This window comes from Delphinapterus leucas, chromosome X (genome assembly GCF_059928025.1).
Source record: "Delphinapterus leucas isolate spDelLeu-1000000601 "Yukka" chromosome X, BTC_Dleu_Yukka2, whole genome shotgun sequence".
Taxonomy (NCBI): Eukaryota; Metazoa; Chordata; class Mammalia; order Artiodactyla; family Monodontidae; genus Delphinapterus; species Delphinapterus leucas.
Window position 1 is genome coordinate 16019649 of NC_143150.1, and position 136723 is coordinate 16156371.

At 42.0% G+C, this 136723-nt stretch overlaps 1 protein-coding gene across 1 annotated transcript; it reads right to left on the reverse strand.

The window, feature by feature from the left end:
* Nucleotides 1-30626: 30626 nt before the first annotated feature.
* On the reverse strand, nt 30627-87796 carry ADGRG4 (adhesion G protein-coupled receptor G4). The gene is given in 26 exon segments (XM_089904878.1): nt 30627-30992; nt 33013-33166; nt 35969-36184; nt 36187-36252; nt 36308-36318; nt 36415-36449; nt 39515-39593; nt 42765-43033; nt 45541-45662; nt 47715-47818; nt 57589-57707; nt 59462-59594; nt 60787-60950; nt 62467-62524; nt 63708-63742; nt 65201-65265; nt 65971-65983; nt 66976-67072; nt 67417-67714; nt 67759-68285; nt 68288-68572; nt 68575-71751; nt 71754-71947; nt 72167-72326; nt 72329-72787; nt 87113-87796. Coding segments are annotated over 26 exon segments (7686 nt in total). The 5' UTR covers nt 87738-87796; the 3' UTR covers nt 30627-30771.
* Nucleotides 87797-136723: the final 48927 nt, after the last annotated feature.

The window sequence follows — 136723 nt, forward strand, 5'->3', positions numbered from 1 at the left end:
ATAAGTTAAGGGAAAAAAACCTTCTTGACCGTATTTCTGCATGCGATTCTCTACTTAAACGTAATGAAAACGTTCCGTTTTTAAAACAAATTTTGACGGGCGATGAAAAGTGGATACTGTACAATAATGTGGAACAGAAGAGATCGTGGGGCAAGCGAAATGAACCACCACCAACCGCACCAAAGGCCGGTCTCCATCCAAAGAAGGTGATGGTATGTATGTGGTGGGATTGGAAGGGAGTCCTCTATTATGAGCTCCTTCCGGAAAACCAAACGATTAATTCCAACAAGTACTGCTCCCAACTAGACCAACTGAAAGCAGCACTCAACGAAAAGCGTCCAGAATGAGTCAAAAGAAAACACATAATCTTCCATCAGGATAACGCAAGACCGCATGTTTCTTTGATGACCAGGCAAAAACTGTTACAGCTTGGCTGGGAAGTTCTGATTCATCCACCATATTCACCAGACATTGCCCCTTTGGATTTCCATTTATTTCGATCGTTACAAAATTCTCTTAATGGAAAAAATTTCAATTCCCTGGAAGACTGTAAAAGGCACCTGGAACAGTTCTTTGCTCAAAAAGATAAAAAGTTTTGGGAAGATGGAATTATGAAGTTGCCTGAAAAATGGCAGAAGGTAGTGGAACAAAAGGGTGAATACGTTGTTCAATAAAGTCCTTGGTAAAAATGAAAAATGTGCCTTTTATTTTTACTTAAAAACCAAAGGCACTTTTTGGCCAACCCAATAGAATGGATAAACAACAGAGTCCTACCGTATAGCACAGGGAACTATATTCAATATTCTGTGATAAACCATAATGGAAAAAAATATGAAAAAGAATGTATAACTGAATCACTTCGCTGTACAGCAGAAATGAACACAACATTGTAAATCAACTATAATTTAATAAAATACATTTTTAAGAAAAGAACATTGGTGATCCAATATGGAGACCAATAAAAGCTAGCTAGTTCAACACTCAACCTACATTGAGCCCTACCCCTCATCCCTACACACCATTTTCCTCTTCCTTCCCCCCCACCCCCCATATTTCTAACCAAATCTATCTCCCACACTATATTGCAAGCTCTTCGTAGGGAAGGATCCATTTTTTTTCTTCTTGTATCCTACAAGGTGCCTGGCACAGTGTTTTACTCATAATAGACAAGTGATGAGTGTGTTTTAAACAACAGAGCTGGATCAAATTTCCATAGCAACTGGGTTTCTGAAGCGTCACCATGCAGAATTCTTTATACCCAGTCAATTCCATTCAGTGCCTGAGGTCAGATGTAGAGATGTTACAGGTAAAATAGTATTTACACTCGATTGCAGGAAGATTCAGGAATCACAGTTCTGTTTCAATGTCTGTTGCTTTTACTCTTGGAGTGAAGACCTTCTCAATATGTCAGAAAACCCCCAAACCATAAAAAGATTGATACATTAGACTACATAGTAATAAAGAATTTATGAATGGAAAAACCACCTAAACAAAGTAAAGAGACAAATGAGCTGGGGAGAAGAGGGATTAATATCAGATAAAGAGCAAATTTCCCTAAATGAACAGCTTTTACAAGTCAATAGGAAAAAGACCAACAAGCCTTAGAAAAATAGGTGAAGAAGATGAACAAACAGTTCACAGAGGAGCAAATACAAATGGCTATTGACATAAGAAACGATGCTCAGGGAGGTCCTAAGTGCAACCCTCGGTCCCAGCTAGTTCTTGCCCGTGGGAGGCAGTGGATCCCGGGAGAAGTCCAGCACGAATCCCTCCTCCCTCATCTTCATCGCTTAGGGAGCGGTCATTTCATTCAGCAGTCACTTACCACGCACCTGCTACAAACCAGATGCCGTGCGAGGTACTTATGTGCTTATCTTTTTTCTAAATTGAGGTAGCGTTCATACCCACCACCTATCAAAATACAGAACATTTTCGTCTCCCCAGAAAAATTTCTTATGCTTCCTCCCAGTCTATCTCTGCCCCAGACCTTTATTTTGATTTCTATTATCAGGGATTAGTTTTGCCTCTTGGAGAACTTCATATAAAGGGAATCATACAGAAAAAAAGAAGATGCTCAGCTTCGGTAATAAGAGAAATGCAAATCTAAATTCCACCACGATACCATTTTTCACCTATAACATCGACAAAGGTTAATGACATATTTCACTCATGAAAGTGTGGGGAAACAAGCACTCTCATGCACTGCCGGTAGAAGCATACACTTTCTCTGTATAAAAATACTCACGCCTTAAAAAAAAAAACAGAAAAGAAAACAAAATATGCATGCCTTTTGACCAAACAGTTCCACTTCTAGGAATTTATTCTGCAGATATACTCATATATGTGTTAAATAATTCACACACAAGGTTAATCATTGCAGCATTTTAAAAAATAACAGCAAAATATTAGAAACAAGCAAAATATAAATCAGTAGGTGACTGATTAAATAAATGATGTTAAATCTATAAATAGAATACTCTGCGGCCATAAAAAGAATAAGGTATAACTGATTCACTTTGTTATAAAGCAGAAACTAACACACCATTGTAAAGCAATTATACTTCAATAGAGATGTAAAAAATAAATAAATAAAATAAAGTATACCGGAGGATGCGCATTAAAAAAAAAAGAATAAGGAAGGGTTTTACATGAAAGAAAATGATAGAATTTTCAACGTATGTATACCCTCTTGTAAATTTTGAATTTATAGCATGTAATGCATTACTTATACAAAAGTAAATTTAATTTTTAAAATGTGTTTATTTCTTGTTTCTTGATGGCCGACATTCAGGGTTTGTTTCATAGCCATTCCTTAGACGTATGCTAGACAATTCTATCTGTTCAGTAGTTAATAAAACCTATTAAATAAATGTTTGTTTGGAAGGGTAAGGATTTGCCGATTTAGGGAATACTTTAGGCTATTGGTCATGAATGTTAGCACATAAAATTTGAGTCTGGGGCTTGGCAATGAAAATGAAGGTTTATGGAAATATAAACACATTTTAACTTAGTCACAGGCACTGATGGTGATGAATATAGGCAAAACCTCTCACTTATAGTGAATCATTAATTTTGACAATTGAAGTGTAAATAGGACCATAAATAGAATTTCCAATTATTCTCCTATGCCAAATACGTCAGATAGGGTTTAGTCGTGACATATTTATAATGAGTGATATTTCTTCCTTATTTTCTGCACCCTGTTCTGTGCAGTCTATTATTGATCATGAGAGAATGAAGGACTCTGCCTCTTCCCAGGTCTGTTTTGCTTTGTTATCCTTCCGGACAAATTGGGATCTTTAAAGGCTCCTTCATAAGCTAACCAAAGGAGAAAAATTCTTTCTTCTCTGAGTGTATTGTTTCTAGGGATGAGATTTGACTGAAAGCACACCCATACACATATAAAGTTAACTGTTATAATAGCAATTAATTTTGCTTATACTAACGACTGGGTGTGAACATCCTCAAAGTGCAATGTAAGTCTTCGGTATCCAAATAATATACTATATGATTTTAAAACTCTAGGAGTAGTCAGTGCTTTCCAGCGACGCTAACAATATCACACTCCAGTGCAAGGGTTATTGCTTGTTTGCTGATCTGTCTCCTCCACTGGCTTGGGAGCTCTGTAAAGGCAGGGATCATGCATATTTTCATCCTTTTAGCTTCCTTCTCTAGGTTCTCATAATCTTTGTCATAGAATAGATGCTCAGTTGGTTGTCAAACGAATAAGTCCCCTCTCCCTGTTGTTATCTGCCACATTTAAAAAAGCAAGAGTAGAGACTTTATTGTGTACGTTCTGGGGTCAAAGTAATAGGTAGAGGGCAAGCAGGACTCCCCAGTCATGCTTTACTGTCCCTATGAGCCCCTGACCAACCATGCCCTAAGTCATATGGTCTACAACTACTGGCACTCATAAAGAATCAAGTGTAAGAACCCCAAAGAGTAAAAAAGCACTAACTTGGAAGCACTGTACTCTTGGTCCCCATACTAATTTGTACCTTGTTAATTTTAATTTAATAGCCTCTGCCGCTTGATTCATTTACCAACATGGATAACACAGGTCCAGACAACATCCAACAGAAAAGCTTAGAATTCAAATGAATTTGTTTACGGTTTAAACCTCTGTTCGTTCGTTTAATGAAAATTAAATGCTTAAAATTCATTCGAGTACGTGTTCCTAACTAGATTTATCGCTTTTATCCATTTCTGTCTCTCAACCTCTGGCTACTCTGTAAACCAGGAGTTGGCAAACTCTGACCCATGCATAGATCAGTCACTTATTTTTGCAAATAAAATTTTATGAGAACACAGACACACCCATTTGTTCATGCCTGGGGCTGCTTTCACAACAGAATTGAGTAGCTATGGCAGAGACTGAGTGGCTCCCAAGCCTAAAGTATTTACTATTTGGCCCTTTACAGAAAAAACTTCACTGACTCCTGCTGTTACTGCACGATCATATGACAAAAGATCTAAAGGAGGGTACATTGCCTCAACAAGTAACTAATATTTAACTGAACTCGAATGTGTGCCAGACCCTAGGAATTAAAAGACGATGAAGACCCTGAATAGCGTTTGTACAAGATACACTACCAGCACCAAGAAAAGTACATATTCCCATTCCAGGTGACAGGGCAAACAATGGTGCATTTGTGACCTAAATGTTACAGTGAAAAGCCACCGCACACAAGATGAGGATCTGAGGCAGGCTAATCTGCTCTGCATCTCACAGAAGCAATTATATACTTTCCAGAAAGCTGGAGAAATTCATTCCAGTGGAGAAATACCTACCTCAACCAAGCAATGTGCTAGGAAACAACTTGGACTGAAAGTAGGAAGACTCTCAGCTCTATAACTAATAAATAATAATAGTTAATACATAAAGCACTCATTATATGCCAGGCATATGTATTAACTTGTCTAATGCTCATAAAAACTCCATGAGTAAGGAGTTTTATTCATTATCCTCACTTCACACATGAGGAAATTGAGGTACAGAGAGGTAAAGTAACTTGCCCAAATCACACAGCTAGTAAGTGGGAGTAGGGATTTGAATTTATGTGGTTTGGCTTTGGAGTCTGAGCTCTTAACCATCCGTACTGTCTTTAACTGATTTGTGACTTTGGACACCTCACTCAATTTCCCTGAACCTCAGTCTCCTCATCTGTAAAATAAAAATGTTGGTCATAATCTCTCAAGTTTTTAAATTTTTATTTATTTTTTTTCTGTACGCGGGCCTCTCACTGTTGTGGCCTCTCCCGTTGCGGAACACAGGCTCCGGACGCGCAGGCCCAGCAGCCATGGCTCAAGGGCCCAGCCGCTCCGCGGCATGTGGGATCTTCCTGGACCGGGGCACGAACCCGTGCCCCCTGCATCGGCAGGCGGACTCTCAGCCACTGCGCCACCAGGGAAGCCCATCTCTCAAGTTTTTATAGCTATACTATTTCAAGATTCGTGGGATTAATAGACATTTACAAGTACCTAACACTGTGGGAATTACAAAAGACTATATAAGACATGTATTATTCATTCATTCAACAAATAGTCAATGAGTGTCTACTGTGTACCAAACTGTGCTCCAGGCACTAGAGATATAGCAGTGAATGAAACAGAAAAAAATCTCTGCTCTCGTAGTACTTGCATTCTACGCCATAATAATACGGAAGAATATTTGTAGAGCAATTGCAATGCACCTGACATTGTGCTGTGTAATTTACGTGGCTCGTTGTCTCCTTTAGTCTTCGCAGTGGTCATGAGCCCTATGGTACAGATGAGAAAACTGAGACTTGGAGAGGTGAGGTACTTACCAAAGGTCACAGCAGAGCCCAGTTCTGTCTAGTTGCAGAGTTCATTTGTATCTCATGTTGCACTATTTTCCTTATAAGGACTTTATAACCAATGAACTGGCTAACATACAGTTATAGTGAACTCGCTTAAACAGAACCTCTTGGTATTTTGATAGTTTTTTAAAGTGAAGCAAGAGTAATGGTAGGAATCTAATTTGAAAAGTCACATGAGAAACTCTGAGCTGACAAGCCAGAACATAAGGATTCCTTATCTGTATGGTGACCGCTGGGCCTCTTGAGAAGAATCACAAAAGGGATTTAGAGATTGAGTCTCCCATACTAGGATTAAAATTCTGGGACAAAGTAGGAAAACAAAGAGTGCCCTAACCTCTGGCTGGGGAATGGGGGAAGGCCCCAGGATGACAGAAAATTCACTCTAAGGAAGAAGATAGAAAAAGAAGGGAAGGGGGACTTCCCTGGTGGCACAGTGGTTAAGAATCCGCCTGCCAATGCAGGGGACACGGGTTCGAGCTGTGGTCCGGGAAGATCCCACATGCTGCGGAGCAACTAAGCCCATGAGCCACAACTACTGAGCCTGCGCTCTAGAGCCTGTGATCCACAACTACTGAAGCCCGTGAGCCACAACTACTGAAGACCGTGAGCCACAACTACTGAAGCCCGCGTGTCTAGAGTCCATGCTCTGCAACACGAGAAGCCACCGCAAAGAGAAGCACGTGCACTGCAATGAAAAGCGGCCCCCGCTCACCACAACCAGAGAAAAGCCCACGTGCAGCAACAAAGACCCAATGCAGCCAATAAATAAACAAGTAAATAAATAAATTTTTAAAAAAGGAAGGAAGAAGGGAAGGAAGGATGGAAGGGAGGGAGAGGGAGAGAGAGAGAATATACTTGTGTCTTTGGTCTTGACTTTGAAGTCATCAAAGAATGCATTTGGGACCCAGAGTGGTCTCAATCAAATGCTCTCTAGCCCAGATCCTAGAAGAACTTGTGCCCCCATAAAGTGTACTGCCAAGCAGGGAATTGACTCTCACAGTTTCAGTAGCAAAACTGTGCAAGGACTCAGAGCCAATTTTTGTGAATGTCCTAAAGTTTGGTGTGACCTTAGGGAACAACATTTGCAAAACCTGAATGGATTCAACCATTCTAAAGTCCACCCTAAGGAGGTTTTATAAGGTCTTTGGGTTTTTAGTACTTGTTTTTATATAGCTAAAGTCAAGTCAAAGGCTGTATAACTATCCAATGAATTTAGAATATTCCACTGCCTCAACCGTTGTACAAATGTCTTAACAATCGATTGCTACACGGTGGATCCAATTGGCTGGGTAGGTGTTAGGACTTGGCTCTGTCAATGGTGTGGGGAGTGGGGAGACTCATTCAGGTTTGAAGCTAAGCTAGGATTCAGACACGTCTAAATTCTCCAACTTCATTGAGTCCTCCAATCCATCACCCCATCACTTTCTCTCAAGTTCTTCACCTTCTCCCATCCTTCCTTCCTTGTCCAGCTTAGGTTCCATGAGCCATTTTTATAATCACTTCTTTGCAACTCCCTGGTTTCTCTTTCTCCCTCGCTCCTCTCTCTCTCCTCCCCCATAGTATTCACCTGGCAAAAGTCCAACTCTGATTGAACTCAGCATCGGAGCCACTAAATATTTCTGGAGATAATCACAGAACTGGGATGCCTGCCTTCACTTTCAATTCATGATCACAAGGATCAAATGGCACTTCATACCACCGGGAAATCCTGGTACATTTCCCTGGTAAATTCATTTTATCACTCTCCAAAATAGTCGTGTCACGTCTCTCCTCTCTCCTCAAACCTGCTATACTCCTCATTCTCAGAAGATGACCTCACTTTATATTTCATTGAGATAATAGAAGCCCCCTTACAGGAATCCCCTCCTTACTTCAGTTATCAATCATACCCTTCCCCCAGCTATTCCTAGTCTTTCACTGAAGACTTCAGTACCTGAATTACCATCTTCTCAGCCCAAACTCTTGATATTCTTGGTGACTTCAACATCTAAGTATAGGATCCGTCCAACACTCTAGCTGCTCAGATCCATGACTCCCTTTCTCTCTTTGTGATCTTTTCCTCCAACTCACTTCAGCCACTCATTCCCATAGTCATTGTCCAAAAATGCACCATCTGCAAAATTTTGACTTCAAGCATCTCTCTGATTGCCACCTCCAACCCTTCCAGCTCACTTCTTCTAGTTCCCCTATGCCAACCATCCTTTGACTCTTATCTAGACCTCCAATCCAGTAACCCTACCACTTTTCCACCAACCAATTGAAACTCTCATGTCTTCATTTTCTTCCTTACCAAGCTTAGACTCCAATACTATTACCACCCTCTTGCATATATTCTCAAAGGACTGATCCCTTTCTTCCACCATCATTCTTGCCTGACAAAACCTCAGTGGTGGTTAAACCCAACTTTCCACCTACTCTGTGCTAGCTCCTGAGCAGATAAGCCTGTCTGAAGGAAAGCACGCAACCATACTGACTCATCTTACTTAGTATTTTTGCCAAGACCTCAGGTGGGCTCTCAGTATTGGCTGGCTGGCCTACTGTATACATTTCTCTAGTCAAGCTACTCTCCTACTCTTCCAGACCATTATTTCACAGCTTCTCCTCTTAAATCTCCAAGACTCTCTTTACTTTTTCTCTCAAAAGATGACTTTTCTTCTTACTTTATTGAGAAAATAGATACGATAAAAAGAAAATTTCATACGTCTCTATCACAAAATCTACCAACTTACCTACCTCTCTAGCCATGTAATTCAATTGCACACAAACCAGAGGCCAACCCCTCTACCTGTACACTGGATCCCATCCTCTCTTGCCTACTGGAGAATACAGCTCCAACATATATGGCCCCATCCCCTGCATCATCAAGATTCCTCTTGTACTGGATTATTACCCTCGGCATACAAACACGTGTTCTATCATTCATCAGAGAAAAGCCAAATATCCTTCAAGGTACCACTTCTTTTCTCTTCTCCTCTTTACAGCAGAACTCCTCAAGAGTTATAGAATTTCACTGTCTTCAGTTACTTTCCTCGCATTCTCTCTTGAATTCACTCGAATCAGGATTTCATCTCCACTAGTCCACCAAAATTTCTCTTAATAATCTCTCCAGTGATCTCCATGTGTCAAATCAACAGCTCACTTCTCAGCCCTCATCTTACTCAACTTCACAGAAGCATTTGACACAGTGGTTCCCTCCTTCCCTCCCTCTTGATACAATTGACTTTCTGGAAACCACACTCTTCTGGTTTTTGTCCTACCTTGGTAACCACTTCATCTCAGCCTTTCTTTTTTTTAAATTGTTTATTTATTTATTTTGGCTGTGCCGGGTCTTAGCTGCGGCATGCGGACCTCTTAGTTGCGGCATGTGGACTCTTAGTTGCGGCATGCATGCGGGATCTAGTTCCCCAACCAGGGATCGAACCTGGGCCCCCTGTATTGGGAGTGCAGAGTTTTACCCGCTGGACCACCAGGGAAGTCCCCACCTCAGCATTTCTTGCTAGTTCCTCCACATCCTTTCAACTTCTAAATGTTGGAGTGCTCCAGAGCTCATTCCTCAGACTACTTTTCTTCTCTATCTAATGTCGTTGTATCAATGTCCATAGCTTCAAGTGCCAGCAATCAGTTGATGACTTCCAAACTGATGTCTCCAGTTGTGACTTCTCCCTTGGGCTCCAGCCTCATCTCTCCAACTGCTGACTCTCCATCTCCACTTGTTGTCTAACATAGAGCTTGCATTTAACATCTTCAAAAAAAATCCTCTAGATTTTTCCACTAAACTCTATTCTTCTCCTAGTCATTCCCATCTCAGTTAATAGTACCACCATTTACCTATTTGCTCAGCCCCAAAGCTTAGGAGTCATCCTGGGTTACTCTCTTGCTTTCACACCAATCCATCAGCAAGTCCGTTCAACTCTACTATCAAAATCATGACCGATCAACCTACTTCTCATCTTCCATAGCACCATCCCAGTCCAAGGTATAGTCATGTCTCACCTGGCTTACTGTAATAGCCTCCTACCTAGTTTCCCTGCTTCTTCTCTTGCTCTTCTGCAGTCCATTACCTACAAAGTAGCCAGAGTGATCCTCTATAAAAGTAAAGGCTTCTCATTGCTGTTAGAATGTAATCCAAAGTCTTTACCAAGGCCTATAAGGATGATCATAAACTTCCCATGCCCACATTTCCAGCTCTGACTCTATTCTTCTTTGCTAGGTTCTAGTAATACTTGCCTTCTTTCATCAGTGCTTCTAGCATGTTTCTCCCCCAGGGATTTTTTGCTCATTGTTCCATTTCTCTGACACATTCTCCCCTCACATTCTTTTAGGGCTCTGCTCCTCAGAGAGGACATTTTTTGATTCCCTTTGAAACAATAGCCACTTCAACTCCCCCATACACACAACCACCCAGTGACCCCTTATCCTATTTTATGTTTCCTCCTAACACTTGTATTTCTCTGAAATTCTATTATATATTCTATGTTTTAAATTCTTCATTATATGTCTTCTCCCTTAGAATGACAACTCCATGACGTGAGAGGGGAGACTTTGTCTATTTCACATTATCCTCAGATAGAGCCCAGAACTGTGCCTGGTATGTGTTCATTGAATGAATGAATCTTGTCATCACCAAATCCACAATTCTACCTTCATCTGTGCATGTCCGCTCCTTCCTCTTGATACAGTGAAGACTACCTCCTTCTTTCAAACTCACTTCTTGCAAGCTGTTGCCCAACTCTTCTCACCCACTCAAGGCTTTGACTCCTTTATTTATTCCCCTCTTTCCTACAGTTTCAATCACTCCATCTCTACTAGAACATTCCATCAGCATTTGAACATAATCTATTATAATCTCCCTTCTTTAAAGATTCCATAACTCCACATCCCTTCTCAGATTTTCCTGCTCCCCTTCACAGCAAAACTGTTTTATAGTTGTCTTCACATGTTGCGCCTTCTCCACTTTCTTACCTACCATTCATTCCTCAGTTCTCTCAGATCTGGCTTCTTTACTTATCGTTCTATTGAGACAGCTATGAATATTTTAAAAAGGGATGTTTTCGAGTATGGGAGGGTTCTATAATTTTATCAAATGACCAATTAATTACCTGGGCCAGACAAATTGCCCTCCCTGGGACAGAGCAGCAATCGTGTATGACACAATCAGTTCCAGTGCTCTTAGATGAAAGTACAATAGTTAGGGGACCAATCCTTTGTGCAGGAATCCAAGCATATAGAGACAACTCCCTTGAGACTATGCAGGCCTTAAAAGATTGTTTAAGTAACTCTGGCCAATGAAACAGGTGTTTCCTGTTTAAGTCTAGAATATACATTTTTCCTGAGCTTTTTATGTATACAGGGGGTGGGGAAAAGTTTGGGGACACATTATTGATATCTTTGGGCATTCATCGCTCCTGGGTTATCTGTTGGGGATAATCTCAAAGAAATTAATGGGAGCTTGATGGTCAATGGCTGTTCTCTAACTGATGTCAGTTACAGTACTGAACTTCTAAGTAGAGATAACCAGTGACCCTTATACTTACTTTAATCTGTAAAATCTCAACCATTCTGCCTCCTTAATATTGATTGCCTTGGAGATAACATTTTAAGAACAGAATTGTGAATGAAGGTATCAGAAGAGGCACAATGAAAGGATAATGATGACAATAACAACAGCAAAAATAAATACTTACTGAATACTTACTACGTGTCAGGCACTGTTGCTGAATGCCTTATATGTATTACCTTATTTAATCTTCACAACATCCCTATAAAGTAAGTACTACTTGCTATCTCCATATTACAGGAGAAGAAGTTACGACTCCAAGAGACTAAATGCCTTGCTTGAGGTCACACCTCTAATATGTGGCATAGCCTGAATTCAAATACAGATCTGCCTTACCCAGACCCACACTACAGGTTCTTCACTCTGCTAACCTGGAAAAAAAGGAAAAGAAAATGAAGAAAAATGACAATGGATAAATATAAACTATTTCATTGAAATGCCTGAAGATATCAATAATGTGTCTCCAAACTTTCTCCCACCCCCAATATTACTGAAAAGCTCAGGAAAAATAACTATATTTAAGGTGAAAATTAGGCCACCTTTACTTCCCCTTCAATCATCCACATTTGCTTTTTTTCTTTTCCAAGAAGCCACTCACTGGTGCCACAATGTTGTGGTATTTGTCCTTATGTTTAGAACCTTGAGTTTTCAAAACTCAATTTCCTAAAATATCAAATTAATTGTAGTCTTATTCTGCCTCTTGGGGGTATTCTTTGGTGCAAGAACGCCCCCTCCCCAGCCTCTAGCTAGTTAAGCTGCGCAGGAAACTAGTAATCAGCCCACAGCCCTATGCTGCTAGCTGAGTTCCTGTCTGATCATATTGCTCTCTGACCCTCCTTGCAAGTGTAGGGAAGTTGGGCCTGGGGGCAGAGAATTAACCAGGATATAGGCCAAAGGCAGTTGGATTTGGATCCCAAGGACTGGAGGCTAAGATGGAGAATTACCCAAAGCAACCAGGAGTAGAAAGAGGCAGAAGTACCAGTGCAAGTCCTTAATGGGTATTGAGAATCATGCTAGGGAAACCAGTACAGTCACTACACCCCCACCAGCAGAAGTGGGGTGGAAAATGGGAGACCATGGGAGACAGTGACGGGATCAGGATGAAAGCAAGGTTGGAAGCATGTTGAGAAGGCCCCCGAGTGCTGAGTGGTCCTTACCTTAGCTTGGTATTCCAAGTGCTCCCACTTCCTTCCCGACCTCCTCTCTTATCATCTTCTCCCCACCTAACGACATGAACACAGAAAGTTCTTCCATACCTCTGAGGTTTCCCATAGACTGTTCCCTCAGCCTGGAATACCTTTCTCCTACGCCTTGGCCCAGAGAAACCAATTCATCTTTCAAGGTTCTACTTAAAAGCCACCTCCTCTGTGAAGCCTTCCTCATCCTCCCCAACTTAAAATTAGTCACTGCATCCTCTGCATTATCATTAGCTTTACTTGTATCCTTCATAGCACATAAATTCTCTGTAATATTGTAGTTATTTGTGAACATGTCTGCATCTCTCACTAATGTGTAAGCTCTATGAGGGCAGTTTTGTTTCTTCCTTATACCTAGTTCCTTGAGGACAGGGATTTTTAATTTTTGTGTATCTTTGTGTCCCCAGGGCCTAGCAAAGGAGCTGGCACAAAGTGAGGCTCTTCCTAAGTGATTATTGAATGAATGAATGAATGAATGATGAATGAGGAGTGAATGAATGAATGCTGGAGACACACCATAGCCTGTAAAACACTAAAACAGCAGGCAAGGCAAAACAAAACAAAACAAAACAAAGAAAACATTTTATCTGCACACCATCGTTTTCCCAAAAGGACTTGACATAGCTTGAAAGTCACGTATATTTAGATGAGGACAAATATAAAATTAGGACATTGCTGAAGAGGACAGCCAGCGAGTGATTTTTGTTGTAGCAACTAGTCTCTAGGTTTAAAGCAGTAAGAAATAAAAACCCATCTTCAAAAATCCCATTTTCTGCTCTTTCACTCTTGACAGACGCACACAACTTTCAGCAAAACAGTAATGTTCTTGGAAGAGCTTGAATACATGGGATACTAACACACATGTCCTTTCTCATTAATTCTTTGTTATTCTTTTCTCAGCACTAACTGGTCAAGTACATAGGTGAGAAAACAAATGTCAAGGAGAGATGAAGAAGAGGAGTGTCAAAAAAATTAAAAAAATAAAGATTCTAGGTGGAAGATGAAGGTAAGCTTTGCCCACTGGGATATACTGTTGAGTCAGCTGTCCTTAAATCTAACAGCCAACGACTTCTAAAGAAGATCTGAAGAGGCTTACTGTAAGAAAGAGAGAGACAAAGACAGAGAGAGACAGAGGCAGAGATAGAGAGACTGGGAGAGAACATATTCCCAGGTAAGCTAAAGGAACGATAAGGAGGAAAAATCAGCAACTCCATCAGGAAAGGAGGGACGGGAATGGACTAGGAACTGAAGATAGACAGTTACTGCACCTGAAGGCTGAAATTGTCCTGGCCTCTCTGGCAATCAAGGAAATAATCCATGAAGTCCCAAGAGTAAGTCATCAACTCTGAGCTGTCTCTCCAGGAGCGAGGATGGCTCTGTTTGAAACCCTCCCCACTCTCTTGGCCAGTGCCTTTGGTGAGTTGTGACCCACACTGGCAGGCTTGGCTGTAACCTTGAGAAGGGGGGAAGCTGAGGGTCCCACAAGGTTATGAACACGTGGAATTGTTAGCTCTGGGCTCCTACCCGCTGAACTGCCCAGCCATGGACTTTGACAAGTGATAGGTAAGAAACCTTTCTCCAAAGAACCATATTTTTAAAGTAAAGATTAACACTTAAAATATGAACATTTAGATTTATTTACCTTGACTTCCTTTCTAAAAGAAAACTGTTGAAGATTACAGCGATGGTTTATTTAACTCCTCAATTTGGAAAAGCTTTTCAGAACATAGGAAAATAATAACTAAAATTTTCTATTTGTTAATTAGCTTTTCCCATTGCCAACAGCTTAAACCTAGTCCCCTCCTCCCCAGAAGACAAGTTACAGCTAAGGCTTAAACATTCATCTCTCCCTCCTAATTGCTGTGTAGGAGTAATTCTGTGATTCTGGAAGGAAACTTCAGTGAATAAATGAACGACTCTCTCATTGCTATTTGGAAGTTATAAAAATTACAAGACATCATTCCATTATATTCTCTCATTTCCTTGTCATTGGAAAAGGTTCCAACCTTCCATCATATTAAAAAGCAATTATCAAAATGTTTTATTCTATAATAAGTTTGACTACTAGGAGGGAAAGTATTCAGAAATCAAAATAAGGGGGTTCTTTTTAGCATATAAACAGGTGAGTCAACCTTCCAAATCTGAAAAAAATGAAAGATTACCTTTAAAAGCAACTTTTTGGAATTTGGTGTCTTTACTTTGGTGTTTCCGTACAGACTAATTCCTGTGAAACCACTGTGATTGCATGAAAGATGTTATCTTCCTGCTGACTCTGCAAGCTGATGGACTTGAGTTACAGTTCCTTCTAAATTTGGCACACAATGCATTCGCCAAAGTCGCTGGGCTTTTTAGAGAGAATCTGCAGAGCACACTCCTGTGGAGTCAGCTGGTCGACCAGTAGTACGCTCTGAAGCCGCCGCACGCAGGTCACTGTGCTTCCGGGCTGGGGAGAATTACAAAGGGATTTAAATATATGCCACCTAACCCCTTCGTAATAATCCTTAACATTTGTACAGAACCTTACAATTTACAAAGGGCTTTCCCCCAGGTTATCACTTTTGATCCTCACAATAACCAAGAGAAGCCGGTACAGCAGGTCTTAACGATCCTCATTTGATACATGATGAAGCCAAGGCTCACAGGCTTTATGTGCCTCACCTGACGTCATGAGGTGAGTAAAAAAGGAGCTGGGTCCGGAGCCCAAGTCCTGTGATGAAGAGTACAGTACAGTACAACATCCTGTTGTTTCTCACATATCAACAAATGCAGGGGCACCCATGAAAGTGACAGAACAAAACCAAATTGTATACAGAACCAGCAACCTGAGTGATCAGTCAGAAAGGAGCAAAAGATACAGGAGCGGGGTAGGCTGGGTGTCACTCATGGCCGAGGCTGCTAGACCATAGGGCAGCTTTGTGTGAATTAGAAAAAAGGTGCTCCCTTCCGATGGATGCAGTCCCGGAGGTGCACGGGGCTTACAGAGCCTTTGTGGGAAGTAGAAAAAAGGTGGGGGGAAGGTGCCCCTTCCTGCCAGCAGATGTGGCCAGTGCCAGGGTGCAGAGACTGGTAAGCACGGTTTAGCTTTCAACCCTCATTATCCTCCTCCGCTGGGTGCCTTGATGCTGGGCATTTCTACAAAGCCGTATGGGGTGGTCCTAACTTAACTAACTAGCAGGCCTAAGAATAGGGAAAGCTGGCTAGAGTCTTCGCTACTCCAAGTCCGGTCCTTGGGCCAGCAGCACGGGTTTCACCTGGGAGCTTATTAGACATGTAGAATCTCAGGCACCTCTTCCAGATCTCCTGACTGAGCATCTGCATTGTAATAAGATGTCTAACTGATTTGGGTGCACATTTAAGTTGAGAAGCACCGGGCTACAAACAGGTGGGCCAGGAATGGGATGTCTGGGTGTTGGAGACAGGCGAATCATTGTTTATTCATGGACTGGCAAGCAGGTTGTCTGGCTGCAGAAGAGGTCTCGCAGAATAAAGAAGAGCCCCCGCCCTTCAACAGGTGGCGTTCTGCTTGGAACTCAGTGCGGCAGGAAGTTGAACTCTTCTTGCGTTACTTCATTCGGCGATGTTTGAGCCATCTCTGATGCATTAAACTCTACACGTCTAAAGCTCACAATCCCTCTTCTCAAGGAGGTCACTGTCTTGAGATAAGAGAGAATATTCAATCCACTGCAACAGGCACCCCAGTGAAGGTGTAAACAAAGAGCTGGGGGAGCACCAAGGAGCAGCAAACCCCTCTGCCTGTGATATTTGAGTGCTGAGTTGAAGCACGAAGAATTGCTCGCACAGAGAGGAGAATGGAGTCTCTCCAGGCAGAGATGTCTATCTCCCGCGCTGAATTGTGGACCTTTTGTGGGGGTCTGATTTACTTTTTTTTAAAATAAATTTATTTATTGTTTTTGGCTGTGTTAGGTCTTCTTTGCCGCACGTGGGCTTTCTCTAGTTGCGGCGAGTGGGGGCTACTCTTCGTTGCGGTGCATGGGCTTCTCATTGCGGTGGCTTCTCCTGCTGCGGAGCACGGGCTCTAGGTGCGCGGGCTTCAGTAGTTGTGGCTCATGGGCTCTACAGCTCAGGCTCAGCAGTTATGGTGCACGGGCTTAGTTGCTCCATGGCATGTGGGATCTTCCCGGACCTGGGCTCAAACCCATGTCCCCTGCACTGGCAGGTGGATTCTTAATCACTGTGCCACCAGGGAAGTCCCCTGATTTACTTTATATCTTCCTCCCCTTCCCTTATTTCAGGGCCTAGCACAGTGGCCAGTGCACAACTGTTAGTGAATGCTTGTTAACTGATGAACCAATAGGCAGACTGGATAAATAAGTGAATGGCTTTGGAAAGAGGAATCACGTAGACTAACATGGGAGGTGGAGAGACCTTATAATTGCTCAGGAATGACGTGGTTAAGATCTGCATTTGGGCTATGGCTGGAGAAATGAAGGAAAGATATAAGAAATACTGTATTATGCTAGGGTTTCTTGTCTGAAACAAAAATGTAACAATGTGACAGAGATATTCTTAAAATACACCTTTGTTGAATGTGAATACTCCTTTACAATGAGCTGAGAGAACTGCAATCAGATCCATTCTCTCCAAATGGGTTGAGTGGAGGGCACCGGGGAAAGGCCGCTACCGGGAATTAGGCCTACAGTTTCCAGCTTACCGTGGGGTTCCATTTTGCTTTGGATGAGTGAATGGGCATTTTCCTTTTATAGATCTTCACTGCACAGAATAAGGTAGGAGTCCCCTGAATGATATCTGGTCATTAGTTGATCTTTTCTAATCTGCATAATACTTCCAGAGCGGGGCAGAGGGAGGGGGTCACAGACCAGCCAGGGACCCAAAGGGCCCTGTTAATACAACAAAGCACATTGCAGCCCATCAGTCCCAGAGCTTCCTTACACTGAATACTCAGTAACGCAGCATAATTGGCTTGGAGCCTGCATATACTGTAGGTTGAACACAGATGGCATTTTCTACAATATAAGAAATACATTTGAGAAATATAAGTAAGTTAGGCTCTGCTCCTTAGTGGTAGACATTATTGCACTTTCAGGGAAGGCTATGCATTTCCATGTGGTTGAAGCCAGTAGAGTTGGTGGGGGAGGAGAGACTTCATATAAAAGATGCAGAGACACTGAATCAAGTTCTTGGTACCTGGAGAAGAAGAGGGAAGTAAGGACTCCAGAGGCATTTCAGAACTAGGGAACAAATTGAATGTGGGTGGCCAGACATTGGAGAGACTTGAGAATGACGCCCAGATTTCTCATTTGGGAAGATGGGATTAAGTTAATGAGTTGGGGTGTGAGCATGTTGACTTTGAGGTGTCTAGGAGTCATTTAGATGTCCATTAAGAGTTGGAAATATAGGGCTGGAGTTCAGTAGAGAGGGTTAGGCTAGAGATACAGACATGAAATTTACAAGCATATTATTGCTAACAAAAGCCACAGGAGTGAATTCTCTCTCCCAGGGAGAATACACAAAGCAAGAAGAGGAGAGGACTGAGGAGATAACTCGGGGAAAAGCCAATAAGAGCCAGGACAGAATGGTGTCAAGGAAGCTGAGGCAGGACAAAGTTTTAGCATGGAGGGGTGTCAATAGTTTGGAATGCTACAAGAGGTTGAAAAGGGTAAGGGCTGAGAGGAAATCATCAGATAAGTTAATTAGTAGGTCCTTGGTGATCTTTGCGCAAGCAGTTTCAGTAGTGCAGGGGAGGAAGAAGGACTGAAAAATGAGAAACTGGGGATTGTGAGGGGTTTGGTGCTGGAAGAAAGTAGAATAGGGTGCTGGCTTGTGGGGGAGACAGATTCTGGGGAAGGAATTTTAGTATGCCAGAGGTTTGGGCATTGTGAGCAGAGGACAGATTTGGGTCATGGAGGAGAAGGAATTGATGGAGGTAGATCCCTGAGGAGGTGATGGAAGTGTGTTTCTTAGAAAGGAAGAACACCTTTTCTTAGAAACAGAAAGGAATTAACAAGTAAACAAACATGATAGAATGTGATGTTTTGGAGAACATCAACATCTTCACCATTAATAGAAATATTAGTGCCTGGAAAATTAACAAAGAGGAAAGATGCAATCAGGCTTGGCTGTATAACAGAATAACTAATTCAAATCACTCATGCTAATAGCTCACCACTTACGCCTAATTAACATACGGCACGCTAACTATTGTGTATACCACTATATATTCAATACTTGTCAGCTTAACTTCGTTTTAAGTTTTATTTTATTTCACAGATAAATTCTCTTGAGGTCTGCTCAGGCTTCACAACTTGTAGCTTATGTAATATCGTTTGTTCACCATCTTAAAAAGATTTTAGAAGGTGTATTGGCTTGGACAGGAGAAAATTCTCAGATGTCAGTTTACTTCTGTGACATTTAACTTGGCAATTAGGGGCTGAGAGAGGAAAAAAATTATGTATATACAGGAAAAAAGGAGGCCAACTTTACGGCCTTGTCACACTTAAGAGATATGCTCACTAATGGAGACACTTGTCCCATTTTGAGAGAAGATTGTGGTTTTGAAAGAAGCTTTTTTCCTAGGCCTCTGGTAGTTACATATAATTACTACATTCTAGGGAACACAGATGTGATGAAAACTCAGCTGATGTGTTCTTTGGAGGTCATCTTGTGAGATGTGGTTTGATGTCCTTGACCCGTCAGCAGCACTGAAGACAGTGGATAACTCCCTCCTCCATGCACTTCCTTCCTTAGCTTTCAGGACACCTCGCCGTCTTACTTTTCCTCCAACTTCACAGATCACTCCTTAGTCTCCCTTGCTGGTTGTGTCCCATCTCTGACTTCTTGATGCTGTGGGGCCTCAGGAATCAGTCCTTGGAGCTCTTCTCTAGTTGCACGCCTTCCTCAGGTGGTCTCACCTAGTCTCATGGCCATCTCTATACCCACAACTCCCAAATTTGTACCTCCAGCCCAGACTTATCCCTTGAACTTCAGGCTTGTGTTCCTACTCAACATCATCTCCACTAGGATTTCTTTCTATTTATTTATTTATTTATTTTTGGCTGCATTGGGTCTTCATTGCTGCGCGCGGGCTTTACTCTAGTTGCGGCGAGTGGGGGCTACTCTTTGTTGCGGTGCGCGGGCTTCTCATTGCGGTGGCTTCTCTTTGTTGCCGAGCATGGGCTCTAGGCGCGTGAGCTTCAGTAGTTGTGGCACACGGGCTCAGTAGTTGTGGCTCGCGGGCTCTAGAGCGCAGGCTCAGTAGTTGTGGCACACGGGCTTAGTTGCTCCGCGGCATGTGGGATCTTCCCGGACCAGGGCTCGAACCCGTGTCCCCTGCATTGGCAGGATTCTTAACCACTGTGCCACCAGGGAAATCCTCCACTACCATTTCTAATAGACATCTCAACGTGTCCAAAACACTGTTTCTGATCTTTCCCCATAATAAACAAGTAAGAAAGAAGGAAAACGTGTTCCAAACTCTGCCTTTCATCAGATGTGGGCAGTAACTATACCTTTCATCAGTTGCAGGCAGGATTTCCATCCTTCTGGCTGTTCAGGCCAAAAACCTTGGAGTCATTCTTGATATCTTATTTTTCTCAATCACCATACCCAATCTGTCATGAAATCATGATGGATCCACCTTCAAAATATATCCAGAATTCAAGCGTTCCTCACCCCTCCACTGCCACCTCCCTGTTCCTTGATCTTGCCAGAAATACCTCTGTCCACCACTGGTAGCCATATGGCTAATTTCCTTTCCTCTTTGCCCACATGTCACCTCTCCATAAGACCTACCCTGACCACCCTATTTAATACTGCAACCTGCACCCTCTCCCCAGCAACCCAATACCCAAGTACACTTCTCAACTTTTTATTTAGTCCATGACATTTTCTACCTTCTAACTTATTTATTATGTTAATTGTTTGTTGTCTATCTCCCCCTTATTAAAATGTCAGCTCATGAGGGCAGGGATTTTCATCTGTTTTATTTGCTACCGTACCCCCGAGCCCCTAGAACAGAACCTTGCCTATAATAGGTCCATGAATTTTTGTTGGATTGTATTAAACAGCTTAAGTATCTTGCCAAGGGTTGGTGACACAGTGACAGGTCTAGCATTTAAACCCTGGCCTCTCTGACACTAATAATGACTCCATTCTGCTGCCTTCCATTATAGCCTGTGGCAGTGGGGCTCAGCAGGTGTGCCCTGAACCCCTCTGGTGAGTCAAGAAAGTGATGTACTTTTACTATGACCAAACATGCAAAATGTCACGATGATGACTGTCGTAAAGAATATTGTGTTGAGTAGACCACGCAATATAGAATAGACTGGAGTTCAACCTGCAAAGGGGGAAGAGGCATAGGGCAACATCAAACAACATCAAATGGATGTCACAGAACAATATCACTCCAGATGTCCAGAAAGATTGCATGTTCACATGCCTCAAGGGTATATAAGTGAGGGTGGTCAGTGCAGGGAACTCTTCTACTCCAACCATGACACAGGGTTGACGTGTGCTGATAAACACGTGGATTAATGTCGCCATGCTATCCCAGGCCCTGTGAGACGTAGCAGTGAAGTAGGGACTACATTATTATTATTACTGCCTTGTTTAGTAAACTTTAAAAAGCCCGTCAATCTAGCTATCATATCCCAATAAAAGTTTTTAAAAAGTGTGTCATAGACTTTTAAAAAAATTGTTGAGAACCCTTGCAATTGGGATAAGTTTCACTGGTTTTAACCACTCTTCCCCTGTGTAAGCAAAGCAGGGCGGTACACCTTTTTCCTGCTTTTATTTTTAGATTAAAAAAAATAAACAGAAACCATAGGATGAAGTTGAATTCATTTAAGAGGCCAACGACAACAAAACAAGTGAGAATTCTCTCGAGTGGATATGCAGGGTTCAGGGGAAGGAGTACAGGGCTTGGGAGATCTGAATCTATTCTAAGTTTTGCAACTGAGAGTGTGACTTTGGCCAAGTCATTTCCCTTCTCAGAGCCTCAGTTTCTTCCTCAATAAAAATAAGTGGTGAGGTGAGGGGCAGCCCTAGATGACCTGCACGCTCTCCCCCAGCTCTGATCCCGTATGAGTCCATTATTCTGGGTTGGAGATAAAGGTGTTGCTTGAAACAAAGTCTTCAAGAGATTAGGAAGTGTTTGGATTTATTTACCTCTGTATCTAGTTAGTGCCTCAGGTGCAGAAGGTTGAGTTAATCAAACACAGAATTTATTTATTCCCGGCCATCCCAGCATGTCATTCACACTCTCCTCCCTCATTGGCCACCATTCTCTTCTGGTTAATTACTATATTTTTGTTTGTATGTATTCTTATAAAATGCGTATTATCATTTTCAATGAATGTCTTTAATTTCTGTAAATGGTATTACAGTAAATATTATTCTGTTTCTTGCTATTTTTTTTTACCCAGTATTGTTTTCAAAATCTATACATGTTGTTCTACCTACATCTAATCCCTTGCTTCTAATTGCTGAAGACGACTCCCAAACGTGTGTCCACCACATTTTGCCGCTCCAACTTCCTGTCACCATAAGTAATGCTGCAATAAGAAACATTCCAATTTAGGGCTTCCCTGGTGGCGCAGTGGTTGAGAGTCCACCTGCCGATGCAGGGGACACGGGTTCGTGCCCCGGTCCGGGAAGATCCCACATGCCGCGGAGTGGCTGGGCCCGTGAGCCATGGCCGTTGAGCCTGCGTGACCGGAGCCTGTGCTCCGCAACGGGAGAGGCCACAACAGTGAGAGGCCCACGTACCGCAAAAAAAAAAAACAAAAAACAAAGAAACATTCCAATTAGAAAAGTATTGTCGGTGAGGGTGCGAATAGTAAAGGCAGCTGCTTCTGAGCTGTGACTAGAGTAATGAGGTGCTACTGTTAAGTCTCCTTTTCTCTCACATGCTATAGAGCCTCTGGTGATGGAATTCAATCCAAACGCTGCCACTGGGGATGTAATCACGATTTGGGCTCTTCTAGTGCCAAGTAATTATGTTAGCAGGTTTCCTGCACTGAATTAACTAGTTGTTTGAATCAAGTAACCCAGTTGATCAGAGATCTTGACATTGTGTAGACCTCCACCTCTACCCTCACTCCCAGGAGATGAACTCACACCATCCCCCCGATTATGACCTCAAGTGGAGCTTGAAGGAGGCCTACAAACTCTTCTGTTTCCTCACTCAGCGCTTCCTCCTGTTCTCCATAGCAGCTATTTTAAACCTTCTCCATCTTATCACTTCTCCCCACTCTCAGCAGGTAGCATCACCTCCTACTTCAGAGAGAAAATAGAAGCTATCAGATGAGAACTACCTTAAATTCCTATTGCCAAATCTATAAATTTGCCTGCATCCACTCCCACCGTTTCCTCCTTCCTTCCTGTTACAATGGACTGTCTCACCTTCTGTCTAGGAGGTGTCTGTCCATCTGGGCTATGGATCCCATCCCCTCCTTCCTTGCTCGGTTGGCTAAATTGTACCCTCTCCCCCTCAGTATTTCAATCTCTATACTTCAACTAGCTATTGATACTTCCCATCACCATGTAAATGTGTTCAAGTCTTTCTGATTTTAATACTATATTAAAAAAAAATCTGTCTCAACCTCAATCCTTTCCAGTGACCCCCATCTCCACCACCACCTCCTGCAACGTAGCAACTAAATTTATTGAAAGAGCTATATTTTTGAGCAATCAATGTAGGTTTAGAATCCGCCCACTGGCCTCATCCTTTCTAACTATGGATGGGTCTTTCACCAAAATGCCTGCCAGCAACTTACCACACTGATCGCACACTCAAGTAACTGGAAAAGCACTTCAGAGCAGCTTCCCATGAGATCATTCTCTAAGAATTAGTGAAATGTTTACAAGAAATAATAATAACAGCTAGTGAGGAGGGGGGCTAGTGGCATTTGTTTCAATAGCTTGACTCCCATGAAAAAATTCTATATTAAAAAAAAAAGTTTCCTTAAGCATGAAAGAGCTACATTTGCCCCCCTACGCACTCAACCTCCTGATCTCACTAGAGTTTCCTTGTCACTAAATCCTGAAGAGATATTTCTCCCCTTTTCATATTTCCACTCTCCACAGCATATTGTCACTACTTTGTCTGTTGTGAATCTCTCCCTTCTTGGCTTGCATGACACCTCATACTTTTGGTTTCCTTCCTACCTCTCTAGCCGTTCCTTCAAGACGGCTTTTGCAGGCTGATCCACTTCTGTCGGCCCCTTCGTGTTCCTCATGTCTGGGCCTCCTTGCTTCCATTATTCCGCTATATACTATCCCTCAATAATCACATTGATTCCTACAGTGGCTTTGATCGCCATCCATACCCCCCAAATCTCTATCTCCATCCCTAACTGCTCCCCTCTGATCCAGACCTACCTATCCAACTCCTTTCTAAACATCTACACCTGAATGTCCTGCAGGCATCTCAAAACCAGATGTCCAAGACTGAATTTGTCATCTTTCTCAACAATCCCCCTTTGATTACTTCTACTGTTACTATCTCAGTGAGTGAATGATATCAGCCAAGACAGGGAAACTCAGAGCACTACACGTATTTGATCATTACTAAAATCTTATTTTTTTATTACTAACATTTTAAGTTACAAAAAGTATATAGGCTTTAAATTTATAAAAATTAAAACAATCCATAAGTATATAAAATAAAAAGTGAAAGTCCCCACCAATCGTTCTCCCCAGAGGTAAACCACTGTTAACAAGAGGGTGTGTATCCTTACAAACTTTCTGTGGGCTACATATATATGGATATGCATACACACTGTTTTATTTTTACACATATTTTATCATACTATATGTACTATTTTGCAATTTGCTTTTTAGCACAAACTATATTGTGGACATCTTTACATTATTAATCATACTGATGTAACTTATTCTTTTTATTAGCTGCATATTATCTCATATTATATATAGCCCACATTTATTTAACCATTATGATATTGCTGGGCTTTAGTTTATTTTCAGTTTTCACTGTTCCAGGGTTGCTGTAAAGAACTTTGCCCATACATCTTTATATTTCTATGCTAGGATAAAATGCTAGAAATTGGATTTCTGGGGATAATTACATGTACATTTAAGTTTGGGTGGATACTGCTAAAGTACCCTCCAAAAAGTTTTTCCCTTCTACTTTTCAGTTGAGAGACAGCATACATAAAGTGGATAAAAGGCTCTATTTTAAGTGTGCAGCTGGATGAACTTTTATATGTGTATATTCCTTTGTAACCAACATCTAGATCAAGATATATACCATTTCCAGCACCCCAGAAATTTCCCTCTTGCACCTTCCCAGTATATACCCTTCTCTCAGAGATAACCTCTATCCTGAGTTCTATAATCATCAATTATTTTTGCCTGTTCATATAAATGAAATCATACTGTATATAATCTTTAATGTCTGGTTTATTTGACTCAGTATATATTTTACATTTACCCATGTTGTTCTGCGTATCCATAGTTCATTCTTCTTTCACTGTCATGTAGTATTACTCTGTATGAGCCTCCCACAATTCGTTTGCTCCCACTTCTGATGAGTATTTGGGTTGTTTCCATGTTTTGGGCTGTTATGAATACCAAGCGGCTATGAACATTTGTGTACAAGTCTTTTTGTGGACATATGTTTGCATTTTTCTAAGGCGTATACCTAGGAGTGGAATTGCTGGGTCATAGAGTTGTTTAATTTTTTATTAGAAACTACGAAACAGTTCTCCAAAGAGGCTGTATCTATTTGTCCTCCCACCAGCTGTATAAATTGAAACCTCCAGTAATAGTGTATGACAGTATCACACACAGTATTGTTATTGGACATTTGGTTTCCTGTCTCCCCAGTCAATTGTAGGAATTGTATCTGTCTTATTTAGCACCTCAAACATAGTGGATTCTCAATAAGTATTTGAGGAATTAGATTTATAATTAAGTGACTTCTGTATATTATGCCTGAGGGTCTCTACCACACAGTTTGAAGGGTGAACATTTGTTACTACAATTTGTTACTGGTGTGGATGTTTTATTACCCCAAGGACAGCCCCAGTTTCTTATGGGTAGCACTGTGGCTTATATATCACTGCATCCTCTGTGGTGTTTGGCATAGGGCTGGGCCCAGAGGAAGCACCTGTAATGACCAGCATGCTGTACTTGGTCAGATAAACAGCTTAAAAGAATGTCAGACCTCCCTGAAACCTTTACTTGCTCACATTTCTGGACTCAGTCAAAAAGAAGCAGTCACTAGCTGTATGGCCACTGGTCCCAGTGTTAGGAAATAGTCCCCCAACCTCAAGTCCACAAACCTATTTCTTTTTGGGGGGACATGTACAAGACTATTTATTGCAGCATTCTTTTGAAATAGCAAACATTTGGAAACCATCATTAAGAAACCTGTTTAAAAAGTTATGGTATAGGGCTTCCCTGGTGGTGCAGTGGTTGAGAGTCCGCCTGCCGATGCAGGGGACTCGGGTTCGTGCCCTGGTCTGGGAGGATCCCACATGCCGCGGAGCGGCTGGGCCCGTGAGCCATGGCCGCTGAGCCTGCGCGTCCGGAGCCTGTGCTCTGTGGTGGGAGAGGCCACAACGGTGAGAGGCCCGCGTACCGCAAAAAAAAAAAAAAAAAAAAAAAAGTTATGGTATAGCCATACAATGGAATACCATGCAGTCTTAAAAGAAAAAACCCTTTATGTTCTGACGTATTGCTAAATGTAAAACAAAAACAACAGTATCAAAAGAGCCAAGGTGCAGAGGAGTAGGTATATTACACAACCATTTTGAGGTTAATAAAGGATGGGAAGAAGGACTGGGAGAATATTTTGGGGGTGGAAAACACCTAGAGGACAATCCAACTCACTGTCAGCCTTCACAACTTGATTTTTTAGGTCCACCAACTGGGGAAGTCTGATCCACTATAAAGTATACCCCTCTGTCTCTACCCCTGAAAGGGCCAGTGTCTAAGATTTGATGGAGGCTGTTACACTAGGTCTTTATTCTTCCCCTATAATTGCTCTAAAGTTTTCCATTCCTCTGGGAATTGGTGGGCTGAAGATTTATTTTTTAATCTTTTTTGCATGAACTAGGCCTTCATCAAAATTCACTGCAACCCAGATTCATTTCCATTTCTAGTCCCCTTGCTGCCCCAAACCAGCTAAGCACGATGGATGAGCTGGCTAACATTTTGAAGGTGAAAACTATCTATCTATCTATCTATCTATCTATCTATCTATCTATCTATCTATCTATCTATCTAAATATCTAACCATCTAACCATCTATCTAGTACATCCCCCGATTTGAGTGCCTTCCCCCTATTAATGTAGCACATCCAAAAAAAAAAAAAAATGTAGCACATCCTTCAGGCTTGCCTCCCCTCCCATCTAAGTGATAGGAGGTGTGAGCAAAAACCTTCCACCTGTTTCTATGATGAATACTAGGTTCACATAAGTAAATCTTGAAAACTTGAGAATTTGCCAGTCCCAACTTTTTGTTTAATTTACATAATCATTTGCATACGACTACATATGTTAAAGAAACATCTGTAGCTTTCTTATGCATTTAGATGAGATGAATTTTTTTTCAATATTTGAAGTTACCACTTACTATTGATTTCTTTGGGGGCTTTTCTTAATACTCACACCAGAGTCCTCCAATGCAGGGCCCTGAATGCCATACGCCTCCCCCTTTTCTATGAATCTCACTTTGTGCGTATCATGCCAAGAGTATGGTAAGATGGGGAATGTAAGCAGATTTCCTTCTCCCACAACTGAGCCCTCCCTATTCAGAGCTGAAGGGTCCTAGGAGATGGGATCAAAATATATTTTCAGGGCTTCCCTGGTGGCGCAGTGGTTGAAAGTCCGCCTGCTGATGCAGGGGACACGGGTTCGTGCCCGGTTCCGGGAAGATCCCACATGCCGCGGAGCGGCTGGGCCCGTGAGCCATGGCCGCTGAGCCTGCTTGTCCGGAGCCTGTGCTCCGCAACGGGAGAGGTCACAGCAGTGAGAGGCCCGCGTACCGCAAAAAAAAAAAAAAAAAAAAGAAGGCCACACATCATGTTTAGCCACACAGTGTAAGGCAGGCAAAGTTCATCCTCAGGGTCACTCCGTTGCCTTTGGATGAGTCTTCTCTCTTCCATCCCTTACTGTTGCTCACCCTGACCTTTGCTCCCTAGGAAAAACCACCAGCTTCAGACAGCTCCTGTTCTGTTCCCTTCCTCAGAACCCTGCCTCCTGTGCCCTCAGGGGCTGTCTTGGTTGAGAAGTTCATCCCCACTAAGGAACTGATGGGTGTCTGTGGGTTGATGAGCCACCGTTTTCACAAAACATGTTGACATTTTAACAAGGGGCTTCAATCAAAAGAGTAACTTTAGTAAAGGGGATTTCAGGTGCTTTGTCATGACAAGCCAACAGGATAGCATCTTTTTTTCCCCAAAAGGTATGACCTTGTGACTTTTCTTATCTACTGCCTGCGTGGGTGTCAGGCCAACTGGGTACCTGGAAACTTCTGCTGCCTGAAATTGTTTGACTCCCAGCACTGTAAGGACCCTGATCACGATCTTTTTTCCTTTCAGGATGTAGACACAAGAGTTTTCGAAACAAAATCTCCAACGCTGTAGACAGCTCTCCCCTAACATATCATAACTATAGGCTCATATCTTCTCTACAAAAAATGTAAGAAACAACTATTACAGTGAATAGGAGAATTATTCTGGCTTTAATATTCACTAAATGCTATCTCATTCTGGCCCTTCCAAAATAATATTTAGAATACAAAGTTGAAGCAGATGCTTTCACAAAATCAACATTTTCCCCAATCTGGGGGTAGGGGAAGGTGGGTATCTCGGCTGGGATTTATTGAAGAAATCTTTGTTTGTGAATGGAATTCATTTTGATTTCCACAGGTAATATTCTTCTCACACAATTAGGCACAGCTTCACAACTCAAAGGAGAGAAACAGTTGAGATCTTCGTCAAAGTTGTCTGCATTAAAGAAAAAAAGAGGGCTTCCCTGGTGGCGCAGTGGTTGAGAGTCACGCCTGCCGATGCAGGGGACGCGGGTTCGTGCCCCGGTCCGGGAAGATCCCACGTGCCGCGGAGCGGCTGGGCCCGTGAGCCGTGGCCGCTGGGCCTGCGCGTCCGGAGCCTGCGCTCCGCAACGGGAGAGGCCGCAACAGTGAGAGGCCTGCGTACCGCAAAAAAAAAAAAAAAAAAAGAGCATTTTCAGCTGCGGCATTAGGGACTTTGCACACAGTAGAATCATAAGACATGTTTATCAAATGAAGGAATAAATAGAAGAATTAGAAAGGAAGTAAAAGTTGTGGTGCTTTCCTCGGATAGTTTAATCTAAATTTGGGGTGAATTAATTCATCCTGCCAGTACTGTTAAGCAATTACAAGTGCATCTGTTCTTCCTGCCTTGTGAATAACAGGCTATGTTATTCACAGTAACCTTAACCTAGAGGAGGCTAGTCATGGACAAACCTTGGAGGCCTTCAGGAAAAGACAACATAAAATGATAACACACCTATCTGTATCCCCTATGAATTTGATATTCCTGCTCTGAAGGTTCAGCTGTTTCTCAAGTTTGAGAGCGCCTAGTGGTACAGAGGGTGCAAGTTTTCACTCATTGCCAATGGAATCGAGTTTCTGGCTGCCATATGTCTGATGGCAGCATCCAGGTTGCAGTCGTAGAACCTGTGGCCCAAGAGGCTGGACTACCTGCCCCACTGGCTGAGTTACTGTCATAACTGACAAGCATCTCAGTGCTGGCTGCAGGCCCCTGGGCTCTCCAGGTCTATAGCTTGGTCCAACGCCATTAAAATCCTGGACATGGTATTTACTACTACTCTTTCAAAGAAAAGTATGTCCATTTGGGCTGTATATTTGCTGATGAAACAATATCCCTCAAGGAGAGCAGGGGAGCCAAGCCTAACTCACCCTCTTGAAAATATTCCCCAATCAGATCCAACTATTATCCACTAAAAACCTTCCGCAGTTCGTGCCTCTATATGCCATGGCTCCCCAGTGGCTCCACATGGGCAACAACATATCTGCAAGTTAGCTGGCCAGAAATGTGATGGACGCTTGTGGCCACGGAAAGATTTTCTTCACATGCACCGACTTGCCCATGTAGAAATGGAGGCAGAGACTCCAACACTAGTCAGTGAGCCTAAACTGGAAAGTGGTGTGGCCTCACACAGTCCTGAAGCTGGTAGGCCCTTTGGAGATGATTCATCCTGCCCCCCACACCCCACCATGTTGAAGGTAGAGGGAATGTAGTTCCGAGTAGGGAAGTGATGTGCCCAAGGTCATGGAGTTAGTGACTTGAGCCAAACTCTTCTGACTCTAAGTTTGGTGCCTTTTTTTTTTTTTAACCCACCATACTGCTTCCAGATTGCCTACAGCCCTCGGAAATAGAACTGCTGATGGAGCCAATAGAATGAAAACTACAGGGGGATGAGGCCATTCTACCACCAGCACTGAGATGGAGAGAATGACTACAGCTAGGCCACCGGAGGTGTTCTGTGTGTGAACCGGAGTCTACTCTGGTCTTTAAGAAAGGCAACCAAAGGCCACTGCACTATGGTCCATCTGGAAGCCCAGAACACGGAGTCATCATAACATCACCTTGAAGTTCTTAAGTTTTTGCTCTAGTTTGCCTTTCTGCTTACTTTAGGCCTTTACAGCAATCCTTTCCCTACACTTTCCCTCCTAACACCCGTCTCCACCTCACGTCTGTCTCTGTACCTAGAAGCTTGGCTTCCTGTGGAAGAAGGTGAGCCTCTAAGAGTAATGTGCAGCTCAGCCGGTATTCTCGGTGGGGTGTGATGAGCACTAGCTTGGGGGCCACTAGCTTCTGGCCCCAATTCTGCTGCTGACGGGACTGTCCATAAGGCATTCTCCTCTTCCTGCTTAAGGTTCCTCATCTGTAAAATGAGGGGATTGCACTAGACAATGTATGAGGTGCCTTCGGATTTTAACAGTTTGTGACGATTGTTTGCAATTACCCATGCAATTTTTTTCTCTTTACCTCCAGTCTCTTCTCTCCTCCATGAATCTAATAACCCACTGATTTGTACATACTAAGGCCACTAGGTGCTTCTATGCACACTTTCTCAGTCCAGAGTGAGCCCAGGTGTGCTCATGCACATGTGCATTTCGTTTTGAGGAGGAATCATTTCCCAAGACCACGTCTGCGGCCTCACACTAATTCAATACCTCTGGAATATAAGTATAGACAGTGTGGCCATTTCTCTCACCATTTGGGGAGCTTGTTTTTGAAGGAGTGCCTTGGGCGGAGCCTAAAGATTTGAAAATGGAACTAGTTGCAGTTGACTTGACGGACGGTGCCAACAAGTTGTGTACAAAGGTTTTCTTCAGTCTTTCCTGTTTCTGCCCAACATTGAGCCCACACCGGCTGCTGCCATCTGAAATGACTCCCCAAACAGTTAAAAACAGAAAGCTCATCAAATTCTACACTTCAAATGGGTAAATTATACCTTAAGAATCCTGTTAAAAAATATAAAGCCCAATGTACAGTCTGTTCATTCTGGGTACCTCAAGGAGGCAGCTTTTCTATGAAGTTGTGAGAAGTAAGTTTGAACTATAATGTGTGGTACAGGCAGGGCCAATTCACTTACCAAGGAAGACCGCTTTCCCTAGAGCCCAGCACAGGGACCAGCAGGTTACTGACATGCCCAGCAAAAAGGAACTGGATCTCTGTGCTACTTATAGCATCTTCTAGCTCAAGCATCGCCTTCCCTAAAGGCAATAAACTGAGCTTTGCATTGAGACTGAGCGAAGCTACCTGAATTGGATGGAAGAGCATTTTGATGCATAGAAAACCAGTTTGCCTGAACTGGAGATATTCTCAGAGGCAACACCAGAGTCCACTATACCTCCCACCGTGCAGGAAGGGCCACTGGTCCATCTGGGCTGCCCACCAGCCAGGCATCTTAGGGATGCTGACAAGGTCTCTCCTCCACTATGAATTCTTGCTTCCCACATCTGCTCAGTCAACTGTTGGCTACAGGCCAGAAAGCCCCTGTGACCCAGTGCCCGGAACACCGTAGGCACTCAATCAGTGTTCTTTTAATTGAATTGAGACTTAAGTGACAGCAAGGACAAGCAGTCCAAGGAATTTGGGCCAAAAGCGAAGCTTCATTATGTTAAAATATGGCCGAAGTCACATCCTTCACCTGACTTCATTCATCTCCGCACAAAAGCACAAATCTTTTTCCTGACGTGGAAACAGCCTCCATTTGATGCTGATGGTGTATGAACTCGTCAGGAGACAAGTAAATCTCATCAGTTTGGAAAACCTGTAAATTCAATACCTTACCCCAAATGGCATCTTACCAGTATCCACTAGGCATGCTCCTTCATCACCCAGTGGAACACAAAAATGAGGAACGCTAGCCAGGAGAAGAAGGTCAGTCTTTTTCAGCTTCTTTCACTCGCTGTCACCAATGCCTAGACTCAAGCCTACTCTTGTCACCATCAATACTCCTTCTAAGGAACCCCAAGGCCATTACTAGCTTTCTGAGGTCACCTTTCTAGCCTCCCTCTCAATGGCAGTGCTAGCAAGAAGGTCTGTATCAAGGTTTCATGTCAACCGCAGTTTTCCTCCTGGGCTGCTGTCTGTCCTAGAGCTTGAGAGATAAGGTCTGCAGTGGGAACCAGCCTCTGAGATGGCTCTCAGTGATACCCATATCCTGTCATTCACATCCTTATGTAGTCTTCTCCCATGTTGTACCAATAGAATATGGCAGAAGTGATGGCATGTCCCTTCCAAGATTAGGTTATAAAAGATGTTGTTCTCTCTCTCTCTCCAACCCCCCCCCCCCCGGGAAAGGATGACCCAGATAAGATTCAGAGCTGATTAGAAGCGACAATGGCAATTGTATTACAATATACAATGTATCAAATCAACACGTTGTACACCTTAAATTTACACAATGCTATATGTCAAATATATTTCAAATTTAAAAAAGAGACATTAAAACTAGTGCTTACCAGTGGAGAGAGGGATGGGTAGGGGACTAAGAGGTACAAAGTACTATGTGTAAAATAAATAAGCTATAAGTATATATTGTGCAACACAGGGAATAGAGCCAATATTTTATAATAACTCTAAATGGAGTGTAACCTTTAAGAATTATGTAACATACATAATTGTATGTTACACCTGTAACATACGATATTGTACAGCAAGTATAGTTCAATTTAAAAAAAGAAAGAAAAGGGATGTTAAACACTCTGCTTTATGGAGTGCGGAGCTCTCTGTCTCTAGGAAGTTTCAAGTGGTGGCTTGTGACTTCCTGTCACTCGATGGGAAGTTGGATCGGGAAGACCTGGCTTTCCTGGCCCCAGCGCTGAGACTCTCTGATTCCAGGTGGGAGGCAGCAATCTGGAGGCTAAACGGTGACAAGTGACAAGCCCCACTACCTCCCCTGAGGGCTTTATCTCCATTTGTAACCAAACAACAGTGGTGAGGAAGCCAGCAGCCTCCACTCTTTTTCTGAGCAGCAGCTACCTGGAAGGTGGTCCGGCAGCCTGATGAGAGCAAATCCCAGTCTCCAAGCAGGTAAAACTCCTCCAGCTTCAGCAGGAACAAGGGGCCACAGCGACAACCAGCCCCTCTTACTGCTCTGATTTCCTGCATGGAGTTCAGCTAGTTCTCAGACTTAAAGGTTATTCTGTGAATTCCAATGAGCTGCCTGCCAGCTCGCCCTTTCTTCCTGACAGCCTTCCTTTTTCTTTCCAATAACAGATTGATCTGCTTACTCACCAGCACATAGGCAGGAGGGAAGATGTCAGGTTTTTGTCACCTGCATTTTTATTTGTGCATCCCTCCTTCAGAAATGGCTCAGCAAGAGCATCATTTTTTCACACGACCACAGGGCAACCCCCTTCAGCCAGAATTACAAACTTGCCATCTGCTTTTTTTTTTTTGCAGTACGCGGGCCTCTCACTGTTGTGGCCTCTCCCGTTGCAGAGCACAGGCTCCGGACACGCAGGCTCAGCGGCCATGGCTCACGGGGCCCAGCCGCTCCGCGGCATGTGGGATCTTCCCGGACCGGGGCACGAACCCGTGTCCCCTGCATCGGCAGGCGGACTGTCAACCACTGCGCCACCAGGGAAGCCCTGCCATCTGTCTTTTAAATGGCTAATTTGTTCACTTGTTTCATTGCATTCTTGTTTTGAATATTTGAGACCTGTGTGTGTGTGTGTGTGTGTGTGTGTGTGTGTGTCCATGGAACTCGAGTTTGAAACTCAGAGCTCTGAAAACACCCCCTTCTGCAAGATGGCACATTCTACCTTGTAGGCGGGACTAGGAACTAGCAAGGCTTGGTGCTTGATTGACATAAAGTGCATCTGACAGACGGAGACAGCTTGGCTCTGTTGGTGTTGGATCTGGGCTTTGGTTTTCGTCCTCAGGAGATCTCCCATTGGATTCTGCATCTACCCATCCAGGCTTCCCGCTTAGACACGACTCTCTCCTTCCACCACAGGAATGGAGCACATGCTGTTTTTGCAAAACACCCCTCCCCCGCTTTAAGCTCTAAACTTCTTTGCTTTCTGGTTCTTTTGTCAGCTATTCCTTTAACCCCTCTTTCCATAAGGTTGAGTGTGTTTCTCCTCAGAACTCGTGAGCCCAAGAGTAGCCTGGAGTTACTGCTTAGGAAGAAATCCACACAGGCACCTAGTTCACGAATCTACCTCTGTCCACATTCTAGAGCAAGGCAGCTTCGTTCTCAAAGCATCATGCTACTGAGACCAGGCTATCTCAGTAGAGGCCAGGTAAAGTCAAGAGGTGAAGTGTAGAACCATCACCGGGCCCTCGGTTGACGATCTAAGATACAACCAAGCGCTGGTAGCCTCAAAGGAAACCACGTGACAGTAGTGTGGAGAGCTCCTAAAAATTCTGTCCCTCGTGTCAGAAGGATAAAGATGGCACACGGACGGAGAACAACATATCTTGTGTCTCTTTATATTCCAATCAGAATTGGCTATGTAAGGTTGGTGGAATCCAGTGGGACAAAAGTTCCAATTGATACACTGCATTGCTCTAAAATGAGATGGTTTCTTGAATCACAGGACTTGCCGTCAAAGAGTATACCTTATTTTGGATTTTTCCCCCACGCCCTGCAGCACCTTGCCAATGCCTGGCCTATATTAACTGCAGAGCAACTCATATTTCCCAAGGTTCCTCAGGGGTTAACAACCACAATAACAAAGGATTCTGAGGTTTTAAAAAATGTTCAATTTAAAACAAATTTTTAAAGTTATTTCCCCCCAGCAGAATTTCTCAGAGCTTGTACCATGCTAGTGAACACTGTGTCATTTCAAGAATGGGGAGGGGTAGTTTTGTGCATTTCCCAAATTTCTTTGACCATGGAACTCTTTCTTGCTGAAGCACCCTATGGGACCACCAGTTCCCTGTACTCTGGTAAAAGGGTTTATTGAATGAATAAGTAGTTAAGAGCAATAAGGGAGACCTTAACTCAATGGACTTCCCAAGTCGACTCACAGCCTGCCCCAGTACCCCAAATGAGCTGGGCCAAACTTGAGGATAAGAGCATGGGGTGGACTTTGAGACGCCCAGGAAATCATGCTGCATGCCTCTTCCTGCCAAGATGTTCAGATAAGCAACATCAGATTATAATGAACAGCAGCAATTATCAGGGGTGTATTAACCAGAGCCCTACCCTTTACTCCTCATGCCATCTTTGGCCTACCATTTAATAACTTCATGAATCCTTTGTTTCTTTCACCAGAAAACAGACAGGAGACTAAAGAGCTATAGAGTCATTCGTTTAGCGTCATCTAATTCAACCAGCTGTGGTGACGTTTTCAAGACTGATTTGTAGCAAAACCAAGACCAGAACCTTGGCTTCTTGCCGTGGCCCACTGCTCTTTGCTCTCCACGTTCAATCCTCTATGGCTCTACAATTTCCTAACCTGGCTCCTTCCCACAATATGAGGATATCTGATGCGGCCAGAGTCTATGGGGTCAACAGTTTAATGTTTCTACTGTCCAGTAATTGCTATGTTCCATGGGATTATGTACTTCAAAATGTCAACACAGGTGTGAATCTGTACACTTACGAGCACAATGTGTTGATGTAATGAATACTGTAGGGTGTATTGCCAATCAGTGTTCGCTAGAGACATGGCCAGCTAGCTGCAGTTGAGTTAGCTATCTGGATTTCTCTCTACATCCCTGAGTAAGAGAGAGTGGGCTCATTTAATGAAGCCCTAACATCTAGCCAATGTTTCTAGTGGCTGCCTGTCAGCAGAGGCAGCAGAGGCCCCTTGGATTATTTTTTCCTCCTTTGAAAAAATACTGAATACTAAAGGTAAGATTTTCCAAAGCAGCAAAAACCTTGATGGAGGTTTAGCTAGCCAGAGAAAGTACAGAGAAGCAACAGTTACCTTGCAAAGTGTTAAAAATGGCAAAAAGATACAAGAAAAGGATCCTCACAGCTCCCCAGGCAAAAAAGGCAAACCCCCAGGTGAGGCCAGGTAAGAATGTCAGGCTGGTTGTGCCTTTGAGGTCATGCAGCATCATTTTCCGTCGAGTCTTCTGGCTTTGGGATTTCATGGAATTCGGCTGAGCAAAAGAACAATGCAGAACGTGGAGAGATTCATGAGAAATATGAGGCAAAATCAGCCACCACTGAACTGTAAAAGATAGGATCATCTTTTTTTTTTTTTTTTCCGTACGTGGGCCTCTCACTGCTGTGGCCTCTCCCATTGCGGAGCACAGGCTCCGGACGCGCAGGCTCAGCGGCCATGGCTCACGGGCCCAGCCGCTCCGCGGCACGTGGGATCCTCCTCCCGGACCGATGTAAAAGATAGGATCATCTTTAATCCAACAACTGGAAGAGACCAAGGAGAGAAGGCCATTGTGAGGTAGAGAAACATGAACTCCTATTTTTAATGCGACTCTGATGACCACTGAGTCAGTTTCATTTCACGTGAGAACACCTAGGCCTAGAGTGTAAACCAACTCGACAGAGTTCTCTCATGCTCACTGCAGGCAGAGCTGGCACCAGAACCCCAGTCTCCTGAGCCCCAGTCCAGGGTTCTTCCCAGCGTCAAGTTAAAAATCCTAGAGGATATTTCTGCCCTACACATGCAGAAACCTCTCAGTCCAATTCCCTGGGAGGCTATTCTCTTCCTCAATAGCAGAAAAACAAATTGTGTAATTCCCCCCGAAGTGGCTTACACCTGAGCTTGTATTTGCAGGATAAATTCTGCTTCGCATGATAAATTTCACAGTGAAAGGACACGGGTAATGACTGGCTTTTTGGACTGCTATATCAAATGGCGATGAGATCATCAGAGTTAATGAAAATTCAACAAAAAGAAGACAGCTCTAACTGTATTGCTTTCAAATATGATGTTTATTTTCAACCGTGCACCACAGCTACAGGTTTGAATTCCAAAAGGCAACACTGGTCACTGGATTGATTAACGGCTTTACGGTTTCTATTAAAGAAGAATTATGCAGTGATTTATAGGAACAGATACTTCATCTCATAACACTTCCAATTACTACATGCATTACCTGTGATTTTTGAACATAGACAAGCTTCACTAATTTAACTGTGTGTCAACTTAGCTGAGACCTCTTTTCCAGAGCTAGGAATATCCCCTGTGGTCATATTGTTCACGTTGGTGTGGATACTTTCATCTGTATGTGAGTTTGTGTGTGTTTGTGTGGGTCTCAAGGGAGTAGGGGTAAAGCATTTAATTTCCCTAATAGAATCTAATACTTAGGGTTCCCCAGATTTGTGGTTGCCAAGGGGGATGGGGGATGGGGCAGGGATGGATTGGGAGTCTGGGATTAGCGAATGCAAACTATTATATATATGTATAACTGAATCACTTTGCCATACACCAGAAATTAACACAACACTGTAGATCAACTTTACTTCAATAAAATAAATTGTCAGGACTTCCCTGGTGGTCCAGTGGGTAAGACTCCACGCTCCCAATGCAGGGGGCCCCGGTTTGAGCCCTGGTCGGGGAACTAGATCCCGCATGCGTGCTGCATCTAAGAAGTCCACATGCTGGAACTAAAGATTCCCGCGTGCTGCAACTAAGACCCAGCACAGCCAAAATAAATAAATAAATATTTAAAAAAAATAAATTTTCAAAAAGATTTTAGATTTAATAAATATTGCTGCTGCATTCCTGCACATGCTTATTAGCCAATCTGAAGTGCAATGAATTGGGCATTCATTGCAAAATGTCTGTGGCTTATAACAATAAAGACATTCAACTTCGTGGTCAAAAAAAAAAAAACCCAGAAAAACTTAATTTCCCTGAATATCATCTTCAGCCTTAAAAGAGGCTATAGAAAACTCTTTTAAAAGGGCAGAGCTATATATTTGGTTAGAGAATCATCTCCAAGACATACTGTTAAGTACGAAGCAGTGTATATCTACTATTTGGGTGACAAAGTGTGCAAGAGAATATCTACACAAATTCGATTGTTGGCAATAAGAGTTGCATCAAGGGGCGGAAACTGGGAAGCTTGGTGTTGGGAGTGGACTTCACTTTTCATCCTCTACCCTTTTGTACATTTGAATTTTCTACCGTGTGCATGTATTACTTCTTCAAAATATAATTATTTTTTAAAAGCTCTTAGAGCAGTCTGCCTCTTACTAACCAATTCACACATGAAAGGGCTTTTTCAGCGGGAGTGGAGTTGGTTTTGTTCTGGTTTTGCTTTTGCTTTTGATCTTTGAAGAAGAATCACCATTAGATACACACTGGGGACCCTTTAAGTCACAAAACAAGCAAGGAGGGAGGGTGGAGGAGGAGATGAAAAGGAAGGGAAGAGAAAAGGGAGAAAGAGAAAGGATAAGGAGCAATTATAATTACAAGGCATCTGCTGGCAGGGGCAATATAATTTTGACCCTCTGGAAACTGTCATCTCAATATGAAAGACGAAGAAGTTTGGAGGGCAAGACCTTGTGCATTTGATTCCAGTCCAGTGGGAGAGGAACTCTATAGTGAAAAAGAACTTGAGAGGCTACGATACAGAGAATGGATACGGGTAAGTAAAAAACAATCCAAAGTGTAAAGTGAGGTTGTGCAGTCTGAAGGACTGCATGGTAACTATCTACAGGCCTGTAAAAGAAGGTTCTGGAGAGGTAGAGCGACTTGAATAGCTACTCTCTGGCACCTGTGGTTGAGAGAACCAAAGAGATGGGCTTTATATATCAAAAAGAGCAAAGAAAAAGCAAGAAAGAAAAGTACAACCACAGGACAACAAAGCTGAGCCAATTTACAGAGGAAAGCGGTGGAGTCTTCTTCAGGGGAGACCTTTGTCGTTGAAATACAGAAACGTTTTCCAACCCGTTTCAGTATTTCGTTATAGTGGCCGCTCCAACTCCTAAGCTCTGCAAGCTTTCTAATCATGATAGCAGCCAGATGTCTATAATGTCGATTTCTTTTATTTATTATGTTTTCTTGCATTGTATTTACATCATTATTATAGTCCCATTTAATAAATTTGAGAGCTCTTTACCAGTCAAAAAATTAAATAAATAAATAGATAAATAAACTATTCATTAATTAATAATCGCTACCAGATATGTATCACCGATGGAACAGGCCACATACTGAGCACTTTATATACATGGTGTCATTTTAATCTGCACCCAACACTGAGAGCAAACATTATTATCCCCGTTTCCCAGAGGAGGAAATGGAAGGAAGAGGTAAAGTAAGTTGATTGACCAAGGTCATACTGAGCGCAGACACCTAACCATTATATCAGTGCACGCATGACTTCGTTAGGGTAAAAAGGCTGAGACCAATTTCCTCCCTGAAGCCAGTGTCAAGACCAAGCCTCAGGCCAGGGAGCACCTCACCATACCCTGATGGCCAAGAGCGTTACCACTGGAGAAGCAGCCATGCTGGTACTTACAATGGAGTCGTTGAGCTCAGAGTCCCATACAGATCTTTTTTCATACCGAGTATAATCACCACCACAATCGCTGGGATTCCTAGAGTGAGAAAGCAAGCCAAAGGCATCCCATTAGGAATTGGGAGAGCTCCCGATCAACGAGTGTTGGCACTGATACATTAAGACACTTTAAATGAGCCACAGATGTGTGGGCATCAAAATACCATTGTTTGCAAAATGTTTGTGAATTCTTCCAGGTTAAACATTTCTAGGAGTTCTCTAATCTGCTAAACTAAACAGCATGCCAATGGCTTCAGTACAACACCCACTGGTTATTAAAAATAGCACAAGTGCCAAAAATCAACTTGGCACATCTAGTTCATGGGAATGCAAGTTCGCGTAAAGCATTTCTTCTCGGAGGATCGGCTGCCAATTTGTCTCTCTTTCAACGCTGCCCCTTAGTTCCCGGTCTCTTTTTGTCTAGGCCACCTTGGAGGAAGGGCACAGGCAATCAGCTACAGCCTTCAGTGCTTTTCTGACGGGGGAGCCGTTTCCACGCTCGTTACTAGTTTGACATTTTGACTAGATCGACCAGTTAACGATCAGTCAGTTCAGCCCAAGTATAATAAAGCAATCAGTTCAGTCAAAGTGGTCAAACGTGACATGAGTATAGACACAGGGTTTAAAAATCCAATTACCTGTACATCTGCAAAACTTAAAAGACTTCTTTCTTTTTCACAATGTTTTTCTCCTAAATTAAGAGCATAACACCTGCACACATTTTAGGGGTTTTGTAAGATACTTTCCAAAGCTGTTTCAAACCCCAGAGTGCCAAGCATCTTGAGAAATCCTCCATCGTCCTATCCTGTGATTAACAGGACAGTCCCTTCTGCTCTGTGTGTGGCACACCTAGCACAGGGCCCAGCACGATGCAGATGAAAAAAATACTAGTTTGGGGCCGGAAGGGAGGGATGGAGGGAGGTCTCGCATTTAGGAAGAAAGTCGTGAGACAGTCCCCAAGCTGTGTTAACACTTTGCTAATTAAACCAAAAAAGATGCCTACTGGTTATTAAAAAATGTGGACAAATATATCTACTGCCTTCGACAGGGATTTAAATAAAGGAATGAAACCTTTTCAACAGGTTGTTTCGGCATTAGGAAGACAGAACTTCAAACACAAACAGAGACTAATATTTATTTTCCTAACAGTTGATTGCATCTGTCTAATATTTAAATGCTCTGAGACTCCCTGTAGCGGGCCAGCTCTGCAGTGGCTCCCTGGCCGACCTTGCAGGGATCCAGAGACCAAGCAGGCAAAGGCTTGTACCACGACTGATCTGAGTTTGGGTGGAATGCCTTGTGATCCTCCACGAATTCGAGAAGACGAGGCAGGCCTGTGAGGAGGGCCTCCGAGGCCATCTCCTACTCTTCTCCCCAGAAGGCTGTCATGATGCAGCTTCTCATCGCCTCCCGGGCTCTGAGGCAGGGTGGGGCTTTGCACCCTGCGCCCTCAGAACAGAACTGCACGATGGAAACCACATAGCTTCACCTGAGAGCTGGCGCGTCAGCAGCAGGGAATCCTGTGACTCGTGTGGCAGCCATCTGCTCTCTTTGGTTTGGGTGTCATTCTTTGTAGTGTGGGGAGAAAGGACCTGGGAGCTGGCAGCTTTAGCTACTGGTCTTTTCACCGTCTACATAAGTCATCAACTGAGTCTGAAAGCGGCTCGTTGTATCTTTACTGGTTGAGCCGGTCAGGCCTTCACCATGGCTTGGCCTTGGCTTGGGTGTGTACTTGACACTCCTCAAGTTTTTCCTGCCTCCAATTACCAAGCCTTAGCCTTGCCTGCCTCCCCCCTGCACCCCAGAAAGTGTGTGTGGAATGTGCAGATCAAGGAGATGAGAAGCCAGCCCTGGGGAATACCAACACGAAGGAGCAGGTGAAGGAAGAAGGGTCGGACGAGGAAGCCGAGAATGAGTGATGCCGGGGGAATGAGTGCTATTCCCAGCCCCTGCACAGTTAGCCAGATGTGGGTTATCCGCCTTCTGGGTTATTCATGAAGCCTCTTCCACAACATTTTTCAATCTTCCAGTTGACTCGAGGTGAGGGTTGCCAGGCACAAAAGGGAGTGTTCTGACTGCTTTTGGCTTTGTATTTCTGATGGGTTCCAAACTATACTCAAACCATTTCTTAGATCATGCATTGTTTAGCATTTGCCCGTCTCTGCTCCCCACATTACCGTGGCTAATAGCACTAACCGTGTATCCAAAGAAAGCATGTACTACGTTAATGAACTCATTAAAAGGATGAGTAGCTAATTGCAAATCTACTGTCTTCACCAAGGCAGTGGAAGATAAAATCTATCTTCCCAGGTATCCTACGCATCTCACTTAATACACATCCCTTATGGATCCAACACATTTTCTGAACCTCAAAGCCGGTTTGAATAGGCAAGGGGTGGGGAAGGGCTGAGTTGTCCATGTCAGTTAGGAATGCAGGAAAGCCAACCAATGAAATGACATTTAAATTAGGAACTGTTCATGCCGAGTTCCTACCTGGCTTCTTCTATAGGGCAGCAGAACGGTGACAGTCATGAGGCGTGGTGTGAATGGGGGCATGTCTGATCCAGCACCCTCTCACATCTTGCAAGTCTTTTCCCTGGCCCTTAAACAATATGACTGGATCCTAGAGGTCAAAGTCCAAACTATGGAGACAGACCCCCTGGTTCAAATCCCAGTTCTGCCACTTACTAGCTGTGTAAACTCTGGCAAATTACCTAATCTCTTTGTGCCTCAGCATTCTCATCTCTTGAATGGGAACAATGATGAAACCTTTCCCAGAGAGGTATTGGGAAGATTAAATGAGTATGAGACACTTAGACTAAACGAGACACTTCAAACCGCGTCAGGCACATGGAGCGCTACCTCAGTGTTGGCTGTTGTATCCGTGTGTATTTGCTGGGATTGTAACTTGAGTAAAGGGAAGGATAAAAGCTGACAGGTTCACTACTGTAGATCCAGCATTTAGCACAGCACACAAGCAGGTGCTCAGTAAATATGTGTGGACCGATTCACCATAGAGGTTAAAAGTTGAATTTATAGAGCAATACAGACAGAAAAAGAAATGCCCACCCAAACACCAGTGAAGCAATCCTTAACTCCTTACCTATGATAATAACAGCATTTGGTCCCAAATAATTTGTCTAATGGAGCTAGAATTAGACAGACACAGGCTTGAAACAAAGACATCAAGGACCATGGCAGGTATACTTACCCCAACCAAACAGACAAAATTTAAGGATATAATTGGGAATGTATATGTTGAAGACTTTGACTAGAGCAAAATACATGTGGACTGCCTCCAGACCCATCCAAGTCAAAGAAACGAGCAGGAAGTAATGAAGTGCCACAGCGGCTGTGATACAAAGGCCCGATTTCTGAAATGATGATGACCAGGAATTGACCAGAAATACCAGGTTTAGCATCAGTAGTGCTGTGCACAGGTTGATCAGGATTTTGGAAGGATGATCTTTTCGAAGTTTGCTAAAGGAAAAGGCACAATGTTAGGTAGGGTCTCTGTTTTTGATTAAGCATCGCCATGTTTTATCTGCATAATAAGTGAAAGAATAAAAGAACTGCCTATTAAAATTAAATTATTCATATTATCTTATATGTACTGAATTTTCGAGTCCCCCTCTTTCCAGGTAGAGTCAAAGTATTCTAAACATGGTGACCTTCACTGACAGGAATTATAATAGCCTCTGTCAGCTAAGCAGTCCCCTTTTTTCTGTTTCTTTTTCTCTTTTGAAGAGAAGGAAGGAAAGAGTTTCCTGGATACTACAGTTCTCCCACCACTCCTTCAGCAGACTCAAGGCTGGATCTACATATGACCAAATAGCGGGATGACTTATGGAAACCATTTCAAGTAGCTACTTGGGTATTTCCAAAGATCCAGATATTTAGCATCATGGAAATACGACCTTAAGTTTCACTAAGTGATCACAATTGTACTTGTGAAAACTGATCCTGTATTTTCCAAATTAAAAAAAAATCTTTCCCTTTGATTCTTTTTCATTTCTATTATATGTCTATTGATTTAAATTTTGCAATTTTCATTTTGTGTGTACGTGGGTTTTTTAAATTGGGGTAAGTACACAAGTCCTAAGAATGCAACTCACTGAATCTTTACAAATGAATACACCCGTGGAACCCCCACACAGATCAAGAGGTAGAGTATTTTCAGCGTCTCAGAAGGCTCCTTCATTCCTTCTCCCATTCAATACCCTCCACTAGAGGTAACCAATAGTTTAACTTCTATCCGCATAGGTTTAGTTTTGCCTGTACTTGAAACTTCAAATAAATGGAACCATACAGCACGTTCTCTTCTTTTTCTTGCTTCCTTTGCTCAACTCTCTGTCTATGAGATTTAGATATTACATTATATCATGTAGAAGTATAGTTGAACCTTGGGAGTTAGGGGCACTGACCCTCCGAGCAGTCGAAAATCCGCTTATAACTTGTAGTTGTCCCTCCTCCTTATCCTCGGTTCTGTATCCTCGGATTCAACCAGCCCAGAATCATGCAGTCCCCATAGTATTCACTATTGAAAAAATCTGCATGTAAGCGAACTCTCACAGTTTGTTTGAACAACAAACCCATGTTGTTCAAAGGCCAATGGTAGTTTATTCATTTTTACTGCTGTGAAGCATTCTATTTTATGAATATACTACAAGTTATTCAACTAGTCAACTGTTAATGTACGTTGGGGTTGTTTCCAATTTTGGGCCACTATAAGTGAAGCTGCTGTGAATATTCTTGTATATATCTTTCCGTGGACATATACAATCATCTCTCCCTAACAGTGAAATTTCTGGGTCAACAGCTGATGGATATTTATCTTTAGTAAGTACCGCCAAAGAATTTTCCAAAGTGTCTGTGCCATTTGCAGTTTTCCATATCCTTGTTGACCCTTGCTATTTTCAGTATTTTTAATTTTAGCCATTCTGGTGGGGGCATAAAAGTATAATTGTGGTTTTGATTAGCATTTTTCTGATGAGTAATGATTTTGAGAACCTTGTCGTACGCTTGTTAGCCATTTGGGTAGAGGTTAGGACTAGACATGGATATCTTCTTTTGTGAGGTGCTTGTTCAAGTCTTTTGCCCACTTTTTTTTTTTTTTTTTTTTGCGGTACACGAGCCTCTCACTGTTGTGGCCTCTCCCGTTGCTCTGGACACGCAGGCTCAGCGGCCATGGCTCACGGGCCCAGCCGCTCCGCGGCATGTGGGATCTTCCCGGACCGGGGCACAAACCCATGTCCCCTGCATCGGCAGGCGGACTCTCAACCACTGCGCCACCAGGAAAGCCCTCTTTTGCCCATTTTTAACTGTATTGTCTTTCTTTTGCCTTTTGCTCTGTAGTTTTTATATATTCTGCATACAAATCCTTCGTCAGATATATGCATTGTGAATATCTTCTCCCAATCTGTGGTTTGCCTTTTCACTATTTTCATGGTATCTTTTGATGAAAAGAAGTTCTTAATTTTAATGAAGTCTGATTTGTCAACTTTTTCTTTTATGGTTAGTGTTTTTGTATCCTGTTAGAGAAACCTTCTCCTATCTCAACCCTCTTGCTTTTTTATTTATTTACTTATTTATTTATTTGAGTAATTCTGATTCATTAGATTTTTTTAAACATCTTTATTGGAGTATAATTGCTTTACAATGGTGTGTTAGTTTCTGCTTTATAACAAAGTAAATCAGCTATACATATACATATATCCCCATATCTCCTCCCTCTTGCATCTCCCTCCCACCCTCCCTATCCCAGCTCTTGCTTTCTTAAAATTTAATTACAATCTTTTTTCTTTTTCAGAGAAGCCTTGGTTGTTTTATTTTGCTTTTAACCTGCCCACTTCATAATCTAATGGATCTGGCCTCTCCCTATTGTGATAAGAAACTTTTTGTGAAACTAACATGAAATTAACAAGGTTACCATGCCAATAGCATCCATCAAACCAAATTAAATTTAGAGTAAGACTCTACCAACTTACTGAAAAGCTATGTATGTCACTATTGCAACTCCCAGGAAAATGGAGGAGACTCCACATCCAATGTATGTTATAAGCACTAATATCCGTTCATTCACTGCATCCACTGCAGACCTGGATAAATCCTAGGGAATGCAATGTGTTGTATTTTATACACTTGCCAGGGCAAGTTTATGGTAAAACACTTCCAGTGCTCACTAACAGGAGGTTCCCAGGATGTACAGCATCTCTGTTAAAGCTCTTATAAAACCAGAGTATGTACATGGATATATGATAACACTGTATATTGTTGGTTGAGTATGCCTAGTGCAACTTACTGTGTATAGGGCATGGAGAGCCATCAACAGTACTGGAAGAACAGTTAGTCCTTGGTTTTATTGTCATTAACATGTTCCACACTTCAAATATAACCAAACTAATAGATGTGAATTTGGGATACAAAGTGAATTATTATCTGTACTGAGCGTCCCAAAACACTGCACAGAACATCAAAAAATGTTCCTTTCCCTTAGACCTTAAATAATTTTCATAAAATTAAGCGACAAAATGGACCTTAGAGATCACATAAACCAGTAATTTCTTAACCTGAGGACCATCAAAGACCTGAAATGGTATGCAAAATTATTTGAATGGTATGCATCGTACTGGGAAGACAGTCCATAGCTTTCATCAGATGGTAATGGAGCTTCGTGACTCATAAAAGGTTAAGAAGTGCTGGTCTACTCTGGTAGTTCTCAACTGGACACAATTTTGCCCCTGCCCAGGGACATGTAGCAACGTCTGGAGACATTTTTGGTTGTCACAGCTAGAGAGGGTGCTACTGGCATCTAGTGGGTAGAGACCAGGAATGCTGCTAAACATTCTAGAATGCACAAAACGGCACCCACAACAAAGAATTATTTGTCCCAGAAGAGCAATAGTGCTGAGGTTAAGAAACCCTGGTCTATTCCAATCTTTCACATTTCAGAAGACAAATGTAAGGTCCAAACAAGTGAAATAACCTGACCAAGATCACATAGATAGTTAGTGACAGAGCTGGACTGTGGGCCCTGGTCTTTTGACTCATGCCATAATGTTCTAACCAATTTGCAGGGGAGTAAACAAAATTCTTAAAGTTCAATAATTATCAGTGGAGCACCTCTTATTTGTTGAATAGATATGGTAAAAAGAAAGAAAAATATAAAACAGACTCTCAGCCCTCAAGGAGTTTACCATTAGTAGAAGAAACAACTCATACACAACACATTCAGATACTAGTATATACTATGTACAATAAAGTAATTTAGGAGAACTAACAAAGTACTCAAGGGTGGATAGAGAAGAAGGAAACACATTTGAGAGCCATTTTGAAGGAAAACACATCAAGTCCTGACGTTAGGGAGGACCATAGGAAACGAAGGAGATAGAAAGGTTAACAATGACTCCGAGGCTCTAAGCCTGGATATGCGAATTGATCAGATAACTCTTGTTTGGTTAAGTACCACGAGCACTAAAAAAATATGCACTTCCCTACAGTGCAAATAGACAATATCTATTACAATTTAATATTTTAATTGGAAGCAATTCTACTTCCATCCATTTATTCTACAGAAATGCTTACACCAATATTAGAAGACAAATAAAAATGCGTATTACAGCATTGTTCATAACGGAGAAAAACAGTAACAACTCAAATGCCTACCTATAGGGGATTGGTTAAATTCATTGTGTTAAATCCACACAGTGGAATACTATAAATGTATTTTTAAAAAATTAAGTAGATGGATATGTATTTGCCTGAAAGCTGTCCAATATATATTGTTAGGTGAAAAGCAAGTGGTAAAAACAGTATGAATAATTCGACCCTATTTTTATAAAACAAAAACATATATTAATATACACACAGGAAAAGAACCTGAAAGAATATACATAAAGGTGTTAAAGGTGGTGACCTCTTGGGAGGGGGATTATAGGGACCTTTTCTGTAATGTTTGAATTTTGACAAGCAGGCATTAATTTTATAAGGAGAAAAATAAATATTTGTTTCAATTTGCTCTACTTTGAATGAACAAGGTAGGGGGCTGTTTTTCCACTTGCGTGGAACTTTTCCACAACTTAGTTCACACATATATTTCTGGTCTGTTATCTAACAAAAAGTTGTCAAAATTCTATCAAGGAGTGATTGAGAGACAACTCACCATTAAGACTCCAAAATGGGTGAGATGGTCACACTGACAGATTGTGTAATTTAGGTTTGCTTCCTTTACTTTACAGCCTGACGAATTCCGTCCACCTTGCCCATCTGCAAGCGACAGAAGGGAATTTCAAAGCAATTTTGCTTTTCTCAGAGATGTTTAACTTTTCATTATATGTACCTTTCCAAAGTGTGCTATAATTAGTATCATTTAAGACAGCAGGATAGCCGTATAATTGAACACTGAAATTAAATTAAGTCTAATAGGCAAAAGTGACTTGTGGGGAACTTCATAAATGGCATAACTTCTTTGGTTCTCACTTTTCCCATTCTTCTACAGATTAGGACAGACTCTAATGATGAACAACAGTTCTACCACCATGCTGGAATGACAGAGTAAGGACTATTTTTTCAAGGAGCACAAAGGGGAAACAGGTAGATCTAGAACGTTTTGAAGGGCATGAGCTATGGAATATAGGCTGACACGTGGGCCTCCTTGGTGGGACTGGAATAGACATCTGAAACAGCCAGCTCAACCCAGAATTCAAATGGTCTCAAGTGCTTTGCATTTAAGCCAGATGATGGTCTGGAACTCCTCAGGGCCAATTAAAGCCTCTGGTCTATTTGCCACCTGTCTAGTTTCTCACTCCTAAGCATATTCAGGGTTCTAGAACTAACCCACATACCTCAAGAACCTGTAGAGCTTGCGTACTAGACCAGGTTTAGAGTAAAACCTCCAGAGTAGTACTAGACCAGAGGGGTTATCCTAGGGCAGGCATCTAAGTGTGGTCAAAATTTGTCCATCCAGGATAATGACAATAGATCCCAGAAGTTCTGGATCCATGGACAGAGGGGTAGGGGCCAAAGATGACCTGGGAGGAGCCCAGCAAGAGGCATTATGAACACACAGATCAACTTACGGAGGCTGTGGGGAACAAAGCCTACCATTTTACGGAAATCTTATCCTGGGTGACTTGGAGGGGACCAGAAAAGGACAGCGCTATCTCTGTTATAGGAAAGCAGTAGTATTCCACACGCCAGGGAGTCGAATGGGAAGAGAATTTCCCCCTTTTCCCCCCAGAACTCCGAGGATACTAAAAAAAGGAAAAGTCCCAGGCAGAGCTTCCACAGGTGGAAGGACTGGTCCCAGGGCCACTCCTGGCATTCCAGGGGCCATTGCTTCCGTGTGGAATTCTCTGAGATTTGGCTATATCCCTGGAGAGTCCAATGGCAATGACAAGCTTAAGAGGAGCCCATTCAGCAATCCCCTTCCACGACCCCTTCTCTTTTTTAAAAAAAATTTTTATTGGAGTATAGTTGATTTACAACATTGTGTTAGTTTCTGCTGTACAGCAAAGTGAATGAGTTATACATATACATATAACCACTTTTTTTCGATTCTTTTCCCATATAGGTTATTACAAAATATTGAGTAGAGTTCCCTTTGCTATACAGTAGGTCCTTGTTGGTTATCTATTTTATATATAGTGGTGTGTATATGTCAATCCCAGTCTCCCAATTTATTCCTCCCCCCTTTCCCTCCGGGTAACCATGTAAAAAATCCAATTTTTCACATCCGTGACTCTATTTCTGTTTTGTAAATAAGTTCATTTGTACCATTTTTTTAAGAGTCCACATATAAGCGATATCATATGGTATTTGTCTTTCTCTGTCTGACTTACTTCACTCAGTGTGACAACCTCTAGGTCCATCCATGTTGCTGCAAATGGCATTATTTCCACGACCCCTTCTCTTATGGTCCCCAAAGACTCATACCCAGCCAAGCAGGAAGGACCCTTCGAGACCAACTAGAAAGTCTTATCCCCTTCGTGAAAAGATAAAAAGATTGAAGCCCCTAGAGAGTAAATGGACCACCCAAGGTCACACAGTCAATGTAGAAGAGAAGAAGAAAAAATGTGGCAAGTCTAATGGGAAAGACAGATAAAGAGAGCCAGATCTTCATCCCTTAACTTTCTTCAAACAGCTCAGGACTGCTCTGTACTGGGTCTTGCAACTTTGTTTCTTCCAGCTTGCTGAGTTATGTGATTTTTTTCCCTGATCTCCAAAATAAGTTTCTTCTCAAAAAGAAAGTTTTACAAAAACTCCCATGCCCTAATTAGATATGAAACCCATATTTGTATCTTGGTCATTCAGAGTCCCCTGTAGGGTCTGATAAGACAGTAACTTCAGTACAACTCGCTCCCATGTAACTGCCAGATAGCAACATGGTCAGGGGCAAAGTCTCATTGAGAACCAAGGCCAAAGCTTGCTAAGAAAAATACTTACTGTTATTCTCAAGGTCCCAAAAGGCACAGTGAACTTGATCATAATTCTAGAAAAAAGAAAAATCAGAGGCAAATACCTTTCCTTGTGATCGTTACCATACAATGACAACTACACACAGAGTGTTTTCTTCTCAATGTTTTCTCAAACACTAGACACACACACACACACACACACACACACACACACGGACCGTTTATGAGTTGGTTTTAAAACGAACCCCAAGAATCTTGGGGTTTACAAGTGAGAAAATAGTATGTTACTGCTGCATGGTGAACTGGTATGTGTCCTTTAAAGCATTTGGTAACATAAGAATTTGCCACGTCCTCCTGGTGCAAAGTCCAGGAGGGGACTGTAGATGGTCCATGCAGGTCTGATGTGAGGTGGGTGTTTCTTGTGGAACTGTGGAATTTGGGGCTCACAGCTGAGGTCAAGCCTTATGGATACAAGATTGAGCTGCCTATCATTAGGCCTAGTGAACATTCCTGAAACACTCTTGCAATCTCCAAGGAAATGGAGGGCAATGAGAAATTGGTTATGGGGGATGCTTGGAGAGCTGTGGCCCCAGCCAGAATGAAGAGATCTTACCCATGAAACATGCTTCATTTCGTACCTATTTCTGTTTAAGTTCCCTCTCCCACTCTTCCTTCTTCCCTTCTAGAATTAAGGTCTATGAAAACTATGCTGTACCATATGGTCTTTAGATTGGCAATGAAGGAAGCTAGTAAGACTCCACACTGGACATACATTAACATCAAAGAATGGAATAGTAATTCATTCTTATACCACGGCTAAATTTGATCGTTTATTAATATATTCTTTATGTTATGCCATATGACTATGGTTTTAATCCTTTGGTGATACTTAATACATATTTTAATGCTCTTCATGGAAAATCAAAGGATAAAAATGTTCCATTATTTTGAATTAAGTGATTTGCCTCCCTCAAAAATAAACGGAATTAAATATCATTTAGAGTGATGGGACAACCAAAAGATCCACCTGCCCCCCAGTGACTCCCCTGCCAATCTGCCATTGTTCTAGAAACCCACTATATTATTTATCCCTTTAGGCTAAGGCATTATTTCTAGAAGGCCCCAATTACAATACACCTCTGCTACCTGGAATGGGACAATTTTCATTAAGTCTTGGAATCACATCTGTTAAGTAGCCAATGTTTTTTTAAAATATTTATTTGTCTGCGCAGGGTCTTATTTGTGGCACACGACAACCCTCCCAACTTAGTCTAAGAGATGTAGTTTTCTGTAGTGAAAAGGCCAAAGTTGGAGAAACACACTGTGACCCAGGATTGAATCAACCTGCTCTCTGGCTTTATTTCCTTGACTTACAAAATGGCGGCTGTTCAGGGAAAGGAAGTAAACCATTGCTCACTCTTCCACCTTTTGGTTCTAGGCTCCAGTTGTACCTATTTCACTTCTGAACCTTTACAGAAGCAGTGTCCTCTGCCGGAAACACTCCTCCCTCCTTTCCTCACCCTTTTTCATCTTCTAGCTGGTACTCAACCTCGGGTCTCAGCTGATGCCCCTCCTACAGCTGGCCTTTCCTGAGCTCCCACACAGGGGTAGGTGCCATCCCCGTGCTTCCAGAGCCCCTGTGCCGTATTGTACTTGCCTCGTGCTTTGTCCCTCTCCCCGAGGACTGCCCGCTAGTGGAGGGGTGGAAGGGGAGGCACGTGTTTTCCAGGAGTGGTGTCTTATCAACGATCCTTAAGGTAGTATGTTGTAATGACAGTTAAGATTTTGATTAAAAGATGTTAGAAGAAGCAGTGTGAAAGCAGGGCTGTGAGACTCAGAACTTGGGGGTGGGGATGGGATGTAGTTAAACGGTGGCATCTCTTGTAAGTGCTTACTCCCCCAAAACAGTGGCCCAGGTCCCAGCCTCAGGTCACCCCCTTCCATGTGAGAACCTCCCCCCACCATCCAGCACCACACAAGACACATAGTAGGAATTTAATAAATATTTCCTAACTGAATAAATAACTGGGTGAATAAATGAATAAACTGTGTCACCTCCAGCAGATAACTGGGTGAATAAATGAATAAATTGTGTCACCTCCAGCAGGTCCCTTCCTCTCTGGGTCTCAATATCCTCATTGGTAAAATGAGGAGATGGGACACGATGAATTATAAGGACCCTTCCGGTTCTGAAATTGATGGTAGGCTACTTCTAATCCTCCTTCATCTAGCACTATGACGTCTGAAGGCTAATTTTGGCAAAGATCTTAAATCTCTTTCAGTGGAAGGTGTTAGTGAATAAAAATGACTTATTAGGTGTGAAATCTATGCAAAACAGGTTTGTCTTTTATTCTACAAAACAAGCACAGCTCTCTGAAGAAAGGAGAGAAACTAAGACTCAAATAATGGCATCTGAGATGATACAGAGAAATTACGAGCTCACCAAAAGGGTCTGAGTGCTATGAACCACATTCTTAATTTTTATTAAAATTATTTGTTCATTAACTGGCCTGTCCTGGGTCCAACCTATTATTTCCATTTTTTAAAAAAAGTCTAATAAATATATAGCTACTGAAAACCTGTTGGGTACCTAGCCTTGTGCTAGGTGCCATGAAAATAAAACATGACTGAGCCATGATGTATGCCACAACCTCCTTGGGAATACCAATCTAGAAGCTATGCAGAGGTGTAAGACAAGAATACAAGCAGGGGGGTGAGGACGAGAGCAGGGACTCATGAACTCCAGGCAAACTTCCTGGGTGGAATTTGAGCTAAGCCCACAGGAACAAATAGAATTTAGATAGAGGGGGAGCAGTTACAGAACTCCAGGAAAACTGAGCATCATACAGACATAGCTAGAGATAATGTGTTATATTTGAGTTGGTATGTGGTATGTTTAAGCTGGCTCAGTACAACCTCCCCAAAAATAACTCTGTGAAAATTTGACCATTAGAAATTCATTTCTTTGGATAGCATCCTTAGAAAATGCAAACACACCCAGGTATTAACGTATGAACCTCTTAAATACTTGAACTTTGGAGTCAGACATCCTGGGTTTGATTCCTAGCTATGCCACTTCCTAGCTGTGTGACCTTGGGCAAAACTACTTAACTTCTTTGTCTTAGTCTGTTAGGGCTGCTATAACAAAGTCCAGATTAAGTGGCTTATAAACAACAGAAATTTATTTCTCAAAGTTCTGGAGGCTGAAAGTCCAAGATCAAGATGCCTACATGGTTGGGTTCTAGTGAAGGCTTGCTTTCTGGTTGATAGATGGCACCTTCTTGCTGTGTCCTCACATGGTGGAAAGGGTGAGGGTGCTCTCTGGGGCCTCTTTTATAAGGGCATGATTCCCATTCATGAGGGCCCCAGCCTCATGACCTAATCACTGCCCAAACGACCCACTTGCTAATACCATCACCTTGGGGGTTAGGATTTCAACACAAGAATTTTGAGGGGACACAAACATTCAGATCACAGCACTCTTTGAGTCTTGGTTTCTTGTGAGAAGTAGATGAGATATTAAGTGTAAATAACAACAATTAATAGTGATCATCAACAACGTCATGCAGGGGCTTCCCTGTTGGCGCAGTGGTTAAGAATCCGCCTGCCGAGTCTGTCATACAGAGTGAAGGAAGTCAGAAAGAGAAAAACAAATACCGATGAATTTGGTAAAGTAGCAGGATACAAAATTAATGCACAGAAATCTCTGGCATTCCTATACACTAATGATGAAAAATCTGAAAGTGAAATCAAGAAAACACTCCCATTTACCATTGCAACAAAAAGAATAAAATATCTAGGAATAAACCTACCTAAGGAGACAAAAGACCTGTATGCAGAAAATTATAAGACACTGACGAAAGAAATTAAAGATGATACAAATAGATGGAGAGGTATACCACGTTCTTGGATTGGAAGAATCAACATTGTGAAAATGACTCTACTACCCAAAGCAATCTACAGATTCAATGCAATCCCTATCAAACTACCACTGGCATTTTTCACAGAACTAGAACAAAAAATTTCACAATTTGTATGGAAACACAAAAGACCCTGAATAGCCAAAGCAATCTTGAGAACGAAAAATGGAGCTGGAGGAATCAGGCTTCCTGACTTCAGACTATACTACAAAGCTACAGTAATCAAGACAGTATGGTACTGGCACAAAAACAGAAAGATAGATCAATGGAACAGGATAGAAAGCCCAGAGATAAACCCACGTACATATGGTCACCTTATCTTTGATAAAGGTGGCAGGAATGTACAGTGGAGAAAGGACAGCCTCTTCAATAAGTGGTGCTGGGAAAACTGGACAGGTACATGTAAAAGTATGAGATTAGATCACTCCCTAACACCATACACAAAAATAAGCTCAAAATGGATTAAAGACCTAAATGTAAGGCCAGAAACTATCAAACTCTTAGAGGAAAACATAGGCAGGACACTCTATGACATAAATCACAGCAAGATCCTTTTTGACCCACCTCCTAGAGAAATGGAAATAAAAACAAAAATAAACAAATAGGACCTAATGAAACTTCAAAGCTTTTGCACAGCAAAGGAAACCATAAACAAGACCGAAAGATAATCCTCAGAATGGGAGAAAATATTTGCAAATGAAGCAACTGACAAAGGATTAATCTCCAAAATTTATAAGCAGCTCATACAGCTCAATAACAAAAAAACAAACAGCCCAATCCAAAAATGGGCAGAAGACCTAAATAGACATTTCTCCAAAGAAGATATACAGCTTGTCAACAGACACATGAAAGAATGCTCAACATCATTAATCATTAGAGAAATGCAAATCAAAACTACAATGAGATATCATCTCACACCAGTCAGAATGGCCATCATCAAAAAATCTACAAACAATACATGCTGGAGAGGGTGTGGAGAAAAGGGAACACTCTTGCACTGCTGGTGGGAATGTGAATTGGTACAGCCACTATGGAGAAGAGTATGGAGGTTCCTTAAAAAACTACAAATAGAAATACCATATGACCCAGCAATCCCACTACTGGGCATATACCCTGAGAAAACCATAATTCAAAAAGAGTCATGTACCAAAATGTTAATTGCAGCTCTATTTACAATAGCCCGGAGATGGAAACAACCTAAGTGTCCATCATCGGATGAATGGATAAAGAAGATGTGGCACATATATACAATGGAATATTACTCAGCCATAAAAAGAAATGAAATTGAGCTATTTGTAATGAGGTGGATGGACCTAGAGTCTGTCATACAGAGTGAAGTAAGTCAGAAAGAGAAAGGCAAATACCGTACGCTAACACATATATATGGAATTTAAGAAAAAAAAATGTCATGAAGAACCTAGGGGTAAGACGGGAATAAAGACACAGACCTACTAAAGAACGGACTTGAGGATATGGGGAGCAGGAAGGGTAAGCTGTGACAAAGCGAGAGAGAGGCATGGACATATATACACTACCAAACGTAAGGTAGGTAGCTAGTGGGAAGCAGCCGCATAGCACAGGGAGATCTGCTCGGTGCTTTGTGACCACCTGGAGGGGTGGGATAGGGAGGGTGGGAGGGAGGGAGACGCAAGAGGGAAGAGATATGGGAACATATGTGTATGTATAACTGATTCACTTTGTTACGAAGCAGAAACTAACACACCATTGTAAAGCAATTATACTCCAATAAAGATGTAAAAAAAAATGTCAAGAAGGTAGATCTCACATAAAGTGTAGTTACTACAATAAAATAAAATTAAAAGAAGGAAGAAAGTAGATTGGAGGTTTCCAGGGGTTGGGGGGAGGAGAGAATGGAGAGTGACTGCTAACATGTATGGGGTTTCTTTTAGGAGTAATTAAAATGTCCTAGAATTAGTGGTGATGGTTGCAAAATCTAGCAAATAGACTAAAAAACACTGAATTGTACACATTACATGGCTGAATTTTATGATGTCAGTACCTCCATAAAAAATTTTAACTACATTGAGATTAACTTATACTTATCAAATCAAGATCCTAAAATCTGATAGCATGCTGTGTTGATTTGAAGATGTTCTGAAACAGGCACTTTCACACTTTGCAAGTGGGAGTTTAAGTTGGTGCAATTATTACAGAGAGCATTTTGACACCATCAAAAGTATGATTTATTTGAAAAGACACATGCACCCCAGTGTTCATAGCAGCACTACTTACAATAACCAAGACATGGAAGCAACCTCAAAGTCCATTGACAGATGAATGGATAAAGAAGATATATATATATATATATATATATATATATAAAACGGAATATTACTCAGCCATAAAAAAGAATGAAATATGCCATTTGCAGAAACATGGATGGACCTAGAGATTGTCATACTAAGTGAAGTAAGTCAGACAGAGAAAGACACATACCATGTGATATCACGAATATGTGGAATCTAAAATATGACACAAAAGAACTTACAAAACAGACTCAGACTTAGAAAACAAACTTATGGTTACCAAAGGGGAAGGGGGAGGAGGGATAAGTTAGGAGTCTGGGATTAACAGATACAAACTACTGTATATAAAATATATAAACAACAAGGTCCCTCTGTATAGCGCAGGGAACTCTACTCAATATCTTTTAATAACGTATAATGGAAAAGAATCTGAAAAAGAATATATATGTTTACACATGTATAACTGAATCACTTTGCTGTACATTGAAAATTAACTATGCTTCAATTTAAAAAATACTAAAAGAAAAAAAAGGAAAACCGTTAAAAAATTAAAAAGTAAAATAAAAATACTAAAAGAAGACAAATAAGAAATAAAAGAAATGATAATGTAAAGTCTAGCTTTATCAATTCAAAAAAGTTTTGGCATAGCAAATAAAAGATAATTTATCTTAAAGAAAAGTATGACTGACCCAGCAATTCTACTTTTAGGAATTTATGCTTCAAGAATACCATACTTGCACAAAATGACACATGCATGATATCCATTACAGCAGTATTTTAAAAGTAAAGTGTAATTATCAAGTTAAATTACCATCCGCAGGCAACAGGTTAAAGAAATCAATTGTAGCATATTCATGCAGTTAATACAACTCAGTGAAAAAAAGAATGTATATTATATTATCATATACTAGTATGATAATGTCTGCAATATAATGTTAAGAGGAAAAAGCAAGGTGCAGAACAGCATGTATAGCACGCTCCACTTCGCATACAAAAAAGGAAGAAGAATACACACACACACACACACACACATGCACTTCCTTATAGATGCATAGATATCTCCTTGGATACTAACTGAATGGCTGGGGTTAGCAGTGGGAGGGAGAGGTTTCACTGCATACACTTCTTTATTTTTTCAGTATTGAACTATATGAAGTATTATCTATTAAAACTTTTAAAAAATTAAAATAAAACAAAAATAATTAGCCAACAATTATAGAATAAAAAACATTATAAAACAAAAAACACTGACAGTTCTGACTTCTCATGCTCCAGTCCCACCTCCACCAATGTAACTACCTCGTTTCTGAAATTGGATTGTTGTCAGGTAGGTTTTCCTATGGGTGGTTTGCCTGTACTCTCTCTGGTCTCAGGTCAAGTAGACAAACTAACTGAGTTCCATTATTTCTCTAACGTGTACAGAACAGTCTTACCGTCACTTATTGTAATATTAGCAAGATCCACAATCTTATTAGGAAGCGCTTGAAGCAATTTGCATTGTTTAAACTTTGGTTTTTCCCAGTGAGATTTGCCAGTGTTGATACTGACTGAGCTGAAAAAGAGAGGAGAGATAACAAAAAGCTTCATGGTTGGAAGATGAGGCCAGAATACTTTGAAAGCGAATGGTGAAGGAACACGGTGTGTCCTTGGCATGCCTCCCCTTTGCCCATTCCCAGCCTCCTGGCTGAGATAGCAAAGGTGGTAGCCCAGTGCTTGTACAGTGAAGAAAACTTTGCTCTTGAGGAGCAAGTGAATCTAGGGTCCCCATGCAGGAGGTATAAACAGGCAAGAGAGGCTGAGATGGAGCAGGGCCACATCCATCGGACCGAGAGTCAAGGCAGAGATTTTTGCCCCTCTGGACACGACTCCTACCCTCACTTTTGCCCCTTACCCTCATTTTAAGAGGGAATTCCTGTTAGAATTGTGTTCTCTATTTCAGCATATTAATTTACTCAAGGCAGTTAGTATAGCACCCTCTGTGACTCATTGGCCTTCATCATCCACCCTCCACTATGCCCCATCCAATTCAAGCCAGTTCATTTCAAATCAGCTAACACATTTATTGGGAACCTTCTGTGTTCTAGGACTGGTAGTAGGTACTACAGACAAACAGGGCAAGGTCTCGTCCCTTGAGGAGCTTGTAACTTGGTGCTTTGAGACTGTAAATGTAACTACATTTATTAGGCAAGATATGAGATGGAAAAAGTGTAGAAACAAAACAGAATCTGTTGAGCCATCAATCAAGGAGAACTTATTTGCAACTTTTGAGCTGAGCTGGACGCTAAAAGGACAGAGATGGAGAAAGTGTCCCCCACTCCTGCAACCAAGCAGAGCAAATAGCACAAGCAGAGAAAGAGATGCAAGTCCAGAGTGGCAATGGCCCTTGTTGCCTGGAGTGCATGTTAGGGAAAGGAGCCTGCAGGTCTTGAGTACTTTAGGGGTTTGGACTTAATCCTTGAGGCAATATGGAACTGGAGTGGGAGATTGGAACGATGACAGCCATACTTTAGGAAAATCACGCTGGTGGAGTGTAGCTGGGGGGGTAGTGGGCAGTTAGAAGGCAAGGAGACTACTTTAATCGTAGGCACCCAGGGAGTGGCAGTGGGGTAGGAGAAGAAAGGGTAGATGTGAGCTCTGATTATGACCACAAAAGCTGCATGACTTGCTAAGTGATTAGACGCAGGCAGGAAGAGGTAGGACCCAGTCCAAGATGTCACCCTCCAAAAGAGAATTTTTAAACTTTTGTCAAAACCTGCTGCCCCCCTGGCCTGCCCACTTAAGTTAATGGCATAAATCAGTAGCAGAGAGTAGGAAAAGAGGGGCTGATGATTTTAAAAAGGAAAATGTTAAAGTCAACAATAGAAGAGTGATTTAGTAAATTATTATGGCCCATCAATGAGGTAGCGTCTGAGGCAGGTTTTTGAAAAAGTCATTAAGAAGATGAATGTAAAGCATGGAAAACGTTTGATAAACCATTGAGTGAAAGGGTGAATGACATTAGTGCTATAAGGACGGTGAATACCACTACAAAAAATTTAAAGGGCATACGGTGAAAGGCCAAATGGAAAAATACGACAACTTAAAAACAGCTGTGTTCAGGTCGTGGGATTATGGGTGCTTTTTTTTTTCTCTTCTGTTTTGAAATTTTTTCTGGAATGTTATTATATGGCATGTGTATGCTTAAGTAGGTCCACAAGGTAAAAGAAAGAAAGGGAGGGAGCATGCTCAAATGACATGGAAACATGCTCCCAATTAAGCAGACCTTTATGTATCTGAACTCTCAATTAGAACTCGGCTGGTACATACCAGATTCTAGTAGCGTTTCCATCCTGATTTTTTATGCATCTAGTTTGGGCTGTCTCGGTAGGGTGGGTTAAGAGCCACTTATATGTCCCTTTGTATTTAGAGGCCGTTTCTTCAGCTTTGCACTTTCTGGGCTCTACAGAGAAAATGTATGCACATTTGAAAGGGCAAAAGGCACTTAAAAGTTTCATGAACATCCATTATCACCCAACATCATTACCCTGCACATAAACATCAGCTACTAAAAGGGGAAAGTTTTCTACCAGGCAATTTAAACCAGGCTGAAAATAACATTAAATGGAATCTTTTTTTTTTTTTTTTTTTAAATAAGGCTCCCAGTACGATCTCACATTTGGTCCTTTGCCTTAAAACTACCACTTGATGGGCCAGTTTTTCTGCTTTGGCTCTATTAAAATGGTACATAGGCCTTGAAAAAAATCAAGCCACGCAAAGGGATGTAGAGTAAAAAATCAAATCAGTCCCCACCTGTCGATTGCCTTCCTTTTGAGTGGCAGTTGTTAATAGTTTGAGGTGCAGTGACAGGAGGCTAAAGGCTGGCTTCTTTTTCTGGTGGCGCCTCCCTTCTTAATGGGCTCTGGGGTGGATTTGGTTTTAGTAAACTCAGTGTATTTGTCATCGGTAGTACAGACCAGGGTGCTCTGTTCTCTTGTTGATGCTGACGGCAAGGTTTTGCTGTCAAGTGTTGTCACATTAAGGGAGACATGTCCTGAGCTAAGTTTATGTGGTAAGGTCCCAGGGTTTTTTTTTTTGCGGGGGGAGGTAGTTGTTTTGGCCACGCCACGCGGTTTGCAGGATCTTAGTTCCCCGACCAGAGGTCGAACCTGGGCCCACGTCAGTGAGAGCATGGAGTCCTAACCACTGGACCACCAGGGAATTCCCAAGGTCCCAGTTTTTACTGACCACCCACGAGGTTTATGACCCTGATTCCAGAAATCAGGGTGACCGGAGAAGCGGGCCAGCCAGCTTTGCCCAACCATCCCAGTTTTCTCTCTGAGTGAGGATGTAAGACGCCTTCCTCTCCCTCTCTGGTGTATTTAAGCAAGAGAAACAGTCCGCCCACTCCATTGATGAACTGGCCGCTGCTAATATCCAGAGCGGATCGATGGTCTCTGGTAACCCCTCTGGCACTCGTTTTTATAAGCTCTTCCAGGTAGAAAGGTTGCCAGGGCAAGATGAGCACTGAGGATGTGGAAAGGAAACTGAAGACAGTTTCTCTCCCCCTCTGAAGGCAGAATCTCTTACTATGTATGCATTTGGAGCTTTATAACGAAGAGTGAATTTATATGGAAATACCCAATGGAAATTACCTAGTTTTTTCACTGCAACGTGTTCAGACTTTACTAATAACATCAACTGATCTGGTGTGAAGTTTCCATGAGTGAGGTTGCCATGTATTTTACTTTTGATGCTGCTAATCAATTTGGTGGGCACTAAAGAAGAGTTGGCCTTTATGATGACCTGACAAGCACAGCTAAAAAGAAGAGCAAAAAAAAAGATGTTGGAGTTATGGCCACAGAGTGCAACTTGGCCTGCGTTGCAGATGACTTAATTAGTAGTCCATAAATATCAAGCATTTTACAGCTATTAAGTGGCAAATCTTAAGAAATGATGGAAGACAGCATATTGAAGTCATCTGATAAATTTTCTCGTATCCAAAACAAACAACTCAAAACCCATTTTCAAAAGAACAGTCAGCAACATTTGCATTATGTTGAAATTGACTAGCCGAGCGATTTCTAGGAGTTTGTGATAATTAATAGGGAAGATGGAGTACTCAGGATTTATTACTTCAGAGGAAACCTTTTACCCTTCTGGTCTCTAATTTACCCATCATTACCGCGATAATAAGGCAAATAGGCACATGCTCAATTAGTCTGTAAAGCTGTGTTCTGCAGAAGGCCTATTTCTATAATAGAATAATAATGATAATAACAGTAGCCAACATTTGTAGAGCTCTTGTTCTACATGTTTTAATTCATGTTATCTTCACAAGAACTTTATGAGGTAGTGCTATTATTATCCCCATTCTACAGATGAAGGAACTGAGCCTTAGCCAAGGTCACAAAGACCTAATATTTCATTTTGGAATGTTCTGTCTACTAAAAGATATGTTATGAAAGAATAGGGCTGTCCTTAACCTCGATCTCTATAGCGAGGTCCTCAAACATTCTAAATTCCTCTACTCCTCCATTACTGAGCACATTTCAGATTCACAAACTTACCTATGCCTTTTCTCCATTTCCATTTGTAGATATATCTTTTGGAAGAACACATTTCCTATATTTCCTATCAGCTCTTGAAAGTCAGATGCGCCTGTGTTTACCTAAAATTTCTCTCTATGTCCAATCGAAGCCATGCCCCCCCCCGCGACTGATCCATATTTGGTAAAGTCCCTGTTCATCCTACCCATTCCCCTGGTAGACTATCTTCTCAGCTTTCATCTTCTCAGTCTGAAGAGGACTCTTCTTTTTTAACCCTCTCCTCTTGCTGCAAGAGTAGAGCAGACCCTCTACCCTTAGCACCCTGGACATTTTAATGACCTTTCCATGAGCCTCCTATGGCTATATGTCCTTCTTGGGCTGCGTCGAGCAGACCAGCAATAGACAGTGTTCCGGGAGGAGCCAGACCACGAGTCTGAACAGGACCGAGGCTGCTTTCCATGTTGCTTTTCAATTTCCCTGCTCAGTGTTTCCTGGACTTTTTTGATAACAATAAATGCTTTATTGCCCTATCCCCAAATTATGACCACTTTGGACCCCATTTTCTCTTCACTACAAAGAGGCAGCAGGCAGGCTGTTAGGCTGTGCCGTGACCAACCAAAACAACTTATTTCGTGAAGGCAAGAGCCCATTTACAGCATCTGTAAAATAACCACCAGGTACTTTGATCTCCTTCTGACAACTCTGACCAACAGGCTACACATACAGAATCAAATGGAAGGAAAATCAGAACTAAATGTACCAGCTATGAATAAACTCAGCTCCTACCTGTATGGTACACGGGAAATTGTAGCCATTCCTTGCCCTTCTCTCTGTTTCAAATAACGCAAAAGAAAAGTACGTAGTCACTGAAATCTTTAAACAAACGTCCCAATTGACTAAGGGGCTTATCGTTAACAACCACGATCGTAATTATACTTTACATTTATGTAACCCATTGCCATCTAAAAATCACCTGCAAAAGCATCAATGCATTTAGTCCTGACACCAACACTGTAGGGTAGGTAATGCAGGGATGGTCACCCCATTTTCTAGCCTCACAGAACTTAAATGATCTGCCCAGTATCCCACACCTGATGGCTCACAGGATTTGGATCCAAACATGGCGGTGATAATTTTAACACTAGCAAGATTTCACTGTACTCTATGTCCTGGGCTAAGCACTGTTATGTAAGTTATCCCGTTACATCTTTCCAACAGCCCTGTGAGGAATGGTAATATTATTATCCTCATTTTACAGATGAGGAAACTGACGCATAGGGAGTTTAATTAAGTTGCCCAAGGTCTCACAGTTAGGAAGTGGAAGAGCAGAGATTCTAACCCAGGCAGCCTGACTCTGGGGACCATATTATCACCAAAAGGTTTTTACATCTATTATTTGACAGGAATTTTACTTATGTGATGTTATCTATACTGTGTTCAATCTTTAAATTCTGACTCGGGTATTTACAGAATGTATTTTAAATGATGGCAGATAATTTGGAATGCACTGTAGGCTTGACTGTATTTTGTATAGTCAAAATATTTGTCTCAGATTTAAACACCTTAAACCCTGGGCGCATACTAATTCTTTCAGAATCTAACATTGTAAAGCTTTGAGGCACTGGAACAGATGATGGAAGATGGTTTTGTCACACTCTGGATTTATTACGTGAATGCCTGTCTTGCAAACAATTGTGTCACTCTTGGAAAAACCAGGCTTTTTTGCCAGATGTCTACAACCAAGAAATTCCATTTATCACTTACAATCCCCAAATCATTCCATACTACTGTAGCCCCAAAAATGTGCCTAAAAAAACTACCACATAGACAGTTCAGAAAAGCAGAGGATGGTTTTCTTAGTGGCTTCTTGTGCAGATCCCAAAGAAAGTAATGTAATTTGACCCTCAGTTATCACAACTGAACTTTGCCTGATAATATACACTTGAATGGAAGAGCTATTTAGCTATATCTAATCAGGTATAGGATGGGTTGCAAGTAGATTTGTTTTGAAAAATTACTTACAAACATTCGGTCCATGGTTATTTCTTCCTCAGTAGTGTCTCTGTACCAAGATCATCAAAAAATTATAGAAAAATGAAATATAGTACCAAATACATGAGGGAACAAGTTCAGGAGAAAGACAACTCAGGCAGAACAGTAACATCACCCAGCTTGGAATTCTCACAATACTAGGGCTCCAAGGAGACACTTTAAAAGAGCTGGGTCATTATTTGCACACCAAAATGGTGGTAAGACTTTGTTTCAGCAATCCCACTTCTAGAAATCTATACCAGCCGGGGTGTATAAAATATATATACTAAAGTGAAGTAACTGAAATGTCCATCACTAAGGTAATTGGATAAATACACCAAGGCACAGCCGTACAAAAGAATTCTACGCAGTCATCAAAACGAATAAGCTAGATCTGTATGTATTGGCCTGAGAGGATGTACATGAGGTATTCTAAAACAAGAAAAGAAAGTTGTAAAACAGTATGTAGAGTGGGAGCCCATTCTCTTAGTAAACACATGGCAACAAATCTAGAGAAATATATAAAGTAAGCTGTTAACCAGAGTAGGTGGGGAAAGGCAGGTTTCTGAAGATTTTTGCTATCCATGCTATATATTTCTGTAAAGCTCTAAGATTTTACAATGACCACATATTACCTTGGTGATAAAGAAAAATCATAGACACAGTTCTTTAAAAGAATGTTGTATACTCCAGACATTTCCAATTTCCTTTTAATAACCTATCGTGGATTTACTTCCATTACATTCTATGAACCTTCTTGAACCCATTTGTGTTTGAACATGCAAAAGAAACCAAAATCCCAGGGTATGGAAGACAGGCAGTCACATTCAATGTTTTAAAAAATCAGCTTACCATGGTATACCAGAACCATGCTTATTTTTCAAAGGGATTCTTCTGGATGTCCCTTTGACAGGGGACTAGTATACGTGCAGGGCAGGAGCAGAGAAAATAGTTCTCAGATGACCAGTTGCCTTTGTCATGGTCTTCTGGATACTACTCAGCGCCTGCCAATTTCACTGCAACCACCTCTCCAAATCTGTGCCCCAGGCAGGTCTTGAACTAACCAGCATTCCTTACTCACTTAAAACATTTCAAGTTCCCTTGGAATTTCTAATTCCTGAAAGTGCATTATCCAAAAGTAAAAGGCCTTATAAATCCTCATGCAATGGCCATCCCTAGCCTTTCATCCCTTTAAGACATGATTTTTTTTTTCCTTAAGTCACACAATCATAGCATATTAAAGCTAAAAGTGGTATTAGGGGTAACTGAGTCCAATTCTACTGTTTCCCCTATTTACTTTCTTCTGTTTTGTTCTCCCATTGGCTTTATACCCTACAGTAATAATATAAACTTCTTTCTCATTCCAAAGAGAACTTACACTCAGAAGGGAAGATGAAACTCAAAATGCAGCAGTCTCTAAATCTCAGACAAAAACAAAGGAAATCCCCTCGGGATAGAAACAGACCCACAGTGGATGACACTCACATACCTGCTTTTAATTTGAACAGCCAGATTAGCAAGAACAGATTCACTGTCCTGAAATATAGAAGTCAACTGTAAAAGATAAAACATATCAGTTTGAGGATTCCTGCTGCTCTTTCTTAACCCAGCAACGTTACCTGAGATGATGTGATCATTAAGCTGCATTCATTATTTCAGTTGGTTCAACATCTCCATCTCTCCACTCAGCTTTTCAATTTACATTTCACCTATTGTTATGGGATGAACTGTGTCCCCCCAGAATTCATGTTGAAGCTCTAACCCCTTCATGTGACTGTATTTGGAAATAGGGCCTTTAAGGAGGTAATTAAGGCTAAATGAGGTCATAAGGGTGGAGCCCTAATCTGATAGGACTGGTGTCCTTATAAGAAGAGGAAGAGACACCAGACATCTCTCTTTCTCTGTGTGCACACACACAGAAAATGCCATGTGGGAGGATACAGTGAGAAGGTGGCCATCTACAAGCCAAGGAGACACGCCTCACCAGAAACCAACCCTGCCAGCACCATGATTTTGGACTTCCAAGCTCCAGAACTGTAAGAAAATAAATGTCTGTAAAATAACATACACATAACTGAACCACTTTGCTATACACCCGAAGCTGACCCAGTGTCGTATGTCAACTCTACCTCAATTAAAAAGAAAACGAAAGAAAAGTCTGTCATTTAAACCACCTAGTGCATCATATTTTGTTATGGCAGCCCTGGTGGATGAATATACCCCCCCATTTTCAAGCATTTATAATCATGTCGTATATACTTGAAAATAAATGCTGATGGGGAGAGAGGGAAAACAGACATCATCGTTTACTGTTGGTGGGAGGTCACTTAGTGATAGCTATTAAAATGTGAAACATTCATGTCCTTTGATCCAGCTATTCCAGTTCTAGGAATTTATCCTACAGAAATACTCAAGTGCCCCCCAAATTTATTGCAAGGGCATCATTGTCAGCATTGTTTCCAAATAGAGAAAAAAATAGAAACAACCTAAATGTCCACAAAAAGATGCCTGGATTAAAAAGAAATACTACAATACAACCATCCAGTGAAATCCTGTTGAAGTATATGAGGTAGATCTATATTTACCAGCATGAATGTGCTCAAAGATACAGGGTTAAGTGAAAAGAAAGCAAGTTGCAGAATAGCGTAATTACTGATTCTAATTACTTTTGTAAAAGAACACACATGTATCACTGTTATTATATATATAGAAAAAATCTGAAAGAATATACTTTAAACTGGTAAGAGGAGTTAATACAAGAAGCGATATTAGGGAGGATATTTACTTTCTGGGTTTCAGATTTTAGTCTCTGAATTTTTTACGTATTACTCTTATTATCAGAAAAATGTAAGGATAACTGAAACGTCTCTTATGTAAAAGAGAGAAGAAATGAAAATGCAGAAAACAAAAATATTTTAAGTATAATGGCATACGCTATGTTATCACGGCTCTCCTAGGTTCCCCAAATAGGGAAATTTGGCAAAGACCCAAAATTCACGTCAGTGGAGGGAAATGTACAGTTCTAAACCAATTAAAATAATAAAATCCCATAAAAGCTTTTAGCATTTGCACTATGAAAGAGAGACCTCATACATCCTCATGGTGTTGATTACAGAGTGGATAAATTTGCAGCAAAAATAATCAAAACCAATTTGCTGTGAAATGTATTATGGGTAGAAAAAAAGTGTAGCCTAGTTTTAATCTACTCAGTCATATTTTTTCACGTATTTTTTAGGTAGCATAAATATTCAAAAGATTATTTACCAATTTTTTGCAAATTCTTTTACAACCCTGGTAATAGGGATCCTTAGCTCTTCATCAAAGACAGAGAAGCTCATTTCAATATTGTAGAAGGAAACTGCAATTAAAAATAAGGAGATTAGGGCTTCCCTGGTGGCGCAGTGGTTGAGAGTCCGCCTGCCGATGCAGGGGACACGGGTTCGTGCCCCGGTCCGGGAAGATCCCACATGCCGCGGAGCGGCTGAGCCCGTGAGCCATGGCCGCTGAGCCTGCGCGTCCGGAGCCTGTGCTCCGCAACGGGAGAGGCCACAACAGTGAGAGGCCCACGTACCGCAAAAAATAAATAAATAAATAAGAAATACCTGTACCCTTCTTTTTACCTTTCTGCCTTCAGAGAACTGGCTCCCTTGGAGAACACACATCCCATTGCGCACGCATTCTGTGATATATTGCGGAACATAACTTTGGACTTAACAGCAATCGGTGAAGTCAAAGTTTCCATAGATAAAAAGGAAGGTGTGGAGTCAGGCCAGGTTGTCTCAAAAGAGGAAGACGGTAGTGAAGACACAGTTGCTGTAGAAGGATGTGTTACTCCAGTGGGTATGAGTGGAGATGGGGCTCCAGTAGCAGTGGATGTAGTGGTGGCTATATTTAAAACGGAGTCCTGTGTGGGCTTAGGAGGAACTAATGTCGGGGATGCTGATGCAGCTGGGATTCTGCTCCATGTAGATGTTGTTGTAGGGCTAGGTAGAAGCATGGCACCAATAGACCGGGTGCGGTCAATTCAACCATTCAACCATTATTAACCATTTGGGATGTAGGAGGAAAAGAAGTCTTTGGAGTAGAGAACTCGGCTTCAGTACTTTGAGGTGAAAACAGAAATGATGTCAAAGAGGGTGGAGCTGTACTGGATGGAATCCACGGAGGGTATGAAACAGGTGCATTCACAGACGTGGCACCTTTTGTCCCGGCTGTTGAAGTATTTTCTGACAAGGAAGTCATCTCTTCTGTACTTGAAGAATGGTAAGTGGTGGATTTTACACTTTTTGTGGGTCCAGGGGTGCTCTTAAAGCCAGTCAAAGAGGGGGAAACCTGAATATTCAAGGAAGTATGGGGATTTTCTGAGGGAGTAGTTGAAAGCACACTTTCAGGGGTGGCAATTCTGGAATAAGTATTTGTGAGAACCGTTACTTTACCACTGCTTACAGTAGACAGAGAGCTATTAGTAATCCCAGAGAATATGCCCAGAGTGGTGGCCTCATATCGTTGTGATGGTTGTCGTGTTGTTGGTAGAAATGGTGAAAATGTGCTCTTTGGAGTGGACGAAATACCTTCATGTTCTTAGAACTGAGTAGAGGAGAGGCAGGCGTGCTTACAAATGTAGTCACTATCCCAGCCATTATAGTGGTCGGAATAGTTTTCACAGAAGGAGAAGTTGGCTCTGTTGGGGAGGATAAGGATGTAGGTGTGATCCTGGAGGACACCTCGGTTATTTCTGAAGTAGTGAAAGCACAGGAAGCCACGGTGCTTTTTGAAATAGACCCAGCATATGTCACAGGTGTGACATCCAATGTCGATGTTTGCACGGTCATAGAAGGCCTGAGGGTAATTGAAGACAATAAGTATAGAATGATCCACCTGTTGTGGAAGCATCAGAAGAAACAGCAGAAGGTGGAAGCGCAGAGTCATTAGCTGACATTGAGGACATCTCAGCCACAGGCCCAGAAGTGGCTACAGAAAGACTTTTCAAACAATCTGTGAGCGCTGTTTTAGAAGATTCAGTCATTAGTACCGTGGGAGTGTCAGAAACGCTTTTGGAGGTGAAGGCAGTGACACTAACTGGCCGTGGGGACCTCTGGTAGATGGGAATGGACGTTGCCATAGCGGTTTTCCCAAGAAGTGCTGTAGGTACATTTGGAGCAGAAAGGGCTGTAACGATCCCGTCAGGAGACATAGTTGTAAAATTGGCATTAGATAGTCGAGCTGTGGAAAGAGACGGAGTCTCAGGGGAGGTCTGTGTGATTTCAGAAATAGGAGAGGCAACTGAAGACACCTCAGGTTGAGTCCTAGATGAAAGCAAGTGTGAAGGAGCTGTGTTATTGTTTACAGGATTTGATATCCTGGTTGTCCCAGAAGTTATGGTATCTGCAGATGAAGTATCCTGGCAGTGTGAGAACGGGTGAGTCACAGAGGTAGTGCTTACTACCTTTTTCTCAGTCCTGGGAGTATATACTGAGAGGGCACTCATGCTCTCTTTTTCAGGAGACAAAAGCGTGGTCATTGTCAGAGCTTGTGAAGGGAGAGCTGTCTTCCCAAGACTGGGAGGCGTTTCTGAAATGTGGACATCTGCTGTTGAGGTAGGTGGAGTGTGCGCGCTCCCAGAAGTGGGAGATGAAGTTGGACTCTCATTAGGTGGAGTCACAAACGGAGTCTCTGAAAGTGAATGTGTTTGGTGACTGGAAATTTTCGTGCCCTCAGCAAATCCTGTGTTTGTCATTTCCGAGGATGAAGTACTGTGGGAGTCTGAAATAAGAGGATTCTTTGATGAGGACATTTCTGTCACCTTCAGAGTTCTAGGGGTCTTTCCCAGGGAGGTGGTCATCTGCTCCTTGTCAGAAGATAAGGTAGAAATGTCAGTCACTAATAAGGTGGGGACCAGTGTGTTTACGAGATGTGTGGAAGATTGAGAAATGTGACCACAGAGCGAAGTAATAAGCTTGTTGGCAGAGATGTGTGAGGGCATAGTGTCATCAACAATGGAAGTGTCTGTGGTGCCGGTAGCCAAGCTAACAACATGTCCACTACCACTGAAAGTGTATGGAAAGCTGAGGGCAGGGGTAGAAGTCTCCTCCACTTGAGCTATGGGTTGGGCTGCTAATGGTGTAGACGTAGTTGAGGTTACATGAGTGGAGGACACAACAGGAGTGTTGTCAGGGAGAGCTTTAGAGCAGCCAAGAGTGGGTGTGGAAGGGGTTACTGTGTCAGCTGACGGGGACAGAATGGTGGCCTCAGCCTTAGTTGCCACAGGAGTGGGAGGCCTCAGCGAGGGGACTAGAGTTTCTGCCAGAGAGGGAACCGCCGTGGGTGTCCTCCTGACAGAGATCCCTGTGGCCTCTGAAGTGGTGTGGATGGAGTCTCTGTGAGAAGGCACGGAACCGCTGGTTGTGGAAGTGCTCTGATCCAATGGCGGCCTCGATGCTGTGGTCGCTGAAGCTGATGACAGAGTTGAGATATCTGAGGGCAGGGATGTGGAGGAAGCCCTGGCCAATGTAGGAGGCCCAGGCGTGGTAACCTTAGTCTCCTCAGACAGCGCCATAGAGGTGGCAGCAGAGACGTTAGCCGGCAGTGAGAGCGCAAGGGTAATAGGCACAGGGGTTGCTGAGGAACGCGTGGCTATAGGCTGTGGAAACAAGGCACCAGCGGTCAAGGACATAGCTGTCCTGTCTGTAGGGATAGTGGCAAAACTCGTCCTCAGTATCCTTGTGGTGGAAGCACCCAGGGGTTCAGAAAATGTCTCTGTGCTCCCAGAAGTGGGAGATGGAGCTGGATTCCCCTCAGGTAGAGTCTCTGAAGTCCGATGTGCTGTGTAGATGTGGGTGGAATTAAAGATTTCTGTAGTTCCATTAGGTGAATTCTTAGGTGTGGTTTTCACCGATTTTGTAGAAAGCCAACTTCCTCTCGCTTCAGTAGTTGCAGTTGTATTATCCAATTGGGTAGTCAGTTTCTCCATATCAGGAAGTGGGGAAACAGATTCATCTGTTGCTTCCAGTATCGTTGCAAATGGAGAAACCTCGGTTGTCGCTGCTACAGTCGATTTTCCCTTAAGAAAAGGGGAAGTGGTTTCTTTCCTTGTCACAGCAGTTCTGAATCTTTGTGCTGTTGCAGACTCTGCAACAGGGGCTATTGTCTCTCCAGATGCAATTGTACCATTTGTCTCTGTTTGCGTGTTCTCAGAACAGTAGAAATTTGGTTCAACATAAGCAAGGGTAGATATTCTATCTACTGGTAGAACAACTGTCTCCCTTGGTGTTGAAAGAAGTTCGTTTCCAGCTACTGTGGACATAGAGGTGGGTTTTAGTAGTAAGCTGGTAAGTTTACACTCAGGCAGTTTGGTTACAGATGTGGCTCCAGAAACTGTGGAGAAATTAGCAAACCACGGAGATGTCAATTTGGATAGAACTGCTGTATATCTGTCGGTAGTAACATCAGCGGTGGTCGTGGCCTCCCTCTCTGTGGATGCTTCTGGTTGGATGATAATATTAGCAGTTGTGGATGAATGCTCTGTATTAGAAGTACTCCCATGGAATGCTGATGTCAACAGGGTCTGTTCTGGCCTGGAAGTCCAAATGATCTCATTGGTGGAGGACAGATGGTTACCTTCATCAGTTACTGATGTGGGACCAGACTCAGACACCTTGGATGTGGAAGCTGATCTAGTGGAAATCAGAAGAAGCATGTTTTCACCACCGGGGGGTGTATTCTGGGTATATGCTGGCCCAGTGATTGTGGGGTAAAGCATAGTTCCAGCCACTGTAGGTGCAAGTGTGATCCCGGTAGTCAAGGCTGCATGTGGAGTCTCAGCATCAATAACTGTCTGTACACTCTGAGCTCTGGTGAATGGAGAGGATGTCCTAAAAGAAAGGGCCACGGAAGAGGCCTCTTTTGGCACAGAGGTAGATATTGTGCCCTCCACTCTGGGTGAAGAGACATCCTGGAAATCTGTAAATGCCGGCTCTGTTTCAACTGTTCTTAGCGCAGGTGTCATTTCAATAGACCTAGTTGAATAAACTGTAAAGGGTATTTCATATCAGTTGTTGCCAATGTGGATGCCGTCTGATTTCTAGGAAATACAGAATCCACTGGAACAGCTGTGGAGAGGAGCACAGACTCAGGTGGCAGTGCTGATCCAGTCCCAACGTGAGTACTTGTAGCTGAAGTCTGGTCCACCGTGGACTGAGGTACACTTCCAGCAGCTGTAGATGCAAGAAACTCCTGGCTAGGGCTTCCCTGGTGGCGCAGTGGTTGAGAGTCCACCTGCCAATGCAGGGGACACGGGTTCGTGCCCTGGTCTGGGAAGATCCTGCATGCCGCAGAGTGGCTGGGCCCATGAGCCATGGCCGCTGAGCCTGCGCGTCTGGAGCCTGTGCTCCGCAATGGGAGAGGCCACAACAATGAGAGGCCTGCGTACCACAAAAAAAAAGAAAAGAAAAGAAACTCCTGGCTAGCTGTGGAGATAGGGAGTGCCCCCATACCTGTGGATTTGTGTTTGGGTCAAGATGTTGTAGACATGGATGTCAACTCAATAGATGAGAATAAATATGTTGTCCTCCTAACAGCCGACTGGGATCCAGTCACTGAAGTTTTGAATGTAATTAACTCTTGGTAAATCCACATGTGTACAGAAAATTAGTAGCTACTGTTGGATGAAAGGTCTCAGTAGCAATGGATTCAGCCATTTTTGTTCTCCTTGTGCTCTCTGAAGATGGGGATTTACTTATTTTCATGGAATTGGCAGTTCGGCCTATGGAGGTACTCTTGGTAGACAGAGCAATGGCTGCTGAAGTAGACAAAATGTCTGCTGCGAATGTAGCTGTCTCAGCTATGGATGTCTTTTTAAAAATTGGTGCAGTCATTGTTTCCAGAGGTGGAGATGTTGTATTGGAATACGATCTGGTTGTATAATCTGTTGCAAATACAGGCATGCTTTTAGACTCCACGGTAGAAGAATATACCGTCTTTTGTGGTTTTAGTCCAGTAACTTGGAGTGGTGTTGTCAAATCTATTTGCTGTGAAAGAGTTGTAGTTGTTTCCTGAATTGCTCTATTTTCAGAAACAACTGAAAAATTACAAAGCATGTGTCACTTTGGATTCAACTTTAGAAGTCAGAGACAATTTAAGAAACAGCTCTATAATGGTTTTTCACATTTTTAAGAGGAGATAAGTATCAGATATAAATCAAATCATGTGATTACAGCTGACCCTTGAACTATAGCGTTTGAACTGTGTGGGTCCACTTATACGCAAATTTTTTTTCAATAGTAAATACTACAGTACTACACAATCCACGGTTGGCTGAATCCTCAGATGTGGAAGAGCGGGTACGGAGAAACCACAGACACAGAGGGCCAACTATAAGTTGTAATGGGGGGACTTCACTGGTGGTCCACTTGTTAAGTCTCTGCGCTTCCACTGCAGGGGGTGCAGGGTTTGAATTAAGATCCCACATGCCACGGGGCGCAGCCAAAACAAAAAAATTGTAACGTGATTTTCCCTGCTCTGGAGGGTTGACATTCCTAATCTCCACATTGTTCAAGGGCCAACTGTACTTGATTTTTCTTTCTTTTTCTTTCTTTCTTTCTTTTTCTTTCTTTCTTTCTTTCTTTCTTTCTTTCTTTCTTTCTTTCTTTCTTTCTTTTTCTTTCTTTCCTTCCTTCCTTCCTTCTTTCTTTTTTTTTACTTGGTTTTTCTTAAGATGATTTTCTACTTTCCAAAATCTATATATGGTTCTCATAATGCCCTGGTTAAGTAACAGGTAGAAGGATATCCATTCCATCGTGTCTCCATAAAAAAATATAGGCACTCCTAAAAGAGGGGTGCATACTAGAGTAGCACACTGAGTAAGAGGATTAACTTTGGGAAATGAACCAATTTCTTGAAAGACAAGTGGTCAAACTCGCTTAAGAAGAAATAGATGACTTGAACGGTCCTATATCTATGACAGAAATGGGATTGTGTGGTTAAAGTCTTCCAAAAAAAGGAGGACCAGCTTTGGATTCAAATAGATGTATTTTTAAATCCTGGCTCCCTCATTTATTCATTATGTAATCGTGGACTAGTTAGTTAACCTCTCTGTGTTTCAATTTCCTCCTCTGTAATGTGAGATAATAACACCGACCTTAAAAAATTGTTTTGAGAATTGAGTTAATGCATGTAAAATACTTAGCATAGCACCTGGCATATAGGAAGTGCTCAAAAAATGATTAACTGTTGTCAAATGCCTATTATTCATCTCAGTACTATAAACTGAAAATGTTTTGATCTGGGACCCCAAGATTAAAATTTCTTTAACATATGCCATTTATGTATATATATTTACCAATAATGTATACATATGTATAATAAATTTACATTATGTACATTAAAAACATACTCAAAATATGCCAAAAGAATATGATAGGGCTTCCCTGGTGGCGCAGTGGTTGAGAGTCCGCCTGCCGATGCAGGGGACACGGGTTCGTGCCCCGGTCCGGGAAGACCCCACATGCCGCGGAGCGGCTGGGCCCGTGAGCCATGGCCGCTGAGCCTGCGCGTCCGGAGCCTGTGCTCCACAACGGGAGAGGCCACAACAGTGAGAGGCCCGCGTACCGCAAAAACAAAAAGAATATGATAAAAATAAATATAAACAGAAGTTTCACAATATTTTCTTCCTGCATTCTAATGTAATGATGGGCACAGTCACACAGGAGGATAAATTAGTATGTCTATAAATTCATGATCACCAACTTCAAATAAGCTTTTCACACTGCCCATCCAGCCTACCACTTTTCTCTGGTCAATTTATGCTCCTACTCTCTGCAATAACTACTGAAAACCTTCCCCATCTCAAACTTTACCCTCACATGTTTATCAAGTAACCTTTTCCTCTTATTTCATAGGAAAAAACAAAGGAAGTCATCAGGTAGAAACTTAGCTGTGCTACCGTCTCAGAAAGCTGACACCAACAGTCATCCCTCCTTTCCCTAAGGAGCCTTCCCCTCCTGATTTAAAACATGTTCCAGTCTGTTGCAATAAAACATAAAAAACCCCGGGCTTCCCTGGTGGCGCAGTGGTTAAGAATCCGCCTGCCAATGCAGGGCACACGGGTTCGAGCCCTGGCCCGGGAAGATTCCCACATGCCGTGGAGCAACTAAGCCCGTGTGCCACAACTACTGAGCCCATGTGCCACAACTACTGAAGCCCACGTGCCTAGAGCCCGTGCTCTGCAACAAGAGAAGCCGCCACAGTGAGAAGCCTGCACACCGCAACGAAGAGTAGCCCCCGCTCGCCGCAAATAGAGGAAGCCACGCACAGCAACAAAGAACCAAAGCAGCCAAAAATAAATAAATAAGATTTTAAAAAACCCACATCCTTCTGCAGGTACTGCCCTGTCACTCTGCTCCCCATCACACCCAAACTTCTTTAAAGAAAATTGATCTCTACTGGCTGTCTTCATGCTCCCCTGACCCATTCTTTAGCCCACAGTAATCTGGCTTCTGCCATCATCATTCAACTGAACAGCACTCACTAAGGCCACCAATGGCCTCCACGTAGACAAATACAATGGATACTTTTTCAGTCCTCATCTCACTTGACCTTTCAACAGCTTTTGATAATGTTGACCACTCCCTCCTTCTTAAGATATTCTTTGAGTTGACTTCTATGACATAACACACTCTTGGTTTTTCTCCTACTTCTCTGACCACTCCTTCTGGCTATCACCTTTGCAGACACATCCTATTTCACCTGGCCATTAAATATCAGGGTTCCCCAAGGCTTGGTCCCAGCACCTCTTTTCTTCTCACTCTATAATTTCTTTTCTTTTAATTAATTAATTATTTTGGCTGCACCAGGTCTTAGTTGACACATGCGGGCTCCTTAGTTGTGGCATGCGAACTCTTAGTTGCAGCGTGCATGTGGGATCTAGTTCCCCAACCAGGGATCGAACCTGGGCCCCCTGCATTGGGAGCACAGAGTCTTACCCACTGCGCCACCAGGGAAGTCCCTCTATAGTTTCTTCACAACTAGGATTCCAGCTTACACATATACACAGATGAATCTCAAAGTTATATCTCTAGATCAGATCTCTATTCTGAGTTCCACATTTACATAACTAATTGCTTACTTGACATCATCTCTTGGATATCTCATTAACACCTCAACTCAATATGCCCCAACTTGAACTCTCTCCAAACTGGGTTCTCTTTCAGTATTCCCACAGTGAATCACACATTTAATTGTGTAAGCCAAAACCCCTCTCCCTCTGTCTCCTTCATTTCCTCTCACCTGCTATAGCCAATCCATAATCTTGTCCTATGGATCTTACCTGCTAAATAGCTCTTTACTCCACCTGTTTATCCTCACCTTTATCACTTACCACTCTGACCAAGCCACCATCAATCTCTCACCTGGACTACTAGAGTAGCTTCCCAACTAGATTCTGCCTCTACTCTTGGGGCCCCTCCAATCTGTTCCATAATGCAATCAGAATGATCTTTTTGACATGCAGATTTGATCACGTGTCTCTCACACATACACACACACCTTCACATGCTCAGCTCCCGTTAGTGGCCTTGTATTACTCATAGGATTAAAAAAATTTTCTTAATAGAGCCTAAAAAAACTATGCATGGTTTGGGCTCTACCTGCCTCTCCAGCCTCAGTTTGTAATAAGTTTCTCCCTTGTTTTCTGGGCTTCAGCCCGGCAGCCTCATTTTAGTCCTGCAATACTTGGCATTATTTTCCCACCACAAGACTACTGCATGTCCTGTTGCCTCTACTTAGAATGATCTTCCCACCCTTCTTCATCTGATTAACTTCTATTCTTCCTCCAGATCTCGCTCATGCATCACTTTTTCAGGGAAGACTGCCTTCCTTTGCCTCCATAACTAGGTCAAACCAATCTATTCTAGGCTCTTATGACATCCCTCTTATGACAACCCTCATACCTCTTCTTCATAGTACTTGTCACAGATGCAGTTTTTCATGTGTGTGTGCTTATTAATACCTGTCTTCCTCACTACACTTTATGGGTAGGGCCTTCATCTTTCTTTGCTCACTCACCATTACATCCCCAGTGCCTAGTACAGGGCCTGGCATGTGGTAGATATCCAATAAATATTTGCAGGCTAACTGAACAAGTGGAAATGATGAAGGCTTGGAATGAGATGAGAGTAGCGTGGGGAACCCTAATCCTACAGCTATTGGAAAGGAAGAATTGACATGACAGTTTATGTTAGTGAAGAGGTTTAAGAGATGAAGACAGAGAAATGTCAGAGAACTTGACTTTTGCTTTTGGGCTACTTGGAGAACAGTGGTGATATTCATAGAAATAGGAAAATTGGGAGGGCAGCCTCACTCGGAAGAAAAACACCCGCTTCAGGCTCAGATAAGTGGAATTTGGAATGATGGTGGAACATCCAAGTGAAAATGGTGCATAGTAAAATTCAACACTGAGTCATAATTCTTTACCAGTTCAAATCACCCAAAATGAAATCATGCATATTTACCATTGGGAAATTAGCATTTTGAATTTATCTACCTGGGAAGCATAATACCTATGATGTAGGAATAATTTTGGTGGTAGACAACCTACTAACTTATTTCACTGTCTCGAGCATTAAAATTACTTTTAATTTGCATATATAGAAATTCTGAGATGTGTGGGGGATATTCTTTGGGATTTCGTGGTCATTAGCAAGTAGAATGAGTGACAATCAGAAACCTGCAACTAACTGTATAGATGAGTAGACAAAAGTTCACACATTTATAAAAAGAAAACTCAAAGTGATATAAGAAGTACTTTTTTACTTAATTTTACAGCATCGTTTCAATTATCAGAGATTCACATCCTATTAGGCAGTATCAAGAAACCGGTACATTTCAGCAGCACAATATTTATTTCAAGCTTCTGCATTCAAATTTTTCCATAACTGCAAGTAAAAAGAGAATTGTCAGGATCTTGGCTCCCATTTTTGCAGATGGCTTTACCACAGCCAACTGGCTTAGCAAACCTGTTACAGTGTCACTTATATCACATTTGAGGAGTGTGGCATCCCAGGGCCTGAATCACTCCCTATGAATGCACTAATTGTTGAGAGAAGATTTCACAATTCCCATTCCTTTACAGATGATTAATGATTGAGCTGCGTTAACTTTCTAGGAAGACAATAAAACACTACATAACACAAAAGCTTAAGTAATCTTCTTTGATCCAGCATTCAAATAGCACCGTTAGAGAAATCCATAACAAGTAAACTCTTATTAGAACACGGAGGATGGGAGTTAGGCGTGATATTTTTATCTGGAGAGGGCTGAGCTATAGATGTTAATTGTTATTGACACTTCCTGTAAGCATCTCAAAAAGAAGCATAAGACTGAGAAAAAGAAAAACAAATGAGTTGAACAAAATTGCCAAACAGGTGGCATTTTAAGTACCAGATATCTCCTAGGAATGAATGCAACTTTCATTTTAACTTAAAACCTGGATTTGTATAATTCAGCAAACCTCCCATTGAATCTTTCAGATGAAAGTGGTTTTTTTCCAGAGACATTACTGTCTCAAGGTTTTTCCTCTAAAGCCTTTATTAATAAAAACTCAAATCTTCCTTAATTAAATCACAGAATTTTAGCACTGTGTTGGAGATTGTATTCAATCCCCTCATTTAGAGATTAGGCCCAGAGAGGTTCAGTGTTGAGATGAGATTTCCACCGGTGAAATAAGTAGAGAAGAAATAAGACAGTGTGTGCTAGTGCTTCAATTATCCAGTACCCATAAGTGCATGCCCTCAATTTACACAGAATCATCACAAACCCTGGAGAGAGAAGAGACTCTACCTAAAAGAATCAAGAATTAGCAAATTTAGATAATAAAAGCCAAGTTCTGCAAATGCTGAACTGCTCAAGAGAAAGCTATCACCTAAAATAGTCAGACACAAATTTTAGAAGAGAGAATCACAGTGCTAAAGCAAAACATGAAGGCACCCTTGCAAGCCTAGGCATTGAAACCCAATGTGGATCCCAATTACAGCCATGCCCTGAAACAATATTCCTTAAATAATCACTCATATCCCAAATAGAGGTAATCCAATCAATTGTCAGTAGCTTTTTAACCAGGATCCATAGGGATTAAAGATCCATGGAAGCAACCTAAGTGTCCATCAACAGATGAATGGATAAAGAAGATGTGGCACATATATACAATGGAATATTACTCAGCCATAAAAAGAAACGAAATTGAGTTATTTGTAGTGAGGTGGATGGACCTAGAGACTGTCATACAGAGTGAAGTAAGTCAGAAAGAGAAAGACAAATACCGTATGCTAACACATATATATGGAATCTAAGAAAAAAAAAAGGTCATGAAGAACCTAGGGGTAAGACGGGAATAAAGACACAGACCTGCTAGAGAATGAACTTGAGGACATGGGGAGGGGGAAGGGTAAGCTGTGACAAAGTGAGAGAGTGGCATGGACATATATACACTACCAAACGTAAAATAGCTAGCTACTGGGAAGCAGCCGCATAGCACAGGCAGATCAGCTCGGTGCTTTGTGACCACCTAGAGGGGTGGGATAGGGAGGGTGGGAGGGTGGGAGGGAGGGAGACGCAAGAGGGAAGAGATATGGGAACATATGTATATGTATAACTGATTCACTTTGTTATAAAGCAGAAACTAACACACCATTGTAAAGCAATTATACTCCAATAAAGATGTTTTAAAAAAAGGCATTGCAGATTATGTGATTGTCCATGTAGAAAATCTCAAGGAACCTAAAAAAACCTAAAACACAAAAAACCTCCTGGGACTTAAAAGTGAGTTCAGTAAGGTTGGAGGATACAAATTAACACCAAGCAAAGAGTTCTTAGACTTGACACCAAAAGCATGATCCACAAAAAGAAAAATCAATAAATTGTACTTCACCAAAACTAAAAGCTTTTGCTTGGTGAAAGCCCATGTGAAAAGGATAAAAGAGTAATCTACAGATTAGGAGAAAATATTTGCAAAGCATATATCCAACAAAGGACTAGAATATATAAAGAACTCTCAAGACTCCACATTAAAAATAAAAAATCCACTGAAAAAATGTGCAATGAATTAGGAGTTTGGGATTAACATACACACACTACTATATATAAAACAGGTAAACAACAAAGACCTACTGTAGAGCACAGTGAACTATACTCAATATCTTGTAATAACCTATAATGGAAAAGAATCTGAAAAAGAATATATACATGTATAACTGAATCACTTTGCTGAACACTTGAAACTAACACATCATAGTAAATTAACTATACTTCAATAAAAAAGAGAGAAAAATCGGTAAAAGACATGAATAGTTCACTGAAGAGGTTATACAGATGGCAAATAATCACAGGAAAAGATATTCAACATCATTAGGCATCAGGGAAATGCAAATTAAAACCACAATGAAGGGCTTCCCTGGTGGCGCAGTGGTTGAGGGTCCGCCTGCCGATGCAGGGGACACGGGTTCCTGCCCCAGTCTGGGAAGATCCCACATGCCGCGGAGCGGCTGGGCCCGTGAGCCATGGCCGCTGAGCCTGCGCGTCCGGAGCCTGTGCTCCGCAACGGGAGAGGCCACAACAGTGAGAGGCCCGCGTACCGCAAAAAAAAAAAAAAAAAAAAAACACAATGAAAACCACTACACACTTACCAGGATGAGTAAAATTGAAAAATAGTGACAACACCCAATGCTGGCAAGGATGCAGAGAAACTGGACCACTCATACTTTGCTGGTGGAACAGAATATGACACAACCACTTTGGAAAACAATCTGACAGTTTTATATAAAACTAAACGTGCAACTACCATAATGCCCAGCCATTACACTTTTGGGCATTTATCCCAGAGAAATGAAAACTTATTCTCACACAGAAGCCTGTACAGAAATGTTCATAGCAGGCTTTTTTTTTTTGTAATAGGCAAAAATTAGAATCAGCCCAGATGCCTTTTAAGAGGTGAATGGCTAGACAAACAGTGATATATCCATGCCATAGAATCCTATTCTACAATGGAAAGAAACAAACTATGGATACATACAACAACCTGGATGACTCTCCAGAGAATGATGCTAAGTGGAAAAAAAAGCCAATCCTTAAAGGTTACATATTTCATGACTCCAGTTATTAACATTTTTGAAATGACAAAATTTTACAAACAGAGGACAGATTAGTTGTAGTTGTCAGGGGTTAGGGATGTGGGAAGCAGAAGTGGGGGAAAAGGGAAGGAGGGAGGTGGGCGTGTTTATAACAGGGCAACACCATGGATGGTTGCAGTGTTGAAACCATTCAGTATCTTTTTTTTTTTTTTTTTTTGCGGTACGCGGGCCTCTCACTGTTGTGGCCTCTCCCGTTGCGGAGCACAGGCTCCGGATGCGCAGGCTCAGCGGCCATGGCTCACGGGCCCAGCCACTCCGTGGCATGTGGGATCCTCTCCGACCGGGGCACGAACCCGCGTCCCCTGCATCGGCAGGCGGACCCCCAACCACTGCGCCACCAGGGAAGCCCCCATTCAGTATCTTGACTGTGGTGGTGGACACGTAAACCTACACAGGTGATCAAACTGTATAGAACTCAATACACACACACACACACACACACACACACACACACACGCAAATGAGTACAAGTAAAACTAGAGAAATCTGAATAAGATCAGTGGATTGTATCCATGTCAATATTCTGGTTGCTATACCATAGTTTTACAGAATGTTACAATTGGGGAAAACTGGGCAAAGTGTACAAGAGATCTTCAGCTGCATGTGAACCTACAGTTATCTCAATAAAAATTCAACTTAAAAGAAGCAAATGCAAAAGCCCACACCGTGCAGGTAGTTGAATGATAACTGAATGTCCATTTGTACTGCAGGGACCACAGAAGCCGTGGAGTCTGGCCTCCATCTTTGAAGGGCTTACAAACATGTTTTGCCGCATTCATCCTGTTCCCATTTGTGAACAAGTGATCACTTGCACAGATGATCTGCATGAGCTTTGCTGTCTCTGTATTTTAAAGTGGTGATAATCCATGCTAATTCACAGGGGCCTGTGGGCTTAATTGCCATTTGCTCCTTCACTTTAGACCAAATTGTATTATTTTAATCATTGGGAGCTGGAGAACAGAGGTATAGAGTAGCTGCATATTTATGAGGCATTTTGTTGCGGATGTACCTGCCAACAGAATATTAAGTAGAACATTTGCTAAGGTACCAAATTCTGCTTGTGATTTGGGTATATCACCTCATATTAAATCTTTGCGTTTTTCTAGCCCACATTTTGCATCTGATTTTTCTTTCAATCACGACCTCTGGAAATATAATTCAGAGCGTGTTTATTAGATTTGTGAGAGATAATGGTGACCAGAAACTGTCACAGACACATCTGCCTGTGGGGTAGAAAAAATATGAAATGAGCATCTTTAACATGATGAGAAAAAAAAATTGTTTTCAAAATGTTGTCTGTATTCAGTTTCCAGGCAAGGACATGAAAAATGAATCCTGCAATAGAGAGAGAGACAGGCTAGAAGCTTCCATCTCTGAATCCATAGGCGAATGTCACCCTGTGCAGGAGACTACAAATTAGGAGGTTTGAATGAACTACAAACAGCTCTTGCTTATCTTTCGTGATGAAAAATGAGGATAGCACAGAGAACTGATGTACAGGGGCAAAACCAAATTGCCTTTTAGCTAGAAGAGCCCATCACAATGAAACCTTTCCTATCAGAGCTGATAACTGGATAGAAGGCTTAATAGTGGGCCAAAGGCCTTAGAAAGTACATAAACTATATAGTCAACCTCTGCATATTTTAAGAATGGTTAGTTCATAAAGTAATTCAAAGCAGCTGGAGCATTAGATTAATTAATAAATCTTAGCAAATCGATAGCTACACACACACAGGGACCCTATGTTTTGATACAGGGTAGATTTTGCAGAATGGACTCAATTCATGTTACTTCATTCTTTCCCAAGAAGGGATTTCTCAAATGCATTAACTAAGAGTGATTTAATCTACATACCTTTAGGAAGTCAGAACAAATCCTTTGTTGGATCATGTGTCTGAGCTGAGATTAGGAAATTACTCTCAATTTACCTAGAGAGGAATTTTAGCTTCTCATCAGTCCCTAATGATCACATCAAGAAATTCCAGTCACCATCCATACCTTTTAAAAATACATTAGATTTTTGTCACAGCTAAAACCTGGATACAACTTAAAAGTCCTTCAAAGAAAGATCATTGAATAAATTATAGCATAGTTCTATCATAACCCCTACACCAAAAATAGTCAGGTAGGTCTATACTTTCTGATATGAAAATATACTATTGAATGTAAAAAAAAGATACAGAGGACTATGTTTATGATGACGATCCCAACTGTGAAAAAGAAAAACAAAGAATATTTACACACAAACCCAAGTTTTAAATTGTTTCTGCAAGGATATATAAAAACTTTTTAATCATTACTTTTAGAGAGAAGCACTTGGGGTAAGGGGATTGAAGAGAAAGGAGACTTTTAATTTATATCTTTATGCATTGTTTGAATTTTAACCATGCATGTTTATTACTTTTACTGTAAGAACTAAATCAATTTTAATGAATAGTTAACTTAATAAAATAACTAGCAAAAAAGGTAAACCAACTTAAATTGTAAAAGCTTATATCCTTTTCTCTTAAAATTGTACGTTTAATAATGTGTCCTATGAAATTACAAGCCCATGTATACTGAGATGTGTGTACAAGAAAATTCATTGTAGCATTACTTGTAACTGCAAAAATTTGGAAGCAATTTAAATGCTCGACCGTGGTGAGTTAGTTCAATAAATTATAGTACATCTATAAATGGATATATGAAGCCCCAAAATGGATGAGCTGGATATAAACCTACTGATGTGTCCATGATAATATTAAGTTAAAACAAATCAAATTGTAAACCTATATGTACATATGCATATATATTTTTTTAACTATACACATCCATACACACCCATGCATACACACACACATTATAAATCCATAGGAAAAAAAATTCTAAAAAAAAATAGACACCTCTGTGGAGAGGACGCAGGGTAGGTTTTACTTTATGCTTCATGTATTTTTGCATTGTTTGAGTTTGTTTTATTCACAATCATTTATTGCATTTGTAATTTTTTTAATAAAGAAAAATGCTTAAAAACTACTCCAAAACTAAATTACTAATGACTAGCACCTTTGCCATGATTATTATTTATCACTGCACTGTTTAAATATTCCTGAGACATCTCCAACTACAGTGAATACTTGTTTATTAAACCCAGGTAGCATTCATGGTTTTCAGCAAATGTTCCCCCAAAGCCTTGTTCTCATGAATATATAAATATACACATATATAGTTTATGTGTAAATAGATTTATTGAGAATTGTAACCTAGCAATGTGTTCATTAAAATTTATTTTTGAAAGGTCATAATCCTTCTATGGACCATAAATAGCAATTTATTAGGCAAAAGCTGAAGCTAGACATGTAGTAACCACTCCTATTTATTCAGATAACTGCCTTCATTTTCCCCAGATGTCAGACAGCAAGATGGAGGTAGAAGAAATTCTATGGTGTTACAGCTCCTTCAGTGGTGAACAGGCAGTGACCATAGCTGGTAGCTTAACTTCCCCAGGTGGATTATCAACACCAGCAATTCTCTTCAAAGGAAGCTTCTAAGAGAGTGGCTCATGACGGTTTTGGGGCCACAGACTCCTTCGAGGCAGTCCTGCAAGGTGTGTGGGGTGAAAAGAATGGGCTTTGCAACAGGACAGATCTTTGTGCAAATCCCAGCTCCACTACTGATTTGATGGGTGACCTTAAGCAATTTATTTAAACTCTCAGGGCCTTTCTTTCTTCATCCATAACATGCCTGACACATGGCAAGGACCTAGTAAAAGGCAGCGATTATATTATTTTAGAATATGATGAAGACTATAGACTGTCCTCAGGAGGAAAAAATTCATCTTGCATTTTTAGAATGGTGCGTACCATCTCAAGGGCTTTGCTCACCTGTCAAGGCCATTCTGGACCTCAGGTTAGGAAACCCTGTCTAAGGTTTGGAAAGAACATTTGAAGGAACCTGAATGGTAGAAATAACATTTTCTACTCCTTTTACTGATTGTCATTTTAGGTTATGTTTTCTTTGGCTTGTTTGTTGTATTGGATTATTTGTATATTATGCCCACCAAGACTTAATCAGACCAAGAGGATAGATTGTACATTAAAAAGTGTACAAAAGAGCAAAATAAATGAGGGTCATCTAACACTTTATCACTTCAGTTAGATTTAGTCATTTACCAGCAAAGTGGTATGAAAGGCCATGGCAATTCACTGGCCAGATTAGGTTTTCAAAGACCACTGCTAAGCTTATGGATTTAATAGAGCCATACTTCTGGTTCCTTCCATCAATGATAAAGTTACTTTAAACTGCTTTGAGTGAGCTGTTCAGGCTTAACCTACTAGCTCGCTTTTGTAATCAGAGCCAGCTAGGACTTTTCTCTTTCATTTTCAAGGCTTCAGAAAGGAGAAAAACCAAATGCCTTCAGGTAGTAGCTCAAAGGAATGGCTTCCCTGTTCCTTTGCATTAGTCTGAGCTCAAAGAAACACAGAAACCCTCTGCCATTAACTCAAACAGCATCCAGACCGTTGGTGAAAACCTATCTCCATAGTCTGCAGGAGTCCTATTAGGCATGGATCTAGCCCCCCTTCCCTCGCTACCCCCTCCCAAATCCATAAGAACAGTAAATACTATTCCTCTAAGAATAAGTGAACATTTCAGGAAATGAGAAAAAATTCTATCTTGATGCTGTTATCAATGACTTTACCCACGCTTCAGGACTGCAGCTGTTGACGATGGAGAAGATTGGATTTGACGGGAGAGTGGGGTTGTACAGAGAAAACCAACCTTATATTTCCTCCTAAAAACTGGAAAGAAGGGAGGAAATACATGTGTAATTCCCAAAACCCAGTTTTCTTACAAGAATTCCATCTAACAGTTCTCCCACAACATCATTGCTCTCAAAAGAAAAATGAATTGGTTTATCAATATCATTCCCCACTAAAAGGGACTGGGGCTCTTTGGTAAAATGGCTGATTCTTGGGCTGAGTGGGAAGACTACAAGATGAGCCGGTAACATCTTGTTGTGCTAGAAAGTACGGAAGTGCTCGAAAAATAATGGGAATGTGTCAAAAGGACACAAGAGCCAGACTGAAGGACTCCCACTGGCCAAATCTGGGCCAATTTGAGCGATAAAATAAATGACAGCAACAGATTGTAACCCATTGAATAAACTAAGAGTCCATGAATTCATGCTGATATAAACATATAAACAACTGAAGGAATAAATAAGTAAATGTAGAAGAGAACACTCTCCCTCACAATAGAATGCTAACTAATAAATGTAGAAAAATGATGGAGCTCTAAAAATCGTCATTTGGCAATCATCATAGTAATAAGTGATTGAGGCAAGAATCGTCGATAGATATAAAACTACTGGGTGAAAGTTTGATAAGAACAGGATATTGATATAGCCTCCTAATATCGCTCAGGAAATTACTCAATTATAATGGAAAAAGAGTAACTTTGCAGTGGAGAAATATAACTGTCATCATTAGCATCAAGTGATCAAAGTTACCGTCACCAGTATTGAGACAAATTGGCATCATGAAAGACAGGGAAAAACTAAGGGTCTGTTCCAGATGAGAATCTAAAGAGACACCATAACTAAATGCAATGTATGATCCTGAATTGGATCCTGGACCAAGTAAAATATAACTATAAGAGAAATTATTAGTACAATTGGCTAAATTTGAATATGGACTATGAATTAGATATTAGTACCATATCAATGTTAAATTTCCTGATTTTGACAACTGTACTGTGGTTATGTAAGAGAATGTCCTTATTCTCAGGAAATTACACACTGAGATATTTAGGGGAAATGAGGCCCTATGTCTGCAACTTAATCTTAAATTATTAAGAAACAATTTGTGAGTGTGTGTGTGTGTGTGTGAGAGAGAGAGAGAGAGAGAGAGTGTGTGTGTGTATGGAGTGGGGAAAGAGAAGGGGACAGAGAGAGAGGGAGAATGATAAAACATATGGGGAAAATGTAACAGTGAAGCTGGGTAGAGAACATATAGAAAATTTTTGTCCTATTCTTGCAATTTTTCTGTAAGTTTGAAATCATATCAAAATACAAGACAAAAAGTACTATTTGCTCTACGTTAAAAAGTAGACGACAAAACTGTGGCAACCTTGGGCCCCTCTGAGGAAGACAGAGCCTGGGCCTAGGAGTGGGTTATTTATAGTAGCGAGCGGAAGAGTTCTGCACCATCACTACCCTTGCTAAGGAAGACAATTCATCAGTTACTCACCGCAGCGCACTCTCATGTCAACGGTCGGAATGATCTTGTTGATGAGCCAAACGTCTTCTTCCCAACTAACCATGTTTCCGCTCAAACACTTCATAAACTCTTCATTTCCCAGGATGTGGTCCCAGAGTTGAAAGTAGTACAAGCTGCTGGTGAACCTAGGAACCATGTCTTTAACACGGTCATCCCCTTTCTTGCGAAAATGTCCTAGAACCAGCGTCCCATTAGGCGCCAGGTTTTGTGGCTGATCGATCATTACCAGTATCCTTTCTTTACTCAGGAAGAGCTCGAATCTGCCTTTCACACCATCCCATATCAAGCATATTGTGTGCCACTGAAATGGAGTCAGGTGGTAACGGATGTAAAAGGTCTTGCCCAAGTTGTACACGATTAGCTGCTGATGGTCTCCTGCAAGTCCAAGGTCTATGTCTTCTCTACCCAGGAAAGTAGTTTTAGTAATATAGGAGAAGGCCATCCAATCACTTGATCTGGCACCCACAAATCGCAGGTCAACGCATACTGTGAATCGACTGAGTTCAGGAATGGTGTTGGTCAGGCTCACATATGTGTCAGCTCTGCCATAAAAATCCAACCTTTTTCCTTTTAGTGAAAGTGCATCTGTCCACATTTGGGGAAGGGAAAAGAGAAAACAAATGAAATTTTTTGTAACAAAAAAATCAATTTTAACATCTTTTTTAGCCATAGAGCCAAATCCAGATTATACAATACTATTATGAGTCAATACCAGTGCAAGTAAGCCAAAATAGTTGATATACAAAAATCATCTCTATTTGACGTTAGCATGTGACTTGACTTTGGCAGAAGAGCTTCTTCCTAATTATATTTTGCCTGGGCTAATAAGAAAAGTTAGATTAGTGTTCCCAGAGCACACACCAACTGAACACTTTGAGGGGGCGGTTAGAAGTGGGGTTGGGGGGAGACCAAGGAAAAGGTAGCTTGGACTTAAAATTTGCTGCACATAATCCTCACTCATATAATCAAAAGATGACTATTTCCATCTACCTAACTGCCTTCTTATATTCACGGTGCAACAGCAATTTATTTCCCCAATGCCTTTTCCTGAGCCAAATTACCTGATTTATTCTGTCTCTGGAGACGGCTTCTCACTGAGGCACTGACAGGGGCCTGAAGGATGGACAACGCTGAAGCTGCAGGGCTTCCGTTTGCGTTCAGGAAAGGGAGAAAGGGCGCTGCCCGGAGTGTATCCTGATTCCTCCCTTCCATTTCCTCACTAAGGGGGCTGCAGCTTTAAGAGGCTCAAGATGGCCATGTACCTGGTTACCACTGGCTCTGCAGTCAGGCAACCTGGGTTGGAATCCCAGCTCTGACGCTCATCAGGTGGGTCGCTTTGAGCAAGTAACTTAACCTCCAGATGCCTCACCGTTTGCTTCAGTAAAATGGGAATTCAGGGCCACAGTGTTGCATGAATGCACAACCCAGGGCCACCACTATAGTCTACGCCAAATAACACCCCTACCTGCTGTCCTTACAAGATTGTTTGAAGATTAAGTGACATGATGTGTGCTCTCAAATGTTGCTGAAGGACATGTGCATTGGTACAGTCTTTTGGCGGGCAATTTGGCAATATCTATGAAAGTATAAACTGAGTATGCCCTTTGTTTCATAGGTAGCTATTAATGAATCATGATACTATCACCATCGCATACCTCACAACCCAGGGCACTAGGCAAATATCTGAGGCTTGCCGAACATCAACCTAATTCCACTCCCAGCACAGCCCAAGACAAAGCAAAAAGAGCTTTACGGCAGAATGGAATGTTAACCTTTCTCTGAATTAGGGGTGTAATGTTGGGACCGCCACTCTAGAACTGACAGCTGTAACAGCACACTACACAGGCTGGCAGGAAGTGACAACTTCCCTGCTTTGGGAAGATGTCCCCATATGAAAGCTTCTAGATACTCCCTAGCCCTACAGAATTCTCTCCCTCCATCCCTCCACTGAGTATCTTCCAAAAGCAAATAAATACATGTCTGCCTACACATACTCGCCTGCACACACACACACACACACACACACACACACACACACAGAACCATACGCCAGAACTCATAGCATCCACCTGCCAGGGAGCTATTTCTGAACCATTCATGGTGGATGAGCAAGTGCTCTTTTCTGTCCTTGGCTTATGTGATTATAGTATCATCATCTTTCATGTGGCTAATAAATCAAGAGTTAATCCCACATGGCAATAATTGCTATGAAACCCAAGTCTCAATTATGGTTGGTTAACATTGCTTTTCTGTCCAGCCCTCCAAAATGACGTCAAATACAACACTTAAGAATGGTTATTATGGTGAACATAAATCTCCAGGGCTTACTTGTCCCTTAAAAGAGAATGTATCATAATTTCACATGCTCTACAAGGGCCTCTGCTCTCTGCAGTATGATAGTATAAAACCAGTTGCCAAAGGACATGAACAAGCAAGTAACTAAATCAGAAATATAAAAAGATGGGCTCTCACTATTTTTAAAACACAAGTTAGAACAACAATAAGATACCATTTTTTGCCTTTTAGGATAACACTTTAGATTGAGAATATCTAGTACTGCCTAGCCTGTGGGGAAACAAGTCACTTTAAAACACTGCTGGTGGTGGAAGTACAATTAGTACAGCCTGTCTTTTTTTTTTTTTTGAAGGGCAATTTGCCAATATCTATGAAAATTTTAATTGTACATAATTGTGCATATGCTTTTGACCCAGCAATTCCATTTCTATCCATTTATTCTAGACAAACATACATGTGTACAAAGCTGCAAGTACAAGGATATTTATTGCAGCGTTGTTTGTAATTGAGAAAAAAAGAGGAAAATCTCTATGTCTCAAGAAGTTAATTGTCACCTCTATACACTGGAATAGTAAAACAAACAAAGTAGATGTATAGAGTCATGGAGAGATTTCCAAGGTTTACTATTATGTGAAATGGGAGTTACATAAGTATAGATATAGTATTATCCTATTTCAAAAATAAGAGAAAAGTGTGTGTGCTGGCATACACTAGAAAAAATCTGAAAGAATACACTCCAGATAAGAATGAGTATCTTCAGGTTTGAGATTTAGGGAGATTTTTACTTTCTATGTTATTTCAGTAATATTTGCGTTTTTTAATAAACAATGTGTTACATTTATAATCAGAAAAATAAGGATGGATAGATGATAGGTAGATAGATAGATAGACACATACATACATACATAGATACATACATACATAGATACATAGGACAGATAGATAGAAACCACTTGTGGCCATCCTTAAGGTTCTGCAGACAGAGGTAAGTCTTGCTTAGATCTGAGCAGAAGTGTGGTGTAGTGGAATCCAAAAAGGCCAGATTCAAGTCCCAGTTCTGCCCCTTCCCAGCTGTGTGAACATGGGAAATGAATGCAGGTAAAAGCATTTAAAATTTAAAAAAAATTTTTTTCATGAAGTATAGCTGATTTACAATGTTGTGTTAGTTTCGGGTGCACAGAAAAGGGATTTGGATACACATATATATTATGTATACATATATAATATATATACATATATAATATGTATATTCTTTTACAGATTCGTTTCCGTTATAGGTTCTTACATGATATTGAATAGAGTTCCCTGTGCTATACAGTAGGTCCTTGTTGGTTATCTGTTTTATAGGTAGTAGTGTGTATATGTTAATCCCAAACTCTTAATTTATCCCTCCCCCATGTGAAAGCTTTTAAGACAGCGTCTGGCATACAGTGAGCACTATATGAATGTTAAACTCACGTCACTTCTCTGAACCTCATTCCTCCATGGTAAGATGGGAGTAATAATTACCTACCTCGTAGGGACGTTATGAAAGCTGATGCGATAACTAACAAACTGATGCAACAACTAATGTTTAGGTCACGTTTGTGAGAAAGTTGATAAACTGCGAAGCCCCGTGTAAATGTCAGCTGCCATGTTTGCCATTGTCATTATTAGAGGCCTCTTCTTCCACAACCTCTTCTGCGCCCTCACACATGCAAGCACTTCTGCGCTGAGCCCTTGCTGCAGCCTCCAGGCCCTGAGCAGGGCTTGGAGGAGGCTGGGCTGTGATGAGTTGGGACAGAAGCTTTGCCCTTCTGTTTGGCCAGGCAACCAGTGTTCTCTGGCGGGCCTCTCCAGGGCCCACTTCAAAAGCCACTTGTGTCTTTGCATATGATTTAACTATCCATTGCAGATGTCTGCTTGAACACTGCCATCTGTTCCCTGGCAATTTTCAAGTTCAAATTGCATGATTGCTCCCCTGAAGCAATTGATTTGGCCATCCTCTGTGTCTCTTCGCCTCTATCCTCTGTTTCCTTTTGTTTTAAATTACATGTATTGCTTCCACCACTTTAAAAAAAAAAGAGGTTTTTTTCCATTATAAAAGTGATACTGTACACGCTTTTTAAAAGAAAAAAATGGAAGGTATTAGAAAGTAAAAAGATGAGAACGAACTCAGCCAGAGTTCCACCACCCAGAGACAACCACCATTAACATTTTACAATATTCCTTTTGCTGTTTCGGTTCTGTGCATGGGTTTTGCTTGTTTCTATGTGGCTGAGATCATATTGTATGAAAAATGTGGTACCCTGCTTTCCTCACTTAACATTATGACATAAGTGTTTTCCCTGTTGGGGAAACCTTATCATAAACCCCATTTAAATGACTATGTTACAGCCCCCAGGAGTGCCAGGCATCATTGTATTTGTATCGAGAAGATACGCATAACATAAAATTCACCATTTTAATCATTTTAAAGTGTACAATTCAGTGGCATTTAGTACATTTACGATGGTGTACAATCATCACCATTATCTAGTTCCAGAACTTTTCATCACCCCCAGAGGAAACCCTGTACCAATTAAGCAGTCACTCCCCATCTGCCCCTCCCATCAGCCCCTGGAAACCACTAATCTGCTTTTTGTCTCTGTGGATTTGCCTATTCTAGACATTTCATATAAATGAAATCATACAATGTGGCTTTTTGTGTCTGGCTTATTTCACTTAGTGTAGTGTCTTAAACGTTCATCCATGTTGTAGCATGTGCCAGTACTTCATTCCTTTATATGGCTGAATAATTTCCATCGTGTGGGTATACCACATTTTAAAAATTAATTCATCTATTAATGGATATTTGGGTTGTGTCTACCTTTTGGCTATTATGAACAGTGCTGTCACGAACATTCATGTTATTCATTTTGTTTGAACACATGTTTTCATTTCTTTTGTGTATATACCTAGGAGTGGGTCATATAGTAATTCTATGCTTAACTTATCGAGCAACAGCTGACCTGTTTTCCACAGTGGCTGCTCCGTTTTACATTCCCACTAGCAACATATGAGGGTTCCAACTTCTCTACCTCCTTGCCAACTCTTGTTGTTTTCTGGGTTTTTAAAAATTAGTATTATAACCATCCTCGAGGGTGTGAGTGACATCTCATTGTGGTTTTGATTTGCATTTCCCTAACGACTAATGACATTGAGCATCTTTTCATGTGCTTGTTGACCATTTGCATATCTTCTATTCAAGTCCTTTGCCCATTTTTTTTTTTTTTTTTTTTTTTGCGGTACGCAGGCCTCTCACTGTTGTGGCCTCTCCCGTTGCGGAGCACAGGCTCCGGACATGCAGGCTCAGCGGCCATGGCTCACGGGCCCAGCCGCTCCGCGGCATGTGGGATCTTCCCGGACCGGGGCACGAACCCGTGTCCCCTGCATTAGCAGGCGGACTCTCAACCACTGCACCACCAGGAAAGCCCCCTTTGCCCATTTTTAACTGGGTTGTCTTTTTATTGTTGAGTTGTAAGCAGTCTTTATGTATTCTGGATACTAGGACCTTATGAGATATATGACCTGCATATAGCTCCCTTTCTGTAGGCTGTCTTTTAACTTTCTTGATAGTGTCTTTTGATGCACAAAAGTTTTTAATTTTGATGAAATCCAATTTATCTGTTTTTGCCTTTGTTGCTTGTTCTTTTGGTGTCATCTCTAAGAATCTATCTATTGTCAAATCCAAGGTCATGAAGATTTACCTCTATGCTTTCTTCTAAAATTTTATAGTTGTTGTTCTTACATTTAGATTGTTCATACATGTTGAGTTAATTTTTATATATGGTGTGAAGTAGGGGTCCAACTTCATTCTTTTACATGTGTTTACATGTATTTGTATGTATACATGCATATATGTTTACATACCCAGTTTTCCCATCACCATTTGTTAAGTAGATTATTTTTCCCCATTGAATGGTCTTGGCACCCTTGTGGAAAATTAATTGACCATACATGTATGGGTTTCTTTCTGAACTCTCAATTCTGTTCCATTAATCTATGTCTATCCTTATGCCAATAACACACTGTTTTTGATTATTGCACTTTGTAGTAGGTTTTGAAATCAGGATGTGTGAGTCCTCCAACTTTGTTCTTTTTCAAGGTTGTGTTGGCTATTCAGTGTTCCTTGCAGTTCCATGTGAATTGTGGGATTGGCTTTTCCATGTTTGTAAAAAAGACCATTGGAATTTTTTTTATTTATTGAAATGTTTTCTTTTTGGCCACGCTGCACAGCTTGTGGGATCTTAGTTCCCCCACCAGGGATTGCACCCAGGCACATGGCAGTGAAAGCACCGAGTCCTAACCACTGGACCACCAGGGAACTCCCTAAAAAAGACCATTGGGATTTTGATAGAGTTTGCCTTGAATCTGTGGATCTCTTTGAGGCATATTGCCATCTTAATAGTAAATCTGTAAACATGGGGTTTTTCCCATTTACTTAGGTCTTCTTTAATTTCTTTCAGCAATGTTCGTGGTTTGAGTGTAGAAGTCTTTCACCTACTTGGTTAAATTTATTCCTTGGTATTTTATTCTTTTAGAAAGTATTGTAAATGAAATTGTTTTCTTAACTTCATTTCAGATTGTTCATTGTTAGTGCATAGAATGTACTACTAATTCTTATGTGTTGCTCTTGTATCCTGCGATTTGCTGAATTTGTTTGTTAACTTAATCATCTGTTTTTCAGGTTCTTTAGGATGTTCTTCGTGTAAGATCGTATTATCTACAAACAGAGATCGTTTTACTTTTTCTTTCCAGTTTGGATGTCTTATTTCTTTTTCTTGTCCAATTTCTCTGGCTAGAACTTCCAGCACAATACTGAATAGAAGTGGCAGAAGTGGGCATTCTGGTCTTGTTCCGGATCTTAGGGGAAGATTTTAGCTATTCACAATTAAGTATGATGTTCACTATTAGGTTTTCATAGATGCCCTTTACAGCTTGAGGAAGTTTCCTTCTATTTCTAGAGTGTTGAGTGCTTTTATCATGAAAGGGTGTTGGATTTTGTCAAATGTTTTTTCTGCATCAATTAAGATGATCATATGTTTTTTTCCCTCCAATCTATTAATGTAGTGTATTACATTGGTAGATGAATTTTTATATGTTGAAACACCTTTGCATTCCTAATATAAATTCCACTTGATCAGGGTAGATAATCCTCAATATGCTGCTGGATTTAGTCTGCCAGTATATTGTTAAGAATTTTTGCATCTAGATTCATATGGGATATTGGTGTGTAGTTTTCTTTTCTCATGATATCTTTATCTGCCAGCTACCATTTTATAACTCTCTAGCAGATTGATATAGCAAGAGAATGTGCCCCAGGTCTTTCTCTGGCGGAGCCAGAGGGAAAATAATACTCTTGCCATATTGCCACAATACTCACTCAAGATGTCATTCTATTTTGCTTTTTGCTAAATTCTAAAGCTGCTTTGCCTGAGGATGCCAAGTTTAAGCAATTTTTAAAGCAGAATTGAATTCACTGAACATAAAACAATGCCAGTTTTTCCCAGAATGCTCCTACTTTCGTATTATCTGATTTTCTGGGCAGTAGTATAACTGGAGTCTTGGCCACTATTGCCAGTTTCCAGTGCTCAGCATAATGGTTGGCACGTAGTTAGTAGGTACTTTATTGCTATTTACTGAATATAATCATTGTTCCCTATATTAGGGTACTGAGTTGGAAGCTGACAGGTGAGCATATGGAGGGCTGTCCCTTGTGCAAAAGTATCAGTGCTGTGGGTGAAGCATCTGGCATAGGATGACAAATTCTGAACTACAGACTGAACTTGTGCCCTGCCCTCTGTTTTAGAGAACCTTTGGCAAAAGATCAGGAGATAGTTCCCTCTCCCCACCAGACCCCAAAAGTAACAAATACATCCATTTTAAAAGTCAGTGAGGTTGGGCTTCCCTGGTGGCGCAGTGGTTGAGAGTCTGCCTGCCGATGCAGGGGACGTGGGTTCGTGCCCTGGTCCGGGAGGATCCCACGTGCCGCGGAGCGGCTGGGCCCGTGAGCCATGGCCGCTGAGCCTGTGCGTCCGGAGCCTGTGCTCCGCAATGGGAGAGGCCACAACAGTGAGAGGCCCGTGTACCGCAAAAAAAAAAAAAAAAAAAAAAAGTCAGTGAGGCAAATCTGCAAAATTATTAGTGATTAGTAGTCCAAGGTCTGGCCAAAAGACTTGTAAATTGTGTCAAGTGTTCATTGAATTGAATCAGTGTTCACTGATGTCTCCTCAGTGAACAGTGGAACGTACAGATAGAGAAGCTCTTTGTAGTTGCCAGATCAGCTCGGCTCATAAGCCTGAGTTTAAAAAGGCATCATTCTCCCCTCACACTTTAATACTGTACAGTCCAAACCCCTAGGACTCATGGACAGTGCTTTGAGCCACTTTTTTTGACAAAAATGGCTCCATTTTTCCACTCTGTGGTTTTCTTAAAATAGCTCAGTGTTTTCTAGTCACCGTAAAGTAGTGTTGATTTCTAAGCTATCACATTTGACTTTATTCTTCTACTCGGAAAACTCTTGACTTGTTTGAGTGTATATAATATATATAAAGGGAGCCTTAATGGATTTGTTTTCATAATTTAATATTTTTTGTATTTGCTCTTGTATAATTGTTTTTAAAGGAAAGCATTACAGAATTCAAGGTGGAATTCTTAGAACCAAAGTTGTTCTTAATAAAAATCACCACATACTTGGACCATGAAAAAAAAATAAAGGTCAGTGAGGGAATTCTCTGGGGGTCCAGTGGTTAGGAGGCTTTCACTGCCATGGCCCGGGTTCAATCCCTGGTCAGGGAACTAAGATCCCGCAAGCTGCGAGGCGTGGCTGATAAATAAATAAATAAACAAAGAAAGAAAGAAATTAAATTAAAGGCAGTGAATAAAACGTTTAGAACTCTAAGAGATAGATAATTTGCATGACTTTTTTTCAGTAAAGTCCCTTTATTTTCTGAGACAGCATTAGTAATCATCAGATATATTCTATACTTGTTTTCCTGTCCTCTCTTGGCAAAGATTCTCCTTGAAATGTGAAAGTATTTCAAAGGTAAGGGGACTGAGTTTCTAGGTGCACTGCCCTGCATCATCTTAGGAGGAGTGGACGAATGAGGTTTACCCCTGGTCAGGCACTGTGGTCATGATCTGGTCACTGTTTCTCCCCCATGAGGTGACCTGTTTCCTCTACTTTACCCAAGAGTTCTGATCCAGAGAACCTGACTGAGCATCAGAGTCTGAGTGTAATAGTTGCTAGGGTGCTGTAACAAAGTACCACAAACAACAGGAATGTATTGTCTCACAGCTCTGGAGGCTAGAAGTCTGAGGTCAAAGTGTCAGCAGGGTTGTTTCCTTCTGAGGACTCTGAGGGAAAAATCTGTTCCAGGCCTCTCTCCTAGTTTCTGGTGGTTTACTGGCAATATGTGGTGTTCCGTGGCTTCTGCTGCATCACCCCAATCTCTGCCTTTATCCTCACACGGCCTTCTCCTTGTGTGCTTGTCTGTGTCCAAATGTCCCCTTTGTATAAGGACCACCATCATATTGGATTAGGGGTCTGCACTACTACAGTGTGACTCCATCTTTCCTTGACTAATTACATGTGTAATGACCCTATTTCCAAACACAATCACATTCTCAGGTGCTGAGGGTTAGGGCTTCAACATATGAATTGTGGGACGGAAACAATTCAACTCATAATACTGCATAAGGCTCAAGGCCCAGCTAACCACCTGGCAATACCTTCTATTCAAGGAGGGAGAGGGGGCAGAGCAGATTTGGGGGATGGGTCCCACCGGAGTCATTGGCTGTTTCAATCCTGTAGAGAAACTGCCCACTGTGAAGGTAAGCATTCTGCCAAGGGCGCACCATGCCTGCCTCAACTAGGAAATGTCATTACTCACTCATAAAAGGGCTCTTCTGGCTCTTAGTATCACAAATCCTTGCAAATGAATAGCCAGGAGCATTGAAAAACTTGGTAGACCAGGTGCTGGCAGACCCATGGCTGTCTGAGTAGATACAGCAGATTCATGCTTGATACTGGGGAGCTTCATTACCCACATCACCATGGCCAACCTGTGGACAACCACAGAGGCCCAGAGCTACTGCCATCTATTGCCTATACTTCCCACTGGTCTTGTGAGTAACCAACTAATCTTTAGATAAACCCTTGTACATTGTTGGTAGGAATGTAAATTGGTGCAGTCACTGTGGAAAACAGTATAGAGGTTCCTCAAAAAACTAAAAATAGAGTTACCATATGACCTAGAAATTCCAATCCTGAGTATATATCTGGAAAAAATGAGAACTCTAATTTAAAAAGATATATGCACCCAACAATCAAAGCAGCACTATTTACAAGAGCCAAGATGTGGAAGCAAACTGGGTGTCCATCAACAGATGATTGGATAAAGAAGATGTGATATCTATATCTATATCTATATAATGGAATATTACGCAGCCATAAAAAAGAATGAAATTCTGCCATTTGCAGCAACGTGGATGGACCTAGAGAATATTATGCTTAGTGATATAAGTCAGACACTGAATACAGTATATCATTTATATGTGGACTCTAAAATGTAATGCGAATGTATATGCAAAACAGAAACAGACTCACAGGTATAGAAAATAAACTAGTGGTTACCAGTGGGGGAAGGAAGGGGGAGGTACAATAAGGGAGTAGGGGATTAAAAAGTATACACTATTATGTATGAAATAAGCTACAAGGATATATTGTATAGCACAGGGAATTCTAGCCATTATCTTGTAATAACTTTTAATGGAGTATAATCTGTAAAAATACTGAATCACTATGTTGTACACCTGAAACTAATATAATATTGTAAATCAATATACTTCAATAAAAATTAATTAGTTAATAAAAACAGATGATATATTAAGCCTGGAACATTGTATATGGAAGAAATTTCCTACCATCAATGAATAACTTTGCCCTCTACAAATGTAAAAAAAGACAAAACCAAAAAACCAGATCTGCCACATATAGAAGCATCCAACTTTGAGCCTCATTTCTCTCACCAGTCACCAGTTACAGAGTTATCCAACATGTCCTCCCCTCCAGTACCCAGGTTGCTGACCACGCATGTGGCCTGCCAAGAGTTCTTGTTGGAATGGGAGGCAAAAGAATTACCCTCACAAAGGTAATGAGATTGCTCCTTCAAAACTTGGGCCCAAGGCCCATGTCTCACCCAACAAAATGGATGCCCTTACTCATAAAGCCAGAAGTACCCTGGACCATTCATTTACTTGACACTGATGATCACTGAGGCCCAACTATGTGGCAGTGTTGGAGTGCAGTGATAGAGCGAACACACGTCCACACCAGGCCCCTGGCCTTCGTCAGTTTAACATTCCAGAGAGAGAGAAGCAGTCACTCAACAAGGAGAGAGAATTACAAATTGTGAACAGTACTCGGAAGGAAATTAACAGGCTGATGAGCTAGATAATGCGAGGGGCAGGGATGAGGGGAACGGGAACGTCTACATTCAATCAGATAGTGAAGGAAGGCCTCTCCGAAGAAGAGTTATTTGGGACTTCCCTGGCGGTCCAGTGGTTAGAGGTCCACGCTTCCACTGCAGGGGGCACGGGTTTGATCCCTGGTTGGGGAACTAAGATCCTGCAAGTCGAGTAGCCAAAAAATAAATAAATAAATACACATTTTAAAAAAACTTATGAAGAAGAGTCATTTTAGTTTAGTCCTAGGAGATGAAAAAGAGCCAGGGTTACAAAGATGTGAAGTAAGAGTGACCCAGACATGGGTAATAGTATGCGCAAAGGCCTTGAGGTGGGACTATGCTTGCCATTCTCAAGGACTAGGAAGGAAGCTGGTGGGTCTGGAGTGAGAGAGAGGGAGAGGAAGCACAGTAGGAAATGAGGCCCAAGAGGCACTGAGACCAGATAGCGCAGTGCTTTTTAGGGCTAATTAAAGAGTTGGGATTGTATTCTAATTGTGATGGAGACATATTGGCAAGTTTTGAGTAGAAGAGTGACTGATCTGACTTAATACATCAAAGGATGGCTCTGACTGCTGTGTTGAGAATAGGCTATCGCAGAGCAAGAATAAGAGCAGGGAGCCCAGAGGCTATTTCTGTTTTATTCCTTACCTCTACCCTTTCTTCCTCCCTCCCCCGCTCCACTCTGCAATTATTCAGTTCCTGACCTCAGTCTTCCTCCCTTCTTTCTGGCACTGCTCTCACCTTTAGACTTTACAATGATTTGACTTCTTCTTCTTGACCCTTGGTATTTCCTCCATGGGCATGGTTTTGCTCCACACTCTGGCCTCATCCAGCGACAGCATCTGAATCACCCTCTGCCCGATCTAGGCTTGGCCCTCGCCCTGTCTCCCACGATGACCCTCACAGCTGGGAGGCTGGTGACTCTCCTGGAGCCTAAAGGGGACTGAACCTTAGTCATACTATTTTTTTCAAGAACCAATTTTTGTTCCAGGAAGAAAATGATGACTTTCTCACCAACTGAAGGACAATGAAAACTGTTTAATAACCTAAAAGAAACACTGCCTTGCCTCATGGATTTGAAGGTTTAAAATCTGCACATCTATCATAATTTTCATTGACCAATGACATTCCTCACAAAACCCATTCTAACCTTCCAGTATCACACACTCTTCCACTCTTTCTTCCATGACTACACTAAAGACTTCTAGATCGCTCTATTCCTAGATCCCTCTTATCCATGCCCCATGCCCTGCCCACACACACACAAGTCCACTTAGAGTTCGTGTCACATACACCGCCACCGTACAGGTGTTCAAGGTTTTATCATTTCAAACTGCATTAATTTATTAAATCTGCAAATATGTACTGACAAGCTGTGTGTCAAGACCTGTGCTGGATGTTTTGGATAAAGAAATGGAGCAAACACAGTTTCTTGCCTTTGAGGAAATAGTCAGGGAAAAGAGAAATCAACATCCTAGCAGGTAGTCAAGGCCAGGCGACACAGTTGCCACTGTGCCCCCTAGATCCCATTTTAAGCTTTATGATAAGAAACATGGTTTCCCATCAGGCTCTGCACACAGTCAGTGCTTGTTGTTGATGGCGATGATGATTTGGTATTTTTCCAGAAGATCAGCTCTCAAATCTGAGGGCCACTCAAATCAAACCCCACTTCTGTTTCATCAAGGAACTGTCCCTCATTGGCATGTATGGCCTTTTAGCTAAAGACTGATGTGCTAAATGAGCAATGTTACCAACTGAATTCACTTAACATGGACGAGATTGCAGTCTTCCAAGACAACCTCGTTCTTATGTCTCCAAATTACCAGCTACTTCCGTTCAACTGTCTCCATCATCTATTTGCTGCAGAATAGAAACAAAGACAGAATCTATCTCCATTCTGATCGGAGTTTAGGCAAGGGCTGGGCCTCCCAGAACAGATGCCTGTTCATCACACCCCAGCTTCCCTGTCTATACTCTATGATTGTTGATATATATATATATATATATATATATATATATATAATGGAGACAGAAAGATGATATCATAATGCTCCAGGGAGCTTTAAATAAAGCATTATGCATAAGAGAAAACAGCCTAAAAGAAAACCCAAATCTTATGTTAGGTGTGTATTAGCCACCAAATGGCATGTCAGAGTTTCATTAAGATATGTCAAAGACAGCAGTAGTCCAAGCTACTGTTTACTTGGGGCCAGTTCTCCACCAGTCACAGGGAATCCTGAGAGAGTGGATTCACTTGCTGAAGCTCCAGCTTGTCCTATAGCCATATGGACCGACAGGAAGCCATTGAGAGGCAGCCCAGCAATTTTTCAAATGGTTTATTTTGCTAACCTACTGTCCATGAGATATTGAAAAAGATAATAAGAATACATTTTCTCACCTGAGAGAAAGATAAAACTCAACATGAGAATGGTTCCATAAAGCCTCTGATATATGATGTGTTCTTTCATTGTCTAAACCTGCGTTCAAAAAGTCAGAAATATGCCCAGTTCAGATTCAGAACAAACGATCTCCAAGTACATGTGACTATACTTTTCCTTCGCATCCCACACAAGACTTTTTCCTCATGCTCAAAGCCATGGCAGCAGCCACAGTATAGACCCTTGCCTGAGTTATGCAGCCTGGCTGCAACCTCACCGACTGATTTTTTTGCATATCCGTTTAACACATTTTATTGAGTGCCTACTATGTGTCAGACACCGTGTTGTACACTGGGAATACAGTGCTGGGAAGACAAGACAGAGATTCCAGGGCTTCCCTGGTGGCGCAGTGGTTGAGAGTCCACTTGCCGATGCAGGGGACACGGGTTCGTGCCCCTGTCCAGGAAGATCCCACATACCGCGGAGCAGCTGGGCCCGTGAGCCATGGCCGCTGAGCCTGCGCGTCCGGAGGCTGTGCTCTGCAACGGGAGAGGCCACAACAGTGAGAGGCCCGTGTACCGCAAAAAAAAAAAAAAAAGACAGGGATTCCTGCCCTCACGAGGCACTTAGTCCAGAGGGGAAGGCAGCCATTAAATGCATAATTACAAAATGTGATGTATTCAACATTAATGCACACAACTTCAACCCAACAACTTGCTGTTTTAATGATCCTAAACTTTTTGGAGGAAGCATTATGCAAGATCTTATTAACAAAAGTAACTCATCAAAGCATTGCTATTTTTTAATCTTTTATGTTGTTGTTGTTTTTTCGGGTTTTTTTTTTTTGGCCACGCTGCACATCATGTGGGACCTACCAGGGATCAAACCCATGCCCCCTGCAGTGGAAGCACAGTGTCCCAACCACTGGATAACCAGGGAATTCCCAAATCATTGCTATTTTTAAAAAGCAGACCTGTTTAGAGAAACCTGACCACCTCATTACATTTATCCACCTTCTCTCCTTAAATAACCGTAACTAAAGCTACTTATTTGGGAAACACACTGGAAGTCCCCCTTTCTCCAACCAAAACGGTATTGAAACTACAAATCCTATGGAAACATATTACAGAAGGCTGGCAGTAAGATGCTGATGGGCATTTTCTGATTTTAAATAAAATACACTTCTGAATGATTTACTACTGATTTAAACATTTTTTTATAGGATAATGCAACATATTGTATTTCTTTCCACTTCTAAGCAGGGTTTGGAGTGAATAGACTCACTTTACATTTAAAGTAACAGAAGCCAATTAGGAAACCAAATGAGTCTTGGGCTTGCTATGAGTGCCAGCCATTAATAAAGCTCTTCATATTTACCAAGTGTTCTACTGCCATTCTCATTAGAATAATAAGGGAATTTGTATGACTTGGATGGATTTTCTAAACTACGAGCTTAGAAGTAAGGGGATGTCTAAATCTTTTATAACTTGCAAGATGAAAGGCAGCTTAAACTTCCAGCGCTGGAAGAGGAACAGACTGCGAATCCGTAACTAGCTTTGAGACCGTATTGCTGTTCCTTCATTTTCCTGGGCCTCAGTTTCCTTATCTGTAAAAACAGAGATAATAATCTGCCTATTTCCCAGAACAGCTATAAAAGAGGATCAAATGAGGTTATATTTCAAACGCAATTTTCAAAGTATAAAGTGCTATAGAAATGGATATGATTGCTATCTATAAAATGGAATTTTCAGCAGCAAACAATCTAATTTATACCTTTCTTGAATTTCCTCTAAACTTTTATAACAATTTCACGGTATGTTTCAGAAACTTACCTCACACCCCATAAATAAATCATGGGACATTCTCTCTACAGAATACTATGCAATCATTAAAAGGAATAAGGTAAGTCTCTGTGTCTATCAGGCATGAAAAGGTGGGTTGGTAAAGGGGGCAGGGACTGAGGACTTTTCCTTTATATACCATACAATTCTGTACTTCTTGATTCTTTTATAATTATCATACGTTACCTATGTGATTTTAAAAATTGAAGGAAAGGAGAAAGAAAGGGAAAGAGGAAGGGAGGGAAAACAGGAAGGAAGGGGACGAGAGAGATAGGAAGGAAGAATGGGAATGAAATCAGTTTCCTGTATGCCTCATACCATTCTGTACTGCTTGATTACTTTACAGTGAACCTGTATTACTCCCATAATTTTTTAAAAAATGAAGGAAAGAAGGAAAGAAAGAAAAGGGAAAGAGAGAAAGGGAGGGTAGAGATTAAGGACCTTTATGCCTCATACAGTTACATGCAATTTGGTTTTGTATGATGAATATCTGTTACTTTTATAATTTAAAGAAATTTAAAGGAAGGAAAAAAGGAAAGAAGGAAGGAAGGAAGAGAGGAAGACACTTACCTGAGAACTAGACTCCTTTAGCCTCCCACCCCCGTGTCACCGTGGGGTCCAAAAGAAAAGTTTGCTTTTCCAATGACCAGATCTGGTCTCTGAATCCCTATGTTTGATGTGAAATGAAACGAGTAAAAAAAAGCAGGAGCTTCATTATCTGCTGGCCATGCCTCACTCACCTTCCTTTGTGGATCAGACCAGCCTCTCTGCTCTTAGCTTTATGGGGCTTGTTGGTCGGGCACATCCTCTTTTCGTGGCTGGTAGCACGTCATGGGGCTGCTCTCCCGAGCATGAAATCAGCATGAGCAAAGTTCTCAGGTTATTACACACCCGCAATAACCCATTAATTTGAGGGCTCTTTCCCAGTTTTCACTAACGATTATCTTCAGTTGCTAGTTGATTTTGGCTTTAATTAAATTAGATCTATTAAACAGGTACTTGCTCACTTAACTCAAGCTCATTTCACTTTATTGAGAAAGTGGGGAGGGGGTGTGGAGCAGAAAGCAGAGGCCAAGAAAGTATTAACTTGTTCACATCTCACACTGTCAGTATGGGGGAGCCAGCAGTTTACTGTCACTGCAGATCCATCCTTCAAGTTGCCTTGAAAAGAAGTAGAATTACTGAGGGACTTCCCTGGTGGTTCAGTGGTTAGGACTCAGCGCTTTTACTGCCCAGGCCTGGGTTCAATCTGTGGTCCAGGAACTAAGATCCTGCAAGCCGCTAGGTGTGGCTAAAATAATAAAAAAGAAGTAGACTTACTGAACTGGTTTGTTGGTATCATTCTCGAGATGGGGGATGTAGTTTTTACCCCAGAATGTGTCATTACAGCCCTTTTGGGATGATGGAAATATCAAATCCCATCAACCATCCAGAGATGGTTCCTGCCACCCTCTGCATTTCCAAGCTCAGGACCCTGAGGTCCACAGGGTAGAATGATTTGCTCAAGGTCATGGACCTTATGAGAGGCAGGGCAGGAACTAGAACCGAGGCTCCTGACTCCCAGACCAATGTATTTTCCTTTCCACTTCACACCTTAAATGGAAAAAGTCAGTCTAAAAAGAGGCTGAGTCCAAAAAATAAAATAAAATAATAAAATAAAATAAAATAAGAGGTTGAGTCAACCTATTATCTGTAGGTACTCCATGGGGGGAGGGGGGGAGAAGGGGTGTATCAGAATCACGCATTACTCACCCCCAAGCCCAGAAACTGTGATCAACATGGTGGATGAGAGCCCAGGCTTTGCAGAAGATAGACGAGGTTGAATCTCCATTGTGTGATTTAGGGCCAGTTCCCTAACATCTCTGGAGCCCTCAATGTCCTCGTTTGTAAAACGTGAATAATGGCACTCACCCCATATCACTGTGAAGATTACGTGAGACGTTGGGTGTAAAGGGCTTAGGCCAGGGCCTGGCACAGGCGTCAGTGCCCCCTGCTCCTGCATATAACTCCACCGCTTCCCCTTTTCACTAGCAACAAGGCTTAAGCTTTTGAGCTCTGCTCCCTACATGGGGCCATGCAGCTTACAAGAGGATGTGGGGCAATTGCTAGGCATCTTGGCGCCCCCTGGCGGTGGTTTATATTTCCCACCGTGCTTGCTCATTGGTCCGTCTCTCCCCGTCCCCCAGGAGCTCTGGAAGGGCTGGGGCTCCATGTTATTCGGTGGTTCGCACATTGCCTGGCACACATGGAGCACTCAATCAAGATTTGATGAATGAATGACTACATCTTTCTCCCCTCCTAAGGACAGGAAAACACATCTCTCCTCTCGTGCCCCAAGAGTTATCACAGTGCCTGGCACATAGTACGTGCTTAACGAATATTTGCTGAATTGAAAAAGAATTTAGAGGAGAATATATTCATACATACTTGGATACGTTTAAAATAATCTCTGAAAGGAGACCCTGGTGAGAATAACTGATTCTAGGAAAGGAGACTGAGAGGTCTTGGATGGGAAGGAAACTCACTGTTCTCTGCATATACTTTTGTACCATTAGAATTGTAATCATTTGTATGTGTTGCCTTTTCAAAGAAAAACACTGGGTTTTTGTTCATCCCATGTAGTGCAAATGAAATAATTGACGGGGAAACGAAATGTGCAAAAAAATGAAGAGGTCAGAACCCTTTGGTCAAGAAAAAAAATACCACCTGAGGAGGAAGGGCTTCAATGGCTATCTTCCATTCTCAGGAAGGTTATAAGGAGAATGTTGACCATCTGTTCTCTGTATCTATAGAGTAATAGGAAATGGATTAAAATTGCAGTTGGAGATATGAGTCAAACATAAATAAGTCATTATTGACGATAGGGGTTGATAAACACCAGGAAAGGCTATCATGGGATGTTATGAGCCATCCACCCCTGGAAACTCAAAGGTCTAGATAGCCATATGGCTCTGCTGATTGAAGTACCCTCCCACACAGAGTGCTGAGCTTGGTGAGACTTTGTCCCCGTTTCTGACAATACAACAGACCCTTAATCTGGTGAAGGTGCAGGCTGTCATTGTTCCCCCTTCTCTTTCCTGCTATGAGCATCCCACCAGACCAATTAGGAGTCTGATGGTTTCCATACAACACGTCCCCCCAACCACAAGCACGCTATTGAATTCAGGGCTCAACCATAGAAACAGTGGAAGGGTTGGTGACTACCTAAGAGATTTTCAAGGACAACCTTGATTATATTTGATTGCTACCTCAAACACTACCATCCAAAAAATTCCCTGCTGGTAGTGGTTTCTGTGCGTACCTTCATACTTTTGCTACATATGTAGGCATCCCTTGACAACATGTAATATTATTTTTAGGAAAATGCCAGCTTAGGTATTTGGGATAAAGTGTTCTTACATAAGCACAGTACAATCATCAAAATTAGGAAACTTACCTTGATGTACTCTTACCTCCTATACAGTTCATATTCACATTTAGCCAACTGTCTCACTAATGTCCTTTATTGGTTTTCCCCTCTGATCCAGGGTCCAATCTAGGATGACACACTGCTTTTAGCTGTCATTATTTTTTAGTCTTCTTTAATGTGGAAATATTCCTCAACCTGTCTGACTTTCATGACATTGACCTTTTTGAAGTGTACCAGCAGCTGTTGTATAGAATGTCCCTCAATTTGGGTTTGTCTAATCTTTCCTCATAGTTCAGGTTATATACTTTTGTCAGGAATAGCACAGAAATGATGCTGTGTCCTTTGCAGTGCATCACACAGGACACACATGATGTCATTTTGTCCCATTATTGAGAATGTTAACTGTGATCACTTGGTTAAGGTGATGTCTGACAGATTTCTCCATGGTAAAGTTATAATTTTTCCATTTGTAATTTGTAAGTGGTCTGTGGGAAAATACTTAGAGTCTGTGTAAATATCCTATTCGTCCTTGTCTTAGTTCATTCAGGATGCTGGAACAAATTACCATAGACTGGGTGACTTATAAACCAGAGACATTTATCTCTCACAGTTCTGGAGGCTGGGAAGTCCAAGATCAAGGCACCAGCAGATTTGGTGTCTGGTGATGGCCCACCTCCAGGTTCACAGACAGATTTCTTCTTGCTGTGTCCTCACAGGGCAGAAGGAATGAGGGAGCTCTCTGGGGCCTCTTCTATAAGGTCACTAATCCCATTCGTGAGGGCTCCACCCTCTTGACCCAGTCATCTCCCAAAAGCCTCACTGCCTAATACCATCACATTGGAGACTAGGTTTCAACATATGAGTTTGGGACATAAACATTCAGTGTATAGCACTCCTCAAACCTTCAACCATTAGTTTTAGCAGTCATTGTTAATTTTTGCCTGATGGTTGCCAAATGGCAATTTTCTATTTCCATCATTTGTCCTGCATTTATTAGCTAGCTTTCTACAGAAAGGGTTTTCCCTTCTCCCATATTCATTCATTCATTCATTCATTTTTATCAGTATGAACTCATGGATTCTTATTTTATTCAGTGGGTTGCAATCTATTATTATTTTGATGTTCAAATTGTCCTAGATGGGACAAATTTCTCAACAGGAGCCCTTGCAAGCTGGCTTCTGTGTCCTTTTTGACACATCCCTATGATTCTTTGAGCACTTTCTTACCTTCTTGCACAAGATACTCCAGGTTTATCTTGCATTTTCCATGTCTCAGACCTAGAATCCACCATTTCTCTTAGGACCCCTGGTTCCATTTAGTGCATAATAGTGTCTAGAAACCAAGATCTGGGTCATGACAGAGTTTTGAGTAGAAGAATAACGTGATCTGACTTTTTTTTTTTTTTTTGGCAGTACGCGGGCCTCTCACTGCCGCAGCCTCTCCCGCCGCAGAGCACAGGCTCCAGAAGCGCAGGCCCAGCGGCCACGGCCCATGGGCCCAGCCGCTCCTGACCAGGGCACGAACCTGCATCGGCAGGCAGACTCTCAACCACTGCGCCACCAGGGAAGCCCTATCCCCTTTCTCTGCATCTACTGAGATGATCATGTGGTTTTTCTCCTTCAATTTGTTAATATGGTGTATCACGTTGATTGATTTGTGCATATTGAAGAATCCTTGCATTCCTGGAATAAACCCCACTTGATCATGGTGTATGATCCTTTTAATGTGCTGTTGGATTCTGTTTGCTAGTATTTTGTTGAGAATTTTTGCATCTATGTTCATCAGTGATATTAGCCTGTAGTTTTCTTTCTTTGTGACATCTTTGTCTGGTTTTGGTATCAGAGTGATGGTGGCCTCATAGAATGAGTTTGGGAGTGTTCCTCTCTCTGCTATGTTTTGGAAGAGTTTGAGAAGGATAGGTGTTAGCTCTTCTCTACATGTTTGATAGAATTCGCCTGTGAAGCCATCTGGTCCTGGGCTTTTGCTTGTTGGAAGATTTTTAATCACAGTTTCAATTTCAGTGCTTGTGATTGGTCTGTTCATATTTTCTACTTCTTCCTGATTCAGTCTTGGCAGGTTGTGCATTTCTAAGAATTTGTCCATTTCTTCCAGGTTGTCCATTTTATTGGCATAGAGTTGCTTGTAGTAATCTCTCATGATCTTTTGTATTTATGCAGTGTCAGTTGTTACTTCTCCTTTTTCATTTCTAATTCTATTGATTTGAGTCCTCTCCCTTTTTTTCTTGATGAGTCTGGCTAATGGTTTATCAATTTTGTTTATCTTCTCAAAGAACCGGCTTTTAGTTTTATTGATCTTTGCTATCGTTTCCTTCATTTCTTTTTCATTTATTTATGATCTGATCTTTATGATTTCTTTCCTTCTGCTAACTTTGGGGATTTTTTGTTCTTCTTTCTCTAATTGCTTTAGGTGCAAGGTTAGGTTGTTTATTCAAGATGTTTCCTGTTTCTTAAGGTAGGATTGTATTGCTATAAACTTCCCTCTTAGAACTGCTTTTGCTGCATCCCATAGATTTTGGGTCGTCGTGTCTCCATTGTCATTTGTTTCTAGGTATTTTTTGATTTCCTCTTTGATTTCTTCAGTGATCACTTCGTTATTAAGTAGTGTATTGTTTAGCCTCCATGTGTTTGTATTTTTTACAGACCTTTTCCTGTAATTGATATCTAGTCTCATAGCATTGTGGTTGGAAAAGATACTTGATACAACTTCAATTTTCTTAAATTTACCAAGGCTTGATCTGTGACCCAAGATATGGTCTATCCTGGAGAATGTTCCTTGATCACTTGAGAAAAATGTGTATTCTGTTGTTTTTGGATGGAATGTCCTATAAATATCAATTAAGTCCATCTTGTTTAATGTATCATTTAAAGCTTGTGTTTCCTTATTTATTTTCATTTTGGATGATCTGTCCATTGGTGAAAGCGGGGTGTTAAAGTCCCCTACTGTGCATGTGTTACTATCGATTTCCCCTTTTATGGCTGTTAGTATTTGCCTTATGTACTGAGGTGCTCGTATGTTGGGTGCATAAATATTTACAATTGTTATATCTTCTTCTTGGATCGATCCCTTGATCAATATAGAGTGTCCTTCTTTTTCTCTTCTAATAGTCTTTATTTTAAAGTCTATTTTGTCTGATGAGAATTGCTACTCCATCTTTCTTTTGGTTTCCATTTGCATGGAATATCTTTTTCCATCCCCTCACTTTCAGTCTGTATGTGTCTCTAGGTCTGAAGTGGGTCTCTTGTAGACAGCATATATATGGGTCTTGTTTTTGTATCCATTCAGCCAGTCTGTGTCTTTTGGTGGGAGCATTTAATCCATTTACATTTAAGGTAATTATCGATATGTATGTTCCTATTCCCATTTTCTTAATTGTTTTGGGTTTGTTACTGTAGGTCTTTTCCTTCTTTTGTGTTTCTTGCCTAGAGAAGTTCCTTTAGCATTCGTTGTAAAGCTGGTTTGGTGGTGCTGAACTCTTTCAGCTTATGCTTATCTGTAAAGGTTTTAATTTCTCCATCAAATCTGAACGAGATCCTTGCTGGGTAGAGTAATCTTGGTTGTAGTTTTCTCTCCTTCATCAGTTTAAATATGTCCTGCCAGTCCCTTCTGGCTTGCAGAGTTTCTGCTGAAAGATCAGCTGTTAACCTTATGGGGATTCCCTTGCGTGTTATTTGTTGTTTTTCCGTTGCTGCTTTTAATATGTTTTCTTTGTATTTAATTTTTGACAGTTTGATTAATATGTGTCTTGGCATGTTTCTCCTTGGATTTATCCTGTATGGGACTCTCTGTGCTTCCTGGACTTGATTAACTATTTCCTTTCCCATATTAGGGAAGTTTTCAATTATAATCTCTTCAAATATTTTCTCAGTCCCTTTCTTTTTCTCTTCTTCTTCTGGAACCCATATAGTTTGAATGTTGGTGCATTTAATGTTGCCCCAGAGGTCTCTGAGACTGTCCTCAGTTCTTTTCATTCTTTTTTCTTTATTCTGCTCTGCAGTAGTTACTTCCACTATTTTATCTTCCAGGCCACTTATCCGTTCTTCTGCCTCAGTTATTCTACTATTGATCCCATCTAGAGTATTTTTAATTTCATTTATTGTGTTGTTCATCGTTGCTTGTTTCATCTTTAGTTCTTCTAGGTCCTTGTTAAATGTTTCTTGCATTTTGTCTATTCTATTTCCAAGATTTTGGATCATCTTTACTATCATTATTCTGAATTCTTTTTCAGGTAGACTGCCTATTTCCTCTTCATTTGTTAGGTCTGGTGGGTTTTTATCTTGATTCTTCATCTGCTGTGTGTTTTTCTGTCTTCTCATTTTGCTTATCTTACTGTGTTTGGGGTCTCCTTTTTGTAGGCTGCAGGTTCGTAGTTCCCGTTGTTTTTGGTGTCTGTCCCCAGTGGCTAAAGTTGGTTCAGTGGTTTGTGTAGGCTTCCTGGTGGAGGGGACTAGTGCCTGTGTTCTGGTGGATGAGGCTGGATCTTGTCTCTCTGGTGGGCAGGTCGATGTCTGGTGGTGTATTTTGGGGTGTCTGTGGACTTATTATGATTTTAGGCAGCCTCTCTGCTAATGGGTGGGGTTGTGTTCCTGTTTTGCTATTTGTTTGGCATAGGGTGTCCAGCACTGTAGCTTGCTGGTCGTTGAGTGAAGCTGGGTGCTGGCGTTGAGATGCAGATCTCTGGGAGATTTTCGCCGTTTGATATTATGTGGAGCTGGGAGGTCTCTTGTTGACCAGTGTCCTGAAGTTGGCTCTCCCACCTCAGAGGCACAGCACTGACTCCTGCCTGCAGCACCAAGAGCCTTTCATCCACACGGCTCAGAATAAAAGGGAGAAAAAGTAGAAAGAAAGAAAGAAAGAAAGAAAGAAAGAAAGAAAGAAAGAAAGAAAGAGGATAAAATAAAATAAAGTAAGATAAAATAAAAAATAATTATTAAGAAAAAAAATTTTTTAAGAAAAAAAAAACGGACGGATAGAACCCTAGGACAAATGGTGAAAGCAAAGCTATACAGACACAGTCTCACACAGAAGCATACACATACACACTCACAAAAAGAGGAAAAGGGGAAAAATAATAAATCTTGCTCTCAGAGTCCACCTCCTCAATTTGGAATGATTCGTTGTCTATTCGGGTATTCCACAGCTGCAGGGTACATCAAGTTGATTGTGGAGATTTAATCCGCTGCTCCTGAGGCTGCTGGGAGAGATTTCCCTTTCTCTTCTTTGTTCTCCCAGTTCCCGTTCCCGGGGCTCAGCTTTGGATTTGGCCCCGCCTCTGCGTGTAGGTCGCCTGAGGGCGTCTGTTCTTCGCTCAGACAGGACGGGGTTAAAGAGCCGCTGATTCGGGGGCTCTGGCTCACTCAGGCCGAGCCTGTGGTGGCAGAGGCCGGCGTGACGTTGCACCAGCCTGAGGCGCGCCGTGCATTCTCCCGGGTAAGCTGTCCCTGGATCCCGGGACCCTGCCAGTGGCGGGCTGCACAGGCTCCCTGGAAGGGGGGTGTGGAGAGTGACCTGTGCTCACCCACAGGCTTCTTGGGGGCGGCAGCAGCAGCCTTAGCGTCTCATGCCCGTCTCTGGGGTCCGCGCTGTTAGCCGCGGCTCGCGCCCATCCCTGGAGCTCCTTTAAGCAGCGCTCTGAATCCCTTCTCCTCGCGCACCAGGAAACAAAGAGGCAAGAAAAAGTCTCTTGTCTCTTCGGCAGGTCCAGACTTCTCCCCGGACTCCCTCCCAGCTAGCTGTGGTGCACTAGCCCGCTGCAGGCTGTGTTCACGCCGCCAACCCCAGTCCTCTCCCTGCGCGCCAACCGAAGCCCGAGCCTCAGCTCGCAGCCCCGCCCGCCCCGGCGGGTGAGCAGACAAGCCTCTCAGTCTGGTGAGTGCCAGTCGGCACCGATCCTCTGTGCGGGAATCTCCCCCCTTTGCCCTCCGCACCCCTGTGGCTGTGCTCTCCTCCGTGGCTCCGAAGCTTCCCCCCTCCGCCACCCGCAGTCTCCGCCCGCGAAGGGGCTTCTAGTGTGTGGACACTTTTCCTCCTTCACACCTCCCTCCCACTGGTGCAGGTGCCGTCCCTATTCTTTTGTCTCTGTTTTTTCTTTGGCCCTACCCAGGTACGTGGGGAGTTTCTTGCCTTTTGGGAGGTCTGAGGTCTTCTGCCAGCGTTCAGTAGGTGTTCTGTAGGAGTTGTTCCACGCGTAGATGTATTTCTGGTGTATCTGTGGGGAGGAAGGTGATCTCCGCGTCTTACTCTTCCGCCATCTTCCCCCAGAGCTCCTGATAAGGTCTTTTTAATTGAGGCTCAAGAGCAGTTTTTCTCCAGTGTCTCTTCCAGAAGACCAAATCCCCAGAGCACGTTGAGGCTGCTCAGGCAGATATTTTGGAAATGTGACTGGTACCTGTTGGTGATAACGTCAGAGGTATTGTATGTGTCCCTTGCACTAACTAATCATATCTGCTTGTAATAGGGTAGAATCGAAGGCTGAGGGTGAGATTCCCAAACACATAGGGTTTATTATTTCATTAACCCTTATTAATTCATAAGCTAACTTGCAGGTCCCTGAGGGAGTTGATCTTACGGACATTAAAGCTAACGGTAATACTTTAGGTGATAGAAGTTTTAGGGCTTCTGACAGCATTGCCAGCTTTACTTAAAAGTAAATACTAAAGTATTCCATTAATTCTCTCTACTTTTTACGAGGACTCTGGGTGATAAGGACAGTGGAAGTTTCTGAGTAAAAGGGAGAAGTTTAGAGCTCTTTAATAACGGTTCTGGTAAAATGAGTTCCCCTGTGACTACAGACATAATTTGGAATGCCCCAGGTTGGCAAAAAATGAGATCAAGTTTTTATTTTTCCAGGATTTCCCTGGTGATCCAGTGGTTAAGACTCCATTCTTCCACTGCAGGGGTTGTTGGTTTGATCCCTGGTTAGGGAACTAAGATCCCACATGCCACGTGGCGTGACCAAAAAAAAAGCAGCAAAAAGATTTTATTTTTCCACAGTTAGGGCCTATTATGTGTTGAATTGTGTATCCCCCCCAAATTCATATGTTGAAGTCCTAATACCCAGTACTTCAGAATGTGATCTTGTTTGGAAATAGCCTTTGCAGATGTAATTAGTTGAGTTGAAATGAGGTCATCAGCGTGGGCCCTAATCCAGTATGAGTAGCGTCCTTATAAAAAGGAGAAATTTGGACGTAGAAACAGGCACACAAACACGGAAATTGATGCAAAGAAACACAGAGAAAACAGCCAACCATGAGCCAAGGGGAGAGGCCTGGAACAGATCCTTCCCTCACAGCCTCAGAAGAAACCAGCCCTGCCCACACGTTGATCTCAGACTTCCAGCCTCCAGAACTGTGAGACCATCAATTCCTGTAGTTCAAGCCACCCAGTTTGGGGTACTTTATTACAGCAGCCTGAGCAAACTAATCCAGGGCTGTAGCTCTCTGACAGGAAAAGCTTTAACCCACCCTGAAAATAAACAGTAAGCAGACATATTTATAGCCTAGTGAGGAGACATTTGCAGAAGTTCACTTGGAGGTATTCAAAGGGCCCTCCAAGCTTCCGTTCCTCTCCATGACCCACCTTTAGAGTTTAACCAGGATTGTGTTGTTAGCAGGTACGGCGTGTTGTGCAAACATCTTTGACAATGCCTCTAAAATTACCTCATCCCACCAATGTTAAATGTAACATCATGGCCAATTTATCTCTGCTGTTGTGGTTAATATCATGAAGAATTCTGGCTAAAATCCATTTTAAAGGATTTGGTGCTACCAGTTAGCCATACTGAGAGTGCCAAATACTATCTTTATGCAATGAGCCTTCAAATTTTCCCAGTTATCTTTTTTCCAAATTAAAGGCTTCTCTCTGACAGTTAACAACAATCTTAGAGGAATCTATTAATTCCTCTAAGGCCTCTCCTTTCTGAGTGATTACAGGAACAATTATCTTGGTGAAAGCTGCTTGTTTAGTAGTGAAACAGTCCGCTAAGGTTTTATCGTGAGATGCTGGATCCTTGCACTCTGAATGATGCTCCACCTTTATTATAGCTATTTCCTTAAGTTAACAGCATCTAAAGGTTCTTTAGTTAGTCCATTTTTATAAGTGTTTCTGTCAAGGTCAGAAAACCTCTCTGTTTCAAAGCATTTTGAAGTCAGATTAACCTAAAGCCATATACTTACAACAAATATAAGTATTTTCTTTTCTCCTCTGTCAGTAGGTAAGTCTAGGTGAGGGCAACCAGTTAAGCTGTCTGAACTGATTTAATTTCTATGAGAGCTTTATATTTTAAAAGTAAATGTAAGGGAGTAGGATAAACTGGGAGATTGGGATTGACGTATACACACTACTATATATAAAATAGATAACTAATAAGGACCTACTGTAGAGCACAGGGAACTCTACTCAATACTCTGTAATGACCTATATGGGAAAAGAATCTAAAAAAGAGTGGATATATGTATAGGTAAAACTGATTCACTTTGCTGTACACCTGAAACTAATGCAACGTTGTGAATCAACTATACTCCAATAAAATTTTTTTTAAAACTGTGAATGTAACTCTGTGATAGGGTATCCTATTTGTCAATTTTGGTTTTACTTTTTATGTGTGAACAATTAACAAACACAATTAAATTAGTGTTACTCAAGGAAGCCTCTAGAAGTTCTGTGCAGTGTATGGTGCTGGGGAGGGGGAAATTTCCCCCTCTCTCCCTCTAGAGTTCTTGTGGCGGGACTAATAACAAAATGATGCAAGACAGAATAACAGGAGAAAAAGAAACAAATTTTAGTTTGTGCACATGAAAGTCTCTTAGAAATAGGACCCAAGAAGTAGCCAAAGCTAGGCAGCTTCTATACTTTTTAGACAAAGAAACAATAAACGTGTCAGGAATTGACAGGACAAAGAAAGGTTGATTTGGGGTGCTCAATTAGAGAAGAATCTAAACAGGGTATGATCTTGGGGTAGTCAATGGAAGAAGTGAATTCCCAGTCTCCGGTGATAAGGGGGTCCTTCTACCTCCAGATGTAAGGAGTTGCACTTTTCACATGAGAGATTTATTTCCCGCTTTCAGGGAGAGAGAAAGAAGGGTCAAAGTGCCCCTCCTGCATCAGTCATTTCCTAAAAACTTTAATTCAAAATAATCAACATGCCAATAAAGCATATTTGGGGGCAGCCTGCCCTGGGCCCCAACAATGAATACTTTTTTGTTGTTGCTATTTTGACAGAGGTTATGAGGTTTTCTTTTTTTTTTTTTTGAGGTTTCCTTTTTTAAGCAAGGGAAAGAGGCTGGATTTACAGCGTTGCAGGAATGGACAGTGACGCTTGAAGGAGAAAGCAACAACACTTTACAGGAAGTAGGTAACAAGTTAAAAAGTGGTGAACAGAAAAAGCTTTCGACAAAATTCAACACCCATTTATGATAAAAACCCTCCAGAAAGTAGGCATAGAGGGAACTTACCTCAACATAATAAAGGCCATATATGACAAACCCACAGCCAACATCGTTCTCAATGGTGAAAAGCTGAAACCATTTCATCTAAGATCAGGAACAAGATAAGGTTGCCCACTCTCACCACTCTTATTCAACATAGTTTTGGAAGTTTTAGCCACAGCAATCAGAGAAGAAAAAGAAGTAAAAGGAATCCAAACTGGAAAAGAAGAAGTAAAACTGTCACTGTTTGCAGATGACATGATACTACATATAGAAAATCCTAAAGATGCTACCAGAAAACTACTAGAGCTAATCAATGAATTTGGTAAAGTAGCAGGATACAAAATTAATGCACAGAAATCTCTTGCATTCCTATAAACTAATGATGAAAAACCTGAAAGAGAAATTACGGAAACACTCCCATTTACCATTGCAACAAAAAGAATAAAATACCTAGGAATAAACCTACCTAAGGAGACAAAAGACCTGTATGCAGAAAACTATAAGACACTGATAAAAGAAATTAAAGATGATACAAATAGATGGAGAGATATACAAGGTTCTTGGATTGAAAGAATCAACATTGTGAAAATGACTATACTACCCAAAGCAATCTACAGATTCAATGCAATCCCTATCAAACTACCAATGGCATTTTTCACAGAACTAGAACAAAAAAATTCACAGTTTGTATGGAAACATAAAAGACCCCGAGTAGCCAAAGCAATCTTGAGAAAGAAAAATGGAGCTGGAAGAATCAGGCTTCTGGACTCCAGACTATACTACAAAGCTACAGTCATCAAGACAGTATGGTACTGGCACAAAAACAGAAATATAGATCAATGGAACAGGATAGAAAGCCCAGAGATAAACCCACGCACATATGGTCACATTATCTTTGATAAAGGAAGCAAGAATATACAGTGGAGAAAAGACAGCCTCTTCAATAAGTGGTGCTGGGAAAACTGGACAGCTACATTTAAAAGAATGAAATTAGAACACTTCCTAACACCATACACAAAAATAAACTCAAAATGGATTAAAGACCTAAATGTAAGGCCAGACGCTATAAAACTCTTAGAGGAAAACATAGGAAGAACAGTCTATGTCATAAATCACAGCAAGGTGCTTTTTGACCCACCTCCTAGAGAAATGGAAATAAAAACAAAATTAAACAAATGGGACCTAATGAAACTTAAAAGCTTTTGCACAGCAGAGGAAACCACAAACAAGATAAAAGGACAACCCTCAGAATGGGAGAAAATATTTGCAAATGAAACAACTGACAAAGGATTAATGTCCAAGCTATACAAGCAGCTCATGCAGCTCAATATCAAAAAAAACAAACAACCCAATCCAAAAATGGGCAGAAGACCTAAATCGACATTTCTCCAAAGAAGATATACAGATTGCCAGCAAACACATGAAAGGATGCTCAACATCACTAACCATTGGAGAAATGCAAATCAAAACTACAATGAGGGATCACCTCACACCAGTCAGAATGGCCATCATCAAAACATCTACAAACAATAAATGCTGGAGAGGGTGTGGAGAAAAGGGAACCCTCTTGCACTGTTGGTGGGAATGTAAATTGATACAGCCACTATGGAGAACAGTATGGAGGTTCCTTAAAAATCTACAAATAGAACTACCATATGACCCAGCAATCCCACTACTGGGCATATACCCTGAGAAAACCATAATTCAAAAAGAGTCATGTACCACAATGTTCATTGCAGCTCTATTTACAATAGCCAGGACATGGAAGCAACCTAAGTGTCCATCGACGGATGAATGGATAAAGAAGATGTGGCAATATATACAATGGAATATTACTCAGCCATAAAAATAAACGAAATTGAGTTATTTTTAGTGAGGTGGATGGACCTAGAGTCTGTCATACAAAGTGAAGTAAGTCAGAAAGAGAAAAACAAATACCGTATGCTAACACATATATATGGAATCAAAAAAAAAAAAGGTTATGTAGAACCTAGGGGCAAGACAGGAATAAAGACACAGACCTACTAGAGAATGGACTTGAGGACACGGGAAGGGGGAAGGGTAAGCTGGGATGAAGTGAGAGACTGGCATGGACATATATACATGACAAAATGTAAAATAGGTAGCTAGTGGGAAGCAGCCGCATAGCACAGGGAGATCAGGTCGGTGGTTTGTGACCACCTAGAGGTGTAGGATAGGGCAGGTGGGAGGGGACACAAGAGGGAAGAGATATGGGGATACATGTATATGTATAACTGATTCACTTTGTTATACAGCAGAAACTAACACAACATTGTAAAGCAATTATACTCCAAAAAAGATGTTAAAATATATATATATATATATACACACACACATATATATATATATATATATATATATAAATAGGGGGCTTCCCTGGTGGTGCAGTGGTTGAGAGTCCGCCTGCCGATTCAGGAGACACGGGTTCATGCCCCAGTCCGGGAAGATCCCACATGCCGCGGAGCGGCTGGGCCCGTGAGCTGTGGCCGCTGAGCCTGCGCGTCCGGAGCCTGTGCTCCACAACGCAGAGGCCACAACAGTGAGAGGCCTGCGTACAGCCAAAAAAAAAAAAAAAATATATATATATATATATATATATATATAGGTGAGCATTTTTTTTTATTGCAAGAGGTTTTACAGCATGGAGATCCATGAAGTCTAGTTAGAACTAAACTCCCTGAGAATTTCCCATCTTTTGCTACTGCTGTTACAGTTTTTAAAGAAGTGGGATATGTCTTGGCTACAGGGTCTAATCCAAGGCTGAAATAAGCAGTAGGCCTCTGATGAGCGCCATGGAGACTACGCAGTATTCCTAGTGCCTGTTCACGCTCTTTATGAACGAGAGGGGAAGTGGGTTTGTGAGTCTAGAATTCTGGAAAAAATTTTTGTGGTTAACAGTTATTGTATTAGTCTTTGTGCTTATGTATAAATATGTTTCTTCTACCTTGAAAAGTATTCAGTCACTGAAATATATTCATATATAACCTAGTCCTGGTCCACTTACGTCACAGTTCAAGCCAGGTCGTAGTAGGTTGATTAGCACGGAGTAGTGCCATCTGGGCAGGGCAGGGCATAAATACAGACTCACTCCCTGAGACAGCTCAGACTCTGGAGAAGAGCCTAGGTGAAGACATCAGAAACCCACCTTCGTGGCGAGGCTCACATCCAGAGAATTACCAACATCCATCCACCCACCAGGAGAACACTTGCACTTGACATCTATCAATTCCCATCAGAAGCAGCAGGCTTGCCCGAAAAAGAACAAGGTAGTGGGAGGGATGGTGGATGGGGTATATAGAACAAGCAGCAGAGTGGTCATCAAGCTAGGGTTTCGAGGTGAAACTCTCCAAGAGACTGTATGTTTACTATTTATTCTACTTGCTGCAAAAAGATTTGGAGACAGCTTATAAGGATTCATTCAATAGAGGCATCTAAAAAAATTTTAAATAACGTAAGATAGAGGGCAAAGGACTAAAGGTACTAAGCAGTTAACCTAGTCCGGGAGCAAGAGACACTGGGTCTCAATTCAAACTAGCAGCAAAAGGAGCATTTAAACTAGAGGGTAGAAGGCTTCAAAGGAGATAATGGACCTGGACTTTGAAAGATAAGTGGGCTTTGTAGGGGTGAAGATGAAGTAACAAACATTTCAGGCCGAGGGTGAGCTCTAATACTGACACTAGTTCTAGGTAAAATACCAAAAGCAGAGATGATGGGGAGAAGCCTTCGGAGATGGATGGGGCTGGAGGGCGAACAGCTACAAGTCATATAGGGTCCTGAATGCCTGCTAAGGAGCAGGGCTGGGCTCCTTTTCAAGCACTCAACAGTTTTCAAAAGTTCTGAGGTGTGGAAAACTTAGATATGACTCAGAAAATACATTGGATAATTCGATGTGAGTGCACCTAGGTATGGGAACCAGCAGGGACAAGTGTTTTTACCAAGGGTTACCTGTGAGGGAAGCAGACTATGACATTACAGAATAACAGCCGGGCAGCTGGGTGAGGATATGAGGGGACGAGGGGAAAGAAAAGGGATGAAGGGAGAATTCAGGGACCTCCTAGTAAATAACTGCCTTCTATATTTGCATTTCTGCCCCAAGGGAAGTTGTTCAGAGGGAGAGATACATCCCCTAATATCAATATTCATGTGTGCGTACAAGGTGTTCTCTGAGTGACTGAGGGACCCACAGGCCGGCAGGGGGTGGGTGGGGGGAGCCATGATGTCTCCATTGTGAGGCGTTGATAACCCCTGAAACTAGGTCTCCCATTGGTGGAAGCTAGCCAGTGGCTGCCTCCCACTTAATCACATATCCTGTATCAGCAGCCGAGGTGCTGTTTAGCACCCCAGTGCCCCAAAACATAAGGTCTGGCCATTAAGACAAATAGGGGTGGTCTTGGAAGGTAATGCTCCTCCTATCACACCTCCACCTCTACACAGCACAATCCACCTTGGGAAAGGAGTTCAGAGGGTTCCCAGAAGTCATCCCTGACATTACTGTGCATATGTCTTACCAAGGTTCTCTCTAATTGGCCGAAGGGTCCCATGGGGGGAGAAGCCATGATGCCTCCACTGTGAGATGTCAACTGGCCTCTGAAGCTACATATTCCCATTGGTGGGAGCTGGACCAATAGCTGTCCTCCTACTTAATATAGTTACACTCTGCCAACCACGTGGTGGTTTCCGTTAGACCTAAAGGTGAAAAGGTCTCTCTCCCATTACCACTCTCCTGAGTATACAAAAAGCATAAGCGAGTTTTAATGAAGGGATTATTATATCTTGAAACGTTAAGAGATAAATGTCGATGAGAGTTTGTGAAATAGGATATACAGTATTACACAAAATGGGAAAGGAATTTTTAAATCTCTCTGCGTAGTTATATGTAAATGTACATAATATATGGTCTATATAATTTATATACTCTATAAACATATAATGTAAAAACATTTCCAGTCGGAAAAGGTATAGGCCTTTTCCTGACCCCATTTGAATCTTCTGAAATTGATTTTAATTTGCTTTGGGGGTATATATGAATTGGGCCATGGTTGCTATGGAGATCTCAAAGCTCATCCTATCTTGTCTGTGGTTCTGTCTAAAATGATGTCTTTGGGGAGATTCAAATTATGAGAACGAGGACTGTGGGTGTCTGCCTCTGAAGATGCCACTTGTTATCAGCTACCATCATCTACTAAACTAGAAAGACTCATAGATTCCCAATCTTAATAGATGATTAAATTTCATAGTAGATCTTTTATCCTGTCAACCATCCTGAATAACACACCAAATTAACTTGGGGGCATAAATGGATGTGCTTTTTAGGAGAGTTTGGCTCTATTTTCAGCTGTGAATTATGCATTAGTAAGAATTATTTGGACAGCATTCATCACCATTTCCGAAGTTAATGAAATTCCATTACACTTCAGTACATTTTCATTTCACCCAGTGGTAAATTAATTCTCCTTCCCTCTTTCTGTCTCAAGTCTCTCTCTCCTCTTTTGCATCATTTACAGTAGTTACAGAGTGGGAGCATGGAGAGGTTTCCTAACTCGAATAAGTTAAGTAAAGGCCAGGAAAGACAGATGTTACTGATTCCCTCTATAATGACGATGTGCTCTATAACTCAATGCCAAGATGAGCAAGGCTGCATGTTTTCACAGCTGTCACTGCTGTTTCCATTGCTCAAGAATTCAGGGCAGGGGCCGGGTTCAGGGGCTTCGCTGGGCTACAGCTTAGAAGTCTGGCGCACGTCTCATCTTAACGCAGCAGCAGCCCAGGCCACCCAGTCACCACACTGAACAGATTGCTTGACCTGGGGAAGCTCTTTGAGCAAATGAGAAGGCCAGGAGCATTGCCAGGTCCAGCCCCTCTGAGAAGCAAACCTGGAGCTCTCCTAGGTGCTGGATATTTCCCTTTCATTGTATTGGCCTTGTCCTTCCCTGGTCCTACCCTGCCTCCGGCCCTAGTCGCTGCTCAGACCAAATGGGTCCCCTGACCAATGGGCAAGAAACCTGTTTGTCTGGTTCTCTAGCAGCTGACCCAGGTGTACCCTGGAAGCTACTTTGACCCTCCCTTGTGGGAGGCTCTGTGCTATTCTAGACTCTTCTTCCAGCTAATAGTGGTTAAAAGGGAGTTCTGGCTCTGAACTCAGAAAGCCCAGGGTTAGAGGGCCTTGGACTTGTGTGGGAACGCTGCTGACTTCGGGACCAACCTGAGGCCTAGCTTCCACAGCATGAAATGGAGGTGAGATCTCTCTTAGAGACTGATTATGAGGAAGACATGAGATAATCTATGGGAAAATATTGAGCATGGAGCCTGAAACTTGGCAAATGGCGGTTATAGTGATCAGTACTAGACCATTGCTTTCTGATTCCCTGTTCCTTTCCCCTTCTGTTGGCTGTGGAGAACAGCCTCCTGCTCGTCCCCAGTGAGGCTTAGAGGGATACTGGTAGATAGCCCCACTCACATAATACCCCTGGCTTCCTAGTCTAGGGCAACCTGGGCATGTGATTTGCTTCCTTCCTCATTCCCCCATTCATAAATCTGCCCAGATCCTATCGTTTACACAGGCTATTTAGGGGTTGGCATTCTGCCTACAGAAAGTTTGAGAAGTATAGGGCTTTTCTCTACTCTGTTTCATTCAGCCCAGCCCCGGGTCCCATCAGGCACTGTGCTAGACAAAGAAATATTTAGCGAGCGCCTGTTCTATTCCAGACACCACACTAAATACTAAAGATTTAATGATCAGCAAAATTAGACATGGTCCCTGTTCTAACAGAACTTAGTCTACTAAGCTAAAAAAGCTAATGAAGCTTCAGGTAAATGTCAGGGCCCCTCATTTGAACGGGCCCCTGTAAGATGCTGGGAGTCATAGAGTGTTCTAGATGGAAAAGAGATATAGATATTAAAGTCACCCCCAAGATGATGCAGGACTGGAGGTAAAGAGGAAGATCATTTTCAGAGTGTTTAGTGATTTCATTATACAAATAATAGGTAACATATCAGAAACTTTCAGCCTTCAGGCAGATGTGTGTTTTATTTTAAGAAAAAGAATGGAAGTTTTGAATCCTTTATAGAGGGAAGGGACTCCAAATTCCTAAATATAAAGCCATACAAAAATGTCTGTTTCCGTGACTGAAAAAGTCCTCAATTCTATCAGAAAGATTAGAAATGACCACAGTCAGATGAATTGTTTTCTGATCGATGGTATTCAGCCAAACTAACTGGAATAAAATCAACCAGGTGGTAATCTCTAGTCCAAAAAAATGACCTCCATGTGAGCAATCCAGGGATGTAATAACAACACAGACTCTTGCTTACATATAGTAGTTGTCACTTTAGATTACTCTGCAGCTTGATTTAGTTGCCCTGTATAACACAATTTATATTTATTCAGATTATCTGATGCTCTCTACTTAACAATTAACTCCAGACAGGTTCCTTCCAGGGGTAAAAGGCAGAGAGCGTATTTATTTGACTACTTTAACCAAATTGGCAGGTAGTCAGGCAAACACAACCGTGACAACATCCGTCTAGTAAGCTGCCCCGAGCTCCCAGGCCAGGCGGGTGATTTGAGTCAGGTGTAGATAAGCAGGTAACCTTGACAACCTTCATAGTTGTCAGGGAAATGACAGAACGGGGGAAGTGCCCTACTGTTGCTCAATGAAAGCCGAAGCCATCAATGAGGGGAAGTAATCACTACTGATAGTGAAAGGTACAGCAAATCCTATGACCACACGCATCCCTTTATCAGGAGATGTTCTCCAACACTAACCAGTCCTGGGAAGCTCAGGGTGCTGTAACTAATTCAGGACACAGCAAATTTGTACATAAACCTGAGGACTAAAAAAGGCAGCATGACACAGTCATTAGAGGGAGCCCTGAATTAGTCTGGCCCCCGGAGACCCTGTAATTTTAATAGAAAGAATGTCAAATAAACTCCCCACTTTGGACCAGGCTTCAGGCTGATATAATGAACTTAAGTCTTTCTCTAGGGTGCTTCATGTCACTCTGGAATGACTTAGTCGCCACATAACACTTGGCCACTACTGTTTTTAGCTATTACCCCTGCTCATAACAATACTTCATTGTAGCCCCCAATAAAAAAAGCTCCATTCTAGACAAGAGACCAAATATTACACATTTTCATCCTGCTTCTTTGAAGATTTCTCATCTCATCAGCAATATACAAGAGGTCCAGATACTCTGCTTTTTGTTTTAGCCATCCTGATTGGTATGCGGTGGGATCTCACTGTGGCTTTAATTTGCATGTCCTTAATGACTAATGAGGTTTGAGCATCTTTTCATGTGTATATTTGGCAACATTATGCTTGGCACATAATCATTGCTCCCTTCCAAGATTTCAGGTGGTTTCTACCCCCTTCTTCCCAAATACATGATTTTAACAGAGGTCATCCAGAGACAAGACCTTACCTACCCCCTCAGGATTTTGAGGAGAAAAGCATGGGAGAGCTAGGGAGAGAAAGGGTTGTCTTTGGGAATTTCTCACACATCACACCATGTAAGTGACAGCAGACTTCTGGTAGTAAGAATTGCCCTAATCCTAAAAATGCTTTTCAATATTATCTTCTTTGGATTAAACAACACACACACACACACACACACACACACACACACACACACATGCACCACGGAGGGAGTTTTTTTGGAGGGAGTTTTTTTTAATCAAAAAATTATTTCACTGAATCGTACAGTAAAGGTAACAGCTAAATTGGAAGGCGGCTGTAACAAGTCACTGAAAAACTTCCCATACGCACTGCTGGCTGCATTATTACAGTTATGATTCATATACAATGAGATGAGAACATTTACTACCTTTACAGTCTCCCCTTCACACTCTGAAATGAAATCTGTAGTTTCTTATTTCTTTTGCAGTTTCGCCATAAAAAGCACCTTGATTCTTGAAGCCTGGAATCTCATTACAAAGTCCATTTTGACTCACTAAGTATTTATTGAGGATCTAAAACATACTAAAACTAGAGTAGGCAATCTGGGGGATTTTAACGGTATAGAAGACATAATCTCAACCCATGGAGGCAACTTGTGGTCAGTCTACAGGCAGCTTGGGTTTATTTCAGGAAACAGCGGAAAATTCTGCTGATAGTCTAGACTTGGTGTGTGGAGTCCAGGCACGAGGTGAGGCCTCTGTTTTTCTTTTTAGAAGCCTCTTCTTTTTTGATGACCCTCCCGACACAAGGCTGTCTTTAGTCCCCGACTCACTTCCTCTTTTTTAACAACATTCTCAGTTTGTGTTCAACTATTTCCTGTTGACCTTTTCTAAATGCCCTTGTTTATTATTCTCCGCCTTAAAAACAAAAATCCATAGAGAGATAGCATAAAATGCTATATTAGCCTTCGCATGTATTCTTAGCCTAAGGAACCAAAAAAACAGATCAAAAGCGAGGAGGGGTGGTGCAAGAGTAAAATTACTATTGTGCATATTCTGTTCATATTACATAGATTTATATGTAAAAGATGATAGAGTCTTGTTCATGGAAACTCTTCACCTAATTGATAATGTAATGGGAGGAAGACAGGCTCATATTTGACAACAAACACTGGAAGGAAGTCCATCCCTTTTAGTGAATAATTCTGGGCATGCTTGTTGATTACTGAAGGGACTTTTGTGTGAGAGAGGAAGGAAGGTTTGAATCACTTAACTATACAGTCAATTCTTAAGAATCCACGTTAAGAGCGAGAAGCAATTGCAATTGTTCTGATGAGCTGAACAACAGATAATCAAAAATTCTTCCCCTTAATCACCTGTCTTCCTACATCTATCTCCCCCTCCCCTTCCGCCCAGCAAACAATTTGTTGGAAATTAGGAAAATGTTTTCCCGAGGTAATCTCTCCCCCTACAGGCAACTAGCCTACCAAACTGCTGGATCAGTTCCCTGAGGAGAGGCTGGATTACTAGAATGCATCTGCGCACATTTACAATGGGGTCCGCGTGGCGAGAAGGGACTCCTGTCCTAGAGGTGGAAAGGTACAAGTCCCCTAGCCAGAGTGTACACTTCCTGCTTCCTGGCATTAGCGCATTTTACTCTGCTGTAAAATGAGGATCGTAATTATTACCTCGTTGGGCTTTTGTCAGATGTAAATGAGATAATAAAGGCAAAGGCCCTGCCTCAATGGATGCCCTTGGTGATGTTAGCCGTCATCGTCATCATCATTAAAGGCGGTTGACTGTGCAGAGGATCATTACAAGAGTACGTGGGCCACTTCAACTAAGGCCTATGAGTTTGTTGCAAGTGATTTCTTATAATAGTAGCAAAAGCTTTTGACTTTTTAAATACATTCTAGCAGAGGCAAGTTATCCAGCAATAACCATTGCTTTCAGTCTCACTTCTGATATTCTTTCTTTTTTTTTTACATCGTTATTGGTCTGATATTCTTTCTTACAGGCAGAGGAAAAGGTAACATAAAGCCTGGTCCACTGGGAGCTATGGTCACTCCCCCAAGGGTGGGACTGCCTCTCAGGAAGATTGAGATCGCTGGCTGGGGGCTTCCAGGAGTCCCAGGGACCGAGCCCTTCCCTCCTCCCTGCACAGAGAGTGCCTTCTAGTGCTTAACGCTCCCCTCAGGGTCTGAGCCTCCCGGTTTCTGGCCTGACCACCCCTGCCTTCCCACCAGCACCCTCAGGCTTTCTTTAAATATGTAAATATCGTTGATTACGTCTCCTAATCTTGTCCCAGGCCCGGGAGCTATATTCACCTCAAAAGGTGATTTTACAAATATCTAATCTTGTCCATTTGGGGTGGATTTTATCAGATCAGTTTTCAGAGTTCTGGGACCAATCTCTTGTCACCTCTGCCTATGTTAACTACCCGTGTGACCTTGGCCAAAACATTTTTCCTCTGTACTATGAGATGCGTTGCCCTAGAAATTGTTTGAGGATGTTTCCTTCCTGCTCAGACCTTCTAGGGTTCTGGGATTCCACCTGAGAGAGACAGAGGACCTCGGGAAAGGATCCAGTGTATACACAATATCACATCTACTTAATAATAATGCCCAGAGAAGCAATTCTCCCAACCTCATTTTAGTCAAAGGGAAAGTGATTGGCTTGTAGAAACCGTGTAAGATTTAACGTATCTGTGAAGTCCCGTATTACTGGTCAACTGGGTGATTTCTGCTAGCTTTTCCCTAGGTTAGCACAGAAGGAGCAGGCTTTGCCTGGAAGCCACGCTCCTTTCCCCCACTAGGTGGCAGCAACACTCAGCTTTGCCAAATATCAATAGAAACCGTCCTTTCTACTGTCGTTTCTATGATGACCTCCTCACCTAATATGTTGGATTCGGGACCTTGACACTTAGTACTTCTAGTTCTATTCTCCTGAGCAACTAAACAGGTTTCATTCCAATTACAAGTAATCGCAAATAATGATACAGACTTCAGAAAGAGACATAGAATGTAAAGCCAGGAAAGAACCAAAGCCATAAGGGAGTAGGAGCCTTTAATTTGTAGAGGATGGAATAGAACTGGAGTGACTTGGCCAAGGTCACCCAGGTAGGTAGTGGCACTGTGGGAACTAGAACTCGGGTCTCTTAAGTCACAGTCCCCATGTCTTCTCCTTTCCTTCTTTTGGGAGGTGAATGTGCTGACAGTTTCATTTAGTAGCTGTGTACCCTGGGGCAGACTGAGTTCCGCATCTGTGATATAGGCATAATAATAGTGTCTACCTCATAGGGTTTTACTAGAATTAGAGACCATGCATGTAGGGGACCGGGAATCAGAGCACACTCAGGGAGACGTGTCACAGACAGGCAGGCATGTCACACAAGCAGCTGCATCACACGCAGGTATGCCCAAAGGCATGTTGTTCCACAATTTCCCATGACAGAGTCTGATACAACACATGACATACACAGTTTTCCTTCTCTTTTCTGCATAGGCACAGTGCATGCATTTTTTTAAATTAAGAATTAACATAGGGCTTCCCTGGTGGCACAGTGGTTGAGAATCCGCCTGCCAATGCAGGGGACGTGGGTTCAATCCCTGGTCCGGGAGGATCCCACATGCTGTGGAGCAACTAAGCCCGTGCGCCACAACTACTGAGTATGTGCTCTAGAGCCCGTGAGCCGCAGCTACTGAGCCCGCGAGCCACACTACTGAATGCATGTGCCACAACTACTGAGCCTGCGTGCCTAGAGCCCGTGCTCCACAACAAGAGAAACCACTGCAATGAGTAGCCCCCGCACCACAGTGAAGAGTAGCCCCTGCTCACCACAACTAGAGAAAGCCCCCGCGTGCAGCAACAAAGACCCAACACAGCCAAATAAATAAATAAATAATAAAATTTATTTTTAAAAAGAATTAACATAATTTATTGAGCGTGTGACAAACAACATTCATCCATTGATCTTGTTATTTTTTTCTGTTAAAAATTCTCTTTATCTTTAAAAGATCTGTTTACCACTCTACATTCCATTAGAAACATGGAATCTAGAGAGCTCATGTAAATTTTTTTGCAAGCTTGGGAACTGAACTTTTTTTCATGTTAATATATGACATTGTATATGTAATAATCACTCATTTTGTGGCATATAATTTCAAAAAGAAACAACACATCTTTCCTATTTCCCAACCCCTACTCTCTGACATCTTGCAGCCCCCTCCCCTGCGAGTAGAAATTTTTTTAAAGCGGTCATGACAAATCCCCTGTAGGCTCATGGGGGAAACCTTCTAGTACCGTAATAATGAAACACTTTATGTGTGGGAGAAGAATGATAGAAATAACAACTGTGCCACATCAGAGCTCATTAAAGTCAATGAACAGTGCATGCATTTTTAACAAAAACAATAAAGCTCTATTCAGGAAATAAGAAATGGGAGGTGTCGGTGTCCGGTGAGAGGCTATCTAAGGCCTCTTTCATGGCTAACAGCCTCCCAATGGTCTCTGGCTCAGGTATTAAGGTGAACTGTGCCTAACTCCTGGTTTCTCCCTCAGGAGAGGAAATGAGACGCAGCAGCTCCTTCGCTAACTTGCCAGTTTCATGACTTACCCACTCCAGTAAGACCTGGGCCGGATGAGTACCACGCCCCCATCTACTCCACGTGACTCCTTTTGAACCATGGATCAGGCCATCAGAGCAATGGCACCAGCACCTGTGTGTCTCGTCTTTCTCCTCACAGCTCTATCGTGGGGGGAGCACTGCATTTGCAAATATCACAGTGTAACTATAACTGGGGACCCACTTCTCAGAAATTGTTCTTAAAACAGAAATGACGGAGTCTCTCCGGAAAGCCTAGGGCTGGGTCAGGTGATGTGGCCCGGTAGAGTCCTATAGCATCACAGTAGCTAAATTAAATCCAAGTGATGATCATGCCTCACATTTATAAAATGCCTGCACATCTATACAATGTTTTGTTTACTCTTTACAAAGCACTCTGGGATTTTTCTCTCATTTGATCCTTGAAACAACACTGGAGTCAGTATGGCAGATAAGTCACCATCACATAAACCAAGAAAGTATGAGAGGCAGGACAAGATCAAGCACAAAGGCCTTAGAATCAAACAGACCTGAGTTCATATGACAGCTCTGGCACTTGCCAGCTGCGTGACTCTGGGCAAGTTAATCTTTCTAAACCTCAGTTTCCTCATCTGTAAAATGGGGATGATCATAGTATCCACTCCAAAGGTGGTTATGAGGATTAAATGAGATGATGCATGGAAGCACAGGGCCTTAACACTCAAAAATGTAACTTGTTATTATTGAATCATCGACAGTTTGTGAGTGACAGAAGTCAGAAGAGACACCCCAAGTCCACTGGGCCAAATGTTCAAATTCAAACACATGGATACATAGATCCACAGTGAGATTTTTCTCTCTGAATTGGCAGGCTTTTCTTATCAACTGATCTTTGAAACTAAAATCACCTTTTTGTCCATGATGGAAATTTACAAGTGAATCCCCAACATTTTATTTGGTGAAGCACTTGGGTCAGTCACACTTCCGTGTGTTGCTTTTGTTAGATTTTACCTCTTGATTCAAAACTGTTCATCCTCTTCTGTATTAGCATGGTTGCTTCTGCTCCAAGACTCTGTGCAGAAGGGGGAAGTTAGAAAAAAGGCCAGGAAAGCACTAACACTGCCGAGGGTTGAAGGGTGGGGTGACCAGGGGCAGGCTAGGAAGTTTCAGTCAAGAACCCCCAAGTTCCTTTTCTATGCCCAGACAGAAGAGCTAAACCACTTTTTTCTCCAATGCTGTAGTCTCCCATCACCGATGACACACAAACACAGTAAACTGGTGGTATTTCTCTGGAGAGCAATCTGCTTTGAAAGCTCTTTATATGTCTCATTCCATTTTTGAGAACATTCTCCACAGAAATCAACTAAAAAGGAGCACGGGGTGGGGGGTGGGAAGCTATGTAAGGTTGTTCCTAGCCCTGCTATATATAACGGTGAAACACTGGAAACCGCCCAAATGTTCAATAATGGTAGCGTGTATAAAAAAAGTAGAGTCTACGGACCAGATGGAGTGTTCTTTCGGCATTAAAATGGTAAGTATGGGGTCTGTGTTAAGTGAAAAAGAGAGATCAAGATGTGATATAGACACAAATGTTACAACTCTGTAAACTCAAAATGTATGTGGACATAAATATCAAGGAAAGGAGTGTGTAATGGATAGAACATTTTAATTTCGTTTTGCTTAGCTACTGTTTATGCCACTTTGCAGACGTTATTGTTATTTAATCCTGGTGACAACCCATCAGCTTGTCAATTTCTACACACAAAAATGCCCCCTGCTGAGATGATCATTTGGATTGTGTATAACAGCATTTTGAAAATGGGACTTTAAAATATATGGATCTGCCATTTACTCACTGTGTGACCTTGGACAAGTCTCTCTCTAAGTTGCCTCCTTTGTAAAATGAAGAGGGAAGCTGACTAAATAGTAGTAAATCTCTAAGCTCTCAAAATTGTCTTTGAGCTATCTAAAAAGTCCTAATTTGAGTTTTTCTGTCCCTGGCCTTACCCCAAAAGTGTCCCTTCACAACAGGTTGTCTTGAAGTGTGATTAAAACGCCACTGGAGAAAAACAGGACTTTTCGATTTTAAAACAAGACACAATACAAAATGTTATAATACTCTCTTTCATATTTCCATGAATTCTGGGGACCAGACTGAAAGCGCTTCTTTTCTACCACACCCAGAAATGTGGCAGAAGTGGCAGGGACGGGGAGACGTGCTCAGAAAGAATTTGGGACCATGCACAGACAGTGTTAGTGAAAAATGTCAAAATTCTGTGCTGTGGCTTCCCGGAGGCCAAAGGGAAAATAGAATCTGCTGTTTTCAGTTAGCATTTAAATAAGCTTCTCACGCAGGAGGCTTCACTTCCGAGTGCCCGCCGTCCTTCGGAGGTGGGCGGGGCGGTGTGTTCAGACACGTGACCTGGGTTAACCCCTTCTAGACCTTCAAGGTCCCTATGCTTCCCTCTGTGCCATGAGCCGCTGAGGCTGACTATGAGCTCCTGAGGCAGATTCTCATCTGAGGCTGCTTCAGCTTTTGCCTTACCCTCAAGAGAGGTCGCAAGGGCTAACTTCCAACAAGGCCGTTTCCGTTTGTAAGAAATGAGGGGACAGAAAGCATCCTAGTGGCTGCCATCTGTCTGCTCCCGCCTTGTGTCTTCCCCACAGGGAGACGTGCCCGGGGGAGGGAGCGGCTGGGTCTCTGCACCTCAGGCTTTGCCGCCACCTGAAGGGAATAGGCCCTACCTGGCCCCGCTCTGAAACAGGCCTTCTCCCCCGCCCCCCAACCGCTGAGGGAAGCTAAGAAGGAAGGGGGGCGGGGGAGTAGGAACACAAAGGGACTGGCCTCTGTGAAGCTCCAGTATTCTGATTTAAAAAAAGATTTCAAGTATCTGAATGACTCTCGTGTTTGTTTCCCCTCAAACAAGCCTCTTTGTTAGTTCCACACAATTAGTATTCTTTGCATGAAAATTTGATCGCTTGTCTCTGACTGCAAAGCCCTCTTCCAGCATTTGGGTGGCAAAATGCTTGTTCCCTTGGCCTCCTGTCTCCATTCCCCTATCACCTGGTGAGACATCTCCAGCCCTCTGACCACAAATGAAAACCAGTGCGGACGGGGGTGGGGAGGTGTGCGGGCAGATGAGGGAGAAAAAGCAAGATTAAAAAGCATGCGATTATCCCAATCTGAGCTGTGTGGTATATCGTCATGATTAATAGTACTAGCATTTTAGGGGATAATTCTACTGACCTCATAGCATTATTGTCAAAATAAGTGGGACAATGTGAAAAAAGCAAGTGCATAACTCGGTGCCCAGCACACAGTACCTGCCTCTGAAATATTAGCTATAGTTATTATTACTATTTTATTTTATTATTTATTTATTTATTTTTGGCTGCGTTGGGTCTTCGTTGCTGTGCGTGGGCTTTCTCTAGTTGCGGTGAGCGGGGGCTGCTCTTCGTTGCGGTGCGCGGGCTTCTCATTGTGGTGGCTTCTCTCGTTGCAGAGCACGGGCCCTAGGCGCGTGGGCTTCAGTAGCTGTGGCATGCGGGCTCAGTAGTTGTGGTGCATGGGCTTAGTTGCTCTGCGGCATGTGGGATCTTCCTGGACCAGGGCTTGAACCCGTGTCCCCTGCATTGGCAGGCAGACTCTTATCCACTGCGCCACCAGGGAAGCCCCCACTACTATTTTATATTGAGCTCATACTGTATATTGAGCTTTATATCAACTGATTTCAAGATCAGTAAAACAGTTTAAGCAACTGTTATTATCCTCATTTTACAGATGAGGAAACTGAGGGTCAGGGTCGAAGAGTCTTTAAGTGGCAGGACTGGGAAGCAAGCCCAGATGTACTGCGCTCCAAAGCCCATGCTGTTTTCACCACACAGCAACGGGCAAAGGGCACGTTTGGGAACTTCATAAGGATGCCAGTTAGTCACTAAATTTCGAATGCTTATATAATGACAGCATTTCTCCCTGAACCAATTTTCTTCAAATGTCATTTCCTCCTTCTATAAACAGAGCAAACACATCCCCGACTCACATGTGAACAAAGTCATTTCACATTTCGAATTTTCTTTCCCCTGCAGTCAGCCCTATGGCAATTCCACAGGCCCGGCGCCAGATTCCAGCTCATAGTGAAGGATGTGTGAAAACCATAGGCTAAGAAAATAGCATGAAACCAACTGACAGCGGTCCCCAAAGTGTCATCCTACCCGGCTCTTTCCCAGCAGGCTGGGGATTAAGATATAAATGAAACATATGGAGATGGGAAAAAGCATATGTCAGGCCGGCTGTGGCCCGTGTTCCTGTCGGGTGCATGCACGGGGTCATTTTTAATCATGAAAACACCACCAAGCAGACTGCTCAAATATTTCTACACAACTAAAATTGAACTCAGTGCTTTATTCCTCACACCTTCTTTCTGAAGTCAGCCTCATCGGCAGCTTCGCAGTGCAGGCGTATCCGGAAGGAACCAGAATTCGGCATACACGCCCCTCCTTCCAAAGAGAGAGAGAAAAGAACTGGGTAGTTCTGAACAGTTCCTCCTGGGTGTGTTTCAGTTGAATTAATTATCTCCAGGCATAATAATATCGACAACAAAAACATATTGAATACAAACCCTCTACAGAGCACTGCGCAGAGTTCTGAGGGTAACACGTATAAGAATGTACTAGCCAGGGCTTCCCTGGTGGCGCAGTGGTTGAGAGTCCGCCTGCCGATGCAGGGGACACGGGCTCGTGCCCCGGTCCGGGAAGATCCCACATGCCGCGGAGCGGCTGGGCCCGTGAGCCATGGCCGCTGAGCCTACGCGTCCGGAGCCTGTGCTCCGCAACGGGAGAGGCCACAGCAGTGAGAGGCCCGCGTACCGCAAAAAAAAAAAAAAAAAAAAAAAAGAATGTACTAGCCAATAAATAGCCACCATTTATAAAGCCTGGTTTTAAGAACCGTTCCTTCAATGAAGCCTCTCGGGCTCGGCTGGTGCTTGGCCCATCTCCTTCATCCCCACCTCCACTCCTAGACTCAAATAGCAACTGGATACGGCCACGCTTTTAGCCCCCGGCATAGACCGCCAGGCACTGTTTTGAGCAGCCCTCTCTTGCTGTAGCTCCTCAGACCTCTGGAAAGCTCCAGAGAAGTCTGGAGTCAGATTATCTTGAAATTGAATCACACTTCCGTGAGGTGGGGGAAGAGTAGATCAAGAGGCCAGCTGGAGCCCAGGCGTGTGCCTGGTCTTGCTGTTGGAGAACAGGGTTCCTGAGAGGAAGTAGTGAGAATTGTGTGCAGCAGCAGGTAGGGGCCAGCTCATTGGTTCCTTCACAAAAATAACGCCTGTTCAACATCCTTTAAGTGTGTCTTTCTCAACTTAGCGGGGTCTCCATCTGTTTCCCTCCCATGTCCGTTTCAGTTTCATTGGGAGGATATAGGTCAAATTCCAGCTGGATGACATAGTGGTTCCCAGCACTGGGTCAGCAATTCTCACTTTTTTTTTCTTCTTCCAAAAGATTGTTTGGACAGCCTTTCACTTGTGGGCAGACGTAAGGGCATTAGATAGGGTGTAGGGAGACCTGGGTTCCAGCAGTGGGAACTTGAGTCAACACGCCTCTCTGAGCCTCAGGGGGAAATGAGAGGACTCAACTTAGTGGCCTTGACGTTCCTTCCCAGCTCTCACATTCAGTGATGTGTCCTCAACAGACACTAATATCTGGAAACTAAAGAAAAGCAAAGTCAAGGGTATGTGTCTTTCCTGAGAGCAGAAAACGATGGTCTATTCACTTGGCCTCAGGGATGACCTGCTCTTTTCCTCTTCTCCCCCCCATCCACCCCAAGAGTCTTCTCTGAAAACTCTGGAGGGTTTTCTTTTCGAGGGGCTGGCTGTGGGGCCTTTAGAAGTTTTGTTCCGTGTTGTTACTGAGTCCTTTACCCCAGCTGCGTGGAGATGAGAGCCCTGCTGGAAGCCTGCTTCGGCTCTCCGCTGCCCACGTGTGCATCCCCACAGACCCACGTTTCCCGAAGAAGAGCGTGCACACAGTTCCCCTTTGTCCTCTTGGGTCCTTTTGTCTCTCAAAGTATACATTGTCTAAATAGCCCTGGGAGCCGGCCATGAAAAAACAATGAGGTTTACAGTGCAGGCTTTCGGCTCTGCAACTGTAGCAGTTCAGCGACAAACAATTGAGTTTTGCAAAGGGGTCCTCAAGAAGAGGCAGAGTTAAGGACACAATTGTTTAACCATTCTGACCCCGGGAAACATTCCCCTCTTGGGTCGTGAGGAGAGGAGTTTCTTCTGCGTTTCATTTCCTGTCTGTGATCTGGCTGTCTTTACTCCCCCCACCCCCCCCCGCCCCCGCCGCCCCGTACCTATGTTAACTCCTTTTCAAATGTAGGTGCGTATGCACGTGGACTGTCCTGAGCAGGTGGAGGTGGGGAAGAGAAGGAAAACCGTGTGTTCAGCGTGTTGTACTACACTCTGTCACAAGAAGCTGCGGTACAAAATGCTCTCAGGCATCCTTGCAGGCAGCTCCCTGTCTGTGATGCCCCTGCCTCCATTGCGATGCTCACCCACAAGGTCTTGGCCAGATCTTGACTTGCAGTGAAACCTAGGGCAAAGTATCTGTCTTCCCTCAGTAAACAAATGTCAAGTATCAGGATGTACACGACACTAGATCTGTATTAGAATTTTTAAATGTTTAGCATCATCAGAGTGTAACGATATTAAGCACTCAGCTGTACTTGACATCACAGTAGACATTCGGTACATTTCCTTAGGGGTATATGTTAGTTATACAACTAATAACACTTAGAGAATCAGAAACTCTGGGAACAAGGCCGAGCAATCTGTGTTTTAACAAACCATCCCGACTCCTCTTTTCTTCTCATTTTCTCCCATCTAGATTTTACCAATTTTTAGCTCTATTAGAAATTCCAAAGTGTCTTTAAAGGGCATTCTTTGATATTTTATACTTTCTGGCATCCCCTGAAGCTTCCTTTATATTATAGGCCCTGTATTTAGAATGAGAAGGCACAGCCCATGTTTGCTCTACTTTATTTGAAGTTAAGAAAAAAAATGAGGACATTTTCTTGCCCTTTGATAATTTTAAGTCTAGACCTTTTCAACACCCCGGTGGCCATCGAAAATTCCTCCTTCAGTACTGTGGAGGCTTTCAATACTCTTTCATTCATTCAACAAATATTCATTGCAGGATAAACAGTGCACTAGATGTGGCACATTTTCCTTTACACATGCATTTTGAAGTCAGTCCTGAGTACCTGGCATTTATGGACCCTGTGAGCCTTTCTAGAAGGAAGGCTGCTTAAGAGGAGTCTTATTTATCTTTACTGCCAGACATGTTAAACACCCATTTTTCAATGGTTTCTTATGGAATAGTTTGAGTCAATCCTAGTAAAGACTTAAGAGACTGCTATAGTGATACTTGGGTTAAGAGATGTAGTTGTACGAAGACGTTACCACTGATGAAAAGTGCATCTCGGGACTTCCCTGATGGTCTAGTGGTGAAGACTCCGAGCTTCCACTGCAGGGGTCACAGGTTTGATCCCTGGTCATCGGGAACTGAGATCCCACATGACACAAGGTGAGTAGCCTGAGTGTGGGGACTGGATCAATGGAGAAGTGAAGACGTGGGTTAGGAGTTGAGTAGACTAGGGCTCATCACCTGGTAAATTGGGAGACACAGTGGAAGGAGTACTAGATATACATGGCTTTGAATC